General features: G+C 57.3%; 5 protein-coding genes across 8 annotated transcripts; 3 read left to right on the top strand and 2 right to left on the bottom strand.

The window, feature by feature from the left end:
* Nucleotides 1-25706: 25706 nt before the first annotated feature.
* Nucleotides 25707-37353, bottom strand: MED29 (mediator complex subunit 29). The gene is made up of 4 exons (XM_038381567.2): nucleotides 37088-37353; nucleotides 31766-31824; nucleotides 29642-29726; nucleotides 25707-28428 (listed from the first exon to the last, which is right to left on the bottom strand). Exons 1-4 carry the CDS (start codon nucleotides 37307-37309, stop codon nucleotides 28201-28203), a joined length of 594 nt encoding a protein of 197 aa, XP_038237495.1. The 5' UTR covers nucleotides 37310-37353; the 3' UTR covers nucleotides 25707-28200.
* Nucleotides 37354-37671: 318 nt separating this feature from the next.
* Nucleotides 37672-45767, top strand: PAF1 (PAF1 homolog, Paf1/RNA polymerase II complex component). Its single transcript, XM_038381566.2, has 14 exons — nucleotides 37672-37964; nucleotides 39390-39419; nucleotides 39924-40016; nucleotides 40163-40284; nucleotides 40615-40681; nucleotides 40922-41023; nucleotides 41454-41559; nucleotides 41727-41795; nucleotides 42251-42354; nucleotides 42885-43001; nucleotides 43321-43449; nucleotides 43906-44011; nucleotides 44440-44527; nucleotides 45095-45767. Exons 1-14 carry the CDS (start codon nucleotides 37915-37917, stop codon nucleotides 45490-45492), a joined length of 1581 nt encoding a protein of 526 aa, XP_038237494.1. The 5' UTR covers nucleotides 37672-37914; the 3' UTR covers nucleotides 45493-45767.
* Nucleotides 45768-48803: 3036 nt separating this feature from the next.
* Nucleotides 48804-51725, top strand: LOC119847276 (suppressor of cytokine signaling 5-like). 2 transcript variants are annotated; one of them, XM_038381914.2, is made up of 2 exons: nucleotides 48804-49018; nucleotides 50126-51725. In XM_038381914.2, the coding sequence occupies exon 2, from the start codon at nucleotides 50208-50210 to the stop codon at nucleotides 51372-51374; it is 1167 nt and encodes a 388-aa protein (XP_038237842.1). In that variant the 5' UTR covers nucleotides 48804-49018; nucleotides 50126-50207; the 3' UTR covers nucleotides 51375-51725. The 2 variants fall into 2 exon arrangements, with proteins under 2 accessions (XP_038237842.1, XP_038237840.1); XM_038381912.2 differs by having other exon boundaries at nucleotides 50121-51725.
* Nucleotides 51726-55195: 3470 nt separating this feature from the next.
* SAMD4B (sterile alpha motif domain containing 4B) lies at nucleotides 55196-89428 on the bottom strand. Of its 2 annotated transcripts, none has more exons than XM_038381911.2 (13): nucleotides 89225-89428; nucleotides 75938-76416; nucleotides 68291-68773; nucleotides 65868-66107; nucleotides 64613-64722; nucleotides 64023-64109; nucleotides 62986-63292; nucleotides 62109-62194; nucleotides 61653-61771; nucleotides 60133-60328; nucleotides 58932-59055; nucleotides 58311-58394; nucleotides 55196-57873 (listed from the first exon to the last, which is right to left on the bottom strand). In XM_038381911.2, exons 2-13 carry the CDS (start codon nucleotides 76131-76133, stop codon nucleotides 57845-57847), a joined length of 2061 nt encoding a protein of 686 aa, XP_038237839.1. In that variant the 5' UTR covers nucleotides 76134-76416; nucleotides 89225-89428; the 3' UTR covers nucleotides 55196-57844. The 2 variants fall into 2 exon arrangements, with proteins under 2 accessions (XP_038237839.1, XP_043357028.1); XM_043501093.1 differs by lacking the exon at nucleotides 89225-89428 and adding an exon at nucleotides 77145-77319.
* A 3220-nt stretch (nucleotides 89429-92648) lies between these two features.
* Nucleotides 92649-100764, top strand: GMFG (glia maturation factor gamma). 2 transcript variants are annotated; one of them, XM_038381826.2, is made up of 7 exons: nucleotides 92649-92780; nucleotides 94551-94647; nucleotides 95013-95062; nucleotides 98836-98885; nucleotides 99483-99565; nucleotides 100025-100098; nucleotides 100596-100764. In XM_038381826.2, exons 2-7 carry the CDS (start codon nucleotides 94590-94592, stop codon nucleotides 100665-100667), a joined length of 387 nt encoding a protein of 128 aa, XP_038237754.1. In that variant the 5' UTR covers nucleotides 92649-92780; nucleotides 94551-94589; the 3' UTR covers nucleotides 100668-100764. The 2 variants fall into 2 exon arrangements, with proteins under 2 accessions (XP_038237754.1, XP_038237753.1); XM_038381825.2 differs by having other exon boundaries at nucleotides 92705-92862.
* Nucleotides 100765-139201: the final 38437 nt, after the last annotated feature.

Below are 139201 nucleotides of genomic sequence, written 5' to 3'. Positions count from 1 at the left end.
TATGGCAGTGAAATGTGGGCACTGACGAAGAGAGAAAAACGGCTGTCGGTAGCTGAAAGGGCAATGGAGAGAACTATGTTGGGAATTTCCTTTCTGGATCGCATCACAAATGAAATGATCAGAGAACGCAGAAGTGTGAAAGATATTATCGTGGAAAGCAAACATAACAAGATGCGATGGGTGGGCCACACAGGATGGCTCACGGACAATAGGTGGACAGCAATATTGCTGAATGGTACTCGCAAGAAAAAGAAAAGACCACCCAGTCGGCCTCCAAGAAGATGGGAAGATGACATTGTGAAATGTTTCGGAAGAACGTGGAGAAGAAAGGCAAGAGTGCGAGAAGAATGGTGGATGTGTTTTGATCGGCGCAGTCTTAACGACAGCTGAAGACCGGTCGATCCAGGTGATCCAGGTGTGTACCTCAGTTTCCCTCTGCCCTTTGCATTGCTCCCCCGTGGTTGCAAAAAAGGATAAAAAGGCTGCTCCGGGCTCACAGAGGAAGACATGAGTCCTGTGTGTCCCACTGACTGTCCGAGGGGTGTCTGTGTGAAAGGGGCCTTAAGGGACTGGCTGAAACTGACCCGTACCAGCAGAGAGTCCGAAAAGACGAGGATGGAACAACTGATGCCTAGCACGGACTGGCAGCTCTCCCATGGGACTGAGCCACGGATGGACCCCATGGCAGCTCGGGAAGGACCATATCGGAACGTTTGCTCCTCTCCAGCGGCCCACGGCCTGCTCTGTGGTGCAGCCCACTGGCTGACAGACCCTGCTTGGTTTGGGACAGTCTGCCTGGGGTCACCGCCAATCCCCACGGAGGTGCCAGGGTCCAGGAAGAGCATAAACACGTCAGAGCCGGGGGCGTCTCAGTTGGACTCGCCTGGCAGAGCTTACAGGCCAATAATTGACACTTATAGAAAATTCATTAACTAAGTTTCATAGAGCCCAGGAATCCTGACACCACTCCCCTGCTCTAACCACTAGACCCCACTCCCATCCCAGAGCTGGGATAGAACCCAGGAGTCCTGACTCCCAGCTCTATCCACCAGCCCCCATTCCCCTCCCAGAGCCAGGGATAGAACCCAGGAGTCCTGACTCCCAGCCCCCTCTCCCTCTAACCCACTTGACCTCATTCTCCTCCCAGAGCTGGGAAGGGAACCCAGGAGTCCTGGCTTCCAGCTCCAGTCACTAGGAGATCAGACTGGCTCCTTTTGGCCTTAAAAACCTTCAGGGCAAATCCCCAGCTCAGGCCAATCAGCCAAGGAGTGATCCTGATTCACACCAGCTACAGACTCTGGCCCTCCCAGATTGAGCCATAGAACCAAGGAGTCCTGACTCCCCCCTGCACCCACTAGACTCCACTCTCCTAGCCCACGTGGATAACTGTGGGCAGCACCCCTCCCCAGTGCCCCCGGAGCATTTCAGGTCTGCCTGGTGTGGCCCTGCCTCTGGCCTTTGCCGGGAAAAGGCTGACGCGGGAAGGCTGGCAGATGTGTTTCTGATGACCCGGCGGTCAGAAAAGCAGAAGCTGATGAATTGCACAACTCGAAAGAACATAAACCCAGCGCTCAACTCCGAGTTGCAGCCCTGCCACGCCAGGGACAACGTCCCCAACCCCGCGGGCGGTGGATGGAAATGCGTTGCCAGGACTAGCGGCCGCTGGCTCAGCCCTCCAAACCCTGCAGCAACGTCTGAGAGACCCCCAGGCAATTCCTGCCTCTGTTACAACTGCCTTTGGCTTCAGTCCCATCCTCTGATTGTCTGTATTGTTGCTTGTATAAAGGCAGAGGCTAGAGGCCCCAGCAAAGAGAGATAGGATCCCGTTGTGCCAGGCACTGCGCAGACCCTGAGATCAGGGCCCCGTTGTGCCAGGTGCTGTGCAGACCCTGAGATCAGGGCCCCGTTGTGCCAGGTGCTGTGCAGACCCTGAGATCAGGGCCCCGTTGTGCCAGGTGCTGCGCAGACCCTGAGATCAGGGCCCCATTGTGCCAGGTGCTGCGCAGACCCTGAGATCAGGGCCCCGTTGTACCAGGTGCTGCGCAGATCCTGAGATCAGGACCCCATTGTGCCAGGTGCTGCGCAGAGTCGACTGAGATCAGGGTTCTGTTGTGCCAGAGACAGAGTGACAGACAGAGTCACCAGCATTAAAAATCGCACCCCGGTTTTTAAAAAGCCAGTAACAGTCACTGCACCCTGAATTCCTACCTATCAAATATGCTGATACTTAGATAAAGGTGGGGTGGGGATAGATGGCAGGGGGGACAGACCGGTGGACAGAGGGGTGTGTATGGAGTTCGAAGGACAGATGGTTGTGTGTATGGGAACAGAGGGGTGTGTAGGGGGACAGATGATGGGGAGTGTGGGGACAGATAGATGGATAAAGGAGTGTGTATGGGCCAGAGAGATCACCCAGCACTAAGATGCAGCCACTTCTGGGGTAGAACGCAGCAGCTAGTTATACACAGATCCCTCACCCAAGTACGAGGGGCGCACTGAGCCACCAGCAAGCAGAGTCCAGCCTGGAACAGGTATCCCGGCCCGTCTTCCATCCCTGAGCGCTGCGGTAACTCCCTGTCCAGGTTTGCAGCCCCTGCCAGCTCTCCCTCGCCCTGCGCTGGCACGGTGGTAGCCACACCCCCTCCCCGATGCCACAGCTCACCCCGACCTGGCCTTCCTCTGGCCAACACCCGCTGCCAACTGAGACCAGGCCAAACCGGTTTCGCCATCTGGTCCGAGAAGCGCCACCTGCTTTCCCAGACAGCATCGATGCTGGAGCCCGGCAAGACAATCAGGAAGTGTCGAAGGCTAGTGGCAAGATCTAGCCACAAGTGGGTGATTCCGCAGGGCTTCCTGGTTCATGCCAGGCCCCGGTTCTCCCGCCAGATCTCCCTCTCCCAGACTGACGTGACTGAAGGTAATTGTGGGAACAAGGATGTTGCTCACCAAGCCCGCCTGGGAGCTCCCCCAGCATTCCCCCAGACTCATTGCTTCATGAGCCATGGGCCCTGCGAGCTGGGCATCACTGAGCCCATTATAAACTCTGAGGCAACATTACAGCCTGCTGGCAGACCAGTCGGCATCACGTCCCCGTTTTACAGATGGGGAGAAACTAAGGCACAGAGCGGGGGAAGGGCCTGTCTGAGGTCACAGAGTCGATCGGTGGCAGAGATAGGAACACCCCTGGTCCCCAATCCCATGTTCCCACCACTAGACCCCACTCCCCTCCCAGAGCCAGGGATAGAACCAGGAGTCCTGGTTGCCAGCCCTCCCCTGCTCTTAGCACTAGATCCTACTCCTTCCATAGCTGGGATAGAACCCAGGAGTCCTGGCTGCCAGCCCCCCACTGCTCTAACCACTGGACCCCACTCCTCTCCCAGAGCCGGGAATGGAACCCAGGAGTCCAGCCACCCAGTCTCCTGCCCTAAACACTCCCCTCCCAGTGAGAACCCAGGAGTCCTGCCAGGTGTACAGAAACAGCCTGGGGGCGGGGGAGAAACGGCGCCGAAAGGGGCGTGAGCGCTCAGACAGCCGAGTGCCTGAGGAGTGGTGGGGGCAGTTCCAGGAAGGGATGACAGGGCTTCCCTCTGGTTACACGCGGGTGACCTCAGCGTCACGCGCTTCCCCCATGTGCCCCACCCTGGCCTGCTGAGTCACCTCCCAGCCAGGCACAGGGCTGAGCCAGGCCAGGTGCCAGGTGATCAGAGCTGGGCGCCACCTGAGCTCATTCATTTTCCCCGGTATCGCGAGCTGGGCATGTAACCCTTTCTAAGCCAGGCCCCCGCCGGCGGGGAACCCTCATGCGTGGCACAAACTGGCACCCGTTCCTCCTCGGACACACCCCCGGACAGGAGGGCGTTACCATCCCCTCCCCTGTGCAGATAAGGAAACTGAGGTGCAGAGCCGCTAAGTGACTTGCTCACGGTCATCCAGGAAGCCTGTAGCAGAGCCACCTAACCACTGAACCAGCCTTCCTCTCCAGGGATGGGATGGATCAACACCTTATTAGTTATAAACTACTAGCTCTCAAAATAAGATCAGGGCCCAATTGTGCCAGGCGCTGCACAGACCCTGACTGAGATCAGGGGCCCTAGCAAGCCAGGCACTGAGCAAGAGACAGTCCCTGCCCCAACATCCAGTGTAAATACACAAAGGCAGGGGTAGTCTCCCATTGTACAGATAGGGACACTGAGTCCCTCAAGTGCTGCTCTAACTCTTGCTTTTCTCCCTAGGGGGGAGCAGAGAATAGCCACAGTTCAGTGCACCCCAGCCACATCCCCGCTCCACCCCCTATGGGCCCTGGGGGGCAGAGAATAGCTACACTGCAGGGACAGCCCCTTGCAGGTGGTGGGGCGGGGACTGATTCTCAGGGGGTTGTTTGCAGCCCAGAGGGGCCCGAGAAGCAGTGCGCCCTCCAGCTGGCCGCCCCAGGATCCCCTCGCCTGGCTCAGGGTGGCGCAGGTAGGCGGGGCACGCAGGAGAGGGTTAAGGAATCAGCAGTTGCAGGTGAGCTCAGGAAAGGCAGGGAGAACAATAAGCTCATTGTGTGCAGAGGCTCAGGTGAACCCAGGAGTAGCTGTTTACCTGCCGGCTCCAGGCAGCCTCTTGGGGGAAGGGAAACATAGCGAGTTAAATCCCACAGGGAGGGAGGAAGGGAGACCCCACTGGGGTTATAGATGGAGCAATTATTATGGTAATTACGGTATCACCTAGAGACCCCAGCTGAGATCAGGCCCAGGGTCCCCAACTGCCAGGCACTGCAGACACCAAGGACAAATCAGCCCCTGCCCCCAAGAGCTTCCGGTCCTCTCCAAAGCATGCATATGCGCCCCATTTTACAGGTGGGGAAACTGAGGCACAGAGCACTGAAATGACTGGCCCATAGTCCCACATGGAGTCAGTGGCCAAGCCGGAGTAGAACCCAGCTCACCTGAGACCCAGCCCAGCCCCTTGACCCTCCCTTGGGGCTGGCTTCTGGACTGATCCCTTGACTCGGCTATGCAGAGTGATCACAGAGCAACCCAGCCTCCCGGCTCACCTGTGGAACTCAGTGACGCAGGAAATGTGTTATCGGAGGGGCGGGGTTAATCAGATACTGGAGTTGGCCTGCCATTGGCTAAACCCACAACAGCAGACAGAGATCACCCACAGGTAGATCTGCCCCCCAGTGCCTGCACCGAGGGTATTTCCCACTGAGCTAATCCTTAGGGACTGTTGGGATGGGGCAGATTTATGAAGGGAACGTGCAGCATATGGCTACTGAGTGGTTGTGTCTATTTCTCTATTACCTTCCATGCCAAAATCCTTGTAGACGATGCATGGAGATCACTTTGATTCAGCTAAAACATAGCCACAGCTCTTTGTACAGCTCACTCAGCAATAAAATGCAGCCACCTCTGGGATGGGGCACAGCAGCTGTTTGTACAGGAATCGCCCACTCAGCAATGAAATGTGGCCACCTCTAGGGTGAGGCACTGCAGCTCTTTGTACAGGGATCTCCCACTGGGCACTGAAACACAGACAGCTCTGGGGTGCAGCGTGGCAGCTGTTTATGCAGGGATCACTCTGCTGGTTCTGAGACGCAGCCCCCATCTTCAGAAAGGCCTGGCCGCCGTGTAGCACAACAAGGAGTGAGGGTGACCCCTGCATCCGACTGAAAGCATGGAAGGATCTGAGACAGGTTTATCCTCATCTGAGTGCTGGCAGGGGACGGATCACCCCCGCTTGGGTGGAAAGCGCCCTGGGCTCCTGAATGGCCACAAGGGGTTTTCTCTTGCATCGGAGAGATAGCACCCAATGGCGCAGCACCCCCTAGGGCGTGGGGTTCGGCACTGACTCTGCGGGCAGAGCGCCCCCTACTGAGCCGCACAGCTCGCCCACCCCACTACCCAACCACGCCCATGCCAGCTGCTACCCTAATGGTGTCGAGCCCTACCGGCGCCAACCCCGGGGGGATTTTTCCCAGGCCCCGGTCGCCCGGCTAACTGGGCGAAGCCGCCACCCTGGCAGCTGCCTCTTGCATCAGCCGATAAGGCTGCCTGGAGGGAAGGACCAGGCTGGAGACCTGTCAGCTGATGATGGCTCATGCCCTAAGGCAAACATGGGATGTGAGCCTCCATGCGGAGACATGGGGGATGGGGGCGGACAGTTCCAGATGGATCCACCCCTTCCACCTCCTCTCCCGCACTTCCCCTGGATCAGAACCGAGCTAGAACCGGCCTCCGAAATAAGGCTGCTGCTGAAACCCTGAATCTGGGGAGCTGGGACTTTGGATCCAAGCTGCTCCCGGGATTGGGAATCTTCCCCCTCCAGCGTGTTCATAGAGCCCCTAGCAGGCAAGGCTGGCCTGGCGGGACTCAGGACTCCTGGGTTCCATCCCCAGCTCTGCCTGGGCTGCCCTGGGGAAGTCAATAGTCTTCCTGGGCCTCTGAAGTGGGGTAGTCATCCTGCCTTCCCCTGATTGGACTTGGAGGCAGGGTCTCTCTTGCGTTTGGCTGGGGCCTCCAAAGTACCCCCTTAATAGCAACAGTGGGGTTTGCGGACCCTCAGTCAGTGCCAGGCAGAGTCAACGGCTTTGCCAGCTCAGGCTGTTGGTCAGAGGCAAATCTCCCGGGCATACGGAGAGAGATTTCCTTCCTGACCGCTGTGGAGGACAAATGGGGGCCCTGGAGCATGACCTTGACCCCCCCCCCATGTTGGCATCTCAGTTCAGAGCTGCAGGGTTAGCCAGGCCTCTCTTGAACCCTGTTTTAGCCCTGGTGCCCCCCAGCTGATGCAGGAGAGCATCGGCATGCCAGTGCCCCACCGGCAAGGATTTGCACAAGCGAAGCAGCCGCCAGCCACGAGCAGAGAGGATGCCGGCTGTATGGCCTGGCTGACTCTTATGCTGCTGGCTGTCCAGTGGCTGTAGGTCACCAACTGTAGCAGGATGGTATCTGTGGCACAGATGTGCCCTGCAACCCCTCAACTGCGGCCCAGGTCCAAGCCACTGGGTTGCCCCTCCCTGTGTCACCCGCTCCCGGGCACTGATGCTAGGCTACCAGTGTTGAACGCCCGTATACAGCCAACAAAGACTGTCAGGATGGACATGGAAGCCGGGCCGGGCTGGTTTCTCCAGCACTGGTGGGCACAGAGGCTGAGAAGAAACTGCAGGCAGGGCTGACCGGCATGGGACTGGCCTGGGGGACGTGGGGTTTTGAGGGGGATCCCAAAACACAGAGGAAACCACTTAAGTGAAAATGGATTTGTCACTCACAGACTCACCACTGCACACACAGAGAGCCGCAATTAGGCACACACAGTTACATGCAGACAAGATGCACAATTACATGCACACAATTACACACCTGTACGGGTCGACACCCTCCCCCCCAAGACACCGTTATGCACACCCAAAAAGCGGAGATGCGCCCACACAGATGCACCATTACAGAGGCACAATTACACACCGAAATGATGCTCACGCCCACACAATGGCTTATACACGCAGCAACACAATTCTGCACACATGAACCTACACAATTCGGCACACAAACACAACTGGACACGCACATCATTGCATGCCTGTACGTGAACCCCCTCAGTTCTGCACACAGACCCGACTGCACACACATGCACATGAACATAGCTTTGCACACACACACCCCATTTCACACGCCCACAAACGGACACACACGCATGCACGCATGAGGGCAGCGGTTCCATGGTGCAAGCCACCGGGGCTGCATTTACACTGTCACACCCAGCTCATGCCATTCTCTTTTCACTATTGTGCACAGTGACTCTTGCCCACGCTCACGAGCACGCCCCCTCACTAGTGCACACACCCGCGCACCATACTGACTGGAATATGCACAAGGCCATACATCTTTCTGCACCCTCCCTCTCCCTCTCCCACACATGCTCTCTCCGCTCCCTATTTTGCATTCCCCCCCTCCCCCCCGCTGCTAGCACCACCCCCACACGCCCCCTGCCATTGTCTGTAGTCCTGACCCAGGCCACTGTGTCCTTTGGCAGCTGCTGATTCTAAGAAACTAGTCGGTCCCCCCCGCCCATTACGCAACCTGACAAACAGACCCTTTGACAGAGAGTAAAGGGCACATGCCTTTGCCCGGGCTGAGCTCCAGCTGCCTTTCTAGGCAAGTCAGCCGGGGTGAGTCCAGTGTATCTGGGTCACTAGTGGACCCTCTGGTGCACTCGTGCGAGCAAGACCTTCCTTTCAGGGGCCTGGCGCTTTGTCTTCCGGCCTTGGAATCTGTGAACGGTGTTACAGGAACGTGAGCGAGATCGGCCGGCCGATCGTGCCTTGCACGACTGCGCACCCAGAAAGGGGTCCCCGGCCTCGAATGCAGCCCTGGGCGCTAGGGAGCAGAGGTGCCCGGCTTGACAACGGTTCCTGGGGCTGGCGAGGGGGAATGAGCAAATGGGCACACGCACGCACGCACCCGGGGAATCTCAAGTCTCTGCACTAGGGGGCTGGGAACTAGCCCAGCGGTAGGGAAGGTGGCTCCGCGCAGGGGAGCTCGGGGGCCCAGATCTCGGCTCCCGGCAGTCACCCTGGGGCCTCACCTTGGGAGGCCCAACTTTCCCTCTGAAACAGCCCCCCTCCAACCCCCTTGGCCACACAAGTGAGGCAGAAACAGGTGAGTCATGCGAGCCAAAGGACTAACCCAGCTGCTGGCACTTCCGGCTGAGGTGTGTGCAGGCGGGAGGGCACTGTGGGGAGACATTCGGCCACAGCACAGAAGATCCTGCAGAACCCCCCCCACCCCCAAACTGCTCCCCCATGGGAAGCCTTCATCCCAGCGAGCTGCCACAGCTGCCTGGCCGCCCTCAGCTCTACCCCGCAAGCCAGGAATGCTGGGCAGTGGCGTGGGCACCTGTATGGCTGGGGAGCAGCTATCCCCAAACGCTCCCAGCTCTGCTTCTCCCAAGGCTCTGGGATGGAGATTGGGGGGGCTGTGGTGATGGGGGAGGGGAGCATAGGAAGGGGGTGCTAAGGGGGTGCTTTGAAAATGGCCTGGGGGGGCTGGACTTGCAAGGGGGGCTAAGGGGTTAAACCACATGATGCTTTTGTGCAGTGAGGAAGGTGGGCCTTGTGGGACGGGATTCAGGGGATCTGGGCTCAGTGGCTGCCTATACTGCTCCCTGGGGGACGGTGGGCAAGTCCCTGCCATCGCTCCGTGCCTCGGTTTCCCCATCTCACTCAGAGTCCGTGCAGCGCCTGGCACAACGGGGCCCTGATCTTGGTCTGGGTTTGGGTAGTGCCCAGGACGACTGGGCCCTGATCTTGGTTGGGGTCTGGGGAGCACCCGGCGCGACGGGTCCCTGATCTCGGTCAGAGTCCATGCAGCGCCTGGCACAAGAGTCCTGGTGGGAGGGGGGCCCAGGGATAGAGGGGGGAAGGTCCCTCGGTCCTGGCAGCGGGAGGAGGATTGGGGATTCCCTGGATCCCTTGAACCATTTCCCTGGATCCCTTTGAACCCCTGTGGGGCCCAGGAACCATCTGTTTCCAGGAAGGAAGAGGCGGGTGGGGGGGCGGGCAAGACTGTCCCCTGCTAGGACTGAGGCTTCCCACTGCCGGGGGCCCTGCTGAGAAGCCAGGTTGTGGGGGGTGGCAGCGTGGGAGCGTTTTCCCTCCACCCCTGGCCCTTCCAGGAATCCAGCTAGGAGCCCGGCTTTCCTTCCCCTTCCTTGCAGGAGGAGGGACCTGGCATGGCCTCCTCCCATAACCACATGAGTGTGAGCTCCTCTGTGGGGAAATTCCTCCCCATCCAGCCACATGCTCTGCGCTGGGCTGGAAATACCCCTCCGGAGACAGCCCCACTTCTGGGGGGGGGGTGTCATAGGGCAACCAGATGTCCCGATTTTATAGGGAGAGTCCTGATCTTCGGGGCTTTTTTTTTATATGGGCTCCTATTACCCCCCGCCCCCTGTCCCAATTTTTCACACTTGCTATCTGGTCACCCTAGTGTGTCACATCCATTCCACTGCTCCTGCCACTGGAAGCAACACGGGGAGGGTTTCCCCTGGTGTCCCCCCCCAAGTGTCCTCGGGGAAACCATATGCCCACAGCCCTCGCCCCTGGAATCGCTTGCTCCTGAGTGGATTTCAAAGCACACAAATTAAGATACAGTCACGGAGATTGGGGCCCCATCACGCCAGGCGCTGCCAGACACACAGTGACCAAGATCAGGGCCCCGTCAGGCCAGACGCTGCCCAGACACAGTGACTGAGATCAGGGTAGTGTGTGTTTGTGTGTGTGCACGCAATGGGTGCTTGTAGTGTGTGTGTGTGTACGTGCATGCGCCCACAGTGGATGTTTGTAGTGTGTGGTGGCGTGTGTATGTGTGTGTGTCTGTAGTATGGGTGGGAAGGTGGATACGCAGTGGGTGCGTGCGTATGTGTGTCGGTGTCTGTGACTCTGTAGTGTCTGTGTGTCTGTAGTATGAGCAGATGGGTGCATGTGCGGTGGGAGTTTGCAGCGTGGGTGTGTGATGTGTGGGTGTGTGCGTGCACGGTGAGTGTCTGTAGTGAGTGGGAGTCCGTAATGTGTGTGTGTTTGTGTGTGTGTGCATGCGTGCACAGGGGGATCTGCAGTGTGTGTGTGTGTGCAGTGGGTGTGGGTGTCGGTCTGTGTGCACGGTGGGTGTCTATAGTGAGTGGGAGTCCGTAGTGTGTGTGTCTGTGTGTGCTTGCACAGGGGGGTCTGTAGTTTGGGTGTGTGTGTATGTGGGTGTGTGTGCAGTGGGTGTGGGTGTGCACACCCACCACACACCCACCTGGGACCCAGGCCCAGTGCACACTGGACCCAGGCCCCCCCCACCCTGGCCCCCTCTGCTGGCTTGGCTGCCCCCCCAGGAAGCCTGCACCCCAATTCCTGAGACACCCCAGGACATGCAGCCTCTCCCCCGCAGACTAAAGGCAGAGGGGACTGAGCTGCTCTGGGGGGGCAAGTCTAGTCTGCATAGGTTCTTATGCCGTGCCCATCACTGGAGCATCTGGTCGGGGATGCCAACCACAGCCAACTGCCGACAAGGTGTGTGTGGGGGACGGGGGGCAAAGTTGTGCCATGAGCCAGGGGAAGGGCTTAGCAGTAGCAGGCCCCCCCACCACACTTCTGCTGGGGGGGGGGGGAGGATACAGTCCCTTTCACTTCCCTCCCCCACCCTGTCTCACTTCTTGTTTTGCAGGTTTATCAGTGTCGATGAAGTGAGTTGTAGCTCACAAAAGCTTATGCTCTAATAAATGTGTTAGTCTCTAAGGTGCCACAAGTCCTCCTTTTCTTTTTGCGAAACTGACACAGGCGCCCCCATGGAGCACAGGAAACTGCATCGCTCCCGCCGGCTGGGGTGGGGCTGCATCTTTGTCAGGCCTGGCTGGCCCCACTGGCTGAAAAGTCCCCCCTGAATCCACCATAAACCACCTCCAACAGAGCCAGCCATGAAATCATAGCAAGGTGTGATGCTGTCTGGACACAGGGGCTGGCCAGGAGCTGCCAGGGGTTCCCCGAGCTCCACCCCACTCGGAAATGGTGACGTGTTTGCTCCACCGCGGGACCGGTGTCTGTTTGTAAACAGGCTGAGCGTGTGCGTACGACAGAGCTTGGGTGTTGCGGCGTGTCTAGAAACCCCTTGCCTCAAGCTGCCGTGACGCACCTCCCCTCACACAGGCACCTACACGAATGTGTGCAAACACACATGCGTGCAAACACAGCCAGCATGTATGCACGTGTGTACACAGGAGCACACACGCACACATGCATGCAAGCCCACAAACACAACATGCATGTACGCGCACTTGTATATTCGCACACACAAGTGACCCCACACACATGCACATACGCACACAGCTGTATACACACACATGCATGCAAACACACACTAACATGCCTGTGCACACGTGTGTACACAAGAGCGCATATGCAGACATGTATGCAATCACACACACAACATACATGTATGCACACGTCTGTATACACACACATGAATGCAAACATACACTAACATGCATGTACACAAGTGTATACAAACACACTGCAGTTAGTCATTTACCCCCTTCCCCCATCAGTCTCTCTCTCAGACTAGGACATCCCCTGGGAGCCCCACTGGACCTATGTGGCCCTAATGTTGAACATCAGGGGTCGCAGTCTGTACCCCAGTCCTCATCCCCAGCGCAGCATCAGGGCCTGCTCCCTTGGCTGATCCCACCACGTGCAGCCAGCCCCCATGCTTCAGGGCCCCCGGTGAGTTCATTGGCATGGTCAGGAAGGAACGCCTCCCTGCTGACGCAGAACAGCTGTTGCCATTGATCTGGGGGTTAGCGATGGGTCCTGTCTCTACAGTGCCCAGCACCAGCCGCTGCTGGAGACGGGATGCCAGGGGGAGCAGCGGTGATGCCCCTCCATCTTGTTAGCCGGCGGGAGAGGGGGAGGTGTTTCCCTTCGGGGTGATGAATGAAACTTGGTGCATAACTTGTGCTCAAGATGCAGCAGATTCCTGCCTAACCCATCAGCCAGTCTGGACACCCACTCACATCTCTGCATCAATCCCCCACCCCATGTCCCAGCCAACCAGCCTGCAAAAACACCTCCTGCCCAGCAGACCTCAGCACTGAGGAATAACGAATCATCCAGCGGAAGGACGCTGGGAAGAAGGGGAAGCCCTGGTGAAATTCCAGGGTGCCATCCAGACCAGGGAGGGGCAGTGTCACCCCCTGCCCTGCAACCAATGCTTTGCTGGTGTGGCTTCCAACTAGGGTCGCTCTCAATCGGTCCGCCGGCATGCAGGCCCCCCTCCCAAGCGTCTGGGTATAGCCAGCCCTAGTGCAGCGCCTCCGATCCCAGCAGCCAGCCAGCAACACACCTCCTGCCTCCTCTTTGCAGCGTGACCCCCAACACACTCCCCGTCCTGTGTTCTGCAGCGTCCAGCCTCCTCCCGGACAGCCCAGATATACTAGCTCCTCTGGCCCTCTGGGGCAATCAATGCACATCCGCTCAGTGCCTTAAACGGAGTGATCCAGCCAGTCCCCAGCCCCGGATCCATTCTGATGAAAGACCAAACCAAGTTTATTTCAGGCCAAAGAGGGAAGTTTGACGGGAGGCCCGGCCACGAGGCGCTCAGGCCACAAAGGGTTACGGGAAAAACAAACAGAAAACGCTTTCTCCACGGTTCCAGGTGACGGCCCTTACCACCTGCTGGCCAAACTCGCAGGCCCGGAGCTGCTCCCCAATTCAGTGGCTGTTTTCTCCTGTCTCCCTAGGTGAAAGAGAGCTGGGATGGGGAGCGATCATGGGGGGGCAAGGGGGGGCTTTCCCCCTCGCTTTTACGTCAACCATTAAAACGCATCTTCCTGCATGCATCTCCTGGAGAAAGTTCTTCCCAGCCGAGCGCAGGGAGGCCTGGAGTCCAGTGGGAAAGCGGGGTCCCGCTCCTTCTTTTCACCTGCCTATGCTAAAAGGCAGGTTTTCTCGTGTCGTCTTTCTTCCCCCTCTGGCTGGCTGAGGATGTAGGTTACAGCTTCCGTGCAAACTGTACCCACATCTCTTTGGGTAAGCCAGGCCAGCGTGACCAGTTCCACCTAATGGGGCTACGGGAGTTTGTGCATGTGCCTTTAATATCAACAGCCGGGAGGAGGCGCGGGGAACTTCATAGCTTTACGCATAAGGTCGCTAAGCACATTTCGCTGTGATTGTGGCGACCAGCCAGTGATTAGTTTCCAAACGATCCCTCACAAGACCTGTTTTGTGCAAAGATTATTGCAATAGGGTGTAGGGTGTGAATGCGGGGGTGTGTGTGAATACAGGAGTATGAATGCAGCAGTGTATTCCGGCCCAGCCCCTGACTGGCACGTGGCTCCCTTTGGATCCTTAGGCCTCCAGGGGCGGCTGGGCAGCGACACCCCACCCCATACACACACACAGGCATGGTCTCTGACTACTGGAACGAAACAGGACCCTTCTGTTTGAGCCAAGCGTATCTGCCTGTTCCGGATTTGCTCCCTAGTGCCCCCAAGTGTGAACTGCACCCGCTTGCTCAAGATCTACCCTCGCAGGGACAGAACAGACCAAAGGGTGGGGTCCATCGAACCTGTTTTCAGTGGTGACGGTACCAGCTGCTGTAGAGGAAGGGACAGTATGGCCCCCGATAGATAGATAGTTAGATAGATAGAGGGCGTGGATGGGGATAGATAGATAGATAGATAGATAGATAGATAGATAGAGGGGGCACAGGTCGAGGAGTTGGCGCTGGGTGTGAAGGGGGGGATTCCCTACACAGCCTGCTGGAAACAGCCAGGGGATGCCACTCTCATGGGTTCTGCAGTTCTCAGCCTGAGCCGCTCGGGGATTTCCAGGCTGGAGCCAGATTTGGGCATGGAAAACAGGAGAAGGAAAGGGCTCGCCTCCCAAGGGGCTGGCTGGCCGAGCCCTGCCTGCCTCTGGCTTTCTTGGGCCACAGAATAGAGTCTGCCATAGCCAGCCAAACCCAGCTCTGACCTCACATGGGCCAGGGAACCTGACCTCAGCCGCTCCCTGGCCCTGGCTGGGGATTGGAGCTTGCCAGGGTCATGGAGGTGAACTGGGAAATCCATGGGGGGTCCCCGGGCTGGGCTAGCAGAGGGCTGTGGGTTGGGGTTGAAGGACACAGGCAGAGCTGGTGGCGGGGAGCCCGGGGCTGGGAAAACAGGGGGCTGTGGGTCAGACTCAGGATTGTGGGAAGCTGGGGTCACCTCCCCTTCCCAGGTGGCTCAGGGCTAGTGCAGACCCCAGTCCAGCTCCTCCCAGCCTGGAGAGCCCTGGCAGGACCCTCCAGGCGGACAGCAGGCCCAGGGCCCATTTTGCCCTGCTCCATCTCCGGTGTAGAGTTTAATATGAGCTGGTGCATGTGCCAGTGTGTGCTTGTGCGTTTGCATGTGTGTTTGAATGTGTCTGTGCACACGTCCCCGTGTACCTGCGTGCGGGCATATGTGTTGGCATGTGTGTGCACATGCATGTGTTTGCGGGCCTGCGTCCATGTTTGCACTCAGGTACATTTGCACCGGCGTGCGTTCGACGGTGTTTGACTGTGTGTGTCCATGGGTGCATATGTCTATATGTGCTTGCATGCATGTGTGTGTTTGTATGTGCACACATGTTGCATGCATGTGTTTGCACAGGTGTGCGTGCAGGTGCGTTGACATGTCTGCACATCTGTAAACATTAGTGTGCACAGGACCACAGCATTGCCAACCCTGAGCAGCCTGACGTGTCTGTGAGCGGGGCAGGAGAACCCCAATAGGACAGAGGGGCTGAGTGCTCTGTGGCCTCCCCTTTCCATCCCAGAAGGGGCCAGGGGAGGGCTCCTGCTCCCTGGGTAGTTTGAGGCTCCATTTGGGGGCAGGGCCCTTCCAGGAAACTTGGGGGAGGGGAAATGGGGAGGTGTGTGGGTGCGGGAGAGGTAAGGAAATCACTTTCTTGCTAGTGACTCATTCCCCACAATGCAAAGCAAAGCAAACCTGGCCCAGTTGGGGTGTGGGGGCCTTGGGAGCACCCGCTCGGAGGCTTACGGTAAATAGCTGCACCTGAGCCAACCAGCGGGCCCAATGGCCCCTGCAGAGCTGGGAATAGAACCCAGGAGTCCTAGCCCAGCCCGCCCCTCCCCCCAGTTTCTGGGTCAGCAGAAGGGGCTGTGGGGGAGGAGGCCCACCGGCATGAGATAAACAGCGGTCTATGCCCGAAAATGCATGGCTGGCCCCCATGACACACCCCCGCCTGCCCCCCACGCACCCAGCCTCCCCCATCCTCCCCTATTCCCCCACGCACCCCCCTATCCCCTCAGGAACCGAGCCTCCCCACCCGCCTATCCCCAGCCTGCCAGCACCCGGGGTTAAAATATCACTGCTTCATAATTAGCTGATAATTGTTCATTATCATTATTATTACCCCAGTTCTTCTCTTGCATCACACACACACACACACACACACACACACACACACAGAGCAGGGCTCAACCTCTCCAGGAGGGGGCAGCATCACACACACACACACACACACACACACACACACAGAGCAGGGCTTAGTCCCTCCGCAGGGGGCAGTGAGACACATACACACACACCCACACACACCGTCCCCCCCCTTTCACAGGCACAACCACACACAGTCCATCGTCCACACGCATTGGCCCCTTCACTCACACGCACACTCCCCCAGTATGGTGGCTCACACAGTATTTGGGAAGACCTCTCCCCCAGAGGCAGGTCACCCCATCCCTGCCCCATCATCAGGGGTGTCCTTGCAGCTCTCTCTGAAACAAGGGGCCCTGGCCCTTGGAGGAGACGGGAGGCCGGGGCAAACAGGTCCCGGTCTCACTAGTCCCTATGGCCCTGCTCAGGTGGCTAGACAAGCCCCAGGTCGGCTAGCAGTTTGCATGCAGCAAGCTGATCGGGGCTTAACCTTGTCTGAATTTAAGGATCAGAACTGGAGGCTGAACAGCACTTAATAGCAATGCAAATGTACAGCGCCTGACACAATGAGTCCATTACCAGAGTGCCTAGATTCTACCATAATACACCTAATAGCAATGCAAATGCACAGTGCCTGGCACAATGGGGGCTAGCTCCATGACGGGGTGCCTAGATTCTACCATAATACACCTAATAGCAATGCAAATGTACAGCAACGGGCACAATGGGGGGCTGGATCCATGACTGGGGTGCCTAGATTCTATCATAATACACCTAATAGCAATCAAAACATACAGAGCCTGGCACAATGGGGGGGTGGCCTGTGCTTCTGAGACACTATGACATCCAGAACAGTAAATGATCATGCATAACAACCACAGTCGTCACTGTCTAAGGAGAACGCAAGAGTGAGAAACCACCGTGGAACGGAGTGTAACAAAACGTGCCTCCCGTCAATTGCTCAACCAAGGTCACTGGGTTTGCAGCTGCTGCCGCCCCTCAGCCTATGACAACAAAACCACTTTGGAAACAGAAAGAGAAAGAAGAGGCTGCCCTCAGATCCCACCTGCCACCCTCCCCTCCCTGCTCCCACCTTTGGCCCAACTCCGGGGTACACTCTCAGAATTCCCTCCCCTCCTTGGCTGCTCCCAGGGAGAAGATGCTGCAGCCCGGGGCTTTCTGGGATGAGCGCAGCTGTTTGGGAATTAAAAGCCGACTCCTGGATTGGGGAGGGGAGTGCAGCCTAGTGGTTAGAGCGGGGGGGCGCACTGAGAGCCAGGACTCCTGGGTTTTCTCCCCAGCTCCGGGAGGGAAGTGGGACCTAGTGGTTAGAGCAGGGGCTGGGAGCCAGGACTCCTGGGTTCTAACCCCAGCTGGGATGGGGTGTGGCATGTAATGGGTTATAGATGGTCCTTGTTGGTCAGGATTCTTGGGTTGTGTTTCTGGCTCTTGGTGGGAGTGTAACTAGAAGCCAGGACTCCTGAGTTGTCTTTGCCCTCAGTGACCTTGGGAAATACCCTCCCCCCACTGTGAAATGAGGGGGTGACCCAACTTCTGGAGTATCTGCCACGACACCAGCCTCACTCGTGTTGCCAGGGGACTTTAGAATCCTCACATGGAAGGTGCCAAGGACACGCACAGCGTCACGTCACTATAGTAATAACCATGTGTTTTGCAAACACTAATTAAGCATGTGCACTGGAGTAATTACCCTGACTTGACAAATCGGGAAACCGAGGCATAGGGAAGGAACAGCACAGGGTGAGTCAGTGGCAGGGCTGGGATTTCTGGTCCTCAGTGCTGTTTGAGGTCACGAGAGTACACTGCTTCCCTGAGCTGGGGAGAGAACCCAGGAATCCTGGATCCCAGCCCCTTCTCTAACCACTAGACCCCACTACACTCCTAAAGCTGGGGATAGAACCCCGGAGTCCTGGCTCCCAGCCTCCCTGCTCTAACCATTAGCTCCCACTCCCCACCCAGAGCTGGGGATCGAACCCCGGAGTCCTGGCTCCAAGCCTCCCCGCTCTAACCATTAGCTCCCACTCCCCACCCAGAGCTGGGGATCGAACCCCAGAGTCCTGGCTCCCAGGCTCTGAGCTGGGATGGGAACCCAGGAGTCCTGGCTCTCTAACTCTCCTGCCTCTATCCTTCCACATCCCCCAGCTTGGAAGACCCTCTGTCAGGTGCCCCCAATGTCCCCTTAAAGCCCAGGACCCTTCGGGTGCATCTCTGGTCATGGGCTTGCTGGGACCTCCGACCCCGCTGGAAGGGGGCTGGGGTCTTGCAGGGAGATGGGGCTGAGCCAATGGGGCTGCCCCCCCCCCACACACACACTCACTCACTCCAAGCCTGTTGCCCCTAATCTGGGCCGTGACTGGAGCACTGCGGGGAGTACCGTAATAGCGCTAAAATAATCGCAATAAAAATGGACATTCCCCCCCACAGCCCAATGGACCCCCGGTCTATGACTGGGGCTCTTCCATGCTACCGCAAGACATGTAATAGCCCCAGCCTCCAGGTGCTAGCCTCAAATGTCCAAGCATACGAGGCCACTTGGCTCCTGTCAGCCACAGCGTCCCAGGACCCCTCGGCCCAGCCCTCACACTGTGCCCTGTGGTCGTCCACGTGCTCATCCCAGGAGCCGGTGCTCAGCTCTGGTTCGATACAAGTCTCCAGGACTGCAGGGGCTCAGCTCGGCCGAAGCCCTCTCTTCACCCTGACCCCAGTCACAAAAAACACATGGGGAGTTGAGATGTGAATGGGGTCTAGTGGTTAGAGCAGGGGGCTGGGAGCCAGGACTCCTGGGTTCTATCCCCAGCTCTGGGAGGGGAGTGGGGTCTAGTGGTTAGAGCAGGGGGCTGGGAGCCAGGACTCCTGGGTTCTATCCCCAGCTCTGGGAGGGGAGTGGGGTCTAGTGGTTAGAGCAGGGAAGGGCTGGGAGTCAGGACTCCTGGGTTCTGTCCCCAGCTCTGGGAGGGGAGTGGGGTTTAGTGGTTAGAGCAGGGGGCTGGGAGCCAGGGCTCCTTGGTTCTAACCCCAGCTCTGGGAGGGGAATGGGGTCTAGTGATTAGAGTAGGGGACTGGGAGCCAGGACTCCTGGGTTCTACGCCCAGTTCTGGGAGGGGAGTGGGGTCTAGTGGTTAGAGCAGGGGAGGGCTGGGAGCCAGGGCTCCTGGGATCTATCCGCAGCTCAGGGAGCAGAGTGGAGCCCACTGGTTAGAGCGGGGACTGGGTCTCACACTCACAATTGCTTGGTCTGGTGTTTACACCATTCCTGGCGTGCCCTGGACCCATTCCTAGTTCTCGTGCTGCCCCCTGCAGGCTGTTAGAGGCACTGGCCTCTGTATGACAAAGGCCCTGGACGCCCTGGGGATGGAGGGGGAGGGCAGCATTCAGGGCAGGGGGGGGCTGGTCAGGGCTGGTTTCTGGGCCAGCCTGAGCAGCACATGTTGATCCGGAAGGAGGCTGAGCCTGGCACAACCAGGGCCTGTATCAGCCCCCCAGCCTGCCCACCCTGGCAGCCAGGGGTGCGACGCACTGGGCCAGAGTTGCAAAGGAAGAGACCATGCTGACACACACACACACACTGCCACAACCACACAGCTAAAAACACGCATGGACACTTCCACAACTGCACAGAGCTCACAAATACACAGGGACACTGACACAACTGCACAGAGCTCACACAAACACATCTACACACTGACACAACCGCACAGAGCTACCATAGCTCACATCACATACACAGAGCTAACACACACACACATGCCCAGCTCACAATCAGAGGCACAACCACACAGAGCTCACTGACATTAACACAGAGCTCACAAAACTCACACATCGCTCACACAGCTAACCAAGACACACTGACACAAACACTGAGCTAACACACACAGCTAACAACCCCGTCCACACACACACAGTTAGCACACACACACAGCTAACAACCCAGATTTCTCTCTCTCCCATCCCCCCCCCCGAACCAAACAAACACAACACATCCCTCCCCCCTCTTCCAAGGAACGGTGGAGGTCACACCTCACTCACACCCAATTCACCCATAGCAGACACACAGCCACCACCTGCCGCTCCACCCAGACTGCCACAGCGCCCTGCCACGCACACGCTAACCCACAAACCCTCTCAGTGACGCACTGGCTGGCAGATCCGGAAACCCACCCGCCACCACACTTGTTCTCGCATGCATGCACACCCAGTGTGTTGCTCACACACCTGCTGCCTTGTGCATGCCCCCTCACACTCACACAGACAGTGTACACCCCTCTATCACACTCACATGCTACAGTGCACACCCTCTGTCCCGCTCACACATCTACTGTACACATGGCCCTGTCACACTCACATGCTACAGTGCACACACCCCATCAGCCTGAACTGAGCCAGGGAAAAACCCCAGGGGCCTTTACTAGGGCCCCAAATGGTGCCCCACCAAGGAGGTGCTCTGGCCCAGTTCCTGCTTCCCTGGAGCACAGAGGGGGCCTGGCCCTCGCCCCGATGCCCCCCAGGAGGGGGGCAAAGCACAGGGGGATGCCAGGGTTGCAGCATAGGGTGCTCATGTTAAGAGGGCTCCCTTTTTCCCTGCCCCCTGCTCCCCAGCTGCATCACTCTCTGCCCTCCCTCCCCAGGGGGCCCCTTGCCACTCGGGGCAGCCCTGGGGCTGGCCTGCCATGAGCCACCACAGGAAATCCTGCAAATCCGGCTGGGGGGAGAGGGCTGGGTTGCAGGGGACAGAGTAGGGGGCTGGGAGGCAAACTTTTGGGGGGGAATCAAGGGGCTTCTCCACCCCCCCCACTTCCAGCCCCCCCCCACCCCCCCCACCGGCCAGCCCGTCCGGCAGCAGGGCTGCCAGGGTGGGAAGAGGTTGCGTAAATCAGAAACAATGCAGAGAATTCCCCTCTTGCCACGCAAAGAACAGGCTGTTCTCTGTGAGTTCATCCCTCAGCCTAGATCAGCCCCTCCCCGCTCCCCCCACCCCCAGCCACAAGCACCCCCCCTCCTTTCCACCCCCATGTCTGCTCCCCCGCACCCACCACCACCACCACTCCGCTCTCAGCTGGAGGGATGAAAATCCGAACCAGGAAATGAGCTCAGAGGCCCATGCAAGAACTTCAGGGGAGGGGGAGTTTATTTTGGGTTTGCAAACAGCCCCCCCCCCCCCCGCCACTGCCAGGCAATGCAGGTCACGCAACATAGTGCCAGCTACACTCAATGGAATGAAGAAAAGGAGTACTTGTGGCACCTTAGAGACTAACAAATTTATTTGAGCTCAAATAAATAAATAAATAAATAAATTTATGCTCAAATAAATTTGTTAGTCTCTAAGGTGCCCCAAGTCCTCCTTTTCTTTTTGCGAATGCAGACTAACACGGCTGCTACTCTGAAACTCAATGGAATGGTTAGAGCAAGGAGGTGAAGAGTGGTCTAGTGGTTTAGAGCAGAGAGGTAACAGTCAGGACTCCTGGGTTCTTCTTCTGGCTGTGTGACCTTTCCCCTCCCTGTGTCTCAGTTTCCCCACCTATAAAATGAGCAGAATGCTACTGGCCTACATGTCAGGAGGCCGTGACAGGCCTCATTAGTTATTAACATACAGCACAGAGAGTGAGCGACCCAAGGGGAAGGTATGTGACTGAGATCAGCACCTGGCCTTTGCTCCAGTGGAGTCCCTCTAGGTTTACACACGGGTATACCTTGGATCAGGATCTGCCCTGGTGGAGTTACTCCAGCTTTCATACTGACATAAACAGGATCAGAAGCTATAGTCACGCCTCTGACATCCGTGTGGCGACTCCTGTTTACACAATTGAGATCAGAATCTGCCTTGGGCTGCACTGAAGCCAGTTGGGGAGTGACTCTGGATTTACACCACTGACTGTGATCAGAATCTGGCCCAGGCTGCACTGAAGCCGGTTGGGGAGTGACTCCGGATTTACACCACTGACTGTGTAATCTGGCCTGGCCTGTGTCCGAAGTGGCTTGGCTCCTTGTTCCCGCCCTGCTGCAGGGCTGGAGCTTGGCAGCTGGTTCCTGTTTCCAAGAGCTCACTGCTGTTCCCGGGTTTGGCAAAGAGGGGAGGCCACGCTGGCCTAGGACAGAGCGTTCCCTCTCTTCGAGGGGCTTGTCCCTCCTTTCCCACCCCCAGCCACAGGATGCAACTTCCCCCTCCCTGACCGCAACCAGCAGGAGCAGAGGTCCCGGTTCCGAGGCTTCAGCCCTAAAAATTCTGCAGTGATGCAACCCGTCTTTTCCAACCGCAGGAACCTGCCTAGAACTGGATGTCCTCTTCCCGGCCCTGCCGCTGCTGCCTCAGTGCAGGAGGGGTTATCGGCACAGCCCACCCCCCCTCGCAACCCCTTGGGGGGAAAACCCCCCCCAGGAGGGGCGGCCTTGATACCGGAGGGATTTGAACTCCCCTCCCAGCTGCTCGAGGACGATATTCATCGGCTGTTAGCAGCAGAGGGAGCTAGGACACACAGTTGAGCGGTCTCGATCTCAGCCAGCAGGGGGCAGCAGAGCACACACCCCTGGTGCCAGGTGCTGCACACTTTTATGGCTATTAGTTGTTTTATGGTAGCATGTAGGGGCCCATCATGGCACTAGGCACTGTACCTTTTAGCGCGATTAGGTGGATTACGGTAGCACCTAGACACCCGAGTCATGGACCAGGCCCCACTGTGTCTGGCGCTGTACATTTTAGTGCTATTAGGCATATTATGGTAGCACCTAGGAGCCTGAGTCATGGACCAAGCCCCATTGTGCCAGGCGCTGTACAAACATGGAGCTAAACCCAGATGGGAGGGGCCCAGTCCAGACTAGATGCGGGGGGGGGGGCGGATGGAGGGAAGAGGGGGGCAGAGGACCCAGGACCCTCCCCCACATCCCCAGGATCGACCCACAGGCCACTTATGGAACATGGTGTCCAGGCGAACCAGGCAGCTGATGAAGTTGTCAAAGTCCATGTGGCCGTTCTCGTCCGAGTACCTGCGCACGATCATCTGGTACAGCTGCTCGTTCAGCCGGAAGCCTGGGGGGGAAAGGGGGGCAGAGACAGTCACTCCCCTGACCTGAGACAGCCCTTGTGGGTCCCCCCCGCCAATCCCACCCCTCAGCAGCTCCTTACCCGCTGCTTGGAAGGCGCCTGGCAGCTCGCTGCTCCCGATGGTGCCAGATCGGTCCGTGTCGTACTGTTTGTAGACACACTTGGGGGGCAAGGGGGAGGAGACGAGTTGGTTATGGGCTAAGAGAGTACCCCCCCCAGCACAAACACCCAGCCGCAGATTGGGGCTGGGCAGGGAGGGGGACCACAGGCAGAGAGATGGCAGATATGGGCGAGGGGGGAAGGGCAGAAGCCAAGATCTCCCCCCACCCCGAGAACGGCAGAGCGGGGGAGGGAAATAAGAAACCACCACCCCACCGCTCAAGTGGCACATGGGGGGCAGGAGGGACCGAGAGAGACGCCCCCCCCAACTAAAACGGCAGCCCCTCCTAGAGCGCTGGGTGACGGAGGGAGCAGGGGGGGAATCACAGGCAACGCAGCCCCTTAACTCTGCCCCCGAGAAGGGGACTGTTCGGATCCCAGCTGTCCCCCTGCTAGGCACCCCCAGTACCTCTGGCAGGTAGGCAGGGGAGCGGCGCTGGGAATTCTGGGTACCCAGAAGGCAATGCAGCAGGAAGGCTCCCCCCCCCCCCGACACGCCGGGCTGAAAGTAACGCACGTCAGTTCCAGCCGGGAAGGCTCCTTGGAGTCCAGCGCTTTTGAAAAGGCCCCCCCAAGACTGGGAGCCCCAAGGTCTCTCGTTCCCCCTCCTGTTCCCACATCCGGGGGGGGGTACGGTCGGGTCTCAGCCACACGTGATAACCGCCCCCCTCCCCCCCATCTCTCTACCTGCCACTTCTTGACGTTCCCCCACAAATACTTGAACTCCTCGAAGCCCAGCTTCCCGGTCGTGTCGCTCTGAAGCTCGAGGTCAAGGAACAAAGACGTCAGCCAAAGCCACCCAGGGCCCTGCCAAGCCGCAGGGAGGGGATCCAGCAGCACAGGGGCCTTCAACATGGGTGGAAACGGCCTCCTGAGACTCTCACCCGTGCAGGGAACCTCCCCAGCCAGCGTGGAGCTGGGCATACGGGTCCCAGCATAGGGGGCGAATTGAGGGCATGGCCAGAGCGCACTGAGATGCGGCTATTCTCTGCCCCCCAGGGCCCAGAGGGGGTGGATCGGGGGCATGGCCAGAGTGCACTGCACCGTGGCTGTTCTCTGCCCCTTAGGGAGCAGATCACCAACCCCCCTACTTTACCTGGGCATGGGTCCCACAACCTTCTCTTGCATCTCTGTGCTCCAGGAAGCCCAAACCCAGTTGATCCTGCCTAGTTCTGGCAGACCAGCTTCTGTGAATGGGCAGGAAGCTGGGGGCCTTGGCACCAGTGGACAGGAAGAGTGTCGAAGACCCTGGACCGAGCACGGCCGGCTGGGGACTGGGTGACTGCTGGCCAAAAGCCAGGGGCAATCGCCCCAAGGAGACTCATCTCCCTCCAGCGGGGCAGGGAGGACTGAAATGCACCCTTGTTACAGCAGATCCACAAAGGGATCCAGGTCCCGGGCTTGTTAAGAGTATGGCTTAGCTAATTAAACTCTGGACCCAATCCCCGATTGTCCCTAGCCGCAGGGCCCACTTGGGCTAGCCCGCGCCCACTTCCTGGAGCAGGCTGAGGGCAGCGTTTTCTAAAGCAGCTGCTGATTTTCGGGAGCTGAATGTGAGCGGCTCTGGGCCAGATTCCCAGAAAGCACCAGCTGCAGCTAAAGACGAGGGGCGCTGGGGTTGGTGGGTGGATTTTTCCCCAAGCCCTCATTACCAGGGGAGACTCCTTCCTCCCTCCATCCCTCATTAAGGGCCCCAGAGCTGCGTCCTTTTGGAGAACGCAGGATTGGCTGGCTGCACAAATGGCCTGCCAAGCAAGGAACATGGGCTGAAATCCTCCAAAGGTATTTCAGCCCTCGACCGGTGGGAGTTGATCCTCAGAGTAAGATAGGTGCTTAACTCCTACTGATGACAGTGGCAGTTAAGGTCCTAAATACCTTTGAAGATCTAGCCCTCAAGCTGCTGCAATGGAGTTTCTTAACCACAGTCACCTTTGCTCTCCCTGCCCCGCAACTCTATGCTCATATCCCCCTTTTCAGGATATGACTATTGTGGGATAGACAATCACCTTCTCAGGCAGACAGGCCCCTCCTGCCCTCTGCAGACTGTCGTCAGGTGCAAAATCCATTGCTTTATGGGCCATGTGCTCCCCACGGGGTTAAACTGTGAACCAAAGCACACCTGGGTAGGTGGAACTCCAGGGGAGTGTGCGTGGGAAAGTTCACCCCTGGTTTTCCAGGGCCTAGGGCAGCCGGACTACAGTCCCACATTTCAAGGAAGGGTACTAGGCTGGGGCTCTGCCCCCAGCAGTGACAGAGCAGAATGAGAGAAGCAGCATTATGCATCAGCTTTTAGAAACTAAACCTCACACCATTGCAAAGAGACAGGTCAGAGCTTTTATTAGAACGACGATACCAAAAAACCTGCAGGCTGGGTTCCGATCTGTTAAGTGCCAGAGTAAATCCACCACGTGCCTGTTGCTTTCAATGGGAGGCTGTGGATTTACTCCTCGGGGCTTCGAAGGCGGCCCGCTGTCAAATACACTTTATGGTTGAATACAAAAAAAGTTTTAGAAAAACCCGAATAGGAAAAGTTTGATTTCTTTAAAAAAAAAAAAAAAATGGCCCAAAGCGTGTGTGAAACTCATTGTCCTTCTGAATTTAAATTCTAAACCGCACTTTGTAATTTGAGGAGCCCAAATTCAGCTCCTGTGGGAATTCTGCATCCAAAAATGAAAAATGCTGCACCACAATCTGTTAAAATTCTGCATATTTTATTCCTCAAAATAACAATATAATCCTGCCGGTTTCAATTATTTGGGGAATTTATTTCACAATCCCTGTCGGGAAGTATGTCTGTAACAATACAGGGCACAAAAAAGATTCCCCCAGGAGCAGAGTTAAAGAAACCCCTGCACCCACATGGATCCTCACTGCAGGACCAAGGTCTAAGTTACCCTGAAGTAGGAGAGATGGGGAGGAAGGCAGAGAGCAAATGAGTCAGCTGAGTGAAGGCATCGTCTTAGGGGGGGTCTGTCCCCAGCCTCTTCCCAGGGGGAGGTGAAGGTGCTCCCTGATTCTCTGAGAACAAATCCCAAAACTTAGCTGCTCCTAGCCCCCCACCCTTCTTCAGCTCCCTTCCCCTCAGGATCCTTGCCACAGGGACTGTGCCCCCTCAACTGCTCCGCCCATGCTCACTGCCCCCCTCCCTCAGGGCACAGCCCTATGCCCTCACCTCTCTCTTCCCCTGGAGACTGACTCCCCCTTCCCACCCCACTGGCCCCGCCAGGCTCCAACAGCCTCCCGGCAACTGGGAGCCCTGTGCTCCCTCTGCTTCTTCTCCCCACCCCCCACCTCTGGGGACTTGTGCTCCCCCCTCCCACCCTCTTTCTTGCCTGCCCCACCCCCAGAAGCCCTAGGGCAGTGGAGGAAACGGACCATGGGAGTCACAGCCAGAGAATTCCAGGTCCTGGAGGAGGGACCTGCCTGTGTGGCGCTGCAGGTAAGAGCTCCGCCCGGAACTGGGGCGTGCGCCGCGAGCTGACCGCCGGTGTGAAACTTGGCGGGGGGGGCAGGTGCCCCCCCGCCCTCCTTTAATGGTGCCCCAGCCAAGGCTCCTTGCAGCTTCCCACAGCTGCTTGCGTCAGCCTCTGCAGGGCATGTGCAGCAAGGGGCACACACTGAGGCTGCACGGAGGTGGGGGATCACCCTGCAACCCTCCCCCCTCCACCCAACCCTGACACAAAGCAAGGGCCAGGCCTTACCCACAAACACCCCGGTGCCCTGCCCCTCCCCGCTGGGTGCATCGCGATAGAGTCAGTGTCTTGCCTGCACGCCCAGCCCCGCAGCAGTGATTTACATCTCTCCCAGCTGCTCCCATGTGCCCACTTGGGACCGCTGCCAAGGAGGGGCATGTGACCCCCCCCCCTTGTGGCTTCCCTTTCAGAATCTATTGTTCTGCGGGGAAACAAAAAAATTCTGTGGGGAACAGGAATTCTGCACATGTTAATTGATGCAGAATTCCCCCAGGAGTAAAATTCAGATCCCTGGAGCAAATGGGGAAGGGAGAGAGGTGAAACTGATCAGAAATGGAAAGTGAAACTGACCAGGCAAGATTGAGTCTGACAAATAGAGGGAAACAAACTGAATCAAAGTTGTTCTGCTTTAATTCACTCTTTGGAACTGATTCTCCTTTAGGTTTTATGCCAGTCTGACGCAGAGATAATTCTGTTCATTACTTCTGCTCTGCGTTGGTGTGAATGGAATCACAGTCCAGCCCTCTGTTTTAAACAATCACAGGAGCTATCATAAATGAGCTTTAAATGAACCGGAGCCCAGCTCCCCTCTCGCTCCATGCTGGTCAGGAGAGAAATGTCTCAAAGGACAGAAAGGTTACAATGGGGTAAAGGCAGTGTGATGGCGGGAGGAAGTTAACACCTGGGGTTGTTTTAACTCAATGGCATTTCTCTGAAATGGTTACTGTATAAAAAGAATAAATAATACACCCACCAACCTGGAAAGCTACAATCCAGCCCATTCACCTGGGGTTGGGGGAGGTTTTAATTTGATGGCAGAGAAAGATTCTGTCTGATCCTCCTCACTTCATTAGCAGCTCAATCTAAGGTCTCCTCGACCCCTCCTGAAGTTAAAGGGGAGTGGAGGGTGCTTAGGCCCTGGCATGGCAGACTCAGCAAGTGATCGCATGCCGGGTCAGTCAGTTTTAGCAGGGCTAATGTGTTCTGAATGTATGTGGGCCAAGACATCGGGTGGCATAGACTAGCATAGCAACAGTGAGGTTGGCGAAGGCCTGATGACTGATGGCAGCTGAGGATCAGGCCTGGGCGAGAGGAAGGAGTAAGACCAGAGGGAGTTAGAGAAGAATGAGAGGGGAGGAAGAAGCAGACCAGGAACATTTGTTTCACTCTCCATACAGACGAGACCATCCACCCACGCAGGGAATTCAGAGGACATGAGACAGGCCATGGGTCAGGTGCAAGTTTGTAAAGTTTCACCGTCTGACACAGCGCCGGCCTGGAAACGATCCAAGTCTCCTTCAAACCATGCCTGTCGCAGAGCAGGAGCAACAACTGTGCCAGCGCCGCGGGCTACGGCCCCCCTTGGGCGGGGATCTTGCCAGTGATCTTGTTGGAGCACTCCAGCAGGGCATTGTGGATGTCCTTGGCGCAGGAGATCTGGGATTTGATCATGCTCAGGTATTGGGTGTAGGGCAGGCTCTCAGTCTGCACCGCATCGGGTTTGGTGGCTGTCGGCACCAGGTTGGGGGAATGCTTGGTGCTGTCGAAGCTCTGTGACAGGCATTCATAGGCAAGCCGCTGGAAGGGGAGGGAAACAGTTAACACATGGGGTACGGCCACTTGCCCTCCGGCCTTGGGCAGAACTATCTTCCCTCTAGCCTCTAACCTGCCCCTGGACAGATCAACACCACATTTAGCCTCTTTGCATTCACACTCTTGCCTGTACCCACAGTGCATCTGTGCTCATTTCTCCAAGCCCCACAGCTCTCACCCCCTCCCTTCCCCTTGCTCTTAGCCCTCCCATCACCCTACTCCCTATGCCTGGGACATCCTACCACATCATCTCCTGACAGACGCTCTTCTTCCTTCAAAGCCACCTCTCCCAGCAATCCCCACAATGCCCCCCATCCCTTGAGGCCACTTTGTCCCGCTGCCCCAGAAAAGGCCCCCTTCAGTAGAGGGCAGAGAGCTCAGTCTCCCTGCTGAACTTGCCAGGGCAGGACCCATGTCTTTGTTTATAGCTGCAGACCCCTGTGTCAATGACTGAGATCGATACTCCCTAAAGGGACCTGTAATGATGCCCATGGCTGGGTCCCCTGCAGGGACCAAACCTACAATGCCTAGAACTAACAGTAAAGACTCCACTGTCTGAACTAAAAGGACCATTAGCCTGGAGACCGTAGCTCGAACTGCTCTGCGTGACCCAGCTACGGCAGGGAGACAGAGCCCCATAGTCAGAGCAGGGCAAATAACAGATTTTTTGGCTCTCTGGCAATTCTGAGAAATAAAATAATAAAATAAAATAAAATGTAGGTCAAACCAAAAATGAAGGTGTTTTTTTTTTGTTTGTTTTTTAATTTCAGAAAATCAAGAACTAAAAAAGGTTAGTCTTGGGTCAAACAAAGCAGTTTTTTAGTAAAATTAAAGGAAATTTTCAGACAGCCGTTTGGACTAAAAAACATTTGAAACATTTCAGACGGGGTAGGACTACATCTCCCATAAGACACCATGTCTCGTGGCGGGAGGTGATTGCATCACTGCAGTAGCGGGCAACATGAGAGACACTGTTTGGTTGCTTCATAGCCTCCTTCTCTATCGGCTGGGTTTTCCGGACAGCCTCCATCTCCCATGTTGCCCCACAGCCAACAACTGCAGTGATGCAATTGCCTCGTGGGTGCATCATGGGACACTAAGTCCAGCTGGGGACCCCAGCCTATGGAGGAGAATGGGGGACATGACACCATCAAAACTACAACTCCCATGAAGCACTGACGATAAGGAGCTAACTCACCAGACATAGCTCCAGCTGGTCGCACAGGGCGTAGAACTCCTCCAGGCTCTTGTCGAAACGCTGCACCACCCCATCGTTGCTCTTCCTGAAATAACAGGTACCGTGATGCGGCAGCCATGGTACTGCAGGAACGGCTGCACACCGAGGCATCTGCTCCAGGGAAGGCAGGCAGACCCAAACCACAGCACCTCCCTGGTCAGGGATTAGGCCCCACAAGAGAGGGCAGACAGAATGGGGCTGATCCTCTGCTGGGACTCCTGGACCCCACGCTGGGAGTCTCCCCTGTGACCCACAAACCTCAATGTCAACTGAGAAAGGAGTGCAGAAGGGTTACAATTATTTCTTGAGTCTGGTTCAGGAAAGGGCATCACATGAGCTCGCAAATGAAAGCCGGTGTCTCAGAGCTCAGCAATATCATTGGGAAAATGTACATGCAGATTCTATGCATCTATAGCTACTCCAAATACATTCTTCAAGTCTGGCTCAAGGTATTGGTCACCAGCAAAGGTGAAAATCAGGTTTCCTCTCAGACAGGCCCTCTCTATCCATCCATCTGTTGACAGGTAAATTGTGCAGAGTCCCAGTCACAGTGGTCCTCCCATCACTGGCTTGTGGGGATTTAACAGGAAGAGAAAGAGAGCCAGGGGAGGGAAGGCACCCTTCACCAAGGAAGAAAAAGGATGGCAGTTTTGTTCCATGAAAAGGGGCCTTTTCTGGCAGCTTGGTTGAAAACGCTGCAGAGAACTTCAAGGGAGATCGAACTTTTGGAGACAGAAGGTTTAACCTGTTGAGTTTAGACTGTCTGAAGCGCGTTAAGATTTTGTTTGCTATGTATCCGTGTTTCCAACCTCCTCTGAGCTTTGATGATAAACTTCTTCTCGCTTTCCCTAACAAGAGAGCGGCGAGGCGGTGTTGAGCGAAGTGCTGGGCCTGAATTGCATTTTATGAGCATGGTTCCTGTGGGAACAACAGGCCTGGGATTCTGGGAGTGTCCTGGGCACCCCAGGGGACATGCCGTGGACTTGGGGGTTGGCATATGTCTGCTGCTCCAGAGAGCGCGAGGAGCACGGGGCTTGTGCTGCCAGAAGCTGGTGGATTCAAGGAGCTGAGGCACAGCAAGGCCAGACAAGCTGCTTCACTCTAAGGGCAGGTGGTGCTGAGGTGCCTCCCAACCCTGGGTACCCCTGGGGAACATTGGCCCCCCACCAATGCACAGCAAGATGCTGGGGATCCCAACTGAGATGGGGCGATGCCGCCGGATTCCAGAAGATTTACAGTAAAGGGGGTGGGGCAAGCGGACACACAAGGGGCAGAGTCTCCAGCGGAGCAGGCAGGGAGAGAAACAGAGAGGATGGTAAATTGGGCCGGAAAGTGGGTGTAGCCCACCCCATCTTTAAAGGGGACACATTCATGAGTCTTGGGGTGACCCCTACAAAAGGGACAGCTGCAGGGCAAACTCTCCCCTCTTCCACACTCCCAACAATATGCCTCCCCGACCCCAGAGGGTTACCTCTTTAGCAGGGGGAGCTCAGTCGCTGTCCCCCATTCAGTCCCTGGCCTCTCTGTAACACCTGCCCACGATGGGGCTGAAGTGCCGGAGGGGAGAGTGGGTTTTGGCCATGTGGATGCCCATTCCAACTAGACCCAGCCAACTCCTTTCACGTGGGCTCCCCCCAGCGGTTGTCAGGCGGGGGTGGCATTTGCCCATTACTCAGTTGCGCTGGGATCGAATCAGCACTGATTTGGGGCACCCTATTCAAATCACCCAGGGCTTCATTCTCCCAGACAGTACCGACAGGAGCCATTGGGTGCCCAGAACCAGGTGAGCCTGCCATCCACGGCCACTTCGGGAAGTTTGGTTGCTAGGTACCAAACAACATGGGCTCCAGAAAGGCACCAAAAGCAGGCGTGGCTCTGATCTCACTGACACAACAGGCTGGGGTGAGTGACTAGCTCTATCTCGAGATGGCCCCATGAATTGCACTGGAGTCACTCCTGCTTTACACCAGGGAGAGTGACCGGCAGTGTCCTTTGATGCTGAGAAGTTTAAGACACGGGTGAAAGCCTTCTGGCTCCTGAGTTAGAAGATAGCCCTGCCCGGGGAGGAGGGGAGAGAATACTCACTGCCCGTTATCGATGTTCGTGTTCTGGACGAGATTCTGAGCCGCGATTTTCATCAGGTTCTGGAGTGCGAGAGAAAGCAAGAGTCAGACGCTGCAAGGTAAGCGATAGGTGCCGGCACTCCCTCCTTTGCTTGACTAGCTTTGGGAATGGAGTTGGAACTTGATGCCATCTGTGCCCGGAGAGGCCGTGTTTGGGACCCTCGCAGCCGTCACAAGAATCCTGGCTTTGGCAGGAAACAGCCATAAATATTAAACACCACACTGTATTGCGGTCCTCTGGGATCTCAAAGCAAATGACAACTGTGTGCTGGTGTTAAGTTCCCCATCTTACAGATGGGGAAACTGAGGCACAGAGCCATGAAGCCATTCACAAAAGGTCACCCATTCCAGAGCTGTGAAAAGGACTGAACTGCCAAAGTCCGCTGCTTTAACTACTAGCCACCACTCCCCCCCAAAGCCAGAAACAGAGCAGGCAGCTGGGGGTCAGGACTCCTTTAACCACTAGACCCCAATCAAAGCATTTTACGAACAATAATTAAACCTCACTCCCCCATCCAGGTGGTCAATATCCATCTCCTTGTTTGAAAAAGCAAGACACCGTCACGCAGGAACCATATGAACAATACCACTCTTGTGGATTTCTTAATGCAATTTACAGCTAGGGTCTCTATATCAGGAAAGACTAACAGGAACTGGAACCAAATTTAATCCACAAATTTGCTGAGTCAAATCAGATCAGATGGCATACTGACAAGAGGAATTTGGATTAAAGTTCTGTTCCATTTTATCTGAACGTTGCAGTTTCTGAGATGTTGACATTATTATCTAACCCAGAGCTGAGTCATTTACCAGAATCTCAGTCTCAAGTGGCTTATGACATGACACACAGATTCTGCACTGGTTTCATTCTCCTGAGTTTCTATTTTTGGAGAAGGGTGACTCACTTTATTTTAAAAGTAAATATTTTGTTTTTAAAAAAATGCTTTTTTTTAAGAAGCCCCATCATTCTGGGCAACGAATTCCCTGACTCAGACAGGGGCTGAAAAACGGATGTGAAATCTCAAGGTAGGTTTTAGTTTTAAAAAAATCCATTCTCTATATGTTGATTAAGCCTGGAAACTGAAACGTGACATGGAGTGTTTTCCCATGCAGAGGCTCTGGTTAGGCAAGCAATAGCTACCTCAACCCTCCCCTTTCAATCTCGTTGTTCAATGCCAATACACAGGATAGAGCTTCATAAAATGAGCCTCCATTTTCTCACTCAAAGCAGGAGAAGTTGCCGATGGGCAGTTTTAAAGGACACCCCTTAGCACCAGAGACAGTAGCCACTGATATTAACAGGGCAGGTCACCCACATAAGAATGGCCAGACGAATGGTCCAGCTAGCCCAGTATCCTGTCTACTAACAGTGGCCAATGCCAGATGCTTTAGGGGGAAAGAACAGAACAGGGCAATCATTGAGTGATCCACCCCCTGTCGTCCAATCCCAGCTTCTGGCAGTTTAGGGACACCCGGAGCATGAGGCTGTGTCTCTCACCATCTTAGCTAATGGCCATTGATGGATCTATTCTCCATGAACTTGTCTAATTCTTTTTTGAAACCAGTTCTGCTTTGGGTCTTCAAGGATCCTATGGCAATGAGTTCCACAGGCTGACTCTGCGTTGGGTGAAGAAATACTTCCTTTTGTTTGTTTTTGCTGCCCATTCATTTCATCGGGCGACCCCTGGTTCTTGTGTTATGAGAAGGCAAAAAACCAACATTGCCCTCCCTAGTCACTTTCTCCACACCAGTCATTCGCTCAACCCACCATCACAAAGCAATTGGTTCAGGCTTTCTGCAGACTCATGTGGACTTCATTAAATTGGTTGCACTTGCTTCCTGTTCTGAAGGGTTTTTCAGCAACCGGAGCAGCTAGAGACTTACTTTGTTCAATTAAACATAAGAACAGCCATACTGGGTCAGACCAAAGGTCCATCTAGCCCAGTATCCTGTCTTCCGACAGTGGCCAATGCCAGGTGCTCCAGAGGGAATGAACAGAACAGGGAATCATCAAGTGATCCATCCCCTGTCACCCATTCTCAGCTTCTGGCAAACAGAGGCTAGGGACACCATCCCTGCCCATCCTGGCTAATAGCCATTGATGGACCTATCTCCCATGAATTTATCTAGCTCTTTTTGATCCTGTTGTAGTCTTGGCCTTCACAACATCCTCTGGCAAAGGGTTCCACAGGTTGATTGTGCGATGCGTGAAGAAATACTTCCTTTTGCTTGTTTTAAGCCCACTGCCTATTAATTTCATTTGGTGACCCCTAGATCTTGGGTTATGAGAAGCAGTAAACCACAATTCCTTATTTACTTTGTCCACACCAGCCATGATTTTATAGACCTCGATCATACACCCCTTAGTCATCTCTTTTCCAAGCTGACAAGTCTCAATCCTATTAATCTCTCCTCATACGGAAGCTGCTCCATCCCTCATGTCATTTTCGTTGTCCTTTTCTTTACCTTTTCCAGTTCCAATAGATCTTTTTTGAGATGGGGTGACCACATCTGCACACAGTATTCAAGATGTGGGTGTACCATGGATTTATATGAGGCAACGGGACATTTTAATCTATTATCTATCCCTTTCTTAGTGATTCCCAAAGTTGTTAGCTTTTTTGACTGCCGCTGCTCATTGAGGAGCTGAAGAAAAACTGGGAGGGATCTCTAGGTCCCACCCCCCAGCTAGTCCTTCATACCCCTCCAGAGGGCACACCCAACTCCTTGGGAAACAATGCAATAAGGAACAGACTGTTCCGACTCTCAGTCCACTTAATTATTACAACACAGAACACTCCACTGCGTAACCAGTTCTGGCACAACTGCCTCCAACGTCAATATCAAAGAGAGGCAGGCTGGCTTCTGGCCATCTTTTGCCTGGATCCTTGGTATTGTGATCTCGCTTTATAAGGGCAAGGGTCTGCACAGCGAATGTAAGAGCTACAGGCCGATCACCTTGCTGTCTGTGCCGGGGAATGGGTGTGTGCACGTGCTGCTGGCGTATTTGGAGCCCCGGCTACATCAGAAGCATCGGCCCAAACAGTAAGGCTTTATGGGGAACAGGTCCACGTTAGACACCATTTTGGCCCTCCACTTGTTGTCGGAGATATGCTGAGAGTTCAAGAAGCCCCTGCACATGGTGTATGTCAATCTTAAACCTGCGTTTGATTCAGTTGACCAAGTCGGGCTATGGAAGGCCTTAAAGGGCATAGGTGTCCCAGCCACTCTACTGGACTTGATTAGCAAGCTGCATAACAGAACCACTGCCTGTGTATGTCTGGGGAATCGGATGTCGGCACCTTTTAAATCAGTATCTGGTGTCAGGCAGGGCTGTGTCTTGGCCCCTGCACTCTTTTGTTGGGCAGTGGATTTCATAATGCAGCCTTCCATCAGATCCATAGGCATTAAAATTGGTGATCTCTCGCTCTCAGACTGGGACTCTGCTGATGACGTTGTTCTCCTATTATAGAGCCCTGACAGGTTTCGTGAGGCACTCCAGTAAACGGAGGGGTTGTCGGCCAAGGTCAGCCTCCATGTTCATGGTCAAAGACTAAGATGCAAAAGCTAGGATCAGGTCCACCCGTGACGCCAATCTCTTTGAATAATGAAACTGCCGAAGCAGTCTCCAGCTTTTGCTATTTGGGTTCAATATCACCAGTCCCTCCAACTCTCACCTGGGGGTTCTTCACCAGATTGGCATTGCAGCGTCTGCTATGGGTCATTTACAACGAATACGGAATCAACATAATCTCGGCACGACAACCAAATTCAGATCTATTCGAGCTGTATCCTCTCCGTACTGCTGTACAGTTGTGAAACATGGACACTATGTCGCTCAGAAGGGGCATAACTGGAATCTTTCCACATAAAATGCCAACATCGTATATTGTGCATAAAGTGAAATGACTTCATTGGTAAAGCAGATGTTTACAGTCGCTCTGGTTTACAGACCTAACAAGATTATTATAAGTGGTACTCTAATGATCCAAATGAACATATAATACAAAGTGGTCTATATCTGTGATAGGGTTGTCTTGAGTAAGTAAAATTGTAATGTATTAATAAGTATTCTGTAAAGGTATTGTGTTTTACAATTCTTGAAGTCCTAATTTTGTCAAGTAACCTCTGTACTGTTTGCAAAGATCTATAGCTCAATCAGTCCTTATCAGTCATTGTTTATATTCATCAGTAATGATTTATCACATTTATTAATTTGAATGTTATATTTCTTTAACATGTATTTCTTTTTTCCCCTAGAGTACACATATTTTATGACTCTGGTCCGCAGCCGATGTCTTACACTTTTCGGACATGTTGACAGAATGCCGTTCTCCTGGTGGCTTATAACATCCATGATAATAAAATCCCACCAACAGAGGGGTGGAGGCAGCTCACCGGCAGACCCCCTATTAAATGGGAACATTAAGTCTGTTCTGACATTGGACTTTCAGCCTGTTAAGCCCTTTTGACCACACAGGAACGACCCAAATGGCTAACGATTGCTACGACCAACTGTTTAGCTAAGCATTGAAGAAGGCGGCTGGCTTTCTGGTTAAGGCACTGGAATGAATCTGGATTTTCTTCCCGCCTCTGCTACAGATGTCCTGTGTGCCTGTAGACAAGATACTTATGCGCTAATCGGGCAAACAACCCCTGCACCCCCCCCATGTATTTTGGGCACCCAGGAAAAGCCTTGCCATTGGAATCAACAGGGTTATTCCCAGGCTTATGGTGAAGCACATGCCTGCAGCATCAGGGCGTTAACCTCGCTGGGCCTCACTCCACGTTCTGCTGGATTGAGCGGATGATGCTTCTCTCCTCCTACCGGTTGTCTCTCTAGGCGGACCGGGAGCCCTTGGAGGGCAGAGACTGTCTCTCACTAGCTCTACCTGGCACGACGAGGGCCCGGCTCTGAGTGAGGGTGACTCTAGGCACGACTGTAATACCCCCTAGTAAATACTGAGTTACCGTTTCATCAAACGCACAATGCGGCAGGTTAAAGGGCACCGCCGCCGAGCTCCCACCCGGTGCAACACAGAAATGGCCCCCGCCACGCTCGTCAGCGAATACCCCCACTAAACAGCCTTAACTCTGCCCACCCCAGCAGCTGCCCCTCATCTCCTCCCCGCCCCCCCAGCATGCCCCACCCACTCCCCCATATTCCTCAACCCCCGCCCCGTAAGCTCCACCCCCACCCCTTCAGGCCACACCCCCTTCCGTTTAGCCCTTCCCCCTCAACTCCAGCGGTGGGCCCCGCCCCCTCCCCGGGCCCCGCCCCCACCTGCAGACTCTCCTTCAGCTGCGGGATCAGCATCTTGTAGCGCTGCACGGGGTCGAAATCCTGCGCCTGCGCCTGCGCGGCGGCCTGGGCCTGGGCTTGGGCCTGCGCGGCCGCCTGGGTCTGCAGCTGGGGCTGCGGCCCCGGGCCCGCCTGGAGCGTGAGCGGCGGGCCGGGTGGCGGGGCCTGAGACGGGGCCTGCTGCTGCTGCTGGGGGGCCGCCATCTTCCCTAGCAACTACAGCTTCCTCCCGGCATGCCCCGCGAACTACGATTCCCAGGGTGCACCACGCGCGCCCGGCCCGGCCCGGCCGGACTAAAACTCCCAGCATGCATGGCGCGCGCCCCTCCTCATTCCTCGGGCCTCCCCGCACACGGCTAGAACTACAGCTCCCGGCATGCATCGCTCCTGGTGGCCTGGAGACTCTCGTTTCCCGTCGTGCACCGCTTCTGCAATGCCCGTCATGCACCGCGGCCCTAGCGTTCATGCGCAATACGTTCCGGGAGCGCCGTTCCCGGTACTACAACTCCCAGCAAGCCTTGCTCTCTGCCCGGAAGTTCACCTCTCCAAGCCGCGCTTCCGGTGAGACCGCCCGGCTGCAGGGCCTGTGAGCCCGTCCGTAGGTGTCTACCCCGGTGCCTGTCGCCGGGGCGGAGTCTCTGCCCGCCCAGGGTCCCGCCGCCTCGCCTCACCTCCCCGCATCCTCGAGCTCCTCCTTCCGGAGCCGCTCCGCGGGGCGCGGCCGCGTTTCCCGTCAGGCGGGCCTCGGCCACCGTCCCCGCCCGCAGGCCCCGCGGCGGGGCAGCAGCGATCGCAGCCGCGGCCCCGCCATGGCCCCGACCATCCAGACCCAGGCGCAGCGGGAGGAGCCGGGGCACAGGTAGGGCCGCCCCGGCCTCACGTCACAGCCGTGACCTCATACCCCGTGACGTCATGGGACCCGGACTCCTGGGTCCCTTCCACCCCCACCCGCCAGGGGTGATGGGGAGAATTGGGGGGGGGAGCTGGGAGCCGGACTCCTGGGTTCCGGGGAAGGGGGGAGCTGGGAGCCGGACTCCTGGGTTCCGGGGAAGGGGGGAGCTGGGAGCCGGACTCCTGGGTTCCGGGGGGGGGGGAGCTGGGAGCCCGGACTCCTGGGTTCCGGGGGGGGGGGAGCTGGGAGCCCGGACTCCTGGGTTCCGGGGGGGGGGGGAGCTGGGAGCCCGGACTCCTGGGTTCCGGGGGGGGGGAGCTGGGAGCCCGGACTCCTGGGTTCCGGGGGGGGGGGGAGCTGGGAGCCCGGACTCCTGGGTTCCGGGGGGGGGGGGGAGCTGGGAGCCCGGACTCCTGGGTTCCGGGGGGGGGGGGGAGCTGGGAGCCCGGACTCCGGGGTTCCGGGGGGGGGGGGGAGCTGGGAGCCCGGACACCTGGGTTCCGGGGGGGGGGGGAGCTGGGAGCCCGGACTCCTGGGTTCCGGGGGGGGGGGAGCTGGGTGCCCGGACTCCTGGGTTCCGGGGGGGGGGGGAGCTGGGAGCCCGGACTCCTGGGTTCCGGGGGGGGGGGGAGCTGGGAGCCCGGACTCCTGGGTTCCGGGGGGGGGGGAGCTGGGAGCCCGGACTCCTGGGTTCCGGGGGGGGGGGGAGCTGGGAGCCCGGACTCCCCCCCCCCCCAAACAGGAGTGATAGGGAGAGTCAGAGTCCTGGACTCCTGGGTCCCTTCACCACCACACCCTCCCTGTCAGGGGGATGGGGAGAGTCGGGGTGGGGGGCTGGGAGCCCAGACTCCTGGTTCCATCTCCCAGTGTGTGGACAGCCAGAGCCCTGTGGGGAGGGCCTGTTCAGAGTCCCCTGAGAGGCCCGACCTAACCCCCACTAAACTCCAGCATAGCGTCACCGTGTGACTGCTATATCCCACCCCAGACATGGCCACACAAAGTCCACAGCAGTTCCACTTGGTGGATCCTGACCCTGCTGCTGGTCTTGCCTCAGTTTCTCCTTCTGGCCAGTAGAGCTGATGCCGCAGACTTGCCTTCTGTGCGGGAGGGGCAATGCATCAATATTGATAAAGTGCTTTAAATCGGTTTCACTCTATGTGGAGAGTCTGGGCAGGGCTCTCACTTTGGGGTAGCCTCCAGGGACCAGACCCACAGGCAGCTTCTCCTCCTCCCCACTCACGATGTTGACCCTCTTTCTGCCACTCTGTGCCTCAGTTTCCCCATCTGCAGAGTGGGGATAATGCTACCGACACTTCTTGGTAAAGGACACTGGACGAAAAGGAGCCCACGGTGTTGTGATTATTTAATGTTGTTATTTCCGTGTCTTTGCAGGCCCAACGCTCACCGGACCCTGCCTGAGAGGTATGACCCCTCCTCGTTCCACAGCTCACAGTTCCCCCACCGCCGTGCCCTGGGAGGTGGGGAGGAAACAGTCCTGTTTTTACTGCTCCCCTGTCCCGCCCTTGAACTTGCTGGCAAAGGCTGGTGGGGGGGGAGCAATTACTGTGGCTGCTTGTCACTCACAAACCAGACAGAGTCCCGGCAAACTCATTTCACGGCGGCCGGGCACAATCGTGGGTTGCCGCTGACGTGGGACATTGGAGATTCCAGCAGGGTTCCGGGGGGGTTTGGCACATGACCCCTTCCACCATCCCCCACCCATAGCTCCCTCCTCACGCACTCTTTCCATCCCCCGCTGCTGGTGGGGGATAAGGAACCCAGGAATCCGGGATCCCTGTCCTCCATGGTGCCCTGCTCCAGACTCACCCTGTCACCCCAGGCTGGGTGGGTGGGATGAGGGATCAGGAATCCGGGGGGGAGGGGGCGGACCCCCCCCAGTGCTGATGTCTCTCCCTGTGCTTCCAGATCGGGTGTGGTGTGTCGGGTGAAATACTGCAACAGTCTCCCGGATATTCCCTTCGACCCCAAATTCATCACATACCCCTTCGACCAGAACAGGTGAGAGAGCAGCTGCTGAGTGGGGCTGGGATCGGGGCCCCCTCCCAGGCTCACCAGTGCCGCCCCCAGGGTGGAGGCTGGAGGAGGGGAGAGTTGTCTGCCCAGAGGGCTCTCCTGGGCCGGTGTCTCACCTGTCCCTCCCCCAGGTTTGTGCAGTACAAAGCCACCTCTCTGGAGAAACAGCACAAACACGACCTCCTCACTGAGCCGGACCTGGGCGTGACCATCGACCTCATCAACCCTGACACATATCGCATCGACCCCAATGGTGAGAGCCGGGCGCCCACGTGTGCATCACCAACAGATCCTGGGGCACTGTTTGTGTCTTGCACTGACTGGGGTGTGGGTGTGTGTGTCGTGCGTGCCCACGTCGGGCAGGGGCATCTTTTGCATTTCAGGGGTCCCACCTTGCACCCCGAATCCTGGGTTCTAGTTTCAAAGTGCCCCCCACAAAGCATCTCGCTCATTGAAGAGTCTCCATTGCGTCCGTCTCCAATCAGTCCTGCCCCACTGAGAGCCAAACCCAGGAGCTTTGGGGGTGGGGCATGATGGGGGGGGCTGGCGTGGGTCCTGTCTCATCCTGCTCTGCCTCTTCCAGTTCTCCTGGATCCGGCCGATGAGAAGCTGCTGGAGGAGGAAATCCAGGCTCCCACCAGCTCGAAGAGGTAGCCCGGCCCCCAAAACACATGGCGCCCCCGGCTGTGGAGAGCAGCCCCTCTCTAAACCCCTGGCTAGCCAGCTCTCCTCGCCTTGCTGTGCAGCCTTGGGGTCCCTTTGCTTGGTCCCACCCGACAGAGCCCTGCCCCCCAGTGGGAGGTTCTTCCCCACACACACATCAGGAGGGGGCAATCAGCGGCTCCCCTCTGCCCCACGGCCTATAAGCCCCCTGTCCTCCTCTGCCCTAGATCCCAGCAGCATGCCAAAGTGGTACCGTGGATGAGGAAGACGGAATACATCTCCACCGAGTTCAACCGCTACGGCGTGTCCAACGAGAAGCCGGAGGTCAAGTGAGTGGGAGGGGAGCCGGCTGGGGTGACTCTCTTGGGCAGGGACAGCATTCTGGGGGGGGGGGGGACCATCCCCTTTTTGGGAGGGAGGTTACTCTCCCTCTGGGATCTCCGCATCCTCTTGTGATGCTGCATGCCCCCCCCTTCGCAAGGAGCGTGGGGGCGTTGGCGAGTCTGCTCGGCTGCCTCTGCGTTGGGGTGCAGTATCTTCAGCCACTGGGGGAGACGTATCCTGGCGCAGGACTGGTTGCGTCCAGCAGGAGGCAGCATAGGTCTGGCGCTTGTGGACCTAGCCGCGGGTGGTATCGGATCCGGTTCGATCCAGCCGGCGAGGGTCCGGGGGAGTGTCGCCAGTTGCATCCAGCCCGGGGTGGGGGGGACACGGTGTTTTCCCAGCAGGCCTCACTCTGCTAACTCCGCCCCCAATCAGAATCGGCGTGTCCGTCAAGCAGCAGTTCACGGAGGAGGAGATCTACAAGGACCGGGACAGCCAGATCGCTGCCATCGAGAAGACCTTCGAGGATGCCCAGAAATCGGTGAGTCGCCCCTTTAAATATCTCCCTCCTCCCCCACACAACATACTGTGCCTTTAAGCCTTAAAGGGCCCATGTTGAAAGCACCCCAGCAGAGGGGTGGGGGGGAGGAGGGGATTTAGGGCCTCCCCTGAGGCTTCTCACTGTCTTTCTGCTTCCTCCATCCCCAGATTTCCCAGCATTACAGCAAACCTCGCGTCACCCCCATGGAGGTGATGCCCGTGTTCCCAGACTTCAAGGTAAGGCTGGGGGAGGGAGACTTGGCATCAGCTTCCCTAGGCCCAGGAGCACCGGCCCGTGGCACGCAAGGACCTTCGAGGCTCCGTTAGCGGCTGGGCCGGTCCTAAGCACCTCCCAGTCTGGAGCTAAGTGAGCCTCGGGGAGGCAGCGTCGTAGTGGGTAGCACGCACGGGTCAGGAGGCAGGAGACCTGGCTTCTAATCCCAGCCTGTCCCGTGACCGCTCTGTGCCTTGGTTTCCCCATCAGCCCTGACTCCCCTCCCGCAGATGGAAGTGCAGCCTGAAGGGGGCTCCCCCCATGCTGAGGGAGATCCAGGGGCTAGTGCCGGGGGCGCTGGTGCCTAGAGGAGGGTCTGCCTGATGGAGGGGCCATGGGTGTAGTGCCATGCCAGGGGAGTAGGGGGAGCGGTGTAGGGGACAGGGATCACCCCGCTAATCGACTCCTTTCCCCCTAGATGTGGATCAACCCCTGCGCCCAGGTCATCTTCGACTCGGACCCAGCCCCCAAGGACACCAGTGGGGCCGCGGCCCTCGAGATGATGTCTCAGGCGATGATCAGGTAACGCCGCACCCCTCAGCCTTGGGTGGGGTGGGGGTTCACCCTGCCTCTGCCTGGCCTGATATCCCCACTCCGCTAGGCAGAGCCCTTCCCACGGGCCCCAAGAGCCGGGCGCCCCCTGTCCCTGCTCGGCGCTGGGTTCCTGCGCTAACCCCCTCCCATCACGGAGAGTGGAGACAGAGAGTCGCACCGCCAAGTGTTCTAGCAAGGCGGGGGGTGTCCTTCCCTGGAAGGAGGCTTCCCGCCCCCCCCGGGCTCAGCCCTCACAGCTGCTGTAGGGCCGTGGGAGGGGATCCCTAGCTAAAGGGAGGGCAGGCTGCTGTTTGGATGGGAGGCCCCTAGGTGCTCTCTCCCATAGTCAGGGCTGGCCCCAGGTTGACGCTAGGGAGCGCTGTGCTCCAGGGGGGCAGTAGGGGGTGCTCTCCCTGACAGTCAGGGCTAGCCCCAGGGCTGTGCTCCATGGGGCGGAGGGGAGCGCCATGGGGAGGGGGGGAGAGCGTTCCTCGTTAACCCTTTCCCGGCTGTCTCAGGGGGATGATGGACGAAGAGGGGAACCAGTTTGTGGCCTATTTCCTGCCCGTGGAGGACACCCTGCGAAAACGCAAGCGGGATCAGGAGGAGGAGATGGACTATGCACCCGAAGATATGTACGTGGCTGGGGATGTGGGGGGGTGGGAGAAGAAGGGGGGGAAGGGGAATTGTGTGGGGGCCTGGGGAAAAGTGCAGGGCCCAGGGGAGGTGGGGGGCTGTGCTCGGGAATGGGAGAGTGGGGGGGGGATGCTGTGTTGGGGAATGGGCGGGAGGGGGGGCTGTGCTTGGGAATGGGGGAGAGGTGGGGTCGGGGGAAGTGAGAGGGCTGGGGAGAGGGGTGGGAGGTCTGGGGAAGTGGGGGGGCTGTGCTGGGGAATGGAGGGAGGCGGGGGGTGGCAAAGCTGTGGGGTGCTGACCCTCTCTTCCCCCGCCCAGCTACGACTACAAGATCGCCCGGGAGTACAACTGGAACGTGAAGAACAAAGCCAGCAAGGGCTACGAGGAGAATTACTTCTTCATCTTCCGCGAGGGTGACGGCGTCTACTACAACGAGCTGGAGACCCGGTGAGGCGTGGGGGGAGCCCGGGGCCTGCCCCAGCCGGGGCGTGGGGTGGGTCAGGCCAGTGCCCATGGCCCGGCTCAGATCTCGGCTCCAAGGCCAGGTCTGAGAGGGCAAAGAGAGGGTGGAGTTAGTGGCCGCTGCCTATCGGCACCTGAACCAATGAGAATTGACCGGCTGAGGGTAAACCGAGGCTGGAGCTACATGGTTCCTGACCCGGAGCAGCCTCCTGCTCAGAGCTGTGGGGGGCAAAGAACTGCACAGATCTCGGTTGGTTTCTGAGCGGAGCTGGGGCCGTCCCAGGGAGCCCTGACCCCCACCCCCCCCAGCTGGGTCAGGGGGATCCCCAGCTCCAGGATGTGCCTTTAGGGGGTGCATGGAGCGAGTAGAGCTGTGTCCTGGGAAGAGGTGCGGGGCCCTTCTCCCCAGCTTGACATTGCCCCTCATTTTCTCCCCCACAGGGTGCGGCTCAGCAAACGCAGGGCCAAGGCGGGCGTGCAGTCGGGCACCAACGCCGTGCTGGTGGTGAAGCACCGAGACATGAACGAGAAGGAACTGGAGGCTCAGGTATGGCGAGGGTTGATCTCCGAACTCTGTGCTGGGGGGCAGAGGGGCAGCCCTCCGGGGGGTGGGGGGCGCAGTCAGTGCATCCATGCCCCCCACGTAGCTTCTGTTCTCACCCCCTACACTGGGATCTGGGAGTAGAACCCAAGAGTCCTGGCTCCCAGCCCCCATGACGAACCCACTAGAGCCCACTCCCCTCCCAGTGCTGGGGATAGAACCCAGGAGTCCTGACTCCCAGCACCCCCTGCTCTAACCATTAGACCCTCCCAGAGCTGGGGAGAGAACCCAGGAGTCTGGTTCCATGCCCTGAAGACCCCATGCCACCCACTCTCACTGACTGAGGAGGGGTGCTGGTTGGGATCCCAGCCTGGGCAGGGTGGGTGGGGTGTGCCCCCCACCCCGTGGCTAACCCGGCTCCCCCGCCCCGGCAGGAGGCTCGCAAGGCGCAGCTAGAGAATCACGAGCCGGAGGAGGAAGAGGAGGAAGAGATGGAGATGGACAAGGAGGCCCAGGGATCAGGTAGCAGCCAGGGAAGGGAGGGTTACAGCTCTGGGGGGGGGGGTGGCATGGGAAAAAAGGGCCTCTCTGCCTGTCCCCTCCCCCATCAGCTTCCTCCCACCCACTACTGGCGGCACCGGGGCTCGCAGCTCCCTCTGGTGGCTGCCCTTGGAACCGCTGTGGCACTTCATCCTCCGTCCCTCTGACCCCATACACACCCCCCCGGGGATGGTGCTGCCGCTCCCGCTACAGGGGGCAGCCCTGAGCCCTGCCTCCCTCTTGGGCTGGTCCTGTTCCCCACCCCCCGAGTCCCCTCTACATCCCACCCCCGAGGATGGCTCTTCCCCCCCAAAGAATAGGAGGTGAGCAGCCGTCGCTTCTCTCTTCCCTTCCCCCTCCCATGGGGAAGTGGTTCTCTCTCTTCCATCAGCCCTCCCTCTCCCTTGGGGGAGATGGTCCCCTTTCTTCCATCAGCCCTCCCCCACTCCAGGGGGTGATTCTCCCCTCCCTTCCATCGCCCCCCTCCACACCATCACCCTGCCTCGACATCACCCGGCTCTGCCCCTCTGACTTTGGCTCTCCCCGCAGACGAGGAGCCCGAGAAGGGCAGCGAGAGCGAGCCGGAGGCCAGCGAGGAGGAGGAGGAGGAGGAAGAAGGGCGCTCAGGCAGCGAGAGCGAGCGGGAGGCCAGCGGGCGCAGCGCCAGCGAGGGCTCGCCGGAGGCCAGCGAGGAGGACGAGCGGGCAGCCCGCGACAAGGAGGAGATCTTTGGCAGCGACGACGAGGACTCGGAGGGCGAGGGGGGCGGCGGGCGGCGCAGCCCCGGGGAGGAGGAGAGCGGCAGCGACGGGGGCGGCCGGCGACGGGGCGGCCACAGCCCCTTCCTCAGCGGCAGCGAGGGCTCCAACGCCGAGGAGGAAGAGCGCAGCGGGAGTGGCAGCGAGGCTGCCTCGGACTCAAGCGAGGAGGGGAGCGAGAGCGATTGAGTGGGGCGCAGCCCCTTGCCCCCCAGCCACCTGGGCCAGATCCACCCACCCCCCTGGGGGACCGTCACTCCAGCCTGCTGCCACCAAGAGGATGTGGGCATGATGGGGAGGACTCAGGCTCTGCCTGGCATCCCTGTGCTTGGTCAAAGACCTCTGGGGTCCCCCCCCGACACTGGGGTGTTTTTATTCTTACTGCTGTTTGTTTTGCCCCCTGTACATACCAGCCTGTACCAGAACCCCCTCTCCGTTCTCAATAAAAGGGTCTCTTCCTAAAACCGGGCGTCTCTCCCCCGCCCCATGCTTGGCACTGGCCCTGCTGGCATCAGCGCCTCCCTCTGCTGCGAGCAGAGGGTCCGGCATCTGCTGTCCAGCCCCCTCCTTTGCCGGGGTGCTGAGCCAGCAGGGCCTATTCTCCCTGGAGCGGGCGGCGGGTGCAGCGTGCCCCCTCAGAGGGCTGGGGCGGGCGGGCACTCTGGGAGGAGTGGGGGGACAGGTACTCTGGGGAAGAAAGGGCTTGTGTATCCCTAGATTCCCCATCCCCTTGTGCCCCAAACTCTGCCCTGTCCCTTCCAGGGACTGGGCTCGAAGCTGCAGTCGAAGGGCCGGGGAGGCAGGCTGGGTTCCCCACTCTCTGCGTGACCAGGGGTGCCAGGGCCGGGATTCACCAGCCCTTTCGCTATTGGAAGTGTGGGCGGGAGATCAGACCCTGCCTAGGGAGGGGATCGGGGCAGAGCCCTTCTTGGTGAGTGTTAGGGGGGCATTTGGTGACAAACGGGCTTTGAGTTGGGGCAGGACCTTGCATAGCCAGGCTGGCACCTGGGGCATTGAAACTGACTGGCATTTCCCTCGGCTGGGGAAACCGCTCCCCTGGGGGCCCTGGCCAAAGGAGAGCGCCCAGGGGTGAGGCGAAGGTTGGGGGTGCACACGCTGCCCTGTACCAGGATACACTGTACCTCCAAATAGCTCCTGGAGCCCCCCACTTTGCTAGGGGTATGGCACCTCCCAAGGCATGCTTTGTATTGAATGTATTGTCTGCCAACCCGTCAGCTGCTGAGCATCCTTCTCCGGGTAACGGACGAGGCCGAGCGCTGGCTAAGGAGGGCAGAGGTGTTGCCGCAGGTGTGTTACTCCGACACGTTGTGAGTTGTGAGTCTGGGGAATAACAAAGGCCTGGAGTGTCACGGACGCAGAAGATACAATTCACCGAAGAGATGCTTCAACTCGCACTACGCAGGCGGCTGCTTTGTCTAGCCCCGTGGGGGGGGTCAGTGAGGAGGGGAGAGGCGGGTATAAAGTAAGAGGCAATTAATTTTGTCTTCGTCAGCCCTGTCCCCCCACGTCTCTGTTGAGTCTGCGGGAAGGACCCTGCGCTAGACGGCCAGAGGGGTCCGTGTGGCGAGGATCAGGCAGTTTGCGATTTGATCACTTTCTTTGTGTGACCAAGTCTGACCTTTTGAGGCCTCAATCACCTCGAATCTCTCGTTTAATAAACGACTTTTATTCTTTTCTCTAAACTGGTGTCTTTTGATTGCAGGGCTTGGGGGAATCTCTGCTCCGGATTAAAGATGGCTGGTGCCTTTTCCAGTTTCCTGTATACGGTGATTGACTTGAGGCGCTTGCACTGCCTGGGGGGGGGCTTGAGCAGTGTCGGACGCACATTTCTGGGGGGCAAGGCTGGGGCGATTGGCGGGCGCCTCCCTGGGTATGGTCCACGAGTGGCTGGGAGATCATTCATGTCACGTAACCGGGCGTGCCGTCCCATGCTGATTTCTGTGCAAAGCAGAGCAGCGTGAGCAGTATCCGGAGCTAGAAAGTTAAGGGGTCCCAATGTTTCCACAGGCCGGATGGTACCCCTGGGGGATGTCAGACCCACACCCCAGACCTGCTGGAAGGGCCGGGATTCAGGGGTGCAGTAGGGTCTGCTAGTTGGCCTGCTGCCTCCAAGGAGAGCTGGTTTTGGGAGGGTGAGAATCAGCTGGGGGGGCTGTGCTTATCTCCCCCCTGATCTGCTGGGGTGAGGGATTGTGTAGGGGGAGGTGTGGGATAATCAAGCAGGCCCCGGACAAGGCCAGGTGCTTTACCCCAAGAGGGCTTTGAGGCATTTGGGGGGGGGAATTCTGCAGAGGAACCCCCTGAGTGTGCGGCATGCACAGCTGTGAGACTCACGTGTGCATGTGGGGGGGAGAAGGGGCTGTGAGTGAGACATGGAGGGGGAGAGAGACACACTCCAGCGTGCAAAGGACACATGCGTGTGGGTGCCCAAGGCCCATGTGTGCGAAGGAGGTGGATGCAGGTGTTAGTGGGCCTGGCACAAGCGGCTGTGAGGAGTGTCACTGCCAGACGGGGGCTCAGCCCCGGGTGGGTGTGGAAGGACGTCACCGAGCAAGGGACGAGCATGGTGTGTGTGAGACACACTAACGCATGTGCAACACGCACACAAAAGTGCAAAACACCTGGGGCCAGGTGGGGGTGTTCTCTCCCCAGTTCTGGGGTGGGAGGGGGCACGGGGAGTAGGGGGCCCTGGGGCTAGAACTCCTGGGTTCTCTCCCTAGCATGAGGTGGCGGGTTGTGCTTGGTGGTCAGAACTGGGGGAGGGGCTGGAGGCCAGGATGCCTGGGTTCTCTCCCTGGGTTGGGGTGGGGGTGGGAGATGGGGAACTGGGGTGGGAGGGGCCCAGGACTCCTGGGTTTCCTCCCTAGGTCTGGAGGGGAGGGGAGTCTGCTGCTGCAGGGAGGGGCTGGGGGCCAGGGCGGCCCGTGCTCTCTCCAGGCTCAGGGAGGGGAGTGGGGTCTAGTGGTTAGGGCAGGGTGGGGGAAGGTTCTGGGGAGCAGGGCGCCTGGTTTCTGTTCTTTTTCCCAGGTTGGAGGGAAGGAAGAGTGGGGTCTAGGGGGGAAGGTTGGGGGCCAAGATCCGGGTTCTCTCCTGGCTCTTGTGGGGGAAGGACGCCTGGGTTCTCTCCTGCTCCGGTGGGGATGGGGCTGCAGGGGGCAGGACGCCTGGGTTCTCGCCTGGCTTCCGGTGGTGGGGGGGCGTCGGACGCCTGGGGTTCTCTCCCGCCTCTCTTGGGGGGGGGCAGGACGCCTGGTTCTCTCCCGCTCTTGGGGGGGGCAGGACGCCTGGGTTCTCGCCTGGCTCCGGTGGTGGGGGGCGTCGGACGCCTGGGTTCTCTCCCGCTCTTGGGGGGGCAGGGACGCCTGGGTTCTCTCCCGGGCTCTTGGGGGGGGCAGGGACGCCTGGGTTCTCGCCTGGCTCCGGTGGTGGGGGGGCGGTCGGACGCCTGGGTTCTCTCCCGGCTCTGCTTGGGGGGGCAGTACGCCTGGTTCTCTCCCCGGCTCTTGGGGGGGGCAGGACCCTGGGTTCTCTCCCGGCCTGGCCTTCCCTTCCCCCGGCGGCTGCAGCTGGGCGGCGCAGCGGGGGAGCTGGCGCTGGGCCCGGCCTCGCCTCCCCGGGTGGCTCCGTCTTTCGGTCGCCGCTTCCCGGCCCCCGGGCCCCCGGCCCCGGCCTGGCCGCGTGGGGACCCTCCGCGGTGAGTCCGGCCCCGGCCCGGGGCGGCGGCTGGGGGGTGAATTGGCAGGGAGTGGGATCGGGGTGTGTGTGTGGGGGGGAGATCTGTAGAGCAGGGCTGGGCTATGGGGTGCTGGGGGTAGATGTGTGGGGCAGGACTGGGATATGGGGAGCTGGGGACAGGATGGGGTGGGGGTAGATCTGTGGGGCAGGGCTGGACTATGGGGTGCTGGGGGTAGATCTGTGGGGCAGGGCTGGGCTATGGGGTGCTGGGGGTAGATCTGTGGGGCAGGGCTGGTCTATGGGGTGGTGGTAGATTTGTGGGGCAGGGCTGGGCTATGGGGTGGGAGAGCTGGGGACAGGATGGGGCCGGGGGTAGATCTATGGGGCAGGGCTGGGATATGGGTGAGGGTAGATCTGTGGGGCAGGGCTGGGATATGGGGTGGGAGAGCTGGGGAGAGGATGGGGCCGGGGGAAGATCTGTGGGGCAGGGCTGGGCTATGGGGTGGATCTTTGGGGCGGGGCTAGGCTATGGGATGGGGGTAGATCTGTGGGGCAGGGGTCTGAAATGCAGCAACCTCGGCCCAGACCCTCACAGCTGCTGCCGGACTGTTGAGCTGGACCCTAAAACGGCCATCGTCCGGCCTTATTCCTGGCTTGAAGGGACTGTGCCCCCCACACTCTGAGCACGCCCCCACCCCGAGTACTGAGGGCCGGCCCCTAGGACGGGGTAGGATGTGGAGGGCGTGGGGGGCTTGTGAGTGGAGACTGTCGCTTCCCCGTTAGCGCTGGACGAAATACCTGTAGCAGGATGGGATCGGCTGCTGGCCGGGACAGAACCCAGGTTGTGCCAGCCCAGTGCCCTCTCAGCTGGGCCACTGAGCTGCGACTTGCTCTGGGGTGGGGCATGCCTGGGCAGGGCAGCTGATCTTACAGGGATCCCTCATCTGGCGCTGAGAGGCAGCTGCATCTGGAGTGGGGAGCGGGCGGCTGTTTATACACGGATCCATTGCCCGGCGCTGAGATGTAGCCACTTCTGGGGTAGGATGCAGGGATCCTGGGGTCCCAGTGGTGGGGTGGGGGACACAGCCAGGGTGTAGTCCTAACGAACTCTCTCCCTTCAGTGCAGGCCGGATGCTCCCCGTCCCCACCATGAGTCCCAGCTGGGCCCCCTGACACCTTCCCGAGTCCTCTGAGCGCTCGGCCCCGTCATGTCCCAGGCCGGAGAGGGGCCGGACCAAGGGGCCCGGCCCAAGGAGAGGTTGGGCGAGGCCGGGGGCCGGCGCAGCGGACGCAGGCGAGCAAAGCTCCCGGAGACCCCGGTGGGGCGGGGGCCAGAGCCGGGCCGGGGGGCGGGGCGCTCGCTGCGGCAGAGGATCCAGGACGCGGTGGGCCAGTGTTTCCCCATCAAGGGGCACGGCGGGGCCCGCTCCCCGGAGTTCTCCCCCTCCCAGCGCAAGATCCACCTGCGGGAGCTGATGCTGGAGACCTGCCCCTTCCCGCCCGGCTCGGAGCTGGCCCGCAAGTGGAACCTCATCAAGCAGCACACGGCCCCCGTCTCGGCCCAGGAGGGATTGGCTTGCGGCGGGGCAGGGCCGGCGGAGGACGAGGATGACCGGCTGAGGGAGCGGAGACGCATCAGCATCGAGCAGGGGGTGGAGCCGCCCCCGGACGCCATGATCCACACCTTCGAGGCCAGGGCACAGATCAACCCGCTCTACAAACTGGGGCCCAAGCTGGCCCCTGGCATGAACGAACTGGCCGGGGACAACCGGGCCACCCTGGCCCCCCAGGAGGAAGAGGAGGAGGAGGAGGAGGCGGCGGTGGTGGCCCCCGAACCGGAGCTCCGCGTCCACACCCAGATCGACTACATCCACTGCCTGGTGCCGGATCTGCTGCAGCTGACCCGGCTGCCCTGCTACTGGGGGGTGATGGATCGCTACCAGGCCGAGGCCCTGCTGGAGGGGAAGCCGGAAGGGACCTTCCTGCTGCGGGATTCGGCCCAGGAGGATTATCTCTTCTCGGTCAGTTTCCGGCGCTACGGCCGCTCGCTCCACGCCCGCGTCGAGCAGTGGAACCACAACTTCAGCTTCGACGTGCACGACCCCGGCGTCTTCCACGCCCCCACCGTCTCGGGCCTGCTGGAACGCTACAAGGACCCCAGCGCCTGCATGTTCTTCGAGCCCCTGCTATCCCGCCCCGTGCGCCGGCCCTTCCCCTTCGCCCTGCAGCACCTGTGCCGGGCCGTGGTGGCCGGCTGCACCTCCTACGATGGCATCGGCCGCCTGCCCATCCCCAGCGCGCTCCAGGAGTACCTCAAGGAATACCACTACAAGCAGAAGGTGCGGGTTCGGCGGCTGGACACCTGCTGGAACTGAGCCCCGCACCCAGCACCCTGCCTTTGGGCCTCTGGGCCACAGCCCAAACATGAGGGGCTTGGGCTTGGGCTCCAGGATCAGGGCTGATACGGGGCCATATTGCCTGCAAACTTTCCGCCTTTTACAGCAGGTTCTGGGCCCCCCCGGTGCTCTGGGACTGTCGGCCTCAGCAAGGGGTAGAACCAGGTGTTCCAATTACTGTTCCACCCACGGGGCTAGGAGGGGGAAGCTTCATTTAATGGAGCCCCTGCCCCAGTCCTGGCTGGGGGAAGACGCAGCCGGAGCCTCAATCAGCTGTTTTATTTAAAGGGGCCAGGCTGCTGGAATAAAGTCGTGTTGCCGTGACTGTAAGAGGCCGCTGGGGTCATGTCTCCGGGCTGTAGCAGTGATGGGGGTGCCTAGCTCTGGCCCTCAGCCCCTGCCGATAGCTGGGAAAGGGGGTGGGCTGCTGCCAGATGATTTGGGGGTTCTCAGCCACGTGGGAACATTGTGGCTGCTGGGCGCCCAGGGCTACAGCTCGGGGGTGTCTGCTCCAGCTAGTGGGCAGGGAGAGCTGCTTCGTCGGCCCTGGCACCAGCTGGGATGAAACCCCTCAACTGAGAAAAATAGGGGCAGGGGTTGGGCTCAACCCTGCCCCACTCCCCAGCACCCCCTATTCCAGCCCTGGGCTCCATACCCTTACCTGGATTTTCACTGGAGGTTGGCCCTCGTAAAGGGGAGCAACCCACCTGGCTCGGTTCCTTTGGAGGCCATGTACTGGGATCCCAGCTCTCCAAGAGGGAGTCAGGGGGGGGAAGAGACCCATTCCTTGGTCTGCTCCCACTTTGTCCCCTGCCACCAATCCCCCTTCCCTGGCCACGCAATACAAGAGCATCCTATGTACCATTCCCTGGGCTGCATGAACAGGCATCTTGCATTGGAGTAGAGGGGGGTCTTTCCCCTCCGTGTTTGGTGCTGGTGCTGCCACTGCTGGGATCCTGGGTCCGGTTCTGGTGCCCACAATTTGAGAAAGACGTTGATCAATTGGAGAGGGGCCAGAGAAGAGCCATGAGAATGATCAAAGGGTTAGAAAACCTGCCTGGTAATGACAGACTCTAGGAGCAGAATTGACTGAGCTTACCAAAGAGAAGGTGAAGGGGTGACCCACCCAGGGAATGAGTATTTAATCAAGGGCTCTTCAATCTAGTGGAGGAAGGTCGAACACAACCCAGTGGCTAGAAGTTGAAGCTGGACAACTCCAGACAGGAAAGGTGTCAGTTTTGAACGGTGAGAGTCATTAATCTCTGGCACAATTGAGCGAGGGTTGAGGTGGATTCTCTAACGTGGCCCGTTTTTAAATGAAGGCGGGGTGTTTTTCTAACAGCTCTGTGCTGGGAATTATTTGGGGCAGATCTCAGGCCTGTTACACGGGAAGTCACCCTCTAGCTGCTCACATGAGCCCCTGCCAGCCTTGGGATCTCCACGGGCTTTGCCCGCAGGAGCCAGATCCTTCCTCCGAAGGGTTGGGAGAAAACAGGCGAACTGCCCCTTTCGTGGATTCTGAGAGGGGGCTAGGAGCAAACTCACCAACAGCCCCAACCTCCATGCGTCTTTCACTCGATCACCTCCTCCCAGGCAGGGAACCAGGCCCCTTGGCAAGGGAACGATCCCAGGACCGATCTCCAGGGTAGCAAACCACTCACCAGCCGGCAGCTGGTCCATAGCCCGCCCCGCCCTTGCAGCTATTGGGGGCCAGAGGATTTTGACTGTGGGATGCCCAGCCTGCTCTAGGTTTGGGGAGGGGTGTCCCCCTTCCAGAGACCCCTTGAGTTGTTTATAAGCCTCCATTTTTCTGCAACCAGCCAGGCACCATCTCAGCTCTCCAACTGCGGGGCCTAGAGCCACCCGGCCCTGGGGGTGTGGGGTGAGATAGGACCCGGCTTCCCCCCCATCTTCCTCCAGAGGACAGCCCCACAATCCACCACCCACCTTAGGCCCACTTCCAGGCAGGCAGCTATGGGGGGGGGGGTTAAAGACCCAGGACAGGTTTGTTCCACCTCCTTGGGAAGGGAGGGCCCACAATCCAGGAAACAGATGGACATCATACCAAAAGAGACTAACATGGCTGCTACTCTGAATCCAGGAATGAGGATCAGAGCCCTCACCCAAAGGTCTCTAACCCCCGGTTTTGAAAGAAGGGAGCAATGCCAAGGCAGAGCTGCAGAGAGAGGGAGAGGTGCCAGGGGGGTGTAGGACACTGAGGCCTGGGCCAAGACCAGCGAGTGAGTTTGGGGGAAAACAGCAAACCACTGCCCTAGTTTTCCGAAGCGCCGAGCTCTCTGCCAACGCAATCAGGCCCCCAGGGCTAGGCTCCCACCCACAGCCACAAGAGTCTCTGCTCCAACCCGGGGAGCGGGGCTGGTTCCAGCCCTGCAGAGCCAGGCAAGGGGCAGGCCGGCCTTGGGCTCGGGCCAGCTGGCACTATGTCCAGCAGGGGTTAGTGCCAGAGCAATGGCTGGAAGGCCCAAGGAGCTGGGGTTGGGTGCATGAGGTGGGCCCCGGGACATGTACAAGCTGGCACAGTCCTACCCTGTGCGGCAGTATGAGCATCAGCTGGGCACAGGGGGGCCCTACCAAGAACCTAGAATCGGTGCCCAGGGTTCAGTACGATGCCAGCTGGGAGCCAGGAGCTGGATCAGTGAGCAGGCCGAAGGGGGCTGGCCTGAGACAGCTCCCACGCCGGCAAGCAGGTGCGCCACAGCAGAAAGGGGGCCCGGTGGAGGCAGAGCTGGGGCAGGGGGGAGTTAAGGCTCAGACTAGGGGGGGTTGACAGCATGGCAGGGGTTCTGCCCAAGGACCCCTCGTTACAGCCCAGCTCCACCAATCCCAGCCTGTTTGGCAAAAAACAGTAGAAAGCCCCCATCGTTTGGCACCGACAGGCTGCAGGGAGGCTCAGGGGCCCGTTCGTCCCCCCAGCTCAGACTACATCTCCCATGATGCACCACAGAGGCCCTGCCAGCAGAGCACAGTGGGAGATGTAGTTCAGCTGGGAGAGGGAAAGGGGGACAAGCAGCCACCAGAGGAAGACGCCTAGGGCCAAGGGCAGGCGAGCCCCCAAAAAACACAGAGCTTTCTGGCCCCACAAAGCTGAATTTTGCCTGCAAACTTTTAGAAGGGGGGGGGGGGGGAGAGAAAGAAAAATCACTGTTGAAAACCCCATTTTCTGCCCCAAGACAGTTTGGATGGAGCAGCCCAGAGCGGGGGGTGACAGCAGAGGACCTGGGCACCGGCTACTGCAGAGAGAAAACAGCTCAGGATCACGGAGAGGAGGAAAAAAAGCCACCGTCAGGCCTCACCCGCGAGCAGAGATGCTGCCATCTCAAGTGGCCGGCCCTGGCTCTCTTCTCGGGAAGCCAAGCCAGTCCCCAGCAGTGCCCATGGGTCCCAGAGCACAGCCTCTGGCACAAAGGGGGCAGGCCCCGTGGAGTGGAGGGGGGGAGAAGACGCTAAAAGCCAGGCACAGCAGACAGGATTCACCTAAACAGCTGTGCCACATCTGGGTCCCTCCTACCGGCTCCCCCGGCCCTTGCCCTGCACAGGGAAGGAACAAAATACAATCAGTGCCCTGCCCTCCCCACTACCGAAGGCCTCAAAATCTTGGTCTTAAAAAGACGTGATGGTGCCAGATCTCCAGCCCAGAGTGCTCCAGGCGTTTAAGTAGCAAACCACAGCTCAGCAGCGCTCTAACCACTGGACCAGCTGACCCACCCTGGCTCTTATCTTTGTAAGAAATACTCCCCCCCCCCCCAAACTCCCCCACAAATCAAGAATATAAAGCAGGGTTACAAAATAAGTACAACTTTATCAGAGAGGGTTTGGGGGTGTTTCCATGGGGTGGTCTCGTACTTGGTTCCGGGGCAGGTTCTTTCACACGGTCCGACAGCGAGAGGCGGGGGCGCAGCGAGACAAAGCCAGCGAACACGGGCTGCCGGGTTTGTTTTTTTGGTTTTTGGTTTTTTTTGTTTTTTTTTTTTGTAAAATTTTTTTTTTCCGTTTTGTTTTTTAATAACGTATTCATGGTTACCAGCCATAGTCATAACAAAAGTTATTCATAATAAAATGTATCTAAAATAACATTTCTATCTGAAACAGGAACCTTGTCTCTCTACTGTAGAAATAGGTTGGGGGGGGGTTGCCCGATGGGGGGGGGTTTTTTTTGTACACACGACTATGCAGTATATACTTTGGAAAGGCCTTTAACATTTAAACAGGTGGAGGGGGGGGGATTTCTTTTGTACCAGTGGGAGGGGCTCAGCTTGTGGGGGTCATCTACTTTGGGGCATGCGTCTCCCCCCACGCTGCAGAGAGATCCGGGGAGACAAGGGACTTTTTGTCCCAGGGCATCTTTCTGGAAAGAGACAAATTGTACCTAGGTCTGGGCAGGACCCTGCCCCTCTCTCCCCAAAATAAATCCATGGGGCTCTCACAAAGCCCAATCTCCCCCAGATTCTCCCCTGCCCCCCCTCAAATCCCTGGTGTGAACTTCATCCCAGAGTCCCCTCCACTGCCCCTGAATGCCTGAGGATACCACAAGCCTCGGGGTGACCCTGGTTTTCCGCCGGGCACAGTCCTTTGCACCAGTGCCGCTCCCCCATTGAAACAGCATCCTCTGGGCCCGCCGTTACCCGGGTATCAGTGACGGCGCAAGGTGGTGGAGAGACGGGGGCCCCTTTCCCCAAGCACAGCCAGGCCCGCACCCTTCGGTGCCTCGTGGGAGCAGAGCTCGGGGAAGGGAAAATTTGGAAGTTTTTAAATCTATTTGTTTTTTAAAAAAATGAGTGGCAAATCAGAAGGAAAAAAAAAAAAGGTTAATCTAATCAAAGGGGGGGTTGGGATGGGTAAAAGCCACCCCCCCGCCCACAGACTCCTCCCACCCCCCAGCCCACATAGTGTTTTTTGTTTTACACACATGCACACGCACACACAAAGCTTGGGGCTTAGGGGAGGGTTCACTCCTGCTAATGCCCTGCCCCCACCCCCCCCGAGCTCAGCAGGGCTCAATCCTCATCTCCCCCACACCCCCATCAAGGCATTTAAGGAACAGCTCTGTCCCCGATGCCCCCCAAACCCAGGGGGGTGTGTGTGTATTCCAGACCACCCCAAAGGGGCTTGCAAACAACCCCCTGCTTCACAGCCCTTTCTCAGTCCCCGGCAGGTTCATTAGCATCGTGAGCGCCCCACACTGTCCTGTGCGGCCCCCGGCCAGGAAGGGGTGCTCTAGCCCCGCTGCCCAAGCTCAGTCTGATGGCGCTGCCAACACAGACGAGCTCCGGGCAGGGAGAGGCGACCCACATGCAGAGCCCAACAGGGGGGAACCGCCAATTCATCCAGGCGGGTCTGCCCTGTGCGGGCACAGCCTTCCCAGCCTATGCCAGGGGCGCGCGCGCACGCACACACACACACACACACACACACACACACACACACACACCCACCCACCCATCAACCGAGCTGACCCTCGAGGGCCCCAGATGCAGCCAAACCAAACACCCACCAACCTTCTAATGCTTCAATTATGTAAGCCTTATAATTCTCGCTGGGGGGGGATACACCCCAGGAGAAGACGCCCAAAGGGTTAAATACCCTCCAATGCTCCAACTCCTCCCTCCCAGGTATCCCCATCACCCCCTACCCCCACCCCTTTTCTGGGGCGTGGCTTCTTTCCCTGAATCGACCACTTGCCCTATGGGGGAGGGCATGGACTCCCTCAAAGGCCACACCCCCAGCCACCTCTTATGGGGGAGGACGTGGCCCTCCTTCAAAGGCCATGCCCCCAAGTAGTCACAGGGGTGGGGTGGGGAGTTACAGGCACTTAACAGTTCCAGAAGAGTTCTCAGCCCCATCTGTGGAAGTGTTTCTCCCCAGCCTGCCCCCCATCGCAGGGATCAGGTGCGAAAAGCAGACAGGAGGCTAACCCGGAAGAAACCAGCTCACCAGGTTAGCCCCCCGGTGCCTTTCGTGGCAACCGGCATTGGCCCAGAGCGGCCGGCCTGCCCCGGGGGGTGGGGAGGAAAGTGAATCAGATGCACTGTATCCCCCCCTTCTCCACTACTCCCTCTCAGGAGCAGTTTCCCCCATGCTGAGAAAGGATGGGTGGGCGGGGGAGAGGGGGGCAAGAGGACACACACACATGCGTGACCCAAGATCCTGCTGCTTCTGGCTTCGTTACCCTGGGAGTTACAGGATGCAGCTCAGTATTAAACCATAGTTAAAGTAATAATAAAGTAGAAAAATATTAGAACATATAAGATGGGAAGATTGTAGTGAGAGCTTCTTCCAACCCCCCCGCTGTGATGGAGTTGATGGCAAACGCTGGGGGGGAGGGCAGGAGGGGGCTGGGGTGGAAGATTCAACCACCCCTTTAAGCACCCCCCCAAAAAATAAAGAGAACCCCCTAAAACTTCTCAGGAACCGCGGATCCCCGAGGCTGGTCAGATGGTGGAGGTCTTGTCGGTGCCATCTGTTAGGAGAGAAAACAGGACCAGAGAGCGTTGAGTGTTGAGGCGGAAGGGGACGAGTCGTCGTCCTGTGGCCAGGTTCGGGGCAAGGGCATTCATAAGGGGCCAGTGATTCCACGTGCCTGGCGGCAGCTCCACTCACAACAGACACACCAGGAATTTGCCGGGCCCCCCAAACGCCAAGAGTAGCGGGAGATCCTGCCCCAGGGTTTTGCTGCTGACTACGCCCAGCTGCGTGCTGGGTTCTGCCACAGGAGCCCCATTGCAGACAAGGTCACCGCTAGATGCATGCGCCCCATGCGTCTGGCTGCGATCTAGGGCTGCGAGACCATCGCCCACCCTGGGACGGGGTCAAAGCCCCATCTCAGTCTCCTGGGGACCTGCTGGCTTGTATCCCCCTTGAACACCCTCCCATCCCCGGGCTGACCCCACGTCTCACCACCCAGCGCGTGCTCCGTCATGCTCAGGCACAGTGACTCCAGCGTGGGGTTGATCTCCAGGTCTGTTCCAGGGATCTGGCAATCTAGAGAGGGGGGCCGGAGGAACGGGATTAGCCATGTGGCCCCCACACTCCCTAATGGGCAATGGAAACTGGATTCATGCAGCACTCATGTGACTGCCCTGGCCCACCCAGCAAGGTGGCAGCTTTGAGCCTCATCCCGTTATTAACCCCTGCACCGCCACCTTCTCCACTGAAAAAGGTCAGTGATGGAGAATCCAGTAACTGGGCTGGGAATAGAACCCAGGAGTCCTGGTTCCCAGCCTCCACTGCTCTAACCTACTAGACCCAATGCCCCTCCCAGAACCAGGGATAGAACCCAGGAGTCCTGACTGGCAGCAGATGGACACTGCTTGCCAACACATGCAGCCTGCTCTGGGGAGGAGCACGACAGGCTTACACCCCACAGCCGAAAAAGCCGGAAAGGAGGAGGAGGAGAGCGAGTTCGCTAGAGATGGCCTCCTGCGGGCCTGAGCTGGGCAGAGCAGTCTCTCCAAGAACATCTCCTGTCTTGAGTCTGCCAAGGTCCGGTACCAGAAGGAGAGCGACCGGGCTACTCACCCTGGGGGAACATGATGATGGCCTGCGGGGACGTGTGGACGGGTAGCGAATGGGTGCGCTGGACCGAGCTGCGGCTCTGGCCGGGCATGCTGTTGCTGCCCCCGGGATTGGCGAACCACAGGTTCTGCAGAGAGAGGGAAAGACAGGGATAGAGGATGCAGGAGACTGGCCCAGAACAGCTGGCCCCCTCCAGGTTCACCTGCACCAGCCTGGCACACGGGGGATCCAGAGACAACGTTCCATAGCATCAAAGGATTGGGGCGGCTTGGAGTCACACTCCCCTGGAAGGAATAGTGGGCTAACGCCGCGTTGGAGAGGGGGCTGGGCTCCAGCATCAGAGCGAGTCACGAGGCCCTTCTGCAAAGGGGGGAAGGGCCCTGGCCCCCTCAGAAGCAGGGAGGTGACACTGCAAGGGGAGAGCCCAGCACGATTCTGCAATCCCCGGGCCGGCAGAGAGAAACCCGCTTTTCAGCCTCACAGAGCAGCTCTTAACCCTTCCTCCCCCAAACAGGGAACCCCACCTGGCCATTTAGAGAGCAGAAATTCATTTTAAAAAAAGGGGGCCTCCCATCAATTTATCCTGCTCTAGCCACTAGCTCCTTTCCTACAGCCAGGAATGGGTCTCAGAAGTCCCCCCGCCTGCCCTGCTCTAACCACTAGCGCTGGGGATAGAACCCAGGAGTCCTGGCTCCCTGTTCCATCTAGGATGCCTATCTGGCTTCTGTCACAGTAATACACAAGCACCTCACAATCTTTAACGTATTTGTCCTCAAATGTCCGCTAGTAGGCAGGGCAGATCAATTAACTCCATAATAACATGGAGAAACTGAGGCACAGAGAGACTATGATGGAGAATCTGATGGCTGGTCTGGGAATAGAACCCAGAAGTCCTGACTCCCAGCCCCCCTGCTCTAACCACTAGACCCTACTCCTCTCCCAGAGCTGGGGATTGAACCTAGGAGTCCTGGCTCCCAGCCCTCCCCAATGGGCTCCCTTCCCAGCCCTGTGTTCACAGAACTAGACATCTCTCTACAACCTGCTGACCGATACCGACGAGCCCTTCTAGATTGGTACACGCTGCTCCCATTCATTGTAAAATCCCCTTCGGCTCAGCTGCGGCTTCAGCCAGAGCCACGGGGAGAGTCTGGTTCGAGAAACCGGCCTGCGGCTAGAGCGACACCACCCGCCCCGCCGGACTCACCTGTCGTCCCTGGCTCCCGATGGGGCTGGTAAGTGCATGCCGAGGCAAGACCCCTCCAATCCCCGCTGGGCTCAGCAGCCCCAGACGGCTCGGGGGCATGGCTCGAGGGGGCATCTGGAATGGCCGCTGCCCTCTGCGCGCGACACCCACCCCCACAGATCCAGCTATGGGGAGAGAGTTGGAACCAAAGGCCCATCTGGGGGAGGAGAGAAGGTGAAAAAAACAAAGGCCCGTTTTGAAGTCACCAGGATTCTAGCTACTTGCAGCATCCCTTGGGATCAACCCCGACACTCCCCCCCTACACACACACAATTTCACGTGGGACAGGTATTTGAAGCCCCTCCTCCTCCAGCAGCCCACACACCTTAGTGTCTCAGGGCATTAGACACATCTGGGCCAAGTGATATGTGACGGGCGGGGGGGCACTAGAGAAGCCTAGAGGATGGGGCTGGCTTTCAGATGGTGCTTAGCACCCTCCCACCCTTGTGAAAACAGGGTTCCTTTAAAGGCATCTCAAGTGGCCTCCCCCACCTGCCACTTGAAAATCTGGCCTCCGCAGACAGATTGCCCCTTCAAACCGGCCTTAACCCCTCTCCGCTCCCCCCCAGGAGGAGAGGCACAAACTAAACTGGCTTCCCCTGGTTGCAGCTGACGTGGGCATGGATTCCAGCTGGCTACTAGCGGTCAAAAGCATCCCAGCTCCCAGACACAGGAACAGGAAGAGAGCCGGGGACGCCCGACAGGTGACCCGAGCTGCTCAGCCTGCACTAGCGGGCAGCGCACAGAGCTGGGCTTCGAAACTCACATGAGCCAGCCATGCCCGCTAGGATTTGTGACCCCCCCCAACCCAGCCAGCCCTGTCGGTCATCCCAGTGCCTGCACTTCCCTGGGCTCATCAGGGGAAGGCTGCAGAGCAGGAGTGTGTGGGAGGATGGGGGATTTTGTAACGCAGGGCGTGTTGCTTCTGGGCCCCTGGGAACGACCAACCAGCTTCCCAGCCCCCTCAGTGGCGGGGAAGGGCTGGAATTGTGACAGGGAGCGACCTGCCCATAGCGATGACCCCAGAGAGCTGGGACTAGAACCCAGGAGTCCCAACTCCTAGTCCCCATCCATGCTCTAACTGCTAGATCCCGCTGCCTCCCTTCCAGAGCCATAGATCCTAGTGATCTAGGAGCCAAGTGACTCCGGGCACCACTGGGACACCCCCACCCCCAATTTATTTATTGGTTGCACCTAGCAACTGCAACTGGGGCCCCATTGTGCTGGGTGCTGCCCAGACAGGCCCTGTTCTGAAAAGATTAGTCTAAATAGACACGGTGGAGGTGAAACTGAGGCAGCATAAGTCACACATCAAGGCAAGAGCTGAAACCAGAACCCAGGTCCCGGAGAGCCCAATCCACTGGGCCATACTGTCTAGCCAGATCACCCAGGGGTGTTATTCAGCACTGTCCCCGCTCCGCCCCATACTCCCAGCCTTCATGCCATTCTACAGCTGAACCTTGCAAACTCGCCACACCTACCCTTTCTGCTGGCGGTACCCTTGCATGTCAAGCACTGCCTTCCGGGGGAATGCCCGCAGCAGCTTCAGCACCTGCTGCTTCCAGGACAACAGCCTCTTCTTCTGCGTCTCCGTGAATGCCTGCGGTGCACAGGGACAGCGGAGTAAGAATGCCGGGCTGGCGCCAGGGCATAGGGAGGGGGCGGGAGTAGCTGCGGGTAGGAGGGGCACAGAACGGGGGGCACTTTGCTACAGAGAGCGAAGGAAATTGTGGGATTCGAGCACACACCCAGCCCAAAGCAGTTGTGTGTGTGGAGGTGCGGGGGTGGGAAAAAGGTCCTTAAATGACCTGCTTGGATCAGTTCAGCAGCCCTGGGGCCTGGCCTGCTGGGCACGGCGGAGCAGAACCCTGGAGTCCTGAGGGGACCCAGCAGCCCCCAACCCCGGGATCAGATGGAGGTTTCCATGCAGATGATACCTCGTGAGTCAGGCACTTCTCTATGAGCTGGAGGTAACTGGTGATGTTCTCCTCATCAGGCCGGGAGACAAGCAGCTGTGTGCACACTGCGAGGGGAGCAGAGGGGTTACTCCCCGGGCTCTTCCAGAGCATCTCCCCTCCTCCCCACCCCCTGGACGTTCAGCATTATGCCCCCTGGAGGTGGGTCAGCAGAGGGGGATGTTGCAGCACACACGAAAAGGGACTCGCCCAAGGACAAGCGGTGAACAAGCAGCAGGGCTGGAAAGAACCCAGGAGTCCTGCCAGTCCCACCACTGCTCTAACCACTCAGACCCCACTTCCCTCCCCCAGCCAGGAATAGAACCCAGGAGTGCCAACTCCCAAGCCCCCCCGCTGCTTTCACCACTAGACCCCACTCACAACTGGAATAGAATCCAGGTCCCCCTGCTCTAACCACTAGACCCCACCTCCCTCCCTCAGCCAGGAATAGAACCCAGGATTCCTGACCACCCACACCTGGAGTCAGGAAGAGAAGCCAGGTGTCCTGTGCCTAACACACACAGCCAACTTTTCTCACGCGCTTGGTTTTGTTTCACCGCTAGAGGACCCAGGCTTCCTGTGCCCACCTCCCGCCCCATCCCCCAACAGATGAGATAAGTTGTCCAGCTTCCCTGCCCCGTCAAGTGGGAGTCAGTGGGACCCATCCACCTGAAACAGGGCTGGAGACATCAGCCAGCCCCAGCCACACATGCCAACATGAGGGCATGTCCCCGAATCTGTACCACCCCCATCTGGGAGAGAAGCACCAGTGCTCCCTCTAGCACCCTGGGACCCCCACAACGAGCTCCCTGAATGCCACTGGGGGAGAGGAAGCACCTTCCGGACCAGACGCCCTTACCTTTCCCCATCACCCGGGTGAACTGCCCCGGGATGTCCCCTTCCGCGATGGGTGCTGTGGCCGACTCCCCATCGCAGGGGGAAGCCGTCTGGGATGGGAAGCCGTCCACTGCAGGCTCCTTGTCCTCTGCCCCATTGGTGGCTTTGTCCAGGCCCGGCCTGGGGGCTCCGTGGCGCTCGGGCACCGCCTGCTGCCCCTCTTTGGGCGTGGTCATGGCCTGGAGGGAGCTGTATGCTTTGATGGGCGTGATGATTATCTGCTGGAGCTCCTGGAGCGGGTTCCACAAGTTCCCTCCTTCAAGGATGTCCTGTGGAGGGGCCAGGGAAAGGGGGTGGGGAAGATGCCATGAGAAATTAAGGGAAGCTCCACGTCTCAAAAAGGACCAAGGGGCTCCGTGGTCCACGCATCAGGCTCAGAGCATCCAGGATCATGGGTTCAAGTCCCAGCAGCAGAAAGAGTTGTAGGTAATTTAGGACTTGCAGCCAGAAGATCCTGTCTGCCCTGCATGGCACCTGCCCCGAGATCTTGGGTTTTAACCCCAGCAGCCTCGAAGTAAATTCCCCCAGCTGCTGTGCCGTGAGCCAGGGGAATAGCCCCTTTCCGCATCAGAGACCAAATAGTGCGCAGCCCCACGCCCACTCCCCTTCCGGTGCTCCTGGTTATCCAGGCTCCCGGCTGGTTTCACAGTCAGGGGCACTCCAGAAGCTATGGGAATACTGGCTAATGCAGAGCCTTTCGCCAGTGCAAACCAGCAGTGCCACCCACTACATGAATTCCGGTAGCACCTAGAGGCCCTGACCGAGATCAGGGCTGCGCCCTCCCACCCCCCTTTGCACCAGGTGCTGTGCAGGCCCCGAGCGAGAGGCACGGATCCCAAGAAGCTCACAGCCTAAGCAAGGGCTGCGATCCCCGTTTTACAGATGAGAGTTTCGAGGGGCCTAAGGAGGAGTCAGGAATCAACCCCGGGTCCCAGCTGGGTGCCTTGACCCCAAGGCCTCCAGTTCAGACCTCGCAGCGGAAGCCGGTGGGTCTTTTACCTTCTCCAGAGACTTGAGAACGCTCTGCCTCTCCCGCAGCTTCTGGATGCTCAGGGCAATTTTGTGCCTGGCTCCTTTGGTCACGTTCTGTGCAGGAAGGAAGAGATGTGGGAGTGGAGGTGACAGGCACAGATGCAGCCACCCCTGCCCCTGACAGACTCAAGAGACACGCCCTGGGAACAGGTCGCAGCCGCAGGTGCCCCTTGGGTGCCACGCAGCCTGAAAGGATCTCAGGGCTCTTCCGGCCATTCCCCCCCAAGGGTAGGTGGGAATTTTGGGCTCAAGGTTTCCAGAGAAGCTCCTGGAATTTAGCAATCAGATCAAATCAGGAGCGAAGTGAAACCTCCAGTGGCGTCTCACCTGCCTGGGCCAGGAGCTATGGGGACGGTGGCAGGTGCCCATGCGTTTATGCAGTCCTGAGAGCTCTCTCCCAACTGGGGGGTGCAGGAGTGGCCCCCTAAGTCTGTGGAAGACCCATGTCCCACAACACCACAGTCCCCCTGTCCCCCGGCTGGGACCGACAAGGTGGCTGCTGCCCTCAAGAAGCGCACGGTTGAGTGGAGGCTGGGATCCTGCTGTCCTCTCCTCACCTGGGACTCCAGATGCTGCTCCGTGAGGGTCATCATCTCTTCGTATGTCATCTGGGAGAAGAGGGCTGCGTACTTGTGCAGGCGAAGGCTCTTCAGCCACGAGGGGACATCTGTGGAGACGGGAAAGACCGGCCCTTTAGCGTGACCTAGGCCGCCACCTACCGGCCAGGCCTGGGGAAGCTTCTGCGGCCGCAGGATGGCGACAGCTCCTGGGACCGCCAGCATTATGTACTGGCCACTTTGGGGCTCTCCAGACCCAGAGGAACATTCCCCTTTCAAGGCAGGGCCTTCTCAGGTGACAAGGGGTGTGTGAGAGAGAGGGTATGTGAAAGGCATTCAACCATCTTCGGGGGATGGGGGGGGGAAGGAGGAGGGGAAACAAGATTTCAGACCATGGCTAGCTGATACCCACAGCAGGATTCCCATCATTAGAGCTCTGAAAATCCATGGCTATCCGCTTCATATCCGAGGACCATTTTTGCAGATAGTGGATCGGATGCAGATACAACCACGCAGGGAGCTCTACTCACTGGTGGCACCTGGCCCGCAGCATCCAGCTCAGGCAGCCCGGGGGGGACGGGGGGCGCAGTGTGCTTGGGGCCAGTGGCAGGTCGGAGTTGGGGCTGTCCAGCACCTGCTCGCTACGCCATTTTCTGTCCAGCAGCTAGGGCCCCTCGGGCAGAGCCAGTGTCCCCACTATGGCCTGGCCGAGCAGCACTGGCCACGCTCCCAGTCCCGGCTCGCCGGCTCCTGGGATTGGACCCAGTGCCCAACCCCTCCCCCTAACTGTGATGCAACATGCACCGCCGCTGCCAAGTGCCGTTGCTTGTGAGCCCCTGGGACCCCCCAACTTCCCTCTGCACCGCCCCTTCTCCTTGAGACCCCTCCCCCTCCCTTACTAGCCCTTGGGAGAGGGCTTGCTGCTGCGGGTGTGGATACAGGTAAAAGACGGCTAGCAGATCGTGGGTTGATCCTGGCGGATGCGGATCTGACACAGATCCACATTTTTGTATCCGCGCAGGGCTCTACCCGTCACGGACATAGGAAAGGCTCATCCCCCTTGCTCACTGTTGCCCTTGTCCCCTCCAGCCCCTGGCCAAGCAGCCCTGGTCAAATCACTGGGAGCCCCCTGGTTACAGCTGCACAGACAGGGGTCTGATCCAGCATGGGAGCCCTGTATTCCCGGCATCGGCCGGCAAAGCGAGGCAGTCGGGGTTCCCTACCCAGCACGGGCTGACCCCCTCCCACGCTGTACCTTTCATGCCACTGCCATCCTCTTGGAAGGTGTTGCGGCTGCCGATCTGCTCTTCCGTCTGTTCGCTGCCCGAGGAGGCCACGCTGCTCTGTGGGGACAGGGGCGCGTGGTCCCCCGGGATGAAAGCCTGCCGGGCACACAGCTCGTCGGGGCTCATCCACTCACTGGGGGCCTGCGGGCTGGTGGGGATGAGGGACATGGAGCGCTTGAGCGGGCTGGGGTGGATTTGGCAGGGCAGAGCTGGAAGGGGAGGGCAGAGAATTAACATGACAACATTGGGGCCGGATCTCCTATCCTACAGACCTACCAGGGAGGATGAGCATCGCGCCTCTCAGATGGGGTTGGGTGGGAGGGGCGGTGGCACGCACAGAGAGAAGACATCAGACACCTACACCTCAGGGCAGCCGATGCCTCACGGCCTTGTGCTCAGAAAGTCCTTAGCCAGGCTCCGGCTCTCTAAATTCAGGATACAGCCCCAGAATGGGCCCTGCCCCCCCAGCGACACATGGGCAGAATTCTCTACATGGCTATGGTGCATTTCATCCAAGGCTCTTGATGCAACTGACAAGCAGGAGACAGAACCCTCCTGGGGAAGTTGCCTGCTCCAGGGCATGCAGAGGATCGACAGCACAACTGAGAACCAAACCCACACCTATCGGGGGAACTAGCGTGACCACGCTCTCTTTGCCAGTCACCCGTGCAGAGGGACGAACAGCAGCAAATGGCTTAGGAGGGTCAGTCTGGGCAGGCAGGTTGCATCCGGACTAGAGTGACCAGACAGCAAATGTGAAAAAAATCGGGATGGGCATGGGGGGGTAGTAGGAGCCTATACAAGAAAGAGACCCCAAAATTGGGACAACTGGTCACCCTAGTCTGGACTGACCTGCCATCTGCACTGCTCGGTGCTCCGTCTGCTTCCCCAGCACCGTGAAGCAGCCGGGGAGCAGTTCAACTCGTCTTGGCTCCCTGCTGTATTTGGAGGCAGTGAAAAGAGGCAGGTATCCTCCACCCCCAGCCAACGCTCTCTCCCGCTTCCTTGCCACAGATCTCCCACTATCCTGAGTGCCCCTGTGGGGGCTGCCAAGGAGCTAGCCAACATCAAGCAGGGGGATGGCAGATGAGCAAGGCAGAGCCCAGTTCAGCCAAGGGACCCAGGTTGTAAGTTACGGCCAGGGCAGTGAAGCAGGGGTGAGGTCTAATCGCTGCTCTGGGATGCAGCCGATTTTCCCCTGAAGCCTATAAACCCTGGGCACACCCTCAGAGGCGTTAAAGGGGACGCTGGTAACTCAAGTTTAGCCACCTCTGTTTTGATTCATGTTGTTCCTGTTTCTGTGCGAAGAGAGCATATGTTTTCTCCCCTCCTACTCCCTGCACAGACATTGGAGCGCTGGGGGCTGCAGGGAGGGAAATCCACCTGTAACCGCCCCAATGGGAGAGGAGGAGGAGACTAAAGGGAAGGAAAAAGTGTCTAGAAGGGACGAGTAAATCTGATTAGCTTTAATAATCATCCCTGTTTCTTTAATAGAAGTAGAGGCAGTTATTGCGGGGTGTGGGGGGGTCAGTAGGTCACCTCCAAAAGCGACACCCGCAGCCACCCATCCTGACACTCCCCTGACCATCTTCATTTACCTTGCCAGTCCCTGTGGCTCTGTACGTATGTGTAAGCACACCCCACGGCACGTAGGACTCCAAGCACTTCGCACTTCAGATGCCCAAAGCACTGTGCAAACATTAACTAATGCCCCTTGGGATGGAGGGGCAACCAATATTATCAGCCCCATTTTATAGATGGGGAAACCAAGGCGCTGAGACACCGGGTGCTGACATGCCAAGCCCTGCCTCCTCCATTGTCAGAGCTTAGATTTGATCTGTCATCATCCCCCCTTCCTGGGTACACTCCCACGCCTCCAACCCCCCTGCTGCTTGGGCCTCAAAATATTTTCTTCTGGGGCCTATCAGGAAGCAGGCGATGACTCCGAGGAGGAAGCATGGTTCAGCTGATAGGGATTCAGAACTCCTGGGTTCTGTTCCCATCTCTCCCGCTGACTATCCACAGGCAAGTGGCTTTACCCGTTCCGTGCCTCAGTTTCCCCATGGGCAAAGCCGCACCTCTGTCGAGTATTTTGAGCTCTACAGAAGGCAGCCATGAGAATGATTAGAAAACATGCCTTAGAGAGAGACTCAAGGAACTCAGTCTACACAGCGTAATGAAAAGGTTAAGAGATGACTTGATCCCAGATTAAGTACCTACATGGGGAACAAATATTTGATCATGGGCTTTTCAAGTTAGCAGAGGAAGGTCGAACAGGATCCAGTGGCTGGATGTTGAAGCTAGACAAACTCAGACTGGAAATAAGGTTACATTGACCTCTAAGCTCCTACCTACTGCCCACGCCCCATCCTGTCCCCTCCCTGCCCTGTACCTGCATTTGCGTTGCTTCCAATGCTGTTGATGGCCGAGGGCACCGAGCTGGAGGAGTGGAAAGGCAAGTGTCCGTTTTCTCGGGGCAGCTTCTCCTGCCAGCCGTGTCCCAGCTCCCCCATGCCCGAGTCCACTGGGCCCTGCCACTCGTCTGAGCCCTGGCGCGAGTGGTAGGCAGTGTCGGGCCGGCCCCTGCCCTGGCCGGAGTAGACGCTAGACAGGCGTTCCTCAAGGTGGTTGAGCCATAGAGCCAGGGAGTTGCGATCGTCCAGCGTGGTGGCCGGGTGGATGAGGGCGTAGGACAGCAGCTGCCGGCTTTCCTCGATGAACAGGTTGCTCTCGATGGAGTAGGCCAGGACCTTCTGCAATAGCTTCATGTATTCAGACTTGGCTTCCATGTTGCCAGGCTGCAGCAGGGGCAGGTGAGACAGGAGCAGGGAGACCACCTTATCCTTCGATTCCTGGTGCCACTGGCTGATGACAGCTGTTTGGGGGAGAGAGGGCAGAGAAGGGTGAAGAACAGGAACAAACGGGAGCCTGCTCCTTCCTCCTGTGGCTCTCGCCACAGAGAAATCAATGCAGCCACTTCTGGGGAGGAACAAGACAGCTGGTGAAGAGGTGTGTAGGAACACTAGCAACAGCTTCAGGCAGGGAGATTTGTATCTTATCGAAAGCCACAGTGTGGTGTGACCAAGGGGGATTACCAGAGCCAGATACCTGGAATGATGCCCCGACCCCAGACACGGTGATCTCAAGCAATTCAGGCAATCAGTCTGTGTGTCCCCCCAAAAAATCACCACTTCCAGCAACAAAGAGAGCTCCACGGACTTTACATATGGGGTCTCATTACTCCCATTTTTACAGCTGGGGAAACCAAGGCACGGAGAAGGCAGCAACTTGCCCAAGGTCAGCGACAGAGCTGGGGTCATCAGACCCTGGGTTTAAAGCTCAGTGTTCTATCCACTAGGTCATGCCACCTCTCCCTCCTGAACTCTCCCAATCTCCTCTGCCCAAAACTAACGGGATTTGAACTCCCTTCCCCAGCACAGTGCGCGGAACTTAGACAGGAATTGATCTGGGCGGGGAGGGTAAAAGAGGGCTTCAAAGGGAGAGGGCGCTCCACGCTGAAGCGGACATATTTGTTATGGGCATAAGGGGGGGGAAGTTGAGGGACGTGAGCTGTGGGAGCCTGGCAGAGAGATTTCTCAACCATGTAGGGATTAGGTAAATAACTGTACAGTTATTGGGAAATAACCAAGTGCACAGCCAGCCCAGCTCGAGAAGCAAATGGCGCTGGCTGGAAGAGGAGGCCAGCGGAGAGAGCACAAGGGCTTGTGAAACAGAGCAGTGTGTCCCAGCTTTCTTCCAAAGAAGGGGCAAGTCCTAGGTCCTATATCCGAGCACCTCAAAATCTTTAGTGGGGCAGAGAAAGGAGACTGTCCACATTGCACAGATGGGGAAACTGAGGAAGGCAGCAGCAAAGTGATGTGCCCTGGGAGTTTGTGGCAGAGCCAGAAATTGAACCTAGGTCTCCATGTCCTAGGTTAGTGCCTAACCACTGGACTGTCCTTCCTTGCCTTTGCCAACTACCCCACACTCAGTGGGCAGTGGAATAAAATCCTAAACATTTGATATCGGTTCAGGGAGGATCAGAGCCATAGTTTGAACCATAGGCACCAACTCCATGGGTGCTCCGGGGCTGGACCACCCACGGGACAAAAAAGCCACAGTGGGTGCTAAGCACCCACCAGCAGCCCCAACAATCAGCTTCTCCTCCTCACCTCTGCCCCAAGGGCTCCTGCCAGCCGTGATCAGCTGTTCAGTGGTGTGCAGGAGGCGCGGGGGGGAGAGGGGGGAGAAAGAAGCGGGGGCAGGAAGAGGCAAGGGGAGGAGGGGTGGGAGCTTGGGGAAAGGGGTCGAGTGGGGGCAGAGCCTGGGGCAGAGCAGTGGTCAAGCACGTCACAGGAACTCGGCACCTCTGGTTTGAACCCCAGGCACAAACAAACAAAGTCACAAGAATCGTAATTAAATTTCACCGGATGAAATTAACAGGCAGCAGGTTTAAAACAAACAAAAAGGAAGTAGGTCTTCACCCAGCGCACAGTCAACCTGTGGAACTCATTGCCAGGGGATGTTGTGAAGGACAAAAGAATAACCGGGTTCAAAAAAGAACTAGATAAGTTCCTGGAGGACTGGTCCATCAATGGCTATTAGACAAAATGCTCAGGGACACAACCCCATGCTCCGAGTGTCCCTAAACTGCCAGAAATCGAGAGTGGACGACAGGGGATGGACCACTCGAAACTGCCGTGTTCTGTTCATTCCCTCTGAAGTACCTGGTGCTGGCCACTGTCGGAAGATTGGATACTGGGCTAGATGGACCCAATATGGCCATTCTTATGTCAAATGTTGATCTCAAACAAGACAAATTTTAAGGGAAGGGACTTTACCTCAGGTACCCCATGCTCGAACCACCTCAGGTTTGGATCAGTCACGCTATGCCGGACCCCCATGAGGCACAGAAATTTCAAGACCATCCAAGTCAGTCTCCAAATTTTAGAGCTCTTAGGAAAGTCAGCTGTTCAATGGTAAGTTAGACTCAACCTTAACTCAAGCAGGTGTTACAGCTTCTTTGGAATTGCCACAGGTTCAAACTCTCAGCAGAGATGACCAAGCCCCCTCAGCCATCAGATACTACCATAACGTTCCAGGAAGATGGGTGTGAGGGTCTTGGGTCAGAGGAGATCCAAGGTCCCCCATCCACTCTGCATGGACATGAAGATCTCCTTGGTTACTTTGAGGGGTTTGCCCTGGTTTCCTGAGCCAAAATTTTCTCTTTCACCTCCATTTGGTCCGCATTGCTCTCCACCCCAGAAGCAGCTGCACTGGAGGTGCTGTCGGCGCAGTCTGTGCAGCTCCAACAGAGGGGTGCATGCAGCTCCCTCAATACTACCTCCCTGCTAATCCCAGCTCTGCTACTAACTGACTGCGTATGGACCGAGGGGTCACTTTACTGCCCTGCCTCAGTTTCCCCAATGCCACGGGGAATGCATTTGGATGCTTGCGGCTCTGGCCATCTCTTTCCTGGCAGCACAGGCTGCAGAACTGGGACCTCTTGTTCTTTAATAGCAACTTTGGGAGAAACTTTCCCTGCAAAGTCAGAGCAGACAGATTCCAGCACACACTGCCACTACCGCGGGCAGATGCCCAAAGGATACAGTTACAGGCCCGGAGCTACCCATTAATTGCACGGGGGGGCCCCCACAGGCCTGGAAGGGCAGAGTCTGCTCAGCTGCATGCCTGTCGGATGGAAGATACCCTCTGCCAAGGAAAGCTGCAATGAGCAACACATGCAGGCCCAGCAATCTTCATTCTTTAAACCTTAGCTCCTACCCACTGTTTCCTCTTGGCTTCCTAGGGGAAGATCCTTCCCACACCTGTGGAAGGACAGGTCTGCTGCACAGAGGGATGACCCCACACCTGCACAGGGCCCCCTTCTACATCTCTGCACAGTGGAGACTCATGCCGCTACTCCGCTCTCGAGAGTCCCCTGCAAGGGAGACAGTGTGGGCATGACACAGGCCTGGAGGGTCAGGATACCTGGGTTCTAGTCCTACCTCTTCCACCGATTTGCTGAGAGAGCAAGGGAAAGTCACTGCCTTGCCCCACACCTCAGTCTCCCCATCTGTAAAACAGGGATAACCATATGTTTGCAAGGCGCTTAAAGATCTCTGGATGAAAAGCACTGGCTCGGCCCAAGTCCCGAGTTCCTCGGAGGATGGGTGGTCTGATTAACGGAACTGGAATCTATTGCCTTCGTGGTTTATTTAGGGCGATCCACACATCGCCAGAGCAACTGTAGAAACAAGTACGCATTTGACACTCCAATCTGGGCTATGACCCATCCCTGCCTGCCCCTAGCAGAGCACGCAATCTCAGCCAGGGAGCCAGAGACACACTTGGAAAGGGCAGAGCGGCTACCTCAGGGGCATCTCCCATCACACACAGACAGCTAATTTTAACCTGGAAATTAAGGATTAGGGAAAGGCTAGGCTGCAGAGGCTGAGGCCAACGATTCAGCGAGTGTCTCCCGCAAGCTGCCGGCAGGCCCTGCGCAAACCTGACAAGATTTTCTTTGCCACTTCTCTGTGGGTGAGGGTGGTCCTTGGTCCCTCGAACAGCTGGGGGCTAAAAGGGTACCAGGCTGCACAGGGTTGGCCATGTTTCCAATCTCAAATCACCTCATGGGAGACTTCTGGAACGAGGCTGTTAAAATTCACATGCGAGCTGAAGTGTGGCACAAGCGAGAGGGGTGATTTTAGCTGAATCAAGAGCTCTTGCTTTAAAAAAAAAACGAATAGGTAGAACTTTTTTTTTAAATCTAGCCTGTTCTGAGGCCTGACACATTCCAAATCTAACGTTTCTTCCCAGCTGAAAAGCAACACACTTTTTACAGTTCACTCATTACTTGTTTTTAAATCAAACAGTCCTTTCAATTCAGATCATTTCCTTTTAGGAACAAAACAAGAGGCCCCTTAGATGGTCAAGTTTTACTTTGCTTTAAAAACTGGCTACCAAAGAGGGGAAATGGCTAAATACTTTTGGCCAAGTATGTATTGTACAGCCGGCGCTATGTATTTAGCTTCAGCTAGACGGAAATAATGTTAAACGGTTTAAAGAGTTTTGATCGTGCTGATTTTGGGGGCGGAACTGAGTTAAGGAACAGCTTAACGACGTAGAGAGAAATGATAGGAAGTCAAAGAAATTTGATGTCCCAGAAGCTGGGAATGCGTGACAGGGATGGATCACTTAATGATTCCCTGTTCTGTTCATTCCCTCTAAAGCACCTGCCATTAGCCACTGTCAGAAGACAGGATACCAGGCTAGATGGACCTTTGGTCTGACCAAACAGTATGGCCCTGTTTCTTGATCCTTTTGGATCAAAAATGCAGAGATAGATCAGACAAATGGCAGTCTGGTATTATTTGACATCTCTGCTTTTTCCCCTCCTCTTCAAACGCCCCCACTTCCCTTTGTTGCCTATTTGTGTATGTCTTTTTATTATTAATTATTATTACTCTCACCCTAGCATGTTATGTCTGCGTAATATTGTCTGATTTTGTGTTGTCTGGTCTTGCAACTCTGACAAGTTGTAAAGTTGCGTAACTGCATAATCTTACTGGCTATCCTGTGAAAGGGGCAGTAACTGGCAATATATACAAGCTGCAAGTCCTTTACCTTTTTGCAGTTTTTTATTGTTTCTTTAGGAAAATTAATAAAAAATTAATCACACACAAAAGCTTTTAACCAAGTTAGCCACAAAATGAAGACTGAAGGAAAAAAAAAAAAAAAAAAAGAGTTAGGTCTTGCTGATACTTTATATATGGCATGGCCAAACCGGGCTCTCTTACAGTTTAAGTATGGCTCATGGAGCCCCTCCCCCGCTTCTCCATCTACCAGACTGGGGAGGGAGGGGTTGGGGCTTCTGCCCTGCAGGGAGGGGGGCTCAGGGCTTTAGCCCCAGCAGGTGCCGCCCAGCGGGGCAGGTTGTGCATGTCTTGTGGCTCTCAAACATCTGAAGATTACTGCACATGGCTCAGAGAGTCAGTAAGTTTTGCCCCCCCCCCCCCGCTTTACATCTACACACCAGGATATTTCAAAGGCAAATGCCACCCCATTGCCAACAGCATAGTTTGAGTGGCAAAAAAAACAAAAAAACAAAAACAACCACCCACCCTAGATGGAATTATAATGGTATAGTTTACCTTGCTTTTGGCAAAGCAAAATAAGCTGTATTGGAATAAAAGCGCCTTAATGTAGGTGCAGTTACACCAGTGTAAGTCTATTACTGGTAAAAAGTTACTAGACACGTACATTCAAAGTGGATTAGTTAAACTACACTAAGCTCAGTGTGGATGCACTCATTAAGAATGAGAAAAAAGAAAAGGAGTACTTGTGGCACCTTAGAGGCATCCAATGAAGTGAGCTCACAAAAGCTTATGCTCACGAAAGTTTATATGCTATAGCTCACGAAAGCTTATGTTCAAATAAATTTGTTAGTCTCTAAGGTGCCACAAGTCCTCCTTTTCTTTTTGCAGATAACAGACTAACACGGCTGCTACTCTGAAACCTGTCATTAAGAATGAGAGTGGCCTTAATTCAGATTAGTGTAATTCAATTTCAAAACCTCACTCTCATAATTCACTTCAAGGGGGTTACAAGATGCTGAAAAGTTTTAGTACAATCTAAAGCAAGGAAAAAATCTCACTCCCCCATTTCTGGCACATCTTGACCTTTTCATGATCAAGCATTCTCCGATCAACCTCTCCAAAACACACAAAAGTTATACGGGTTTACCATCATCACTGATTGTTATGTATATTTTACTCTTTTATAGTAAACCAGAGGCTCAGGAAAATGTTTGCATTCAAATAAGGGGTCGCCAGCCTGAAGGCTGAGTAACGAGTCACCCTATAAGTAAATCTGCATTAAGGCCAGATCTACTCTGAAAGAGCTTTAAACGTCTGTGCTTCCGAGATGCTTAAGCGATCAAGTGCAAAGAGACACACACAGCAGCTACTGCATACCAGGGAGGAGAGTTAAGTAGTTCCAATACACTGCAATTGCTCTCCAAGAATCTGAAGAATGTGAATAGCAAAGGCGGGAGAGTGGCTGGGGGTGGGACCAGGAAGAAAGGGGATGAAATGGAGGAGAGGGGAACAGAGGTTGAGTTGAATCTGGGAAACAGTCTCCTCCCACGGAAAAAGGAGCCCCGGCTCCTGGAACGTTTAGAACTAGGTCACAGAGAGGATTGTACTTGGGAGGAATGCTGCCCTGATTCCCGGTGAGCTGGATTATATAAACCAATTGTCTATTTCAATCTTTGGTGTAGGACAATACATGTGCTCCAATGTTAGTCACTAAGATCTCCTGTTTACACAGTGTTCCAGGCTCAGTAGGGGGAGCTCTCCCTTCGGGAACCATATTGACCCCAATGCCCCAGAGCAGCACTAAGGGGCCCAGCCATCCTGCAGAGAGAAAGACAGGCAACTCTCCCTTCTGAATCAGGGCTCACCCCACTACACCAGCTTGTCTGCTGCTGTCTTGGGGAAAGCCATTAAGCAAGAGCTGCCCTGGTATCCCAGCTTTAATGAGCAGAGTCTAAATTACCACCATTTGTATGACAGTTGTGCCCAGCCATGAACCGGGAGCCCATTACGTTAGGGGCTGTAGAGGTGTATTATGGTAGCACCTAGGAGCCCCAGTTACAGTCACCATTGTGCTAGATGCAACAAAAACAAACAAAAAAGACAGTCACCTGACCCAAGAGGTTTACAATCCCAATGGATAGAGCATGCCTCCTTTTCCACCCTAAACCACTGCATAGTGTTGTTGCAAAGGCGTTATCAACTGCCCTGTCTCGCCCCAGACATGGCTGCATTTCAGAGACGGTTAGTCTTGCATACCACAACAATGGACTTATTTTATAATTCAGAGAGGAGAGAGTCGGATTAAACTATGCTGATCTAAACCCACCCCATTCCTGATGCTAATCCCAGTCTGCTCCACCTCAAATGGCGGGGGGTGGGGGCGCAAATGGCTCCAGCTGACCAAAAGCAGCTGCGTCCCAAAGCTGCGCCGAACTTACCTGCGCTGTTGGCCTCCGACTCCACGATGTGGATCTCGGTGCAGTCGGCCAGCGAGTGCTCCAGGCACAGCTGCAGGAAGCGGGCTTGGGTGCGAGTGACGCGCTTGAGGAGGGAGAGCAGAGCCACCGTCTGCTCGCATTCGTTCCAGCCTTTGAACCAGCCGGCCAGGATTCCCACCTGATCCCGGAACATCATGGTGGCAGGCGCGTCAATGTGGCTCGGCAGCGACACGTCCAAGGCTTGGGGGGGGGAGGGGAAGGGGGTCGGGGAGAGGGGGGAGCAAGGGAAACCCCCTCACATGGTTTCAGCTTTAAGTCCTACGGTTTGGCCCAGTGGTGGAGGGCGGCACGACCTAGAATGCAAATCCTGCTGCCAGTGAAGCTGAGATCACATGTGTGGGGGGGATTGTCCCAAAAGATCTTTCTCCGTCTAGATCCTTTTGCAGGGCTCTCCTCGAAGCAGACTGCCTTGGAGATCCCTGCAAGAAAAAAGAAATACGAGATTAAGAAAGATTGGCCATTCCAGAGCACAGCCTGCATTGTTCTATAACCAGGTCTAAGGCCTCTCTTGCTTTACAACAGCAGAGAGTCGGGACGATGACACATCCAAACACGCAACAGGCTATACCTTGAGCCCAGCAGAAAGCCCACTTGCAGAATTCATTGCCACAGGAGATCAGAGAGAGTCAACTATTGCATCTGGACAGCTTTATGACCAGCAATGTTAGTGCAAATCAGACTTCAGGTGGGAGCAACAAATTCACTTTTCTTCCCTGTTTCCCCCACGTATGGTATTGTGCAATTCACAGATTCCAAGGGACCATTGTGATCACCTAGTTTGACCTTCTGGATAACACAGGCCAGAAACCTGTCCCAAAATAATTCCTAGAGCAGAACTTTCAGAAAAACATCTAGTCTTTATTTAAACATGGTCAGTGATGGAGAATCCACGACCACCATTGGAACAATATCCCAAGGGTCAACTACTCTTGCCCTTAAAAATGTATGCCTAATTTCCAATCTCAAGTTGTCTAGCTTCAACTTCCAGCCTTTGGATCCCGTTAGACCTTTGTCTGCTACATAGAAGAGCCCATTGTTAAATGTTTGTTCCCCATGTAGGTATTTATAGACTGGGATCAAGTCACCCCTTTAGCTTAACAAAGACAAAGTTACTAGATTGACCTGGTTGGATGAGAAGGGGATTAACCTTAAGCATCAGGCACTGGATATTGGTAGAGCCCGGACAGAGGGCAAGGTAGAGCAGCCGTCTGACCCAGTGCAGCAGGAAGGGGCCAGATGGAATAACAGACCAACCAGGCGAGGCAGGGTAGCGATACAAGGGCAGGGTAACTGATCAGAGAGACCCAACCTGACAATCTGGGCAACCACATTGCTACAGTACCATAAACCCTCTCCTTCCCTCCCCCTGCCCCTAACTGCAAGTTAATCTCTGTTCATTCCACATGCAGCCAACCAACCCAAGCAGGTCCAACTCCTCCCAACCCCAGGGTTGCCCTAACAAGACGTGAAGCGAGATTTGAAAGCAGCACTTTGACAAGTGAGCTAATAGTGAAAATCAAGTCAGGGCTGGCCACTGGTGGAAAAGGATGGTTCGGGGCCAAAGTTTAGGTTTTGTAAAAAGGAGATCTTCTCTCTTCTGCCCTGCCCAATAAGAGAGAAACCTGGAAAGCCAGGGAGAGGAGATTTTTACATTTAAAGTCTTCTCTTGCACCAATTGCTGCCCACGCAGCAGAACTAACAGCATTCAAGAGGCAAAACGGTCCAAGCTGAAGGACGTACATTATAAACACACAGGAGGCCTGCAAAGTCAAAGACCTGGGGCGTATCCACACTACAAAGACTTTGTGGATATAGTTGTGTCCACACCAGGTTTGCTGGCATACCTACATCGGTTAGGGGGGCTGATTTTTATCCCCACACTCCTAGTTAACACAGCTATGCTTGCAAAACACACACACTCCCTCCTATCCTTTTTAAGCTTAAAAAAACCAAGCAGGGAGACTTTCCTGACATTCTTAAAAAGGAATGTTACATCCAGGAAAAGTGAAATGTCTCCTTGGAGGACTCAGGCACGGCTTGTGAGATATCTGCCTTTGGAGAGCCAACACTGGGCTCACTTTAGTTTTCCTTCCAATGGTCTGATTCAGGTGTTACACTAACTAGACATCTCACACACCTAAAGTTCTCCTTCGGGACCTGTGATGGAGGAAGGAGCGGTTAAGGGTGCTAACCTGGGATTTCTGGAGTTCAATACCTCGCTTTGCCAGACTTCCTGCGTGACCTCAGAAGAGGCCCATCTAAATAGCACTGCCCTGCCTCACAAGGGGGGTTGTGAAGATAAATAAGTTAAAGATTGCAAGATGCTTTGATTATATAAAGTGGTTTTCAACCTGTGGTCCACGGACCCCGGAGGGTCTACAAACTACGTCTAAGATTCCCAAAGGGGTCTGCACCTCCATTTGAAATTCTTTAAGGGTCCGCAAATGAAAAAAGGTTGAAAACCACCGATTGATGGTGATGCGGGCAATTCAAGTACCACCGGTCTTTGGAGGGGACCTTTCAGAAGCTATGTTTGCTTTTTGGCACTTCACTCACAGTGGAATCTGTTCTATCTCCTGTTTACAGTCAGTTCCACTTCCTGGTTCTCGTACACAGCAGAAGGCTGCACTGTCGGGTGGTACGCACAGCGGGGGGAAAGTCTAAATCCAAATAAAACCCTCAGTGAAATTCACCTTCCAGTCAAGACACATTTCTAATACACCATTGACTTACAATAAGTCACTTCTGTCAGAAGATATTTTAGCTACTATTAAGGGCATCTAAGATCATGCTCACAGATGAGCAAAAAAAAAAAAAAAAAAAAAAAAAAAAAAAGTCTTTTTGTCCCCAATTTCCTCCATGCATTCGGCAGCACTTTGGGTACTATAATCCTGGGTGTTTCCCCTTTTGTTCCTGTGACTCCTTCTACACAGCCCCAGTGGAAGATTGAAGCATACAGGGTAGGAAATGCAACTGTAAAGCCTCAAAAGAGAACATTTTCAGGGCAAGCGTTAGGACCTACGGTTGCTTTTAACTTTTGCTCTTAAACCAACAGATTTCACATTGCTGGCTCTCTGGAGAGTCACCTGCTCCTGGCATGCAAACAGAATACTGAGGATCAGGACCGCCCAAGAGAGGCAGAGATAAGACAGGAGTAAGAGGGATAGTAGCCATAAGGGGGCTGAAAAGGAAACTGGCTTTCAACGCCTATTTAGCAAACAAACAATCCAAGACCCATTTTCTCCTATCAGGAGATTCCCCCATTAACTCTCTGGCCATCCGGAGATCCATGCAACAGTGGGCTGAGTAGATGGGGATCCCGGGCACAAATCAGCGTCACAAGGGGAACTTAACAACCCTTTGTTGCAGTCTCTTTGTAATCCAGAGGGGCTTATCTAGGAACCCCAAAATTCCTTGCCCCTTTTTGCTCCAAGAGGGGATTAACTAGATTGTGGAGAAAGAACTCCCTCTTAGCAGGATGGGGGGGGGCTCTCTCTCAAAGGCAGGGAAGAAGCACACTAGGTGCAGTGGTGGTGGGGGGGCGGGGGGACATCAGCTCTGCAGCACAGCCATTCTGCAGACACAGCACTTCAGAACTGACAATGCTGAAGACTGTATGAGAGAGAAGCAGCTTTGGCTGAGTGGAAGGACAACAGGTGCTTCATATTCCAGCCACGTAACTGTCTCAGATATTCCCCCCCCCCCATAGCCTAACGGGTGTGGAATTCTCACACAAGACATCTTGAACTCCTGACTCCCACGACTCTGACTTTCCCGTGCTGTTTGCACACCTCGATTTTCTGTCTGAAGCTATAGCTTTCTGAAGCCCAACAAAGCATTCCGACAGCACCTTACGCTGTGTCTAAGAGGGTTTATAGACTGTGTCTGCACCACGGAAGGCATGTTTGCTGCCTCTGTCTGCAGTGGGATTAGCTCTGTCTCTACGTATTTAAAAAACAAAAGGAAAAGCAGAGATGCTTTTCCAACAGAGTCCAGGGGTGATGGACACAGACCAACTGTTGGAGAGAGACATCTGGTTTCCTGATTGGGCCGCTGAAATGGCTGGACCGTGCTCTGACTTGGCAAGGCAGGACATACCATACCAAGAATGCAGCCCTTGGGAGTCATCCAAGGCATCTTGCAGCCTGCCCCCTCTTTAATATGGACAAGGCCCAGTGTACAATGCTGCCACCATGATCACAGTGGGTAGCACAGCCTAGTGCTCAGAGCAAAGGGTCAGGACCCCCACGTCTTCATCCTAGCTCTGCTACAGATTCCTTATCTTCGTTGGCCATTCCATAGCGCTTCTCAGCACCACTGGGCCGTTAGCCCCAGCATCGCAGCCTGGGGGAGACTCTGCCCTTTGACAGCCGCTCCGGCCATTTCAACGGGATGCCTCTCTCTAAACCCCAGCCCCAATTGTGGAGACCCTGCAGCATCACCCCTGCTGTGTGAAAGCCAGGTAGTAATAAATATATCATAAAACCCAGCTCTTATCTACTGCTTTTCATTGGCAGACCTCAGAGAGCTTTACAAAGCAGCACCACCCCCATTTTACAGAGGGAGAAATGGAGGCACGGAGCCAAAGGCTAGTCGCAGGAGAGATGGGAATAGAACCCAGGAGTCCTGACTCCCCATCAGCTGAGTTGAGTCACCCTCATGCCACACTCTCTCCCTCTGCCTCCCCATCCAGTGTGGGGCCTAGCTCAACGGTCTTCTCAGGCTGTCTCATACACTGCCATGCTCAGCACAGGCACTGCAATTAGGCTCAGAGACTAGGACCACCTGTCATCTGGCCTCCTTTGGATCCTGGAGGAAGCATGGCCCAATGGTTAAAGCACCGACTTGGCACTCAGGAGATCAGGGTTCAATTCCCTGCTCTGCTAAAGTCTCTGTGTGACCGTTGGCAAGTGATGTAGTCTGTACAGCTGGGGAAACTGAGGCAGCAATGGGAGACAACAAACATTTAGCACTTTTCCTCACCCGATCTCAAAATGCTTCAAGGGAGGTCAGTTCCGTTATCCCCACCTACAGATGGGGAAACTGAGGCAGAGAGGGAACATGACTTATCCAAGGCCACCCATGGAACCAGGCCTCGAATCCCAGTCCGCTAGGCCCTTCCCTCACAGGTGTGTTAGGAGGATAAATACCCTGAAGATTGTGGGGCATTCAGCTATGGATGCAAGATAGTCTGTAGTCACAGCCTGCAGAAACTGACCTGAGGCAGAGACGACGACCCTATAAAAATAAGAGCAACCAGACACAAGCAGGTAAACCCTAAGATCGCACAGGTACAGTCCACTTCTTTGGAGCAGCGTACCCCTTTCCACGGGTACTCAGCACCTATATATTGCACCAGTCTCTACAGCAATCAAAGACATAATCAATATATCTTGGATCTATACAGAGGAATCTATTGACCCCATTAGTGACCTCAGTGTCTCAATCTAATATATTTATGCCCTCCAAGAAGAGCTCAATTTTATTTTTCGATCATTTCCACAGACTATAAAGGTTTATTTTTTAAGCATTCCCCACCCCATTTAAATGTTCACCGTCTGGGGAAATTGGAGATGTGGGATCAGACATATTTAATGACAGCATATGCTGAGTTCCAAACAGCCAACAGTTTAGAAACTATTAAAACACAAACCGTCAGCCTCACATGTCAAAACACATGAAGGTAAAAAGCCTTTTGCTTGTGACAAGCCTAATTCAAAAGTCTTGATCACTGGATTTTGGACTCCAATAAGTTAGGCAAAGTAAGAGAAATGCTGCCTGCCAATTTCGATCGTCACGGGACAATATTTTCCCTGGGTTTGGGGGTGCAGTGAAATCGATGTTTAGTGACAGTTACCGATAAAAATCTAATCCCTCCAAGCCTGCCTACGAGTGATGTGCTATTATCCCCATGCACCAATAGGGAAACTGAGGCATGGATGAAGCTAAATGACACAGTCACACAGGGAGTCTGTGGGGGAGGTCCTAGGCTAATGCAGTTAAGTGGAAGCAGCGTCTGGACCCTGATGAATGAAGCATCCTTTGTCCCAGTGTTTTCCCCTCTGCCCGTTGGGCTGGCTGCTGTTTCCTGTCAGCATTGCTGGAGGCGGGCAGGTTACAATCGCGCCCTGTGCGCTGCTGTCCATGTGCGCTAGCCACGGCCAAGATGAGGGATGGGGACGGCAGCGAAGAGAGAAGCAGCAATTTTTAAAGTGCGCTGCTGTCAAGCCCTTCTGAAAAGGCGTGTGTCTGAAGAGAGACTGACTGGAAGCTGCTGTCATGGTCTCTCCCCACTGGACGCTATCATTAGAGCCAAACTAAGCAGGCTCCCAGAAGTAAGGAGAACAGGAGCGGTCTTCTGGAGCAATGACGCAGCCCGCTGTAATTACACCTTTGGAGGGAGTGCTGGCCACCAGCGGCCTAAGCTACAAAGGGGACCCAGGAGACACAAGCAGCAATAGATGTCACGCAGCTGAGCAGAGCGATGCAGAGCACACGCCACATCCCCACTGGAGGAAACCAGCGGTTTGCATTTCTACAGCCTCCGGAGACGTGGCCAGCCTGAGAGGTGCCAACCCCCAGCAACTCCCGCTGGAAATCCAGACCCCCAACTCATTCGCGCTTCTCTCCCTGCTGAAGTTGCTCCTAAGGGGCCCCCCTAGTTAGCACCAGAGGCAGTAGGGGATTCAGTGATGCGGACACATCCCATTGGGAATCAGGCGGGCACCTACCCACCACCATGGCAGCTGGTTTGGGGTAGCCCTGGACTGGATCAGAACCAGCGTATAGGAGATCGGAGGCTTCTGTATCTCATCCCGCCAGCTATCTGATTCCTGAGTCTGACCCTCAAATATTAACCTTGTGCAAGCTTCCCCACCAGCTTTAGCTCATCAGTTGCAACTTAGTTCCTAGGCTAGCACAAAGAAAAAGGAGGAATTTCATACCCTCTTCTGTTATCCGTGCCTGAAGATCTATTATCTATGAGCTGGCAACTCCTGCCACTGGCTGACAGTAGTCAGCATCTGGAAATCCGTTCCACACGCTGCCCTCCATCTCCTGCTTTGAAAAGTTACTATTATACCACCTAGCTCTTTTCATCTGTAGACCACAAAGCATTTTAGAGCATTGTGCCTCCATTTCCCCCATAAAGTGACTTGCCCAAGGTCATCCAACAGGGGACAGAATCCAGCTCTCTTGGTTCCCAGTGCAGTGCCCTACCCACTAGGTCACACTGCCTCTCTGAAATGAATGTGATGGTCTCAGACCAGCACCCAACAGGTGGTCACAAAAGCCACCACCACAGACAAGTGACTGATGCCTCAGGAAGACAAGATTTGAATGGACCATGGAGGCCGAGAGCTGGTTTCCCCAGGGCAGGGCTAAGGCACATGAGCAGAAGGGGGCGGCATGTAGGGGGAAGCTCCCCCTACCACTATCAGGGCTATACCTGCTCCACAGATAAACAGATGATTCAGTCTCCAATGGATGTCAGCAGGTTGTAAAGCCAATCCCTCTACTTATATGGCCCCGGTCACTGTGGCATCTGACCACCTCACAATGGACTCATCCTCCCTACATCATGTGAGCTGGGACAGGGCTAGCATGCCCATTTTACAGATGAGGAAACTCAGGCAGAGAGAGACAACTGACGTATGGTCACACAGGATCACTTCAGCAGAGCACGGAACAGGTCCCAGGCTTGCTCCATAACCACTAGGCCATCCTTCCTCTTCAACCGTGCTAAAATACAGTATATAAAACAACCCACTCCCCCCCGCACCTCAAACCCGATCTGGAGATTGCATTACAGGAGCAGCTCGGCTCAGACAGGCTAGTTGAGCCAAAGCGTGCTTCTCCATCCACTTGCTGCTTCAGAAGAGCCTTGGCATTTATCTCATTCAGCAAAGACTTTGAACTCTGAGAAACCAGACCTGTCACCTTCCTCGGCCTATTGGCCCATGTCACCCCTCCCTCTCTGCAGCCTTCCAAAGGCTCCCTCCCGCTCAATCGACTTTAAAACTTGCCCGCAACTGCATTCCAGCCTACGCCGCTGACGGGGCGAGCCCCCACAACAGCGGCCAGGGCTAGCTACAGGGTTTCTTGTGCCTTCCTCTGAAGAAGGGAACATCACCCGGTTTTCCTGGCCGGCACCACCACTTTCAATGCCTCATGGTGTCCACTCCCACCCTACACACAGACACCTTGCCAGTTCCCTGCTGCTTTCCCCATGTTTGACACCATCCGGATATCTTGCTCCTTCATGATACCCATGAGCACCGAGATCAACTGCCAGCAGGAAGGGTTCCCAGCGCTCTCTCAGCATCTCTTTGGGAGCAAGGGGTGTCTTTATCCCATACCTTCTGTAGGACGACACAGTGGTGGTGCTGACCAGAAAGATTTCAGGCTTGGGATTATTCTGGAGATGAGGGAGGTTCTCTTTGTGCTTGGCACAAACCAAAAAAGCATCTTCTCAGAAGGCTTCAGAGCAAGGAAGGACACCAGAAGGCCTCGAAGAGAGGGTGAGAATTTCACCCTCTCCATCTCGGCACATCACAGATGATAGAAGAGCTCTCTCCAAATCACTCATTAGTTCCCTAGGATTCACTTCTCAGCCTTTTGTCCTGACTGGTTTCAAGAGGAACAAGCCATGGGACCGCTACCTCCCCAAGGCCTTGTTTTCATTGATTCTGCCCAGCTGGCCGGAATGGGCAGACAAATTGTCCCACAAGCCACTGTGACACGATTGATAGAGAAGGTTCAGATTAGCGCAGAGCTAAGCATCATGGGGTACGACCTCCCCCAGAAATCGTAGCGCCTCACACATGCGAGGATAGCACCAACACGGTTGCAGTAACTGCAAAATTTTGCAGTGTGGCAGTTCTCAAGCTAGGCCAACTCAAGGGGTCAAATTGCACAGCGAAGACAAGTCCAAAGAGATCTCCCAACAGTGAGACATTTCCCCTTTGCTGAATTTCAGCCCATGCACACACAGGCCACAATTATTGTCTCTTCTTGGGTTCCTCCACACCCCCACCCCATCCTTGGTTACAGTTTATTTTATTCTTCCCTAGGGTGGAGCCCACCTACCTGAGGTTAAAACTCCCTGTGCCCTGTCTCCACTAGGATTGGCTATCCAACCCACGCCTTTCTAGCTGTGAAGACATTGCGTCTACGACACAGCCACGAACTCAACTCTGCTCTCCCGAGCCCCTAGCCCAGATGCCACCGCTGTCCCCAATGTGTACCCCCAATCTCCCCCACACCACCTCTTTTCCGCTCAGTGCTGCCTCCAAGTATATGAGATGCCTGGAGACCTTTGTTACTGGGTAACTGGAAGAACCACACTTGGGTCCTTCTCTAGATCTTGTTATTTCCGGGATCTCCAGGCACATGACCGACATCAAAGCAGCACAGTCCCCTTTGTGAAGTATGAGTGCCCCGCCAGGAGAAAGAGTGAGCTGTGAAGAGTGAGCTGTGAAGCAGGGTGGGATGGAAGAACCAGGAAGGAAGCCAGGAGTATTAACTCCCACCTCCCCTGCTCTTCCCATTAGACCCTGCTCTCAGAGCCAAGGACAGAACCCAGTGAATGTGCTTTGATGAGTGGACAACACCGCATATTAAGAAAGTGATGGAGAACAATGAGAAAACAGTGACAACGTACACATTGCTGGTACAACCTCAGCGTAGGTACCGCAATCAGTTTGTTCATTTCAGTTAAGAGCAAAGAGAAGGGACCAGAGGAGGCCAGCAAACATGATCAAGTGTAGACAGGGGAGATCTGAAAAATGGAAGGAGATACAGGCCTATGGCACAAAGAAAGCTAGGTTTGGTTCTCTCTGTCTATTCGGACCCATAATAGCCCACTCAGAATTTAAAAAAAACAAACAAACAACCAAACAGATTTCTAACTTGTAGAAGGAAAGAAGCTGTTAACATAACTTAACATTAACTGTAGAACTAATTGCCACTTGATAATAAGCAACTGGGTTGGGCACTAAGGTTCCAGAAAGAAAGATCAGACGGTACTAGGAAAGAATTTCAGCTGTACAGGACAAAATCATAAGGACGATCAGCCCTAAAGCATGAGGGCATGAGATGACCAACTGAGGGTGGTCAGGAAGGAAATGCATGTGTGCGTTCCAGAGTGGAATGGGACTCTTAGGAAGGGAGGGTTATGCCACCCTCTGAAACATCCAGTACTGGCTGCTGCAGGAAGCAGGATACCAGACAGACTCACTCAATGGACCATTAGTGGCACATGTCTGGCTTTGCAAGAGGGTTCCAATGGGATGCAAGTATCCCTGCTGGAAACATTTCAGGGATAAGGGGATTTCTGGAGTGAGAGAGTTGGGTTGATGCAAGGCTTGGTGGAAAATATCTCTATAGAAAGGTCTCGGTACAGAGGGAAGGAGAACAGATCTCCTCCATGGGAGGTCCTTAGGGGAATACACATAAGGAGGACAGAAGGCAGTGCAGTCACCCAGCATGACAGAGAAGAGAGACCTCTAGTCAGAGTCTAGCGGAGACAGCTGTGAACATCTCAAGGGAATCAGAGCAAGTAGATGGGAAGTGTTCTGTCTGGTACATAGGAACAGGGAAGAAATTTGTCTAGATGGTTTCCGTGTGCATTTTGAGAGAAGGGGAGAAGAGACACGATCTCTAGCAAGAGCACTCTGGAATCCATGGGGAGAGCGCAGAGACATTAAGAATTATATCCTGGGCAAAAGGAACAAGGGAGGGTATGCTGATAGGTTGCATTTGGGAGGTGGGGGTGGGGTGTCCCAGGTTTAGGGTGCAGTAGCAGATCCCAGGTTGGGGAGAGAGGAGATGTAATACATCCCAGATAAAATGATGGGGTCTAAATTAGCTGTGACCACTCAAGAGAGAGATCTTTGAGTCACTGCGGATAGTTCTCTGAAACCATCCACTCAATGTGCAGCAGCCGTCGAAAAAGAATAGAACGTTGGGAATCATAAGGAAAGGGATGGATAATAAGACAGAAAATACCATGTTGCCTCTATATAAATCCATGGTTCGCCCACATCTTGAATCCTGCGTGCAGATGTGGTTGCTCCATCTCAAAAAAGATATACTGGAATTGGAAAAGGTTCAGAAGAGGACAACAAAAGTGACTGGGGGATGGAATGGCTTCTGTCTGAGGAGAGATTAATAAGATTGGGACTTTTCAGCTTGGAAAAGAGACAACTAAGGGGGGATATGATTGAGGTCTATAAAATCATGGCTGCTATGAAGGAAGTAAATAAGGAAGTGTTATTTACTCCTTCTCATAACACAAGAACTAGGGGTCACCCAATTAAATCAACAGGCAGCAGGTTTAAAACTAACAAGAGGAAGTATTTCTTCACACAATGCACAACCTGTGGAACTCTTTGCCAGAGGATGTTGTGAAGGCCAAGACTAAAACAAGGTTCAAAAAAGAACAAGATAAATTCATGGAGAATAGGTCCAACAATGATTAGCAACCAAGATGGGCAGGGATGGTGTCCCTAGCCTCTGTTTGCCAGAAGCTGGGAATGGGCAACAGGGGACGGATCACTTGATCATTACCTGTTCGATTCATTCCGCCTGGGGCACCTGGCATTGGCCACTGTCAGAGGACAGGATACTGGGCTAGATGGACCTAGATGGACCCTGACCCAGTCGAGCCGTTCTTATGTAATATATGGGAACCCAAATCAGAGTGAGGTAAGGGATCCAGGGAAGGAGAAAGGCTCCTTAAGTGGAATGGGGGCAAAGGGGAACTCTAGATAAGGATGGGGTAGGATGCCTGTTTTGAAAGGGGCAGGCAATGTTTGGTTTGGGGGTCTAGCTGAATTGAGTGTGGAGGATCCCTGGATCACAGATGGTGGAATACAGGAGGTCCCCAGATCAGGGCAGGGTTGCGTGTGCTGGAGGAAAGGGGATTCCCAGACCATAGTGGATTAATGGGTCAGTGCGTGTATGTGGGGGGGGAGTTCATAGGCACCAATTTACCGAGGGGGGGAGAGGCGCTCAACCCCCCCTTCCATCGCAGGCTCCTCCTCCACTCTGCCCTTTCGTCTAAGCCCCCTCTCCCCATCTCTTCCTGCCCCAACTCCTCTTCCTCCGTCCCAGCATCTCCTATATGCCATGGAACAGCTGGAGCACCCATGGAGTTGGTGCCTAAGAGGCAATTGGTTGTAGTGAAGAGAAGGTGGATCCCTGGATCAGGGAGGATGGATTACAGGGGACCCCCGGACCAGGGTGGGGTTGGAAATCTGGGGGGAGGGGCCTTGCAGAGAGGGAAGGATGCTGATTTAGAGGTGGGAGGAATGAAGTACAGGGGGATCCCTGGATCAGGGAAGATGGATTACAGAGGAATCCCTGGATCAGGGTGGGGTTAGAATCTGGGGGGAGGGAGGCTGCAGAGAGGGAAGGAGGCTGGTTTAGGGGTGGGGGGGGTGAAGCCCAGAGGGATCCCCGGAGCAGAGCAGGGTTGGTTGGGACGGAGGAAATGGGGATCCCTAGAGCAGGGCGGGGTTGGAAATCTGCAGAGAGGGAAGGAAGCTGGTTTAGGGGTTGGGGGACAAAATACAGAGGGATCCCCCTCTGGACAAGGGCAGGATTGGTAGGGAAGGAGGATCCCTGGATCAGGGAAGATGGATTACAGGGGAATCCCTGGATCAGGGTGGGGTTACAATCTGGGGGGAGGGAGCCTGCAGAGAGGGAAGGAGACTGGTTTAGGGGTGGGGGGTGAAGCTCAGAGGGATCCCCGGAGCAGGGCGGGGTTGGAAATCTGGGGGGGGAGGGAAGGAGGCTGGTTGGGGGGGAGGGGAGGGGAGGGATGAAGCCCGTAGCAGGGCGGGGTTGGTTGGGAAGGGGGATCCCCGGAGCAGGGCGGAGTTGGAAATCTGGGGGGGAGGGAAGGAGGCTGGCGTGGGGAGGGATGAAGCGCGGGGCGGGGCGGGGCGGGGCGGGAGGACCCCTGGGTGTGGGAGGGGGGCAGAGGTGCCGGGGAGGGGCGAGATGCAGCACGCGGGAGAAGCCAGGATCGGGGCGGTGGGGGAGGGGTCGCTGGCTGGGGGAGGGGCTGAGGGGGGAGGGGCTCCGGGATCGGGGTGGGGGAGGGGCGAGATGAAGCAGAGGGGAGATGCTCGCGTGGGGGGGCCCCCCCCGCTGGAATGGGGGAGGGGCCCGGGCGGGGGTGGGGGTGGGGGGGACGCGGACGCGGACGCGTCCCGCACTCACCGTCTCTGCGGCCCGTCCGGCCCCGGCCTCGGCCCCGCCAGCCTCACACCGAGACGCCCGTACCGTAGCCCACCGCGCAACGCCACCACGCACGGCACGCCACGCGTCAGCGCGCAGCCGCCTCGCCATTGGCTGCGGAAGGTCGACTGGCAGCGGCCGGGACCAACCAGAAGCTCGCGGCTGCCCTCGGTGGGGCGTGGCTTCCCGCGCGCACGACCGCACACATGCGCAACACTCGCCCCGCCTCGGCTTCAGGCTCAGCTTCGGCGCCTCTGACTGGCTTTCAGTCCTGTCACTCCGAGGTTCCACAACCAATAGCCTGGTGGTATCGCGGTGACGTAACAGACTGGGCTGTGGCGTTTGAGTGTCTGCTTGGGCGGAACGAAGACCGCCCCCGCCCCTTTCTCCTCCTCTCCCCTCCCTCCCTCCCTCCGCCCACCCCATCTCCTGCCCTTCCCGCTTCTTCCGCCCCGCCCCTTTCTCCTGCCCTTCCCCTCCTTCCGCCCCGCCCCTTTCTCCTGCCTTTGGCCCCTCCCTCCGCCCCGTTCCGTTCTCCTGCCCTCCCCCTCCTTCTGGCCCTCCCCATCTCCTGCCCTCCCCCTCTTTCCACCCCACCCTTTTCTCCTGCCCTTCCGCCCCGTCCCATCTCCTGCCCCTCCCCCTTTCCTTCCGCCCCTCCCCTTTCTCCTGCCCTTCCCTGTCCTTCCACCCCTCTTCTATCTCCTGCCCTCCCCCTCCTTCCGTCCCACCCCATCTCCTGCCCCTCCCCTTTCTCCTGCCCTTCCCTGTCCTTTCACCCCTCTTCTATCTCCTGCCCTCCCCCTCCTTCCGTCCCACCCCATCTCCTGCCCCTCCCCTTTCTCCTGCCCTTCCCTGTCCTTTCACCCCTCTTCTATCTCCTGCCCTCCCCCTCCTTCCATCCCACCCCATCTCCTGCCCCTCCCCTTTCTCCTGCCCTTCCCTGTCCTTCCACCCCTCTTCTATCTCCTGCCCTCCCCCTCTTTTCGCCCCTCCCCATCTCCTGCCCTCCCCCTCTTTCCACCCCACCCTTTTCTCCTGCCCTTCCGCCCCGTCCCATCTCCTGCCCCTCCCCCTTTCCTTCCGCCCCTCCCCTTTCTCCTGCCCTTCCCTGTCCTTCCACCCCTCTTCTATCTCCTGCCCTCCCCCTCTTTTCGCCCCTCCCCATCTCCTGCCCTTCCCCCTCCTTCCACCCTGCCTCATCTCCTGCCCCTCCCCCTTTCCTTCTGCCCCTCCCCTTTCTCCTGTCCTTCCACCCCTCTTCTATCTCCTGCCCTCCCCCTCTTTCCACCCCACCCTTTTCTCCTGCCCTTCCGCCTCGCCCCTTTCTCCTGCCCGTCCCCATCCTTCTGCCCCGTCCCATCTCCTGCCCCTCCCCCTTTCCTTCCGCCCCTCCCCTTTCTTCTGCCCTCCCCCTCCTTCCGTCCCACCCCATCTCCTGCCCCTCCCCTTTCTCCTGCCCTTCCCTGTCCTTCCACCCCTCTTCTATCTCCTGCCCTCCCCCTCTTTTCGCCCCTCCCCTTTCTCCTGCCCTTCCCCCTCCTTCTGCCCCACCCCATCTCCTGCCCCTCCCCTCCTTCCACCCCCCCTTTTCTCCTGCCCTTCTCCCTCCTTCCGCCCCTCCCCTTTCTCCTGCCCTTCCCTGTCCTTTCACCCCTCTTCTATCTCCTGCCCTCCCCCTCTTTTCGCCCCTCCCCATCTCCTGCCCTTCCCCCTCCTTCCACCCTGCCTCATCTCCTGCCCCTCCCCCTTTCCTTCCGTCCCTCCCCTTTCTCCTGCCCTTCCCTGTCCTTCCACCCCTCTTCTATCTCCTGCCCTCTCCCTCTTTTCGCCCCTCCCCTTTCTCCTGCCCTTCCCCCTCCTTCTGCCCCACCCCATCTCCTGCCCCTCCCCTCCTTCCACCGCCCCTTTTCTCCTGCCCTTCTCCCTCCTTCCGCCCCTCCCCTATCTCCTGCCCCTCCCCCTTTCCTTCTGCCCCTCCTCTTTCTCTTGTCCCTCCCATCCCCTTACTCCTCCCCTCCCAACTCCTCCCCCTCCTGCCCCTCCCTCCCTCTCCCATCCCTTACTCCTCCCCTCCCTCCCTTCCCCCCTCTCCTTCGGCCCCTCCCCTTTCCCCCAACTCCTCCCCCTCCTATCCCCTTACTCCTCCCTTTGCCCTGTGGCACCGTCCTCCCCTCCTCTTTCTTTCTTCCCCTTCCCCAACTCTTCCCTCCCCCCTACCCCATCCCACTCCTTATCCTCCCCTCTCCTGTCTCCCCCTCCTCTCTCCTTTGCCCAACCCAAACGTTCACAAATCACGAGACTGGCTTCAAAATCACGAGAGTTTTTTAAATCAATCAATCGGCCAACGTCTGGCCTTCCTCTGCCCTGGAGCCTGGGGGGGTGGGGGTGTCACATCTCCAAGCTTTTCTCTGTGACCATGAGGCCTAGACACTTACAGCTAGCGTCAGCGAGGAAATGGACCAACAGGGCTGTACCGGGTGGGTCACTAAATCCCGAGAGCCGTGGCAGTGGCAGCCCCCCAGAGCGGCGTGTGCTTTTGGCCTTTCCCCCGCCCCCCCGGTTAGCTTATGTCTCTTTGGAGGTGGCTGAAGCGCAGCTAAAATCCCTGACAAAATAACTTGTTGTTAACACAGAGGGAAGGCTGCCTGGAGTCATCTCGGGCCATCCAGAACACCGAGTTCAGCAAAACTCAAACCTCTCCAGGAAGCGCCGAGCTGCATTCATTTCAACCGTAAATGTCTAAACCCAGGAATTACAGAGCTAACCTGGTCTCGGTCTGTGTCATGCAGCGCCTGGCACGACGGGGCCCTGATCTCGGTCAGGGTCTGTGCAGCATCTGACACAACGGGGCCCGGGTCTCGGTTGGGGGGTCTGTGCAGCACCTGACACAACGGGGCCCGGGTCTCGGTCTGGATCTGTGCAGCACCTGGCGCAACGGGGCCCTGATCTCAGTCTGGGTCTGTGCAGCACCTGGCACAATCCCTGATCGCAGCCAGGGCCTCTAGTCTCTCCCATAACACACCTACAAGTTCGAACTGTGTGACTGGGTCCTAGGCTATGCCTGGTGCAATCCCCCTTTCAGTGGCAGGGGTGGCTGTCGGTGGTGGATTGACCACGTTGCCTTGGTGTAAAGGTGCGTGCAAGGCGCCGGGCACAGCGGAAGCCATGTGACCTGTGTGCATCTCGTGTGAAGCTGGCGGGGAGTGGTGGTGGCGGGGGGAGGTGGCCGTTGGGTCCGCTCATCCAAAACAGGATGTGGTGGCACACGGGGAGATCTGTGAGCGCCATGGGGCTGTGCCAGGCCCCCTCTGCCCTTTTACTTCCTAGTCGCCCTTTGTGCTGCCTTCCCCCCACCCTCCCGCCATCGTTCCCTTCCCCCTTTGGCCCCTGGAAGGCAAACCCCTTCCTCTTTCTACACATGGCCATACCTGCCCTGCCCTTCTCCACCCCCACACTTCCCCCTCTTCCCCCAGCAGATCAGTGCTGTCAGAGTGTCCCCGACGGAGGAACTGCTCTCTGAGCATCCTGTCACAAGGTCAGCGCCAGCCCAACTTGCAGCGAGGAAAGCCGAGAGTCAGGCTGCCCGGCGCGGGGAGGGCAGAGATCGCGGCAAAATGGTCAGCCCGAGCACTGCTTCCCGGCGAGGGGGTCAGGAAGGGAGGTGGGGGGGCGCCTTGGAGGCAGGGGGTTCCTTATGGAGCAGGTGTTGCGTGTCCCCACTCCCCAGCTCCCCTGCAAAGCTTGGATCCAGGATTCGGGGCGTGTTCGAATTGAGTCTTTCGCTCCAAGGGCCCCAGCCTGGCTGGGGTGGGGAGGCGGGCGGCCATGTGCCCGTGGATGGCAGCTCTGGGCCCCGCACCCTGCTGCAAGAGGGGTTTGCAAGCTCCGAGATTTCAGCGGTGCCCCATGGCACCAGCAATGTCTCTGGGGTGGTGGGTGGGAGGCACAGAAAAGGTACCTGTGCCCTGCGATGCCGGGCAGCAGCCTGTGGGTTGGGGGAACTGCCCACCGGACTCCTCTGGAGGAGGCAGCAGATCCGGAGCTTAGCACGGTGCCAGTATTTGATGGCTATCCCGGGTGCCCCCCACGACCCGGGGGTCAAAGGCGGTCGGGAAAACTGGCTGGATACAGGAGAGTTTCTTCACCTGTCGTCTGTGTATCAACCCATCCCCATCCCCACCCCTCTATGTGGGTGTGAGACTGTGTGTGTGACAATGGGTGTGAGTCTGTGTGTGACAATGAGTGTGTGTGAGACAATGGGAGGTGTGACAATGTGTGTGGGTGTAGGTGTGACAATGGCTCTGTGTGATAGTGGGTGTGAGTCTGTGTGTGACAATGGCTGTGTATGTGACACTGTGTGTGTGTGACAATGAGTATGTGTGTGACAATGTGTGTGGGTGTGACAATGGCTGGGTGTGACAATAGATGTGTGTGAAAATGGCTGTGTGTGTGACAATGAATGTGTGCATGTGAAAATGGTTGTGTGTGTGACAATGGGTGTGAGTCTCTCTGTGTGGACTGTATGTGTATGTGAGACAAGGGCTATATGTGTGACAATGGGTGTGAGTATCTGTGTGTGTGACAATGGCTGTGTGTGACAATGAGTGTGGGTGTGACAATGGCTGTGTGTGACAATAGCTGTGAGGGTGTGGGTGTGACAATGGGGCTGTGTGTGTGACAATGGGTGTGTGTGACAATGCGTGGGCATCTGTGTCTATGTGACAATGGGTGTGTGGGTGTTTGTGAGTCTGTGTGTGGGTGACAATGGGTGTGCCAGCAGAATGACATGTGTGAGATTGACCATGTGTGTGGGGGGTGGGTGGGAGGCGTGCGCGTGTGCACTTCTCAGCCGGTGGGTCTCAGCTGAACAGACCATGAAACATTTTGGGCCCACAACCATGATGGCTGCCCCCTCCCTTCCCCACCACGAGGGGGCAGCGACCTACATGCGCGTGAGCTCTCCCTTCCCTGTCCCCCAGGCGTGGCGCGTCCCCTGCAATGGGGCAGGGCTCGGCCAGAGCGGTGTACGCTTCACGATGGGCAGAAGGAGGCTGTTTCCTTGAAAACAACCCTGGGCTACTCCAGCCCTGGCCTGTCCCAGCAGGGGGCGCTGTGGGGTGCAGGGCAGGAACGCTGGCTGTGGGGCAGAGCTCCCAGTTTCAGCCAGCAGGGGGCGCTGTGGGGTGCAAGGCAGGAACGCTGGCTGTGGGGGACAGCTCCCCGCCCCTCCAGGTTGGGGCTGGGGGGGGGGTCCCGCAGGGAGCCAGGCTGCCCCAGCCCCCTCTCACGGCCAGTCTCTCTGCAGTCGGACTCCCTGGTCGTGTGCGACGTGGACCCTGCGCTCATGGAGAAGCTGAGGAAATTCCGCTTCCGGAAGGAAACCAACAACGCGGCCATCATCAGTGAGTGCCCCCGGGCCGGCTCCCTCCCCAGGGCCACGATCCCCGGCCCTTCTCCGGCTCCCTGACCCCCAACGTCGCTCGCCATGGTGGATCTTCCGCTCAGCCGGGGCCCTGGACAGCTGCTGGGGCCAGCTTCTCCCAGCAGGGGGCGCTGTGGGGCGCGGGGCAGAAGTGCTGGCTGTGCGGGGAGCCCCCGGCTACTCCAGCCCTGGCCTGTCCCAGCAGGGGGTGCTGTGGGGAGCAGGGCCGGAGCGCTGGCTGGGGATCGTTCAGAGTCCCGGAGGGGAAGGCCGCGCCGCTCGGGTACCTGCTGGCGGAGGTGGCCCCTGTGCAGATCGTGACCCTCGCTCTGTCTCTCTCCCCAGTGAAGATTGACAAGGAGCGGCAGCTAGTGGTGCTGGAGGAGGAATTCCAGGTGGGGATCTTTCACTCCCGTCTTCCAGCTACCTTTGGGAAGCCCAGTTAGGTTAAAGGCCCCGCGGGCAGCAGACCCGTGCCTAGCTCCTCCCAGATGCCGCTATGCTGCAGGGCTCCCACGACGCCAATGGGGCTAGAACCCAGCTCCCCTTGCTTCAAAACCCAGCCCCCTTGCCACTGGAGCTAGAGAAGCAACCTTGTAAGCACCATAGGGGAGTATGGGGTGCGGAGGTGGCAGTCTGATTGTCTCCACTAGAGGGCAGCGTTCTCAGGCACACACAGAGCAGGTGTCAATTGCTCCAGCAGGGGGCAGTGCACACACGCACATGTACACACACACACACAGAGCAGGTGTCAATTGCTCCAGCAGGGGGCAGTGCACACACGCACATGTACACACACACACACACACAGAGCAGGGGCCATCCCTTCCAGCAGGGGGCAGCACGGGCACACACACACACACACACACGCACACAGAGCAGGGGCCATCCCTTCCAGCAGGGGGCAGCACGGACACACACACACACACACACACAGCAGGGGTCATCCCTTCCAGCAGGGGGCAGCACGGACACAAACACACACACACACACACACACAGCAGGGGTCATCCCTTCCAGCAGGGGGCAGCAGGGACACACACACACACACGCACACAGAAGGGGTCATCCCCTCCAGCAGGGGGCGGCAGGGACAGACACACACATACACACACACACACAGAGCAGGTGTCAATTGCTCCAGCAGGGGGCAGTGCACACACACACGTACACACACACACACACAGAGCAGGGGTCATCCCTTCCAGCAGGGGGCAGCAGGGACACACACACACACACGCACACAGAAGGGGTCATCCCCTCCAGCAGGGGGCGGCAGGGACAGACACACACATACACACACACACACAGAGCAGGTGTCAATTGCTCCAGCAGGGGGCAGTGCACACACACACGTACACACACACACACACACACAGAGCAGGGGTCATCCCTTCCAGCAGGGGGCAGCAGGGACACACACACACACGCACACAGCAGGGGTCATCCCCTCCAGCAGGGGGCGGCAGGGACAGACACACACATACACACACACACACACACACACAGAGCAGGGGCACATGCAGAGCAGGTGCCAATTGCTCCAGCAGGGGGCAGCAGACACACAGCGAGCAGGGCTCATCCTTTCCAGCAGGGACAAGGACACAGGACACACTCACAGACACACAGAGCAGGTGCCCATTGCTCCAGCAGGGGGCATCGTGCGCACGCACACACACACACACACACACACACACTTTCACTCTCCCTGCATCTTGCCCTCTAAGGTTGAGTGCCCAGCCCTTGTGGGGGGGCGCGTGGCCCCGAAAGGAACCCTGCTCTCTTTCCAAACAGTGGTTTGTGTTCTGAGTTCCCCGGCCGGCTGCATGCGACGTTCTGGCAGCGCGTCGAGAACACACACGGGCAGGAGAAATAGAAATTGAATTTACCATCGAATGAAATAGCCCCGGGGAGGTGCCACGGCTCGCACCAGTCAGTTTCATACTTAATTCAATCCGAGCCTGCGGTTTTTACAACCTGAATGAAGCTGCCACAGTTTCCAGCTCGTTGCACTGGAACTAGGGATTGCTGCAGCGCTGAGGTCAAACGCACCGTGGAGATGACGAAGCCTGAGTTAGATCCCACCCCAAGAACTAAGACTGACCCAGAACCAACTGCATGGGCCCCGTTATCTAGGTGCTGTGTGTAAGAAACGCATAGAAAGTCCAGTCCCCAAAGCTCTCACTGTCTCTGGTGAGAGGGGAATGAAGGTCATTTTACACCGATGAGGGCAATATCTTCATCCTCACAGAAAGGGAAACTGAGGCACAGAGCAGGGCCATGACTCACAAAAGCCTGGTGTCCTGTGTTCCAGCACCCTGCTCATTAGACCATACTGCCTCTTGCCACCAGTTTCTCCCATTGGTTTCAAATCAGGTTCACTGTCTATATGACCCATTCTTCTCCCCTCGGCTGGCTGGTCTATATAAAAGGAAGCAACTTACTACTGCCGCCAGTTAGTGGAGTAAATTCTTTATTTAGAGATTCCAGGCCAGAAGGAACCATTGTGACCATCTAGTCTGACCCCCTGGATAACACAGGCCAGAGAACTTCCCCGGGATAATTCCTAGAGTAGAGCTTTAAGGGTCTTATGAAAGGAGACTTAAGGAGCTTGGCTTGTTTAGCCTAACTAAAAGAAGGTTGAGGGGAGATATGATTGCTCTCTATAAATATATCAGAGGGATAAATACAGGAGAGGGAGAGGAATTATTTAAGCTCAGCACCAATGTGGACACAAGAACAAATGGATATAAATTGGCCACCAGGAAGTTTAGACTTGAAATCAGACGAAGGTTTTTAACCATCAGAGGAGTGAAGTTTTGGAATAGCCTTCCAAGGGAAGCATTGGGGGCAAAAGATCTATCTGGTTTTAAGATTCTACTTGATAAGTTTATGGAGGAGATGGTATGATGGGATAATGGGATTTTTGGTAAGTAATTGATCTTTAAATATTCAGGGTAAATAGGACTAATCCCCTGAGATGGGATATTAGATGGATGGGATCTGAGTTACCCAGGAAAGAATTTTCTGTAGTATCTGGCTGGTGAATCTTGCCCATATGCTCAGGGTTTAGCTGATCGCCATATCTGGGGTCGGGAAGGAATTTTCCTCCAGGGCAGATTGGAGAGGCCCTGGAGGTTTTTCGCCTTCCTCTGTAGCGTGGGGCATGGTTGACTTGAGGGAGGCTTCTCTGCTCCTTGAAGTCTTTGAACCATGATTTAAGGACTTCAGTAGCTCAGACATGGGTGAGGTTTTTCATAGGAGTGGGTGGGTGAGATTCTGTGGCCTGCGTTGTGCAGGAGGTCGGACTAGATGATCAGAATGGTCCCTTCTGACCTTAGTATCTATGAATCTATGAAAACATCCTGTCTTGATGGAGAACGGTCTGTGATGGAGAATCCACCCCGACCCTGGATTCCCTTCCCTGTTAAACCTTTAAATCCGTGGCTCCATTTCCCTCAAGATTTTGCTCAATGGCTCTGATGCGCCTTTCAGACATGAGCTCAGCTGTTGATCCAGGACCTTGGTGTGTCTCTGGGGGAGCAGCACCACCCCAGAGTCTGTCTCCAGGTGGCAAAATGCCACAAAAGCAGTTCCTCAATGTTTTCCCTCGCCTCTGGGTCTGTGCCCTGGCAGCCGCAGGAGCCTCCCAGCTCCCTGCTGTTCTCGGCATTCAGCCCCTTTGGTCTTGCTGGCCTGTGTAAGGAGCGGCCCTTCCTGCCCTTCCGCTGGGCCACCCCTCCTACCGCTGCCCAGCTTGGGAGAGAACCCAGGAGTTCTGATTCCCAGGCCCCCCTGCTCTAACTGCTCGTCCCCACTCTCCTCCCAGAGCTGAGTGTGGAACCCCGGAGTCCTGATTCCCAGCACCCCCTGCTGATACCTGCAAGACTCCCCTCCCTTCCCAGAACTGGGGAAAGAACCCAGGAATTCTGGCTCCCAGGGCCTGCTCTGTTCTAACCAATTTGCCAGGCAGGGCAGGGAGTCAGAACTCCTGGGTTCCACATTTGGCTTCGCCACTGACTTGCTGGGCAACCTAGGTCAAGTCCCTGCCCTGTTCGGTGCCTCAGTTTCCCCATCCGTACAATGTGGGTGACGGGGAGCCTCCTTGTCCTCTTCCTCACTCTGCCACCCCCCTTAGTTGATGCAGCCTTTGGTGTCTCTCCCACAGGACATCTCTCCGGAGGAGCTGAAGAGCGAGCTGCCGGAGCGCCAGCCCCGATATCCTTCTGCTGTGGGGCGGGGAGGGGGCATCCGAGCCAGCTGGCGGGGCACGGGCCTTGCACATGGTGGCAGGATGCCAGCAGTATGCATGAGGGATGTGTGTGTGTGGGGGGGTTCCCCTGGGATCATCCTCGCCCCCGGGAGAGGAGGGGTGCTTGGGCTGTGGACAGGGGAAAGGATCCCTTGTCCCCAGCTTGAAGCAGATTTGAGATCAGAGGGGGCTGCAGGGAGCAGCCAGGGGATCAGAGCAGCAGGGGGTAGCACAGAAAGGGAGAGGAAAATTAGCCCCTCTTGTGGGGGGTTGTACCCCACAGCCCCCCTGCTTGTGGCTCTGCAGCACGGTGGGAGGCTGGGCAGGTGCCCCAGAGCTTCAGGCTTTGGGCCAACCCGCCCCGGGCCCCGCAGGGCTGAGGTCCTGGGAGATCCCAATGTGTCTGACAGCTGGCAGGGCTGACATGGGTGGGGGCAGCTCGGAGCAGGTATCGGGGGGGGGACCAGCCAGGAGGGTGAAGAGACGCAGAAGGATAGAGACAGGAGTGTTTCAGGGGTGGCCCAGCTCAGTCGAGAAGCAGCTGCCTCCTTGACTGGGGCTACCTTTGTGGTGTACAGTTATAAATACGTCCATGATGACGGGCGCATCTCCTACCCACTCTGCTTCATCTTCTCCAGCCCCGTCGGTGAGAACCAGGGGGAGCGGGGTCTAGTGGTTAGAGCAGGGGGGACTGGGAGCCAGGACTCTTGGGTTCTATCCTAGCTCTGGGAGGGGAGTGGGGTCTAGTGGTTAGAGCAGGGGAGGGCTGGGAGCCAGGAGTCCTGGGTTCTATCCCAGCTCTGGGAGGGGAGAGGTGTCTAGTGGTTAGAGCAGGGGAGGGCTGGGAGCCAGGAGTCCTGGGTTCTATCCCAGCTCTGGGAGGGGAGTGGGGTCTAGTGGTTAGGGCTGGGACAGGACTGGTAGCCAGGACTCCTGGGTTCTATTCCAGCTCTGGGAGGGGAGTGGGGTCTACTGGTTAGAGCAGGGGGGCTGGGAGTCAGGACTCCTGGGTTCAATCCCAGCTCTGGGAGGGGAGTGGGGTCTAGTGGTTAGAGCTGGGCACCAGGACTCCTGCGTTCTATCTCTGTTTCTCCTCATGGGGCAGGGTGTAAGCCGGAGCAGCAGATGATGTATGCTGGGAGCAAGAACAGGCTGGTGCAGGCAGCCGAGCTCACCAAGGTACAAGGGCAGTGATGCCCTTTCTGGCTCCTCCCATGGGCAGCGCTGGCACCCCATAGCCCCCTGCACCCCATAGCGCCCTCACACAAGCTGCCAGCCACATACCCATGCCGGGGGTGGGTGGGTTACCGAACACCTCCCCTCTGACCCACGTCGGAAGGGGCTATCACTCTCCCCTCCCCTGCACTCTGCTCTGCCTTGTCCCAGGGCTGGGGGGCTGCCCTAGGGCATTGGGGGTCTTATCGCTCCTTCTCACCCGGGGCCTCCCACTCATCTGGCGGGGACCTGCCCTCATACCTGGGACCTAGCCAGGACCATCGCTGGATTGACCAATAGATGGGATCCCCCAGCCCCTATAGCTGGGATCGGTACCCCCTCAAAGCTGGGATTTACTGCTCCCCCATTCAGCATCCACACCCCTGGATCGAGGCTCCTCTCTGGAGGACCCCGCCTTAACGCCCACCCCAGCTCCATCCACCTCTCCCCCCGCCCCTCAGGTGTTCGAGATCCGGACCACAGAGGACCTGACCGAGGAGTGGCTGCGGGAACGGCTGGCCTTCTTCCGCTAGGGGTGGGGGGTCGGAGATCCCCCCGACTCCACCAGGCCCGGGAAACCCCCCTCTCCCAGCAACTGGCAGGGAAGCAAATAAACCACTTGGGACCCAACCTGGGTGTCTGGTCCATGTTTGAGGTTTGTCCCTGCCTGAGGGGGCGTAACCCTGGCCCCACTAGTGTCGCCTGAGTCTGCCCCTCCCCCCATTACTGCCTGGGTCTGTCCCTGCTGGGGGGCTAATGCTACCACCCCTCACCTGCTCTCAGTTCTGCATTCCCCCCTCCCATGGCCTTGGCCTAGCAGAGATGCCCCCCGCCCTGTGCGGAGCTGTAGGGTGAGCCCTCAGGGCCCATCCCACTCATCCCCTCCTGCCTCCCCCGCCCCCCCCCCTTGCCAGGCCCTAGTCTCTATTTCATGTTGGCTGAGATGGGAAATCGGAGGTGAGCGTGAACCCCCCTTCTCGCCCCTGTGGAGGGTCCCTCCAGGATTGGGCTGGGTGGGTGGGGGAGCTCACCCGGCCTGTGCTCTGGGGGATACCCCCATTCTCCAGCCTGGCGCTGCATTCCAAGGGAGAGCGCCCCCTACTGAGCACCCCCAGCTACTCACAGGGCAGCCCCCCCAGCCTGCGTGAGCAGCATCCTGCTGGCTCTCCACAGCCAGGAGCGGGGATTTGCAGTTCTGGGCGGGGGGTTTCAGGGGGCAGCGGTGATTGGGGGACGGGGAGGAGATTGGCTAGTAGAGTGCTCGTCTCTGAGAGCAGGGTCTCACACACACACACACACACACACACACAGCAGGGCCCATCCCCCCCAGCAGGGGCAGTAGGGTCTCTCTCTCTCACACACACACACACACACACACACAGCAGGGCCCATCCCCCCCAGCAGGGGCAGCAGGGACACACTCACACACACACACAGAGCAGAGCTCAGCCCCTCCAGTAGGGGGCAGCAGGATCACACACACACACACACACACACACACACACACACACACACACAGAGCAGGGCTCGTTCCCTCCCAGCAGGGGGCAGCAGGGACACAAACACACACACACACATGCATGCACAACAGGGCCCACCTCCCCACCCCCCAGCAGGGACACAATGACACACACACACACACACACAGGGACACAGAGCAGGGCTCATTCCCTCCAGTCGGGGGCGGCAGAAACAAACATATATACACACGCTAGCACGCGTGCACACACAGAACTGGCTGATTGGTCTCAATATGTAACTGTAAACGGGGAATCGTCACTGAGCGGGTCTGTTTCCAGTGTGGGTTGTCAAGGCTGGTTCCCCACTCTGAGTGCACAAGGTGGGGGGCCACAAGGATTCTAAAAATTAATACTGGCCACTCCAGGCTTGTATTAAACTCCCAAGGTTAGGGCTTCTCTCTGACCTTGGATGGGTAGATGCTGCCACCACCCAAATGCAAAAAAACCCTTTGAACCCAGGAAGGCGCACTTGGGAATTCCTCCCTGTGGGGTACCCTCAAACCCTTTCATCCCCGCTCCGGGGAAGAGCTGAGAAAACAAAGGAAATCAGCTGTTGCCACCAGCTAATTAAACAACATGTGCACAAACCTCTTAGGACACAAAAACGCAATCCTGTTCTTAAAAAAAGGTAAATTTTATTAAAAAAACAAAAAGGAAGAAAATACATCTGGAACATAGGCTATTGCTAGATTTAAAAAAGAGCAAATATAATAATTAAGCATCAAGAATGGTTTTCTTGTGGTCCAGCTTAAAGGTTACAAGCAAAACAAAAGCACCTGGGGTTAGCATAGAGAAGTCCACAAGCCGTAAAGAAATAAAAGAGATAAACCTAATCACGTCTTCCTAGACATTCCCTGATCTGCTTACATATCTGGGGTTTCAGATAAGTAGGTTCAAGGTATGATTTGATGATTTTTCGTACTTGGTTTAAAGCTTCTTACAGCATTGCAGCTCTGTGTCTCCTCTCTCCGGAGAACAACAACACACAGACAAAGGGAAAGTTTTTTCCCAATTTTAAAAAGTTCTAGCCTTCCCATTGGCTCTTTCCGTCAGGTGCCCACTCCCTTCCTTTTACCTATGGGCTTTTTTTTACCCTTTTACAGGTAAAGCAAGTAGAGAACAGCTACTAACAGGGATTTTGGCTGGGGTCCATAAAAGGGAGCTATCCCCCCCTTCATTTATCACAGGGGCTCTGCGCTATTTCACCTTTTTATCCATGTAGAAGCTGTAACATTGTCATTGACGAAGTTGGCAGATGATGCAAAGATCGGGGTGAGGGAGTAAATACAAGGTAACATGTCACTGATTCAGCACGATCGGGATCACTTGGGAAACTGGGCACAAGCACCCGGCATGTGTTTGAGGATGGCTTGGGGTCAATAGAGACATCTAGGCACAAAGAATGAGCTAGATGGACAGGCTGGGGGACTCTCTCCTGGGAAGCCGTGACTCTGAAAAAGATTTGGGGGCCAGAGTGGATAATCAGCGGAACAGGAGCCCCCAGTGCGACGCCGGGACTGAAAGGGCCAATGCGATCCTGGGCTGTATAAACAGGGGAATCTCGCGTAGGAGCAGAGAGGTTCTTTCCCCTCTGTGTTTGGCCCTGGTGCGAACGCTGCTGGGATCCTGTGTCCAGTTCGTGTGCCCACCACTCAAGGAGGATGTGGATAAATTGGAGAGAGGTCAGAGAAGAGCCACGAGAAGGATCAGAGGATTAAAACCTGCCTGATAGTGACCAACTCCAAGAGCTACTTTACCAAAGAGAAGGTGACGGGGTGACTTGATCCCAAGCTACAAGCACCTCGGGATGTTTTCTGACCGGGAATATAAATCCAGAGTAAGGGCCCGATTCTGCTCTCAGTTGCACCAGAGTAACTCTCTTGAAGTCAATGGGGCCAGATCCCCAGCTGGTGTCAATTGGCCTTTGCTCCATTGACATGAGTCTGGCCTCATGCAGTTACTCCGGATTTACACCAGCATCAGAATCTGTCCTGCCTGCACTGCAGCCTTTTGGCCCTTGGGAAGGGGGAGGGGGCATCAGTACATGACACCCCCCCACACACACACAACAATGCCCCGTGTAACCCAGAAACTTCCATGGTGTTCCCCCTTGAAATAGAACAATGGCTCGGCTGGTTACCATGGCAACCAGCCCACGTCCGGCCTAGTTACAAGCCATGCCACATCCATCAATTGCCAGCCCCCCCTAGCCCCCCTAGGTCCCCTGGCCTGGTGCTCAGTGCCAAGGGCTGCTGGCCCAGGCAGGCAGGACAACTGATACCACTTGGCCCTGTTCCCCCCCACACACACCTTGGGCCCTGCTCCCTCCTGCCCCATCTCCAGCCCTCACCCTGGCTTCTGGGCTTAAGAATAATTAATTGGGAGGGGGCTCTGCACTGACTGGAGCTGGTATGAAGGAACAGGGCTATTTCCTGGGGCTGAAATCCATCCCTCTCCATCCATCCATCCCTCCATCCATCCTCTGTCCCCATCCATCCCTCCATCTATCCTCTATCCCTACCCATCCCTCCATCCATCCTCTGTCCCCATCCATCCCTCCATCCATCCTCCGTCCCCATCCGTCCCTCCATCCATCCTCTGTCCCCATCCATCCCTCAATCCATCCCTCCATCCATCCTCTGTCCCCATACACTACATCCATCCATCCATCCATCCATCTTCTTTTCTAATACACTCCATCCATCCCTCCATCCCTCCTCTGTCCCCATCCATCCCTCCATATCTCCATACATCCTCTGTCCATCCATCCCTCCATCCCTCCTCTTTTCTAATACACTCCATCCATGCATCCATCTCTCCATCCTTCCTCTGTCCCCATCCATCCCTCCATCTCTCCATCCATCCTCTATCCCCATTCATCCATCCATCACTCCATCTATTCTCTGTCCCCATCCATCCATCCATGCATCCATCCATCCATCCCCATACACAATATCCATCCCCATAAATTCACTCAATCCATCCATCCCCATACACACTATCTAATCTAATCCATCCCTTTACACACCCCTCTATCCCTCCATGGGCTCCCTGGTCTGATTTGGGGTGGCAGGGAGGAGAGGTACCAGGTGAGGGGAGCCCATAGGTCTGAGTGGGGGAGGGAAGGGGATACGGGGCCCCCAGCTCTGATTGGGAGCCTTCCCTCTGCACACTATGAAGACAGGCTCTGCCAGTCCTGCCCAGGTTGCCCCAGGGCGGTGCCGCTCGGCGCATCGCCCCGCTGACATGAGGACCTGCAGACACGCCCATGCGGGTATGAGGAGCCGCACTTTGAGGGATTAGGGTTGGGCAGCACCAGCTGGTGCCGCTGTCAGGAGGGCAGCACCTGTTGCTCCATGGGCAGGGGTCTCCGGCCAGGCCGGGGAGCTCGGCTGCACCGACGCTGGGGGCAGAGTGCCCCCTTCTGAGCCCTCTGCCCTGCTCCCCACAGCACAGTCCCCCCCCCCCAGCACTTCCGTGTAGTAAGATGCGGTCCTGAAACATACGTCCTTGTATCAGAGGCCCGGTACGAGACCTAAGGCCGGAGTTACAGTAACGGTCAAGACTTTGCTGATACAAAACAAAGTGAAGCAGTGAGCCAGAGGCAGGCCCTGCTCGCAGAATCTGCCATGAAGAAGGCGGATGCTGCAAAAACACACGTACCGAAAAGGTCCCGGGCACAAAGAGTGTAAACTCGTGACAGGATGGTGCCAGGACACACCGGCACGAGCACGTTCCACACAGATAACAGGGACGTGCTGAGCCATCGTAAAGACGGGGTCAAAAGGGTAATATGATGGATGGGGCCGTTCTGCTTGAACCAACATGTACAAGGTAATAGGCGGCGCCTTGACACGCAGAGGGGTTGTACCTCAATACGTCAGGAGTGAGGTGTAACTTGTTCGCACCTGTGTATAAGAACGCACCCCTGAGGGGTTGTCTTTGTCTGGCCTAGGGGGCAGTGGTAAATCCCGCCACTGACTGAGCCGGTCCACGGTCAGGGAGCAAATATGGTCCTAGCAGAACTGTAGACGCGTGATCTGGGGAGCTAGAGACTGTGTTTCGTTTGGCAATAAACCTGGCCGGGTGCCTTCGTACCTTATCAGAGCCTGTGGTCATTGGGGGTTCTCTTGGGGTCAGCTGTGCCTAGGGTGACCAGATGACAAGACTAAAATACACGGGACACACAGGCTCACGGTTCCCATCCCACTGGGGGAAGGGGGATACATGGCCTGAGGAAGCAGCAGGGTGGGGGGCACATGGCTCCGGCCCCCACCACAAGCACACGGCCCCGGCCCCCGCCCGGGGGAATGGTTCCCACCCACTGGGAAGCACCTGGCAGGTTCCTCTGGCTCCTAGGGTCAGCAGCAGCCAACGGGGTCTCTACTCCACGTGCTGCGCCTGCCACAAGCACTGGCTCCAGCTGCCCTTGGCTGGAAGCTGTGGGGGTATGACTCACTTGGGGGGCGTGAGTCATACGCAGCGCCCCAGGTACAGGGGCAGCTGGGGGGAGTCTGCACCCTGTCCGCATCTGCAGCTCCCATTGGCCGTGATGGAGCCAGCGCTTGTGGTAGGTGCTGCACGCAGGGACAACCCCCCCGCCCCGGCCACCCCTGTGCCTAGGGGCCGCAGGGTCCCGCTGCCACTGTTTCCTGGGAGCCGCCCCTAATGAGCATCGCCGGGACCCCAGGTGAGCGTTCGTCAGTGTACTCCTCCAGCCCCGAGCCAAAATATCGGGACAAATGGCGTCCCCACCGTACATTGGTCGGGACGCGGGACAAACAACTAAATATCGAGACAGTCCCGATTTTATCGGGACATCGGGTCACCGTAGCTGTGTGTCAGCGATCTGTGCAGAGCCCGGGCAGCATGCGGAGGGAACAGACGGACCCAGCCGACTGTTATCAACATTGGACAGAGCAGAGCACCACACCGGCGATGTCTGACGACATTCAGCATTGGGGGGCATCACTGACTTTGGGGACAGAGCCCCCCCATAGAGCCCCCCACCCTGCTCCCTGAAGCACAGCGCCCCCTAGTGCCACATTAGGGCATTGGGGTCAGCATTGATTGCAAGAGAAGCGCGCCCCCTTCTGAGCATCCCCCCACCTTGCTTCCCTCAGAACAGCACCCCCTAGCGGTGTGCTCGGGCACGGCAATCAGCGCGGGAACAAAATAAAGGACAGGAGCCGGGCTACCCTGCAATCACGGGGTGTGACTGCAGCTCATGCAGGCAGACCCAAGTGTGCTGCGACCTAGGCGGCGAGAGTACCCGGAGCAGCGAAGCCGTGGCAGCACGGGGCACAGCGCTGGCTAGGGGCTTGGGACTCTGGGGACGGAGGCAGGTGGCTAGCCTAGGCCACTGCCTGCCTAGCTGCAGCGTGGCTGCTATTTTTAGCGAGCTGACATGAGTTGCAATGCCACCTGCCGATTGCAGCCAGGACCTACCCAGGGAGGCGAAGGCCTTTTGACCCGGCTCTTTCCAACCAGCCGCAACGTTTAATAATTAAAGGACTTTTTATGAAAGCACTTGGGAGTATTCCTGCCTCTTGCATCTGGGCGCCCCTCATCCAGGCCTGGCTTGCCCGGGTGCCTGCTCCCTCCTGCGTGGCGCGGGTGGTCCCCAGAGGCTGAGAGCAGATGCAAAAGTCAGCCAAGGCCCTGGGTGCTTTCCCTTCCTTGCATGCGGAAAAAGGTCAGAGGCACTGGCTGTGGACAGGTTGTGATACATGGGCCCCGTCAGGCGCAGGCTGACATTCAGGGAAACAGCTGGGAGGGAGGATGGGAAGGGAGGTGATTGCACAGTGTGTGTGTGTGTGTGTGTGTGTGTGTTGCCAGGGGGAGGGGGTGTTGGATCCAAAGAGCAGAGACTGGTGCCGTGCTGTCGGGGAGGGCAGGGGATGCAGCTGCGTGGGAGAGGCTGCCCCGGGAAACTGAGTCAGAGTGGTGCCTTGGTGGGAGGGAGATGCAGGGTAGGCTAGTGGGTGGGGGCTGGGCGCTAGGACTCCTGGGTTCTACTTCTGGCTTGGGAAGGGGAAGCTAGTAGGCAGAACAGCGGGGACTGAGAGTCAGGACTCCTGGGTTCTTTCCTTGATGCTGTAAGGGAATGTGGGGGGCTAGTAGGTAGGTGGGTGGGGACTGGGAGTCAGGCAAGACTCCTGGGTTCTATCCCCAGCTCAGGGAAAGGTGTGCTGTCTAGTGGTTAGAGCGGGGGCTGGTAGTCAGGCCTGGTGGATGGGGGGACAACACAGCACTGCCCCCCACTGGCTGGGCTCAGCCTGCCCATGGGGCACTGCCTGAGCCGGGTACCTGTGGCCCTAGCTGTCCATGGTATGGGCTGTGCCGGTCCCTGGCGCGTGGGAACTAGCCCTGTCCCCTCTCGCTGCGTCGCTGGCAGCTGTGATAAATGCACTTCCACCTCCCAGCTCCCCGCGCCGGAGTCCTAACGATGATGGATGAGGAAAAGGCCAGTTCCCTCTCAGCGACGCCAGCCGCAGCTGGGGCCTCCCCCAGCCGTGGGCACTGCCAGGCCACCCCTCACCAGTCAGCCTCAACCAGGGCAAGTGCTGTGTCCCCACTTCACCCATCCCCACCCTGCTCCCCCAACTACAACGCGGGCACATGGTGCCCATTCCTCCCCCCACATGGACACACACACACACACACACACCCCCCCACACACAGAGTCGGTCTCAATCCCTCCAGCAGGGGGCAGCTGGGACACACACGCACAGTGTCTCACTCCATCTCTCCAGCCTCCCCTCTGCTCCATCGCCTCCTTCCGTGACAAATCGCAGCTGCTGCCACGTGTCGCTTTCAGGGGCCGGAGGACACAGGAAGACGCTCCGTGTTCTTGCTGCTTTTTAAAAGGACTCGGGAAGCAGCGAGATCTTGAGAGCTCACAGGTGCCTGGGCCTCCAATCTCCACACCAGGCCACAGCTTCCCTGGCCTAGACTGGAGGGCACAGGGGACCCAGGAGTCCTGAGCCCGTCACCTGCCTAGATCTGAACACCCTGGAGACCTGGGGGAGATCGGATCTTTGAGGGCAGGGCATGGCTTGTTTGTCTTATTGGTGCGCTTGGCGCATTGCCTCCAGCGGCTGGGGGCGTGCTGGGAACGTGCGAGGCTGAAAGGACACTGCACAGAAGGCGTGAGGGGCGAGGAGGGTGAATCAAGCATGCAAGATGCATGGAGCGTGCAAGGCAAGTGGGACATGTGAGGTGCGACAAGCATGAAAAAAAACGCAGGGCATCGGGAGCATGCACCAGAGCACGCATGGAACATGCACAGAACACGCAAGTGCAAGAAGCACGAATGAAAAGTGCAAGGGGCCTGGAGAGTGTCCCAAACGTGCAAGGGGCCTGGAGTGAGGCACCAGGCTGTGCGCAGTGCAAGGCAAGCAAACACAACATGCCAGGGGTGGAGAGCATGAAACGTCCAAGGAGCTTGCCCAGAACAAGGAGACAAGGAGAGTGACTGGGATGGGTGAGGTGCGGGTATCTCTCCTTATCAAGGCACGCCTCTTTCCACACCTTGGATCCTCACACTTCTGTGGTGGGGGTGGATCCCCAAGCACTTTACAAACATTAATAAATTAAGGTCTCAATCTCCACCCTCCCACAGCAAGGTGCCCTCCCCCCAGATTAAGAATGGGGAAACCGAGGTACGGGGAGGGGAAAGGACTTGCTCAAGGTCACTCAGAGAGTTGGTGACAGAGGTGGGAATAGAACCCAGGAGTCCTAACGTCCAGATCTCCCTACTCCGGTAGACCCCATCCCACTCCCTTCCCGGCATTGGGGATAGAAGTGGGGAGTCCATAGGAGCATTTAGAGGTCCCAGCTAAACCCAGGGTCCCATTGTGCCAAGTGCTGCACAGAGACAGACAGCTCCTGCCCTGAAGAGCTCACAAGACAAAGGAAAGCTCGCTATCTCCATTTTACAGCTGGGGAAACTGAGTCACAGGGAACTCAAGGAGCTGTCTCCCTACCTCAGGGTCATATACGCCAGCCCTCCAACAAAGCCAGCAGATCAGAACTCTCCGCTCCCTTGCAAGAGCATCGCACACTCACTTTGTGCAAGTGCAAGCGACGGAGAAGCAAACGGGCCACATAAAGCAACTCCCCTGGGGCCACGCGAAAGAGCCAGGACTTGAACCCAAGCACCCTGAATGCCCACCCAGCGCCTTGTCCGCAAGGCCAGCAGTGCACCAGCTGGGGGGCTTCGAGCGGATCCTATTGGCAGCTCTCTCTGGGCCCATCTGCGTGCCGGCCTCATCAGCTGAGAGGTTCCACGCCCGCAGTGGGCAGGAAGCAGCTGATACTTCAGGCCGAACAAGAGGTGTTAAGTGAAGCAGCCGGCGCGTGATTTATACAGAGGCGCTCTGAGTTCCTGGCTGTTTAATTTTTCAGCGGACAAGCTGGCTCGGCAGGGAACGGGGGAGCGGAGCTGTCAGATTTATTAGCGCCGTGTTTCAGGAGACGAAGAGATGATAATGGGAACGTGCAGAATCTTGCCTGGGACCTTTGGCTCCAGCTCTGACGGCCGTTAGCCCTCATCCCGGATCACCTTCCCCGCTGGGGTCAAGCTGGCTGGAGGGGGTCTATGAGATGCAGGGGTGGGAGTGAGGTGGATGGGTAGAAGATCACCGCGGCAACAACATTGCCAGGGAGACCTGGCGCCCCAATGATGGTATCCTGGGGAGTGAGGTCACCATGGTGATGATGCCATAAAGCAAAGTTATCATAGTGACATCAGAGGGGAGGAAGGTCACCACAGCAACAACATTGCCAGGGAGACCTGGCGCCCCAATGATGGTATCCTGGGGAGTGAGGTCACCATGGTGATGATGCCATAAAGCAAGGTTATCATAGTGACATCAGAGGAGAGGAAGGTCACCACAGCAACAACATTGCCAGGGGAGACCTGGCGCTCCGGCGATGGCATCGCAAGAGGTGGAAGGTCGCAGCGGTGATGACCTCACTGATGACATCACTGATGTCATAGCGATGACATCCTGGAGGTAGAGTGGTCACCATGACAATGCTGGGATGGGTGGGGGGGCAAAGGTCGCCAGGCCGAAGACATCAAGGAGGGAGCAAGAGGTCCCTGTGGAGATGGGCGGTGGAGACGATGACATCATGCGGTCACCAAGGCACTGATGACATCACACGGGACGCAGGCCAATGAAAGCTCATGGCTGGAGACCAAAGCTGCCAACAGCGAATTTTGCCCTGGGGGGTTGCTCGGAGCCGGACAGTCCCGGCACAGGGGTGGGGTGTGAACCCCCTGGGGTGGGGAAGGACCCACCAGGACCCCCTTCAGGCGCAGTTTGGGATTAGCTGGTTTTTGATACGCGGTCAATAATTTCCACAGCCCCCCTGCTCCCATTGTCCAGCCATCTGGAGCCGTGACCCCAGAGGGGATTGTGGATGGATCCTCAGTACCCCAAGCACCCCTACCCAGGGAGACAAGAGCACCATGGAACAAGGCACCTGCCCAGGGACGACCCACGGGAGCTCTTTTGGGGCAGGGGCCATTTCTCATCTGGGTTTGGGCAGTACCCAGCCCGACTTTGAGGCCCCTGACTTTGGTTGGGGTGCGCGCGGCGCCCGGCCCAATGGGGGCTCCTGATCTCAGCCGGGGTCTGTGCAGCACCTGGCCCGACGAGGCCCCTGATCTCAGCTGGGGTCTGTGCAGCACCTGGCCCAATGGGGGCTTCTGATCTCAGTCTGGGTCTGGGCAGTGCTTGGCCCAACGGAGGCCCCTGATCTCGGTCGGGGTCTGTGCAGCAACTGGCCCAACAGGGGCCCCTGATCTCAGCCAGGGTCTGTGCAGTGCCTGGCCCGACTGGGGCCCCTGATCTCAGCCACGGTCTGTGCAGTGCCTGGCCCGACTGGGGCCCCTGATCTCAGCCAGGGTCTGTGCAGTGCCTGGCCCGACTGGGGCCCCTGATCTCGGTTGGGGTCTGTGCAGTGCCTGGCCCGACAGGGGTCCCTGATCTCAGCTGGGGTCTGTGCAGTGTCTGGCCAAATGGGGACCCTTGATCTCAGCTGGGGTCTGTGCAGCACCTGGCCTGACAGGGGCCTTGATCTCAGTTGGAGTCTATGCAGTGCCTGGCCCAATGATCTCAGTCGGGGTCTGTGCAGTGCCTAGCCCAATGGGGCCCCTGATTTTGGTCAGGGTCTGTGCAGTGCCTGGCCTGACGGGGGCCCCTGATCTCGGTTGGGGTCTACGCAGTGCCTGGCCCAACAGGGGCCCCTGATCTTGGTCAGGGTCTGGGCAGCGCTTGGTCTGACGGGGCCCCTGATCCTGTGTGGAGTCTGTGTGGTGCCTGGCCCAACAGGCCCCTGGTCTCGGTTGGGGTCTGTGTAGGGCATGGCACAACGGGACCCCCGATCCCGGCCAGGGTCCGCCTGGCGCCCAGCCCGATGGGTACATGTGTGAGATTTCTGTCAGGGCTTCTCGTCCATGACAAAGCTCCATAAGGGGGCGCTACTCCCCCCTGTGCTGTGTTGTCATTCTCAGAGCGGGGAGCCCCCTGCCAGCTTCCCCCCCCAACTTAGCCACCCACCCACCCAGACTCTGTTCTGCCTGAGAGCACCAGGGAATTGTAGGAGCAGAGCTCGTGAGCAAATCCCCCTGGTTACAGCAGCCTCGTGCCCGGTGCAGGCCGACAGCCTGTAATTACGGAGATAACGAGGGAGTAATTATTGCTCAGGCACAACCACCGCTCCCTAATAAGGGCCTTTTTACCTAAACATCTTCTGGAGACGTAGGTGGGGAGAGAAGGTATAGGAGACGCTCCCTGAGTGTAACTGATGGAAGACTGGGAGCCAGGACACCTGGGTTCTCTTCCCAATTCTGAGAGGGGAGTGAGGTCTACTGGTTAGAGCAGGGTGTCTGGGAGCCATGACTCCTGGGTTCTATCCTCAGCTCTGGGAGGGGAGTGGGGTCTAGTGGTTAGAGCGGGGGGGTGTGTGTGTCAGGACTCCTGGGTCCTACTCCCAGCTCTGTCACTAACTTGCAGTGGTGTGACCTTGACAAAACCCTTCCCCCACCACCCTCTTCCTGCACCTCACTTTCCCCATCTGTAGAGCAGGAGTAATGGCTGGAGTGCTGCCTGCCTGAGGGCATCCCAGCACCCAATGCAGAGCAGGCAGCTGCTCACAGCCCGACTCTCCTAGCTTCCCCCGCTGTGTTAGCCTTTGCCATGTAATCCAAAGGCTCTGCTTTCGGTGGGAGAAGACTCCCCCTCCGCTCTCCTGGGACCCCCCCCCACCCCGGGCTGCGTTGAAGCTAGATCCACAGTCAGGGACTGGATGTGAACAGCCGGGGGGTGGAGGTGAGGATGATTTGGGGAGGCAAAACACACTTACCTGCATTGAACTTTGATTATTATAATCCTGACCCACAGGCCCCAGCCCAGCCTGGGGTCCCCTCCCCACCATCACCCGACCGAGACAGTCCCTGCCCCAAAGAGCTCCCAGTCTCGCCAGACAAGCCAAAGGGAAGCAGTCTTGATGGCTCCCCCTAGGCCGACACCTTGTCATGAATGGGGGGGTTGGCCCTCCCCAGCCCTGAATGGGTTAATGCAGACTGGAGAGGCCTGTTATGTGACCTGGCTGCACCTGGAGGCAGAGCTCAGTGGGGAAGGAGCAAGCTAGCTGTAATAAAGAGAAGAGGTTGGTTGCAGAAGGGGGCTGTATGTTATAGTCCCTGGGCTGGCCCCATGGAAAGGGAGGCCCTGGGTTCTCCTGCTAGCCACTGGTATCACCCAGGGGCCAGGGACCCGGCCCGAAGACTTGGAATTCTTCGCTGGACTTTTCTCGCTTGAGCTTCGTTGCCCCCAAGAGGAGCGGATGCAAATCTGGGCCCCTGGACGAGAGGCCAGATTGCAAGCCAGCAGTGCCGCCATGCCTGGCCACGGGGAAGCGCTCCTTCGGTGAGTGAAAAACCTTCACAGGGCCCCATCCTGCCCTGAGCCGATTCAGGGGGGTTCTCCCTGGGTCGCCAGCAGAGACCCCCCCCTCCAGGCGGGAGGGTCTGAGTTGGGCTCCCGGGGTGGGGCAGTAATAGCTGGCAGGGGAAATCCCAGTGGCTGTTGATTTGGGGAGGGGGGGGTCACCATAGCCTGTCACACCCCTGGCAACCCCAGAGACTGGGGCAAACTCTGAGTGGGCGTGTAAACCGGCTTATGTGGTGTTCCCAGCCTCGTGCTTTGCATTCAATCACAGCCAGTGGAAACTCGTGGTGGAGACTTCATAAAAGGAGCCAATTAGCCAGGGGGGGGTCTGTCGCTCTCCTATATTCACAGGGCTCTTTAGAGAGATGAGCCAGGGTGTGTGGGACAACCGGGGGGGGTGGGGAGGTAGGTATGGCTGGCGCACCCTGCGATGCCCAATGAGACCCTTTACATCATCGCTCTGGTTTCTGTGCACATTGCCATAGAAAACACTCACCCACACGCTGTCCCTTCCCCTCCCACATCCGTCTGGGGGACTGTCTCTCGCCCTGCATCTTGGCAGCTCGTGGCACGATGGAGCTTTTCGCTTGAGTTTTGCCCGCATTCAAAATCCGGGAACCAAAATCCCCCCCCCCCACCCCAGCCAACCCCATCAGGGTGAAATTGGCTTGCCAATCCCAAGATTTTAGTCAATACCAAATTCCAGGCTGTGGGTGTTCACCATCTTCTGTGTAACCCTAAGGGGTCACGTCTTCCAGCTTTGCCTTGCGGGCCCCCATGTCCCATCTGGGCTGGAAATGTCCTTTGGAATGCCTGGATTTTGGGAACCAGGGCTTGAAGGCAACTCGGCAGCAAGCACGACTCTGGCCCGATCATGTTGTGAGCCAGCAATGCTGGTTCCAGCCACTACAGCAACTAAAAGCGAGAGGCAGAAGGGTCCTCCCCTGTGGGCAGTGGACCCCGTTTACACAGAGAAGAAGATTTGGAGCTAATCGGGGGTAGAAGCCACCCCACTTCCCAGCAGGACCCAGCTGGGGAGGATCCAGCCCTGGGAACAGTGCCCCTGCCTTTGAAGCAGCAGGTGCTGTTACAGACAGGATATCAAGCTAGATGGGCCCTTGGCCTGATCCAGAGGGGTCATTCCGGTGTCCCTACACCCACCCACCTCTCTGCCATCCATCTGGCCATTCCCTCTAGCCCTGGCTGCTTAGCAGCCATCTAGCACCGCAGCGGCTCATCAGAGAGCACAAATTTCCAGAGCAGAGTGAGGCTGGGCTCAATTAACCCCCCATCAGGCTGGTGGAGCAGGGAGCAGCCACAGATCGCTGCCCAGCAAACGCACCACAGACAGCGGCATTAATCGCTGGACGTGCCGTGGGTGTGAATCAAACGGCTGGGGGATAGCTAAAGGGGTGTGTACGGGGAGGGATGTATAGATGTGTAGGGAGGATGGATAGAGGGAGTGTGGATAGAAAGGGTGTGGATGGGGATGGATGGCTAGAGGGAGTGTGTAGGGGGATGGATCAGTTTGTAGGGGGGATGGATAGAGGGGAGGTGTCTGGGAGTGGATGGATGGATAGAGGGGAGGTGTCTGGGGATGGATAGGGGGTGTGGATGGGGATATTGATCCATCTATAGGATAAAGTTTCTCAGCAACCCCTCAGGCCTCTTTGACTTTCAATGAGATTTTGGCTCCTGCATCATTGCTGCCTGTGGGGCTTAGGCCAGGAGCTCCCTTGTGTGAAAATGGCCCCGCGTGGTCCAGGGGCTCTTAGCTCAGGGCTGGCGTTGGAGGAGTTTGCCCCTGAGACTGTTCTTGGCTTGGCAGCCTGAGCTGTGCCCTGGCCCCCCGACAGCGTCACCGACTCTCTCCGGCTCCCCTGACTCCTTGGGTCTTTGTCACCCTTGGGTGCCGTCTCCTCCCAGCCTGGGGCGTGCGGCAGGTTGGCAGCTCCAGATATGAGTGGGGAGCGTGTGGCAGCCCGGCCTTGGCATTGGCAGTGCTCCGCTGGAAACGCGCTGGAAACCACTTCCTGCCTCGATTTCCCTACCTATAACACTGGGCCGACGATCTCGATGAGATCTGCAGGCAAGGAGCCCTCTAGAGGTGCCACAAGTTGTTAAGAAGGCGGGCCTGGAAAGGGGCATCTGGATGTGGCCCTTCCGGCTTTCAGTGCTGGGACATCTTGGGGCCGAGAAAGCAGGCTGCAGCTCCTGGAGCGTGTGAAGCCGGGGCGTGTGCGTGTGCGTGTGTGTCTCGAAACACAACTTTGTGCAGTGCTCCTGCAGCCCCTGCTCCTATTACTGCCGTCAGTTTGGCAGTGCCACGTTCCCAGTCGGAAGGGTTCTGTAGCATTCCTCTGGGCAGTCACTTTGACCCCATGACTGCAGCGTTCTGTAGCCTTCCCTCACCTCTTTTCGCAGGGTCGCTGCCTCAAGGAGGGCAAGTGAATTTTGCGACGGCCCTGCGGCAGTCTGCACCCTTGCCGGAGTCACTCGTGCAGCGTTGCTGGAGAATTACCGCAGTCATTTTTGCAGGGACGCTGGCGCGATCGGCATCGTAGCTCCAGTATCTTTGCAGCGTCCCTGCAGCAGGGCTAGCGGGAGTTTTGCAGCGTTACTTCAGCAATCCGTGACGTCTCTTTGTACCGTCTGAAGTGTCGCCGCAGCATTCTCTAGTCCGGTGATTATTTTTGCAGCGTGCCGGAGAAATAACCGGGGTATTTTCGCAGGGTCGCTGCCCTGATCTCGACCATTATTCTGGCCGGTTTGGTGCCGGCATCCTGGAGAAGTTCCGGCATTCGCGTTTGCCATGTGGCTGCCGCGGTTTGGAGCAGGCCGGCAATAATAAGCCCAGCCTTAAATCCTTGTGCCATGGCTGCAACATTGCTTAGCATTAAATACTAGCCCCGCAGCTGCAGGATCCTGCAGCATTCAATATTTGTGGCATTGTTTCTGCAGAATACTGTGGTGTTTTGGTTTTTTTTTTTTAATTTTTATTTTGCAGCAGCTTTGCCGCCCAGGGTGATCCAGACAAGACACCAATACCCCCCCCCCCACACACACACACACCTCGCCCCACGGTCACACACTACTAGGAAAAGGCAAGCAGGCCTCTGAACAGAAGTTGGATGCTCTAGCCCAGCTGCCAATTAGCCTGCTTAATGGCCGCTTCGGTGCACAGAGTCGCTGGGGCGGGGGGAGAGCCTCGGGGGGGGGGGCGTTTGGCCAGCGCGGAGTCTCTTACAGACAGAATGTCCTTCCGATGTTGCGCTGGGGGGAGGGCTGGGGCTGCCCCCACCTCAGCACGTGCCGGTCAGACACTCACCATGGGCTGGGGGTGGGCAGCACTGGGCCCTGATTCTTTAAAAGGACCTTTCAAGGTCAGGTGCATGGGGGAGGGTCCTCGGGCAAACTCCCAGACACTGTGGTGATGGGCCCCGGTATAAATGCAGATGTATGGATAGAATGGGGTGTATGGGGATTAGGGTGACCAGATGTCCCAATTTTATAGGGACAGTCCCAATATTTGGGGCTTTGTCTTATATAGGCATCTATTAACCCCCCCTCCCCCACCACCCCAGTCCCGATTTTTCACATTTGCTGTCTGGTCACCCTAATGGGGATGGGTGGATGGATAGAGGGGTGTGGGGGGGAGGGAGGGATAGAGAGGGGGTATGGGAATGGAGGGATGGATAGAGAGGTGTGTGTGTGTGAGGATGGCTGGAGGGATAGAGGGGTGTGGGGGGGAGGGAGGGATAGAGGTGTGTGTGAGGATGGCTGGAGGGATAGAGGGGTGTGTATGGGGAGGGAGGGATAGAGAGGGGTGTGTGGGGATGGAAGGATGGAGGAAGGGATAGAGTGGCTTATATGGGGAGGGAGGGATGTATAGAGGGGTGTGTAGAGAGAGGGAGGGATGGATTGATAGCAGGGTGTATGGGGATGGATGGAGGGATAGCGGGATGTATGGGGATACATAGAGACAGGGTGGGGGAGGAGAACGCCCAGGGTTTGCTCCCTAACCCAGCAGCGGCTGGCGCAGTGGGTGTGTTTCCCATCCCCTGGGGCTCCCTGGTGCTGGTGCCAGGGTGAGGCCCCCGCCGCATTGTCCCGCTGCCAGCCCCGCTCCCCCGGTAATGGCTGGGATCTGATTACCGCCCCTTCGGTGTAAATTAGCCATGCCAACAAAGGGGATTTTCCTTAAGGAGGCTTAATATTGAGTCGTGTCTAAGAGGGTTTGCGGGGGCAGGGCTGAGTGGGGCCATGTGCATCCTGTACCCCTCTCTCCCCACTCTCTAGCTAGCTATCCAGCCCCACGCACATCTCTCTCCCGTGCCCCCTCACCCGCTGACGCCTGTATCAATTGTCTGTAATTCCCTGGTTACCCGTCTCTCTCCTGATCTCTGCTCCCTGCCTTCTCAGACCTCAGGCCCTGTGGGCCAAGGACCAAGTGTTTGCCTGGGGCGTAGCTGGCCCTGGGCTAAATGCAGAGGTAAATGAGCTACCCGTGTTAATGGTATTAACGCCCCCCCCAACCCCGCAGGGAGGACACCTGCTCAGCGCTCCCCAGGCCCTTTCCCTTCCCCACATCCCGGCCACTGCTGGGGAGAGGACTTGGCCAGGTTAATTAACATGCACCGGGTGTCCCCGTCTATCTCCGCGCCGGGGTCTCTCTTTGCTTGTGTTGCAGATTAGGGGAGGATTAATGTCAGGTGGCTCTACCTATGGGCCGTGCGTGGTTCCCCTGGTGGCAGGGGGGAGATCTGCCTCTTGATGGGCTGGGGGCAGGGGTGGGGGAGAATTTGGCCAGTCTGGATGGCTGGGTTCAGGGCCTAAAACAGTGAGCCTAGTTGTGTCACTTCACACCCTCCTCGAGCCCTGGCGCCGCAGTGTCTGCCTGAGTCTGCAGAGAGCCTGAGCCCATCGCTCTGAGCAGGGAGCTGCCTCATGTAGAGACGATGTCTGAGACTGCAGAGGGCTCTGTGTGGGGTAGGAGGGGGAGACAACAGTGGGCCCAGCCCCCTAAGTAGAGATACCCCAGCTGTGTGGACAAATGCTGCAACCGGGCCCTGCTGGGAAGGTTGGTGGGACTCCCTCTGCTGTGCAGAATGGGGCGGGGTCATTGTGTGGGGGCGGGGCTACAGGTCAGGGTGCCCCTGGTGGATGGGCTACAGGTCAAGGTGTGTCAGGAGGGTGGGTCAGTCAAGGTTTGCCATGGGGCACCAGATTATTTTACTCAGCCCCTGGTGGCAACATGGGCTGAGCCCACCACCCCCCGCCACACACACACACACAACCTGCTTCGCCCTGCGAGGTAGAGGGAGCTCAATCACTGGGGCACAAAGCTAGAGAGAAAGCGGGGAAAGGAAAGTGAGAATCTAGGGAACCCTGCCCCCCCGGCTCGGCTCCATCGTCTCACGGCCAATTTTGGAGATCGCCCCAGAGAAATGCCCTGCATAATTTCCAGCTCTTGAAGAAAAACCCCTTGTGCTAGCCACCAAGCAGCGCTGCCCTTGCCAGCCTGGCACGGTCATGCCCGGCCTCCGTCTTTCCCACCTTCCCACCCTCCTTCTCCTCCCAGCTGGGTTCCCCTGGCACTTTCACCGCTTCCTGCGGCACTGCCTCCCGCCGTGTAATGCCATCCTGGATTGGGCATGAGCCTGAACCCCCTACGTGAGGGTGCTAAGAGCAGGCGTTGTGGCCGCACCAGCTAAAGCACTGACTCCCCCTTGGGGGTGACGGCAACACAGAGAGGGGTGTAGACAGAGGGGTCCACGTTCCGGGGTCTGTACCCCCTCAGCTGCCCAAGAAGCGGCAGAGGGAAACCCATCAGATCTGCTCGGTGACTCCGGGGAAAGGGCACAGGGTACGGCAGCTTGGGGAGTGGGTGAGCTCTGGAGGGCGTCCCCAGCTCAGTGCCAACCTGCTCATGAGCTAGGAGTTCATCTCCTGCTCCTGTCAGAATACTCCAGGACACCAGCTGGAAAGCACTAGACCCCCCCCCCCTTCTGAATGGAGACTGTCACCTCCTCTAACCATGAGACCCCACTCCCCTCCCAGAGCTGGGAAAAAAACCCAGGCATCCTCACTACCAGCCCTTCCCTAGTCACTAGACCCTTTTCCTCTCCCAGAACTAGGAAAAGAACCCAGGAGTCCTGATGCTTAGAATTCCTGAGTCTTCCGGGACTAGTATCCCACACTGAATGTTCCTGGAAGGAAGCACATGCGGGGTTAATATGGGGAAGGGGGTTGTTAACCAGGAGTCCCCGGCAGTGGGCATGAGGAGGGTTCTTTGAGGTGGAATGTGAAGGAAACTGAGACACAAAAGGTGCTAGCAGGATTGCTGGATTTCTGTAGGCATGGGGGGGGGGGAGGGTGTGTGCGCGTAGGGGGCCTTGTTGAGGGCTGCCTTAGCCCAAGATGCACAATCAGACTGAGCTGGCAGCCTGTTTAATGTATTTGGTTCATGTGGAGAAATGGATTCCTGAGCATAGGAGGGGAGGGGGCGGCTGGGTTGCCTCCTGAGCGGGAATGCCATATAACCCCCTTCCCCCCGTTATCTAGTCAAAGGTCACCGGGTCTGATTCCCAGTTACCCCCATCCCTGCCCATGGGAAGGCTTAAGGTGGCATTAAGCCCTCTTTCTGCTCCCTGTATTCTGAGCCTGGCCCCCTGTGTCAGTTAGAGCAGTCTCAGGGCTGCTCTAACACATGTTCTGCCCCCTAAGGGCTCTGGGGAGCAGAGAATAGCCACAGTGCAGTGTGCTTCAGCCATGCCCCCAATTTGCCCCCTAAGGGCTGTGGGGGACAGAGAATAGCCACAGCGCAGTGTGCTCCTGCCCCCTTCTCTGGAGCCTGGACCCTTATGCCAGCTCCGCACTGGCTGGGGAAGCCTCCTGCATGGGGGGATTCTCAGTTCTTGCGCACTTCACACACATGGGGCCATTTACAAATACCCCCCCCCACACACACACAGGTAGAAGTTGCACACACATATACCCGTACGTGCTTGTGTGCACCCAGACACACACGTGCAGACAGAGATCTGTTAAATGCCCATGCATAGCATGTGTGCAGACACACACACACACAATTAGAAGGCAAAAACCAGGTGAACAATAAACCCAGAATAATACACACACCATGGCCCATTAAGAAGGTTAATTTCTTTCTGGGAGGAAGGCATCTCAAAGCAGGGGGTTTTTTTTTGGGTTTTTTTTTTTTGCATATACTGTATTTATGCTTACAAAAGCTGAAAGTGCTCATTAAACATATTTACACTCCAGAGTGAAATCCACAGGAGCCTTAATCTTCCGTAACTTTGATATTCCGGCTACTTTCATTAAGATGCCCAAAAAAAAAAAACCAAGGGGAAAGATCCTCAGTCAGTGTAAATCGACTTAGCTACAACCCATTGACACCCGCTGGGGATCTGGCCCCATTGACTCCAATGGAGCGACGCCCATTCACACACGCAGGGGATCTGGCCCCATTGCTTCTAGGAGCAGCGACTCCATCATGATTTAAAGACCCCAGGTGGTTCTGGCTGTGAAACTGATGTCCCTGCACAGAGGGTCTGACATGATACAAGTACCATTCAAATCCCCCAGGGGTTTATGTGGGGCTTACCTGGCTCTCAGACCCCTGGCTTCTGGGGTGTGGATTGCACCCCTATGTTCTCTCTGAGGCGCCTCACTTGTGTAAAGTCTGGTGCTTAAGCGTTCCCCGGATCGGGGCCCTTTGCTGCTCCTCTGTTGGCTGCTTTGTAATTCCCTCCCTGGAAGGCCCCACTCTATTTTACTCTCTGTTTAATTGTGGCTTGAGATTTCACATCAGCAGAGAAGGCAGGGTCTGTATTTGTGCAGGCCTACATCTTTCACTCTGTCTCACACCTGCACACGGAAAGACGAGACTGGAAAGACCCCATGGCCAAACCGACGTGGCCAGCTCCACAGAAATCTGCAGGTAATATGAGAAAGAGGTGCTCAAAGATGTCTCCTCTGTGTTTTAAATCCAGGTCCCCAGCCGATCCATACCAGCTGGGGATCTGGCCCAGTGATTTACATGGGAGAAACCGAGGCCAGGCACTGGCCCTGGGAGTTTCTCTGATGTACTCCATGAAACAGCTTGCTGTTGGAATGCATCTCATGTGGGATTGGGGGATGACAGATCCTTTTTAAATTAAACTTTCTCTTTGTCACTGAAAGATAAATGGTTTGAAGGTTTTCCCCAGTCAAGCCTGCCAGGGCTCCATCCTAAGGGATGGGATGGCTCAGTGCTGACTGCCGCATTTGAGACATGAAGTGACGCATTCAGCGCAAAGGGCTCATTCAAAGGCCTCCCAGATGCCACTCACTCACGCACGTTACTCACCAACCTGGGGAATGGAGCAGGCAGAAATCCTTCGCTGTCATAGCCCTGGCCCCATCAAAGCAGGAAAGGGTTTGGTCACCCAGTTGTTGAGCAGGTGAGAAATTTTCCAGCCGAATGTTTGTTCTGTGTCAGTTCTTCAAAATCAAACCTTCCTGTGGGAACGTGTCAGTTTCAGTGAATTTTCATTTAGGAAATTAGAAATAAATCAAAAAGCGTTTTCCAGAATGTCAAAACATTCCATTTGGACATTTTCAGCATACAGTGCTTGGATTTCCTTCAGGTGGGAATTAACTCTTCATTTCAAAGCAGATTTACTTTTAGAGTAGAACCTGATTCTCTGAGCACCGATCTCAGGAGCAACCGGTCTCAGAGATTTGGAGAACCCATTGTCATCAAGTCTGTCCTCCGTATAACACAGGCCAGCGAACTGCCCCTGAATAATTCCCAGAGCTGATCTGTTAGCAAAACACCCTTGATTCAAAACCGTCTTGATTTAAAAATTGTCCGTGATGGAGAAACCACCACGACCCTTGGTACATTGTTCCAGCTGTTAATTACCCTCTGTGAAAAATGTAGGCCTTTTTTCCAGTCTGAATTTGTCTAGCTTCAACTTCCAGCTACTTGTGTTAGACGCCTTCTCTGCTAGACTGAAGAGCCCATTATTAAATATTTGTTCCCTTTGCAGGGGCTGATAGACTGGGATCAAGTGACCCCTTAACCGTCTCTTTAAGCAAAATAGACTGAGCTCCTTGAGTCTCTCGCTGTAAGGCAGGTTTTCTAACCCTTTGATAATTTTCGTGGCTCTTCTTGAATTGTGGGCACCAGAACTGGACACCGGATCCCAGCACCAGGGCCAAACACAGAGGGAAAATAACCTCTCTGTTGCTACTCAAGATTTCCCCATTTAAGCATCCCAGGATGGCATTTGCTCTTTTGGTCCCAGCTTTGTAGGAACCATATTCCTGCTGCTGAATGTGACATCAGCCCTTCAGCCAATGTTCAAACTGTCCTGGTTTGAAAAGAGGGAGAAATTGGGTCCCAGTTCTCTCAAAGAAAGAAAACTCTGGCTCACTGGGTCCACTTGTCACCATCTGTGATGCACTTCATCACAGAACGATTCACCAGTGAACATATGCTCCCTCCCTGCAGTCGCGCTGCCATGGTTCATGTTCTGAACGTTTCAATTTTGTGATCTCCTCAAGCCCTGGTTAGTTCATGAAATAGGGGTACGGCTGGATATTACAAATTAATCCAAATAAAAAGTTGAAATCCAAATGAAGGTTTCATGTGACCTGGAAAAATATATATTTTGAAAATTTTTACAGGAAATGTCAAATTTTTACAGGAAATTGTCCCCTGCACCGGCCGGAACGAATCCTCTGCCCTCCCAGGAACCCATAAATCTCCCCCCAGTTGCTCCAGCCTCTCCAGAATGGGTGACTAAATTGGCAGGGTTTAGACCAGGCCGACAGGCTGGCATTGCCCAAGCTGGTGTCTTCTGCCATGACCGGGAACCTCCTTTGTGTTGAGCGAAGCCAGTGCCCAGCTGCCAGCTGGCTGGCAAAATCCTGCACAGAGCTGCCTTCATCTGTATTCGTACCACCAGTGAGGGACTTTCCATTATCCCCCCCTGCTTTATCCTAGATCAGTTGCCGTTGGCTGCGGAGCTGGGTTGGCACCAAGTTCCCTGGCCTAATAGGATTGGGCGGGACGCCCTGTGCCAGCTTCTTGCCATCACTTGCCTCCCGCTTCTCCCTGCGCAAGCCGGACTGAACCCTGCTGGGTCCAGCAGACCTAACTGAGGGCAGAGCCGGGCTGGCTGGTGTAGGAGGGCCCAGAGCTGCCAGAGGAAAAGGGCTAAAAATAAAAGCCTTGCTCGAGTGAGAGAGCCCTCTTCTCACACACACACACACACACACGTCCACGTCCACTCCCTGCGGCACCTCACCTTCCCCAGCCCCATGGCTCCCTGCTACAGCCGGCTTGTGTCCCAGGAGAGGAAAAGGGAGCTGACAACAGAGGCAGGGGAGTGGAGGTGTTTCCTGCTCGATGAGTGGCCCGTGTGCTGGTTCTCAAGGGCAGAGCCAGAGAAAGGGGGTAGGGGGAGAGTTCTAGAGACAGATAGACACACACACATACACACACCCATGCACAAACACACACACAAATACACAACCCCACTCCCCCAGGCTCATGTGCACAGTCACCTCCCTGTGGACACCCTAGCCTCCACCTGCACCCCTGCATGCACCCCCGCATGCGCGCACGGCCCCCGCCCCGCACACCCCTGTGCCACAGGTTCCCAGGGGTTGCCCCAAACTAGAGTCTGAGGAAGCCGCCCGCGGGCAGGAGCGGTCCCTGGGCCAGGCGCTGCTCCGGGGACTCTCAGGGGAGGTATTTAAGCTTCCTGGGAGACACCCCCAGCCCAGCATCACTCGGGTGCCTGGGCTTTCCTGCGTGGCTGTGGGGACATCACAGTCAGCCTTGGTCCCAGCCTTTGTTCCTACCCTGCTCTGGGCTCTTGTCTCTGGTGCCAGTTCCTGGCCCCGCTGCCACTGCTCCGACCACTAGGCCCCGCTGCCTTTGCTCCAACTACCAGCCATGACCCCCCCCTTGTTTTCTGATACAAGGGCCCAGCCCCCGCACCCCCAATGGCAACTGATCTAGGATAAAGCAGGGGGGATAATGGAAAGTCCCTCGCTGGTGGTACGAATACAGACGAAGGCAGCTTTGTGCGGGATCTTGCCAGCCTGGTGGCAGCCGGGCACTGGCTTCGCTCAACACAAAGGAGGTTCCCGGTCATGGCGGAAGACACCAGCATGGGCAATGCCAGCCTGTCGGCCTGGTCTAAACCCTGCCAATTGAGTCACCCATTCTGGAGGGACTGGAGCAACTGGGGGGAGATTTATGGGTTCCTAGGAGGGCAGAGGATTCATTCCGGCCGGTGCAGGGGACAAGTTTGACATTTCCCGTAAAAAGGGGGGGTGGGTTCAAATGGTGCAGGCGTCTGTGCCTTGACTCTGCAGCCCAGTCAAAGGCCCCCATTCGAGCCCTGCTAGGCGAATGGCTCAGACACGTGTGGAATGGACCAGGCAGCTCATCACCCCCCTCCCCGAGCCGTGGAGCTTTCCATGAGAGCAAGGCTGTCCCCAACTCATTCCCGCTCAGATTCTGTCTTTTGGGGACAATCTTCTTCCTCGCCTCCTATCCCAAAGTGCCATGTGGCTGTTTAGCAGCTGCTGCTCCCCACCCCAGAGGTGGCTGCATCTTGGTGCTGGGTGAGGGATCCTTGTACATGCAGCTGCTGCACCCCACACCAGACGTGGGCTGCACTTTGGTGCTGGGTGAGGGATCCCTGTACAAGCAGCTGCCGCACCCCACCCCAGAGGTGGCTGCATTGTAGTGCTGGAATCTCTACATGAATATCCTGTAAGGGACACTTGGGCTTCTTTGGGTTAGAAGGTGCACCCAGGAGTCAGGATGCCCAGGTCCCAGGGAGAATGTCAGCCCCACTCCAGGGGCCCAGGGGAAAGGCAATGGAGTGGGGCGGAGGTGAGGGGGCTCCGGGAGGGCTTTCCCTAGCAAATCTGGGAGCAGTCATATGAGGCAAACGATCAGCTGTTGTGGGGGGGGATTGTGCTGCACACACACACACACACACACACACACACACACACACACAGAGTCAAGGTCACCCAGGAACGTTGCTCCCCTGCAGCTGGCATTACCCTGGCTGCTTGCCGCGTGGTGGCAGCTGCTGGTGAGGCGCTGAGGCCACCAGACGACCTTGATGGGTCGGCTAGACCCGGCGGAGGAGACGCTGGCTCCCCACCCCCTTTGCGGGTGCCTGTGCGGGGCCGTGCTGAAGCTGGCAGGGGGAGCTAATGCGGGTGCTGACATGGGCGGGATGGACAGAGGACACCGGTTCTCAGTCCAGACCCTTAACTGAGGCTTGATTTCCCCCCCCCCCCCGCCCAGTTTCCATTCTGTGACCCCAAAACCCCCTTAAAGCCAGTGGTGGGGAGGCTTGGCGGCTAAGGAGCCAGATTAGAGGTCAGGACTCCTGAGTTCTGTGCCTGGCTCTGGGACTGACCGTTGGAGCACGGGCACATTCTGCCCCCACTCTGTGCCTCAGTTTCCCCTCCTGCCCCTTGTTTGTCCTGAGTGTGAGCTTTCTGGGGCAGGGGCCGTCTCTTACTCTGTGGCTGTGCAGCGCCTGGCACAACAGGGCCCTGATCTCAGTTGGGGTCTCGGCAGTGCCCGGCCCAACGGGGCCTTGATCTCGGTCGGGGTCTGGGTAGCACCCGGCCCGATGGGGCCCTGATCTTGGTCGGGGTCTGGCACAACGGGGCTATGATCTCCGTGGAGGCCTCTCCTGAGCTCCCTGTAACACACATGCCAGTAGCTTTAACTAGCGCAGCTCCTGGGCTGATTCACGCTGGTCGTGCCCCACGTAGCCCCGGCCCCGCGCCGTGGGGGAAACGTGTCATTCTGACTTTGACTCCGCCCTTTCCGTGGGTGCCTGCTTAGGGACTGGACCCGCAGCCGGTGTCACTCAGCCTGGCTCAGTAGGAGGCTGTGAGGTACCTGGGGATCTTTGTCCTTCCTGGGGCTGGAATCTCGCCAGCCCCCCCAAGATAGCTGCAGGCCCCCTGTTGGGAAGCTAAGCCCAAGGGGCCCTTAGCCTAATAGCTATGGGCACCCCAATAACTCCTGTCCCTGATCCAAGTGACTCTCACCCCTCTTGTCATGTGAGTCATGGTTAACACCCAACCTGTGCTAGAAAGGGCAAGGAATCATCATCAGCCCTCGCTCGTGCTGTAGAGCAGGTTGGTGGTGGTATCCCTGTGTTACCAAATGGGGAAACCGAGGCAGAGACATAGCTTGTTCAAGGCCACTGGGCAGGTCGGTGGCCAAGCCAGGTCTGCTGAGTCCAAAGTCCAGTGCTCTCCCAACTAAGCTACACACCCTAGTGTTAGTGTGTTTGTGTGTGTGTACGTGTGTGTGTACGTATTTGTTAGTGTGGATATGTTGATATGTTTTTAGTGTATTTATGTGTGTGTGTTTCAGAGTAGCAGCCGTGTTAGTCTGTATTCGCAAAAAGAAAAGGAGTACTTGTGGCACCTTAGAGACTAATAAATTTATTTGAGCATAAGCTTTTGTGAGCTACAGCTCACTGCATCGGATGCATTACATTCATCGGATGTTAGTGTGTGTGTGTGTGTGTGTGTATGTAGCTATTGTGTCGCCTGACCAAGCTGTGCTGGGTTCACCGTTGCAGGCAGGACAGGGGGGATGCGGGCTGGCACCAGGAGTTGCGGTGCGGAGTGTGTCTGTGCTCAGCACCTGTCTGTGGTGTGTGTGAAATCTCCGGGGAAGGCGCCATGTGCCCTGTGGCGCGGGGGATGTAGAGTCTCTGTCCCGCCAAGCAGCCGGCATCAGCGCTTGGCTTGGCCCTGCCGCTAAGTGACTCATCTTGGCACATCTCACTCCTCCAGCCTGGCCTCCCCTCTCCTAGCTGACGCGGCTGCTGGTGCTGGCCCAGGGAATAGCCAGTGTCTGTGTACCGCTGCCTCCTGCAGTAAGGGATTTGCAACCGCATCTCCGCGTGTCCTAGCCCCTATAGTGCCACCAGTTGATGGGGATTCTCTGCCAGGTCAGAGGAGGTTGCGGGGCTGGGGCTCTAGACCAGCAGGAGCTGAGTTCTGCCCCCTGCTGCTGCCGTGGCATTCAGGGGGGCTGCAGAGGCGACAGCCAGGGAAGTGCTGTGAGAGTCCAGAACGGATACAACCAAAGGGAGACGGGCTGGCCCCGGGACACGGGGTCTTTCCCCTCCAGGGGGCGCCGGCTGTGAGCCAGACCCCATTCCCAGGGACTGGTTCACTCAGATCTCAGCCGTTCTGTTGCCGGTTCTGGGCGGGGAGTGGGGTTTAGTGGTTAGAGCGGGGGGCTGGGAGCCAGGACTCCTGGGTTCTATCCCCAGCTCTGGGAGGGGAGTGGGGGTCTAGTGGATGGCGGGGGGGGGAGACTGGGAGCCAGGACTCCTGGGTTCTATCCCTGGCTCCAGGAGGGCAGGGTGGTTTAATCTGAGCTTTGACCCCATCCTGCGTGCGAATTGCCCAGTGGAACCCACCCCCACCCCCCAGCGCTCGAGGGGCTGGGGGGCTTGGCTCAGAGCTCCCAGAAGCTGAGAAATTCATTTCGCTGCAGAATCGGGGGTGGGGTGGGAATCTGCTGCAGTGAACAGGATCCAGGTGGCGGGGGCGGGGGCAGCTCGCTGCAGCTGGAAAGGAGGGGGATGGGGGCGTAAAATCTAGAAATAAATGGGGCTTGTCAGGAAAGCAAAGTATAAGGGGGGAAAGGAACTGGGGGCATTGGCAGAGCTGCAGGGAGAGCTGAGGGTTGGTTTAACGGGGCGGGGGCTGCGGGTCGGGAGTGAGTGCTGGGGGCGCCCAGGGCTGGCGCAGCAGGGGGGCTGCAGGTCGGGAGTGAGGGGCTCCCCCCCGCCCCGAGCTGGACAAGCTGCCGCTCCCGGAGGCTGATGCGAACCTCTCGCACCCCGACCATCTGTGCCGTGTGCCCGGGGGGGTGCCAGGCGCACGTCACTTTGCAGGAGCGGGCGCGAGGCCGTCACGGAGCCCAGCGATCTGCTCCAGCCGGCGGTGGCGGGACCTGCCAAGCGGCTCCCGCTCGCCCAGTGACTGGCACAGAGAGAGAACAGCCACGTGGGCCCAGGCTGGCACCGAGCGGTGCTCCCCACTCCTGACCCGCAGCCCCAGGCTCCCCACCCACAGACAGGGTGTATTCAGCCCAGGCCCCATTGCCAACAGGGGGGCGACTGTGGATTGACACCGGGGAGCTAAGATCACTGTGAGGCTGTTGGCTCTTTTCCATCAACCCTGCTCTCCCGCCCCCACCCCAGGTGAGATGGAGGCTGAGGGGTACGTCCCAGAGCCCCCATCTCTGCCCCATGCCCACCCCCCGTCCTCCCGAGTGGAGCAGAGGACACCATCGGGGCTGCGTGATGCGTGCGAGCGCCTGTCAATCGCTCGGGGAGAAAGATGGGGAGCAGCTGGCTGGCTGGGAGGAAAATGAAAACACCAGCCTCCCTCTGAGCGGAGATGGGCTGTCAGCACCTGTCACCCAGCAAGACGGGGGAAGCCAGGGATCCTGGCGGGGGCGGGCGGAGAGCGCCAGCTGCAAGGCCGGGAAATGCTGTGCCAGGTTCTGACAGGCAGCTGGGCCGATGCTCCTCACTCCCGACCCGCAGCCCCCGTGCTGTGCCAGCCCCGGCCCCCCCCAATCTCCAGTGCTGTGATTGTTCTCGCCAGGGAGCAGGGCTGCAAAGCTGGAGGGGGGGAGCCCTGGTTATCAGCAGCCGTCACCCAGGCGGGGCGGGTGTGTATGGGGGATCCTGGCAGAGGCAGGTTTGGGGGGGGTCACCATGGGAACGTGCGCGTCTGGCCTGGCTGCTCCCCCTGGTGTAGGTGCGGTTGGGGGGGCGGGAGGCGAGTGACGTCCCCTTGAATTGGGGCCAGGCTGAGTGGGGCCTGGCTGGGGGCGGGAGTAAGTGAGTGTGTGCGGAAGTGGGTGTACATGCACGTGGAGGGGCTGTATGGGGGGGGCTAGAGGCCTCTGTGTGTGCACACGTGTGTGTGTAAGTGTGATGGGGTGCGAACGGGGATGTGTGTGTTAGGCCTCTGTGTGTGTGCACATGTGTGTGCTGGGGGTGCGCATGTGGGGTGTGTTACAGGCCTGTGTGTATGCACATTTGTGTGTGCACACACGTGTGATGGGGTGTGCAATGGGCCTTTGTGTGTCTGCACATGCATGTGATGGGGTGTGCATGTGGGGTGTATTATAGGGCTCTGTGTGCACACACAGGTGTGATGGGGTGTGCAACAGGCCTGTGTGTGTGCACGCGCATGTGATGGGGGTGTGCTTGTGGGGTGTGTTATAGGTCTGTGTATGTGCACATGCGTGTGTGCACACACGTGTGATGGAGGGTGTGCACACCTGCACCTGTGATGGACTGTTCACCCCACACTAGCCCAGACAGGGTCACCGCGGCTGAGAAGGGGCCAGTGACGGTAGATGGGGTTGATGGAGCCCAGCGGAGAAGGGGCAAGTGGGGGCTGGGATCAAGCCAGGAAGCTGGCAGCAGACAGGGGCTGCAGGGAGGGAGCCGGTGCCCACTCTCTGGATGCGGAGATGGAAGAAAGGGAACCCAGGGATGGGGGGAGATGAAACCCAGGGGATCCAGCCCCTGAGCGGAGGGTTTATCCAGAGGGGCAGTGGAGCGACACGGAGCTGGAAAAGGCCCAGGGCCACAGCAGCAAGGTGGGAAGTCGCAGCCTGTAACTGCTGATTAGAAGGTCCCTGGGGTGGTATCCAGGGTAGCAGGTGGGCCCTGGGCTCCCCCAGCAGCCCCTGGGGACGTGGCAGCATCTGGGCAGAGGATGGGAAGCCTGCCTGGGACAGTTTTACGGAGAGACTATGATCACCTGGCCGGACACCGAGCAGCGAAGGGAGCCATCGGGAAAGGGGCCGCAGGGCACCCGAGCACGTGTCGGAAGGAGGTGTCAGGGCTGGAAGGAGCCAATCCCCACAGCAGCCAGGAGAAGGCACCCCAGTGGTGCGTGGGCACCGGGACATGCGTCTATAGGCAAGCGTGTGTGTGGATCTAACTTTGGGTGCACGCACATTCATTGACTCCTGAGCGTACAGGGTGCGGATAGGCTTGTGGACGCACACGTGTCTCTGTAGGCTCCTGGATGTGTGCGCACACACACGTGTGCGTGTATATAAGCATGTGCGTGTCTGTGTGAGCGCCAGCTGGAGGACAAGAATTCAGGCGCTTGACAAACGTCAAAGTGTGTTCTTCTTCCGCAGTAGAACAAAATCGAGACACTTTAAAAAAACGAAAGGGAGGAATAGCCAAGAGCCCAGCAGGGCTACCCCAGCTCTGGGAGGGGAGTGGTGTCTAGTGGTTAGAGCAGTGGACTGGGAGCCAGGACTCCTGGGTTCTAGCCCCAGCTCTGGGAGGGGAGTGGGGTCTAGTGGTGGGGGGTTGCCTTTACAGTAATACTCCCATAGCCAGAGGCTTGGGCCTGGCACTCCTTAGGCTTGGGCACTTGGTCTGTCCTCTGCCATTTGGGGCTTTAACAGCCCTGCCCTGGAGTAGCTGCTAATTTCGGACACTTTTTCTTCTTCTTTTGGCTGTTAAGATTCGGGAGGCACCAAACCCACCACCCATGTTTGGAAACAGGATCCCCACTTATTCTTCTCCAAACCCCAATCCCTTCACGGGACTGTCTGTAGCCAGGTGCCCCTGCTCTAAACCCCAAACCCCAGCCGTACCTTGGCTCCCAGAGTATCCAGGAATAGTCTGCACCCCCTTCTGCCTCCAAATCTCTGCCGAGCTGACCCCCATCACCTCTATTCCGCACCCTCAGCACTCACCTTCTTGTGCACCCTTGAAGCTTCTGTCTGTGACAGCAGTGGGGGTTGGAACCCCCAACCCTTCCCCTGTGCCCCCCACCGCACGCCAGTCACGGAGCTCTCTGCCCAGGCTTGCATCGCCCAAAAGTCAGGCTGGCCATGGTAGAAAGCTAATTGTCTGGAAACTGATACCCCACCGGTGACAAATCCCCCCACATCCCCTGCGCCGTATGCCGTCCAATCACCTGTCGCTGCTGGGCCTATCGCATGTATAACGAGGCAGATCTCGCTAATATTACACACCAGAGCAGTGCCCGGTTAATTATGGAACACGGCTCCCAGAGCATCGGACACGCTCTTAATCAGCTGCCTTCCCAGCTACACCGCGCTGTAATTAAGGGCCCACTAATGAATTTTGGTAATTAAGCCGGCTATGCGAGGCGCCGTTCAGAGGCGGGAGGGGCAGGGCAGGGGGGTTGCTGAGGAGAAGAGGGGCTCTTTGGGGCTGCAGAAAGGAAAGGGTCAAAGGAAAAAGTTTTCATGGAACCAGGGGGGCCGGGGCTGGTGTCAATGGGGCTAGATCCCCGGCTGGTGTCAATTGTCATTTGCTTCAGTGGTACTGTAGAGTTTCTTCCTCATATGCCCCTAGAGCTCACATCCACTCAGCCTGCTGCCACCAGTCGCCTGCTCTAACCCCTAGACTCCACTCCCCTCCCCAACCCAACCCAGGGATAGAACCCAGGAGTCCTGACCCTCACCACCTCTGCTCTAACCCCTAGACTCCCCTTCCCAACCCAGGGATAGAACCCTGACTCCCACCCCCTCCTCCAACACAACCCAGGGATAGAACAGCTGGGAGGAAGGGGCTGAGCCCAGGGGACGGGGGGATACCCTATCCATTGCCCTGGCAGGAAGAGCTAGGGCTGGGATTGTCTGGTGACCCCCCTGAGCTGAGATCAAGGCCAAGCTGGGCCCCCACCAGTGAGTGCAGCCCCTGGCCCCCTTTCTTCTGGCCTCACGTCACAAGATTTAACTCATTTTGTGCTTGGGCCTATCTGATTCGGTGCCTGGGGGCGTGTGCCATCCTGCTGTCTCCCCCCAGCCTCCGCAGCGGCTTGGCCCCGGGGCCACTTCTTGCAGGATTCCTCCTCACATGGACCCACGCTGGCCCCTTCCCATCTCCCCTCCCTGTCCTCCAGACACTTTGCAGCTGTGCCTTTGATATTGTCTCCTTGAGACCCTGCCGGCTCTCCTGAGCTCCCTCAGATCCGCTGGCCACGGGACCTTCCCCGCTGGTTCTCGCTTGGCTGCTTTTTGCTGCCCCCCCTCGGTTTGCTGCTGTCCGGAGTGGCGTGAAATCTGTCCCGTTGGGGGCACATTCACCCAGCCTGCCTGCCGCCCTCCTGTTCTGCCTGATTCCGCCCCGTCGGGCAGGATCACGCCTACAATCGCCGTCCCCCCGGTTGCTTCCTGCAGGCTCCCAAACAAAAAGTTGGCCGGGGTCCAATTGCGGGCGACGCAGGCGTTGGGGGGGGGGCTGGATTTCATGGATTTCCATTTTTGAATCATGCAATTTCCTCCTTTTCTGTTCCCTGACCCGCTGAGCCAACCCCCTCATGGGACCAGATCAGAACCGGCACCCCCTAGAGGGGAAAGGCCCCATGTCCCAATCTCCACCCGCCTGAGCCAGCCAGTCAGTCCCCTGCCCTGGGGCCAGATCAGAGCTTGTGCCCCCCAGGCCCCCGTGTCCCTTTTCCCGCCCCCCAGAAGAAGCCAGTCCCCTGCCCTGGAGCTGGATGGGAGCTGGCGCCCCCTAGGGGTGAAAGGCCCAATCTCAAAGGGGGCCCTCCATGCACTACTGTAATCTCCCTAATACAAGGACGGAGGAGCAGCTTCCCTTGAAGCCAATAGCCCCCCTCCCCTGTCCTTGGCTTGCGGAGCAGGAAGGCCGAGTTTTGTCAAAGCGGCACCCGGGCCTGGCACCGCCGATGCTGCCGGACGGCTCCTCACCTGCGGCTGCCCAGAGCTCCCCTCCCAGACTTAATTAAGGGAAGCTAAATTAGGAGCATGAAGTGGCTGGCACGGAGGCAGGTGACGAGCCAGCCAGGAAGCCTGCGGGGCGGCGGGGCGAGGCGGACGCTGTGTTTAATACACGCGTGACTTTCTTCTTGAACAAACCAGGGGGGTGGGGGGTGGGGGGCTAGCTGGCTCTGGGGGGTGGGGAATGGGACATGGGTCTGTCCCCTCTAGGGGGCGCTGGCTCCAATCTGGCCCCATGGCAGGGACTGGCTGGCTCTGGGGGGTGGGGAATGGGACATGGGTCTGTCCCCTTTAGGGGGCGCTGACTCCAATCTGGCCCCATGGCAGGGACTGGCTGGCTCTGGGGGGTGGGGAATAAGATGACCAGACAGCACATGCAAAAAATCGGGATGGGGGGGGATAGGAGCCTATATAAGAAAAAGACCCAGAAATCGGGACTGTCCCTATAAAATCGGGACATCTGATCACCCTAGTGGGGAATGGGACATGGGCCTTTCCCCTTTAGGGAGCGGTGGCTCCCATCCGGGCCCAGGGCAGGGACTGGCTGGATCAGGGGGGCAGGGAATGGGACATGGGGCTGTCCCCCTGGGGGCGGGGGGCACTGGTTCCCATCTGGGCCCAAGGCAGGGACTGGCTGGCTCAGGGGAGTGGGGAATTGGACACAGAGCATTTCCCCGTTCGGGGGTGCCAGCTCTGATCTGGCCAGAAGGGGGTTGGAAAACAGGGACCCTCTGGGGTCAGACCCTCCAGGCCAATCTTCTCCTGTGTTCGAGATCAGGTGAGCGGAGGAAGAGTTTGCTAAGACCCCCCCGACTGGACGGGGATCAGATCCAAATCGATGCGCTAACGACATCATTAATTAATAACTCCCCCTCTCCCGGGGGGAGGAGAAGCTGCTCCTCTGATAAGGAAGCGGAGAAAGCCGTTCATCCTTCATTTTTTTTCCCTTTTTTAACTGATGAGACGTTGACAAGCCGGACTTGTGTTTGTATAAAACCACGGCCGTCGATAGCGCCCCGCCGAGAGAGGGTCCCGGCGCCGAGCTGTTTCCTTCCGCCCCTCTGCCATGCTGTTCCCCCTATAGCCCAGCTGGGCCCAGCCACCCTCTTAGGCCCTGCTCGGAGCGACGGCCCCCAAGCCAGAGGTGGGGGCGCTCGCCTGGAAGGGCTAGTTGAAAAAAAAAGGGGAGAAGTGAGAAATTGAGGGGATCTTGAGGTACTTTTCGTTGCTCGGGGTTTAAAATTGGCCCTGATTCTATCCCCAGCTCTGGGAGGGGAGTGGGGTCTAGTGGTTAGAGCAGGGGGCTGCTAGGGGTCAGGACTCCTCGGTTCTATCCCCAGCTCTGGGCAGGGAGTGGGGTCTAGTGGTTAGAGCAGGGGGTTGCTGGACCTCAGGACTTCTGGGTTCTATTCCCAGCTCTGGCAGGGAGTGGGGTGTAGTGGTTGTGGGGGGTGACAGAGAGTCAGGACTCCTGAGTTCCAGCCCGCTGTGGCCCTGCCTTGGTCCCAGGTAGCTCTTGCTGGCGGCTGGCTGTGTGGCTCTGCCCGGCTGGCACAGAGCGCTGCATGGCTGGGGACTCCCTCCGCTCGCGGGTGCCGTGGATCGAGCCGGCGCAGCCTGTCTCAGTAACCCCTGGCTGCGGAGTGGGAGCCCAGCCCGGGGTGGGCAACAGGGGGAATTCTTTTGGGGCCACTCTCTGGTTTGTGTTACACAGTGGGGGGCAGACCAGGCGATTGCATGGATCCCTTCTGGCCTTGGGCTCGGCAAACCCGTGAATCCCCCAGCCCCTGCATGGAGTTCCAGCCGGAGGGGGCTCGGCGGCGGGTGAGCCAGTCGTGCCCCTGGGGTGGATGGGTTCCCCCCACCCCATCGGGCATGCTCAGCAGGGAGCCCGCCCCCCCAGAATTCTCCCCGTCTCCCCTGGATCACATATCCCCCCCGCCCCCCTGCAGCCCCCCTATCCTCTCCCCTCACTGCAGCCCAGTGTCCTCCCCTTGCTGCACCAGCCATGCCCAGATCCGCTGCTCAGCTCAGCTCTCTCCCCTGCCTGCACCCCGGTTCCTCCCCGCACTGTCTGGCACCTCGTGGGCCCTCCCCTCACTGCCCTGCACCTCCCGGCCCCTCCTCGCACTGCCTGGCACCTCCTGGGCCCTCCCTCACTGCCCTGCACCTCCTGGGCCCTACCCTCACTACACTGCACCTCCTGGGCCCTCCCCTCACTGCACTGCACCTCCCGGACCCTCCCCACAGTGCCTGGCACCTCGTGGGCCCTCCCCTCACTGCCCTGCACCTCCCGGCCCCTCCTCTACTGCCTGGCACCTCCTGGGCCCTCCCTCACTGCCCTGCACCTCCTGGGCCCTCCCCTCACTGCACTGCACTTCCCGGGCCCTCCCCACAGTGCCTGGCACCTCGTGGGCCCTCCCCTCACTGCCCTGCACCTCCCGGCCCCTCCTCGCACTACCTGGCACCTCCTGGGCCCTCCCTCACTGCCCTGCACCTCCTGAGCCCTCCCCTCACTGCACTGCACCTCCCGGGCCCTCCCCACAGTGCCTGGCACCTCGTGGGCCTTCCCCTCACTGCCCTGCACCTCCCGGCCCCTCCTCGCACTGCCTGGCACCTTGTAGGCCCTCCCCTCACTGCCCCACACCTCCTGGCCCTTTCCCTCATTGCCCTGCACCTCCTGGGTCCTCCCTTCACTGCACTGCAGAGCCCCACTCACCCCACACTACACCCATCACCTCCTCCCCTCTCTGCACCCAGGTCCCCACCACTCCAGTGCACAGCACCCCTTGGTCCCTTCCCCTCACTGCACTGCATCATCACCCCTCCCCTCACGGCACTGCATGGCCAGTTGACCCTCTGCCCTAGCCAGCTCCGCCCCACACTGCATGGGATGTAGAGATTGTCCTGGTGTGTGTGGGTCCTGGTGTGTGTGTGTGTGTGTGTGTGTGCGCAGGCGTGCACAGCCCATCCCCCTGCTGGATGGAGTGAGACCTGCTGGTGTTTGCTGTGTGTGCAAGAGAGAGAGAGCCGAGTGCGAAAGGCGACAACGCACATGAATGCAGGCGCCTGAATTTGGATTCAGCTCCTCCCTCTCCCAGTCGAACTGTCCTTCACCCCTCACACTCTGCTCCCCCCACCAGGGTCCCCCCACACCGAGAGGCAAGACCCCCATCCCCCGCCAGGTGCAGGCCCAGCCTCTGCCTGCCACTCACTCCCTTGGCTGCCTTTTCCAGAACAAAATAAAAGATGTCAACTGCTCTGACCCTGACTGCTAATTACCGCCGGAAGGCAGGGACGGTATGCTAATGAGCTGCACTCTTAACGAAGCTCCGGGCAAGCCATGCTTCCGCTTAAGAGCCTGTTCACGCAAAACAAACTGTAGCCTCTGGATTGAGATACCTACCGATCCCCAGAGACCTGATCTGCCTATCAGCCTCCACTGCCCTTCGTCTACCCACCCTTCAATCGACCCATCCATCCTCCAATGCCCCTTCTATCTGTCTAACCCCCCTTCATCCATCCATCCATCCTCAGAAACCCCCTCTGCTCATCCCTTCATCTACCCAGCCTTTGATCTAGCCATCCATCCATCCTCCAACGCTCCTCCTCTGTCTACATCCCCCTTCATCCATCTATCCATCCTCCGATGCCCCTCCTCTGTCTAATCCCCCTTCATCCAGCCATCCTCAGACACCCCCTCTGTCTACACACCCCTTCATCCATCCATCCACCCATCCATCCTCCAGTGTTCTTCCTATCTATCTATCTACACCCCCTTCATCTACCCACCCTTCAATCCACCCATCCTCCAATGCCCCCTCTATCTATCTATCTGTCCACACATCCCTTCATCCATCCTCAGACACCCCTCTGCACACACCCCTTCATCCATCCATCCATCCTCAGACGCATCTATCTATCTATCTGTCTACACACCGCTTCATCTACCCACCCCCCATCCATCCATCCTCCGACACACCCATCTCTCCCACTGCTTGTCAAGGCTGGAAGAGCTCAGTTCCCCAACCCTGAACCGTGGAGGAGCAGGAAGTGCTGAGATAAAAGGACAATTCCCACGTGCCCACCTCTCTGCTCCCTGCCTTAAAGGTCCCCTCAGGGAACCCTTGGCTGCCTCCCTCCCTGAGCCAAGGGTGCTGGGGGCTGGGCTGGCTGAATAGCCCGCAGGGCTGAGGAACAGAGACCATGACGGCTGGGTGTATCCGAGGTAGGGGAGAGTTGCCTATTCCCTTCCGTGAGAAAGGCCCTTTCTGGGGGGAAGGGGGTGGAATTTGCTCTGTTCTGGAACAAAAAAGCAGAAAATTCAAAATTTCCCGCAGAGGGGAAATTCATCCGGGAGCCCCACCGCTAATACTCGGCCATGGTCCCCAGAGTCTAGCTCTGTAGCCTACAGTCACGGCTTCCACTGCTCCCAGCCCTGGGTTGGGAACCTGGGACACCCGGGGTCCCACACCAGGCAGGCTGCCCCGGAGAGTGGAGGAGGGCTGACGTAGGACACCAGGCTGGATCCTGGCAGGCAGGACTCCATCGAAATCGGCACTTTCCCACAGTGGTGCTGGAACACTTTAATAGTGGGGGTGCTGAAAGCCAGCCCCTATACCCCGTCCCCACTGAGCTGGGGCCGGGAGCAGGGCCGTGTCTCTGGGATCAGGGGACCTGGACAGGGTAAGGGGGCTGGCAGCCGGGTCCCCGGGCCCAGGGGACTGGCAGCGGAGCCCTGTGTAAAACCTAGGGGTGCTGCAGGACCCCCACACCCCTAGATCCCATGCCGATGCTTTCCCACCAGATCAGGGCAGCGAGCACGGCTCTGCCGGAAGCTGTGGATGTTAACCCCATGCTAAGGCTCTGTGCACGGCTGGGTGGAACTTTGCCCAAGTTGAGCGGTTTGGGTTGAAATTTCCCACGCTGGGAGCCTGCCTCAGGGAGACATTTTCTGGAACATTTTCGCCTGCACGGTTCAGCCGTTTCTGAGAACAAGACAAGAAGTGGGGGTAGGGTGGGGGGAACCCCACTGTTTGGCCCGTGTCGAAGCATGCTGAGGAGCGTTTCTTTGGACAGCTCGAGCGCCCCCTGGACTTTGGAATAGGCCATTGAAATTTGGCAATGGGGTGTCCCCTGGGCCGAGGATGAGCCTTTTGCCCTCCCTGGGAAAACCTGCCCAAATTTGGCCAAGGGATGAGCCAATTTGCAGACGCTCAGTATGACGAAGCGGGACTGTTCTTAATGTTTCCTCTGAATAGTGTGGGGTGACTCAGTTTCCCCTATGCAGTTCTTAAGTGTCTAGGTGGTGGGATAAGGGTGTATGATCATTGCAGAGCCCTAGCAGGCAGGTGTGTGCAGGGGTCTGGACACAGAGAATGGCCAACACCCTGTTTCCTGGCAGCTGATGGCCTGGGCCTTTCCCCCCTGCAAGGTGAGAGCTAAAGGGTTGGAGAACAAAGGACTCCGGTGCCCTCCTGGCCCGGGAAAGGGACAAAGCCCAGAGGAGGAGGGGCTGGAGTGGGAGTGAGTCTGGGCTGGCTGGGGACATGGAGTGAAGTGCAGGTGTGTCTGGCTCACTGCCCCCCAAAATGGACCCAGCTGAGGGGTCCTGTTCTCTGCACCTACAAGCTCTGTGTTAGACCATGTTCCTGTCATCTAATAAACCTTCTGTTTTACTGGCTGGCTGAGAGTCACGTCTGACTGCGGAGTTGGGGGGCAGGACCCTCTGG

Source organism: Dermochelys coriacea, chromosome 23, assembly GCF_009764565.3.
Source record: "Dermochelys coriacea isolate rDerCor1 chromosome 23, rDerCor1.pri.v4, whole genome shotgun sequence".
Taxonomy (NCBI): Eukaryota; Metazoa; Chordata; order Testudines; family Dermochelyidae; genus Dermochelys; species Dermochelys coriacea.
The sequence above is the reverse complement of the archived record's forward strand: the minus strand, read 5'-3'. Positions and strand labels throughout refer to the sequence as shown.

Coding starts and splice junctions, on each gene's coding strand:
- GMFG (XM_038381825.2), top strand. Junction 95,063..98,835: donor TGCTGGAGGAGGAATTCCAG/GTGGGGATCTTT, acceptor TCTCTCCCACAG/GACATCTCTCCGGAGGAGCT. Junction 98,886..99,482: donor CTGCCGGAGCGCCAGCCCCG/ATATCCTTCTGC, acceptor GACTGGGGCTAC/CTTTGTGGTGTACAGTTATA.
- LOC119847276 (XM_038381914.2), top strand. CDS start 50,208: ATGTCCCAGGCCGGAGAGGGGCCGGACCAAGGGGCCCGGCCCAAGGAG.
- SAMD4B (XM_038381911.2), bottom strand. CDS start 76,133: ATGATGTTCCGGGATCAGGTGGGAATCCTGGCCGGCTGGTTCAAAGGC. Junction 61,772..62,108: donor AGAAGTGCCTGACTCACGAG/GTATCATCTGCA, acceptor TGTGCACCGCAG/GCATTCACGGAGACGCAGAA. Junction 59,056..60,132: donor TCGGGAGCCAGGGACGACAG/GTGAGTCCGGCG, acceptor CTCTCTCTGCAG/AACCTGTGGTTCGCCAATCC.
- MED29 (XM_038381567.2), bottom strand. CDS start 37,309: ATGGCGGCCCCCCAGCAGCAGCAGCAGGCCCCGTCTCAGGCCCCGCCA. Junction 29,727..31,765: donor ACGAACATCGATAACGGGCA/GTGAGTATTCTC, acceptor CTGTTATTTCAG/GAAGAGCAACGATGGGGTGG. Junction 28,429..29,641: donor ACCAGCTGGAGCTATGTCTG/GTGAGTTAGCTC, acceptor CTCCCCTTCCAG/CGGCTTGCCTATGAATGCCT.
- PAF1 (XM_038381566.2), top strand. CDS start 37,915: ATGGCCCCGACCATCCAGACCCAGGCGCAGCGGGAGGAGCCGGGGCAC. Junction 40,017..40,162: donor TACCCCTTCGACCAGAACAG/GTGAGAGAGCAG, acceptor TCCCTCCCCCAG/GTTTGTGCAGTACAAAGCCA. Junction 40,682..40,921: donor GCTCCCACCAGCTCGAAGAG/GTAGCCCGGCCC, acceptor CCTCTGCCCTAG/ATCCCAGCAGCATGCCAAAG.